Raw genomic sequence first — 121,896 nt, 5'->3', positions numbered from 1 at the left:
ACTTTAATATATGCATTAATTTTCTAACCACTGTGTTATTTCAATAGTATTTGAACCTTTCAATTTTGCATTCTGTGGTTGATTTGTAATTAAGTGTAAACATTGTTGTGACCCATTCTTGATTATCTGTGCATATTTATGTAATCTGTGCGTATTAAGTAATGCTTGTTCTAAATACTTTCCCTTCTTTACTGTACATTTTTATTGGTATCAATCATATTGGCATGTGCATTCATGCAAACATCTTATGTGTTTCATTTCCTTTAAATGAGAGACTGAAATCAGCCTAACAACTTTTCTGATTTTGGAGGCAAAGTAGAGAATGCATCAATCCTCACACCTCACCATGGAATCACATGGCTTTCCATGTGTATATGGAGTTCCAAAAATGTATATTTGATGGTAGGTATATTCCATTTAGGTAGAAATAAAAATAGGTGAGTCTACCAACTGGTTGAAGAGTCTACGTACTTAGAACACATCTCAAGATGTTATATACAGTGAACCACATGTTTAAATATTCATTTCATGGAACATACAGAATATCCACATATTCATAACTTCCCAATTGCTCACTAATCTGATCATCAAGATATATACTCTTCATCTGACTTCTGTAACACCTTTATAAAACGCCTTTATAATAATAATTTGAAAAATGCATGAAAAGAAAACCATTTCTGGAGTAATGCTCCAGATGTTGTTGACTTTAGTACTTCTCAATCATGACTGTACATTTACAACCATGGATGTTTGTATTTTAAATAGCAATATTTGATCATCAACAAGTACAACTAAACCATAATCTCCCATGTTCTCTCTTGAAAGAGACACATGTCTACAGGTCATTCCACCTTTATCTCTATCATCAGGACAAAGTCTAATCCAAAGAGATAGGAAAGTGTGTCCACCTAATCCATTACAAACACATTCTAGAATCATGCAGTCTTAGGAAGCATTATAAAAGGTTTGCACTGCAAGCTCACAGGACTCTCAGCAAGGAGAGAAGACCTCCATGGATCCAGTAATTGTCCTGGTGCTGGGTCTCTCCTGTCTGCTTCTCTTTTCCATATGGAGACAGAACTCTGGTAGAAGGAAGCTCCCTCCTGGCCCCACCCCTTTCCCAATCATTGGAAATATTCTGCAGATTGATATTAAAAACATCACTAAATCCATAAGCAATGTAAGTACTCTGCATGATCCCCTGTGGTCTCTGACAAGAGAGAAATTAAGCCATATTTTAAACCTACTGATGAGGGTGCACTAGAATAATTGATTCTTATAAGGTAAAACACTTATATAAAGGTATATATGCCCGTGCCTTTTCCAATTTATATTTTAATCATGGAATGAAGTAATGTGTTATAACAGTGGGTTATTGTCCATTGGAGTCTCAGTCACAAAAATGCAAGTGTTATGGTTTTTTCTCCCTACCTCAGGTCAAAAGACATGTTTTAATGCTTTTTTTCCCTTGATGATCCATGCTTAAGAACGTGTTGTGATTAATATGTCAATTAAAAATACATATAGCATATTAGACATGGATTTTGATTCAGAATCTTCCTGAAAGTTGCACTTCTTTTAGAACTTATGGAGGATTGTGAAGATGAGATAACATTAAAAGGAAAGACCCTTAGGGGAATTCTGATGTTGTCAAAATCTACTTGGATTTTTTTGTAATGTCTTTATGTGGGACCAGGAATGCTGCAGGGAGAGAAATGATTTAGGAAGATGTTTCATGCACTGGCGCAGCCTGTGGGGCCCACCCTCTGTTTCTACTGCAAGCAGACCCCAAGTGTACCTGTGCTGAGTTTAAAATGCCACTTTCCCTTGTCCTTGGAAGATTCTTAACAGTAAGAGCTTCACAGGTTATTCAGAGCCAGTTATCGGGATATTGATTTGATGGGCAAAAGAGCAAAATAATTCTCATGCATGAAATATTCAATAAGCAAAAGTTGAAGTATGAATCTTGTCTTCATTATCCATGGTGCTCCAGAAATTTAGATTTCACAGGCCTCTGTTTCTTTCTTTGTGAAACATGACATGCCTGCTATGCATTTTTATTTGATGATGAATTAAATGGTGTATCAACTGCCTGATCCATTGCATGGCGCATTGTAAGCCATCTCTATGTGACCATTGTAACATGTTCTCTGTAATGAGTAAACATTGGAAGTATTCGAAGTTGTGTTGGAAATAAAAAGAAGCATACAAATACAGTGATGGCATCACTTTTAGTGAGGCTCCCTCTAAGGAGGAAATGGTGACTTCATTTGCTAGTTTTTTTTCCCTTCTTATTTCCAGTTTTCCAAAGTCTACGGCCCCGTGTTCACTCTGTATTTGGGCATGAAGCCCACTGTGGTGTTGTATGGATATGAAGCAGTGAAGGAAGCTCTGATTGACCATGGGGAGGAGTTCTCTGGCAGAGGCAGGAATCCATTGGTTGAAAAATTCACTAAAGGCTTTGGTAAGTATACATATGCATGTGTGGGTGTGTATATTTGTGTGCTGGGCAGAGGATGTATTGATAAGGAAGATGGAAAAAGCAGCTGATCTTTAGTCAGAGTTTTGCAATCCCCGTGGCTCTTGTCTGTTAGTTTGTGCTTACTTTTGGTCTCCATCCATGTTTCTGCTTCCCTTCCTCTAGGAATTGGTTTCAGCAATGGGAACAGATGGAAAGAGATGAGGCGCTTCTCACTCATGACCTTGCGGAACTTTGGGATGGGTAAGAAGAGCATTGAAGGGCGTGTGCAAGAGGAAGCCCACTGCCTGGTGGAGGAGTTGAGAAAAACCAATGGTAGGAGCTGCTTTACATCTCTACACAGGGATAGAAACAGCTCCATTAATTGCCTTCTGTCTGAGATATGGATTCTTTTCGTTTTCACAACAGAAATCATGAATGGATGTTTCTTTTCTTTCTTGATGCTGATAACAAATGAAGGCTGCAATATGAGCTTTAAACCTTTGCACAGCTCATGGCTGGTGCTCTACCATTTGAGCTACACCTTCAGCTTTTCTTCTGGTGAATTATTATAGGCATCATCGATTGGCACTGATTTGGGTGCCTGGGCTTGTTGTCAACCAAAATTCACAGATTTTAGCCTCCTGAGTAGCTGGGACAATACTAACAAAGCACTTCAGTGCTTGGCTAAATAGTTGTTTTCATTTTCTTCTCTGAAGTCTTAAAGAACCATTCTGCCCTTTTGGTCATTATAGGAGAAAGAGCCATCTAAATGAACAGGTGGTAATGACCTATTGACTCTCAGAGATCCACACACAGATGCATCTACATGGTTGCTCATTTTCCTTTTGAATATAATTTAATTTTAATGTCTGGAGGTGTTACAGTTGTATTTGCCAGATAGAATGTGCATTACTTCTCACATATTGATACCCCTTCTCATGATTTTGTCACCATTTCCCTCTGCTAGCCCCTTCCACTCATCTTTTCTCCTCCCTATTTCAAATATACAACTAAATGTATATATAATATACCAAGTAAGAAAGTCAGGTACTGTAACAATTTGAGATTAACCAAAGTGCAACACTAGAGAAGAGAAAAAAAATAGTACATTAAGAGCAACTGTCACTCATAATTAAGCTCTTGTTTCCATGTCCTGGAGGTCCATTAATTGGCCTCATCCTATATGGCCTTATGTATCTAGGGTATGATGGTTGCTTATTTTCACAGGCATTTCAGGGATTCCTCAGTAACTATCTTTGTAATTTTGGGTTGTCATAGTGTTGAGCAACATATGATTTTATTTCTTTCATTGTCTCCTAATATAATTCACAATAAAACTTATTTCTCTGCAAGGACCATGCAGTTGCAACAGATCAACATTAGTTATTTTTTCTTATCTTGTACTTTTGAGTTTTGTTACACATTTTTTGAATAACTCTACTATGTCATGAATCTGTAAAATACACAATTTGAGTTGATTAGATTTCAACAACTAAAATTCTTTCTTCAGGCTCATCTTAGTATATCTTGGTTCAGTTGTCAGTTTTACCTATACCGTTTCTGAATGTTTATTGGGTTTTATGTTAAAAATCTCAGTAATGACTCCTATCACCCAATGTACTCACCTATCAACTCCTACTCACAATGGATGTGATTGTCCCCTTGGATTCTAAATGAGGTGGCTCTTTAAATTCATTCTTCCAAATAAAATGAAGGACTGAAAATCAAACATAACCTGTGACTGACGCATGTGTTGTCATAGAAAATCTCCACAACTTTTAGAAACAAAAGCCATATAATGAGTGATAGTTGTCCTTAATGTACTTTGTTATCTCTCATCTCTTTTGCTGTCCCTTGGTTATCTCATATTGTTACAGTATTTCACCTTGTTATCTGATATATTTTATATATGCTTAATTGGTTATTTGAAATTAGATAGGGAAGGGGGAAACAAGTTGAGTGGCGGAGGTGGGGGTGGGGAGAGGAAAATGGTGACCATGACATGAGAAAGGGTATCAATGTATCTGAAGTAATGCACCTTCTATCTGGTGAATATAATGTAACCCTTCTATTAATCACAATAAAATATATGAAAAAATAAAAATAATAAGTATAAACAAAATCTCCACAATTTCCCAAGTAAACATCCCCATCATAGTTAAAATAAAGCTCTTTTTGACAGCTTATTCAAATTTAAGTCATTAAGTAACCTACCTACACGTAACCAACTCAGTGACCATTCTGTAATGCAAACGACTCAAACATGATATTTTAGGGTCAATGAAGTAGACTCAGTGGCAATTTATATATTCATTATTTTCTAATAGCAATTTCACTATCCAGAGAATGGACAAAATAGTCCTTTTCAAGATTTATCTGTTAAATGATGGGTATAACCTCAGAGATAGACACATTTGAAAAATATAACATATTATTCATCCCCAAATCCCAAATGTTCATCCTTATCCATAAATTGAATTTCATATTTGATTAGGCTTATTGTCTATTCATTTCCTGAGGATAAATTCACTTTTAAATACTAAATTGAAAAAGAAGATCCCATTTATGAATTTTTCATTTAATAAAAGGTTATTATTTTTTCCCTTATGTAACATGAATGCATTCTACTTTGTGCTTTGATTTCTTCTAGTATTTGAGCTGTAGTAAATCACTCTTTATTTTCTCTGAATTGATGATTCAAAAAAGGTACATTTATGTGACAATCTGTTCCTTTCTATCTCAGTGCTGTTTAGTATCAAATTTGCAAACAGATGTAGTATCACTCAGAATGCTTGACTCTTAGGCTCTTAGGTATATTTTGTCCAAGTAGCATACAGCTGGGATTACAAGACTTGTCCTATACCTATAGGCAAATTCAATTAGTTTGTACTATCCCAGTCATGCTTCAGGGAAAGTGATAGTCCAGTTTAATTGCAAGTGGATGTTTGGCTGTTAGAGGAATTAATAAGTACAGCAGTAGAGATGACAAAGGCTAAGTATTTCACATGAATATCTCATTTGTTTCTAACTCTTCAGGTTCCCCCTGTGACCCCACCTTCATCCTGAGCTCAGCTCCCTGCAATGTGATCTGCTCCATTGTTTTCAAGAATCGTTTTGATTACAAAGACCAGACTTTCCTTAACATGATGGAGAAATTGGATGATAATGTCAGGATTCTCAGTTCACCATGGATACAGGTGAAGCCAAGATATTTCCTTCCTAAGAAAACACTTGTCTTCCCTTCCTCAACCAACCAAACTTATATAAAGAGCTCATAGTAAGGTCAACACTCGGCAATGACAGTGCTACCTAGAGAGCCATAGAGTGCTATTCAGGAAGTTCCTGCCTATGCCACAGTGTTCTAGTGTTTTTCCTATTCTAGTTTTGTAATAGCTTCAAACTTTGCCATTTTATGTTAAGGCTCTTTATCAATGTTGAGTTGATATTACTATAGGGCAAGAGAGAGGGATGTACTTTATTTTATGCCATTCCAAAATGGAACAATGATGCTTCTTGGAATTGTCCCAGGAAGCAGGGAAGGGAGGCTGAGAGAGAGCAGCAGGGGAGCTGAATATATCTGGATATATTGTATGGCCGGGCCCTGTTGACTCCTGCCTAAAATTCTAGTTACTCAGGAGACTGAGACCTGGAAGATGGAGCCTGCCAGGGCAGAGGAGTCTGTCAGACTCCATTTCCCCAATATCCAGCAAAAAATCAGGGCAGGAAATGTAGCTCATGCAGCATAATGCCAACCATGAGCAAGAAAGCCAAGCAAGAGCCTGAGTCCCTGAGGACAATCCCTGGTACTGTCACCAAAAAGAAATATACATTTCATTTACATAGGGGCAAGTCAAAATGAAAGCCTAGGACAATTAATTGATGGTAAGGAAAAGGAGAAAATGGTTATAAGCTTCTGAGAGGGATGTCTAAGCCTATAGTTTACTCCTACTGAAGAAAAAACAAAAATATAGGATGAAATCCACCTAATGAACTCAAGCTATTAATTTGCTATTTCTCATTAAATCCCAAAGGCATATTGCTATAAATTCCTCTGTTCCATTGCACAAAGATGCCTAGTGGATCAGAGGATATCTAGGTCTTTCGTGAAAGCTTATATTTCCCACTGGTTTATTTTCCAATCTGATAGCTCCTATTCATGTCATTACTGGGCAAAAGTATTTTTCCTTGCAGAGGAAGCCTGTCTGTTACAATGGAAGTTATAGGAATCACTGAGTAGAGTCAGAGCCTTTGCTGATTCTGATGCAACTTAGCGGACAAGGTACCCTGGGTAGAAATGACAAAATTGTACTATAAAACGTCCTCACAATGTTTTCCTTGTATTGATTTGGCTACCCTAAACTCTGCAAAAATTAATAACTATAATAATTCAGTTACATGCTCTAAAAGGAGATTGCGTTTTTGGGCCTCCTTCAACCCCTTTTAGTTTATATGTTCCATCAAAAATTCCCTTTAACCCTAGCTACTCAGGAGACTGAGATCTGAGGATCGTCTTTCTATGCAATCCAAGAAGGAAAGTTTGTGAGATAGTTATTCTTAAATAAACTACTCAGAAAAAAGGAGGAGTGGCCCTATGTCTTATGTGATAGAGTACAAGCCTTGAGGTAAGAGGCTCAGGACAGAGCCGAGGCCTTGAATTCATACCCCAGCACTGGCCAAAGAAATAAAATTTCCTTTGATTGCAGGTATATAACATTTCTCTTTACAGATATATTTTCTATCATGAACACATACACAGATATATTGTATATATCTAGTATTTATACACAAACATTAACAATGTTTTATATATCTTTTTATCAAAGTAACGTACAGAGCAGTTACATTTACATTTGCAAGATAATAGGTGCATTACCTGGCACACACTGATACCACTTCTTATGTTTCTGTCCCTGGTTCTCTCCCCCAACCCCCTGCAATCATCTTTTCCCACTTCCCTTTCCTATTTCAAATAAACAAATAAACTTATATACAGTATACCAGGTAACAACATCAGATACAGTAACCATATGAGATTAACCAAAGGGCAACAAAGGAGAAATCACTCAAGGTAAGGCTCTTGTTTCCATATCCTGGAGATTCTTTCATTTATTCTTATCCTATATGACCTTATGTACCTAGGTTTTGTGCTATGATAATTCTCTGCTAGGATAGTCCTAGATGTGTACTAATTATTACAAATGAGGGAAACCATTGAGCCTATGTTCCTTTGGGTCTGGCTTACTTCACTTAATATGATTCTTTCCAAGTCTTTACATTTCCTCACTATTGTGGCAATGTCATTCTTTCTGATGGCATCATAGAATTCCAATGTGTATAAGTACCACATCTTCTTGCTTCAATCATCTACTGAGGGGCATCTGGGTTGGTTGCATAACTTTTACTATGGTAAATAGTGCTTCATTGAACATTGCTGTGCTTGTGGCTTTAATTTGTCCTTGTTTCTGGATGTTTGGGTAAATGCCAAGGAGTGGAATTGCTGGGTCATAGGGGAGCTCTATGTTTAGTCTTTTGCGGAACTGCCATACTGCTTTCCATAGTGGTTAAACAAGTTTCACTCTCACCAACAATGGAGTAGCAATCCCTCCTGGCTATATCCTGGTTGATCATGACCATTCTAACTAGAGTGAGGTGGAATCTGAAAGTTGTTTTGATTTTCATTTCCTTTATGGCCAGAAATGTCGGGCATTTCTTCATATGTTTATAGGCCATTCTTATTTCCTCTTAAGTGAAGTGTCTCTTTAAGACTTTGTCCCATCTTTTAATGGGATGATTTTTCTTTGAAGTTTTGTTTTGGAGAGATTCAATTTTTTGAGCTGTAGATATATTTTAGATATGAGGCCTTTGTCTGTTGTATGGTTAGTGAACATCTTCCAATCTGTTGGCTATCTATTTAACTTGCTAGCTGTATCCTTTTCCATACAGAAGCTCTGCAGTTGAATGTAGTCCTGTTTGTATACAAACATTTTTATTTAATAAATTATTGTTTTGACTTTTAGATCTACAACCTCTTCCCTGATGTCATTCATTATCTACCAGGGAGTCATAAAAGTATATTGAAAAATGTTGCTTATATGTACAATTATATTTTGGGGCAAATAAAAGACCATGAAGAATCACTGGATGTTAACAGTCCAAGAGACCTCATTGACTGCTTCCTAATTAAAATGAAACAGGTAAAATGTTAAAAATCTTCACAATTATCTGAATCCTTGAGCATTCTGTAAACAATGAGTATCTGGTGTTATGAGAGGTGTCTAATCAATCAGACCAGTAACATCTGAAATAATAACTTATCACTCATGTAAACATCTCAAGAAACTTAAAATTAATTCATTAAATAATTAGAATACTTCCTCTTTTCTTTATATAAAAATCTAAGCTGGGCATGGTGGATCACATCTGTAATCCTAGCTATTCAGGAGGCTGAGATCTGAGGATCTCAGTTCAAAGCCAGCCCAGGCACTAAAGAGACTCTTATCTTCAATTAACCACTAGAAAAGCAGAAGTGGTGCTTTGCCTGAAGGGTAGGGGGGTAGTCTTGAGCTGAAGAGTTCAGGGACAGTGCTCAGGCCCAGAGTCCAATGATGAATAGGAAAACAGAATCTAAATAATGAGATCTTCAATGAGCTAGAAACCACAGAAATAGAAACAATTGCCATGCAAAGTATTGTGTAATTATATAATGATGTGTGTCATTATTATATACTATATAGAGTAGAATACCTAATTAGGTTGGACTTTCTGCATCTTCTGTAAGATAGAATTGGCTTGGAGGAAATAATTCTGATGATCCTTAATTAGTCATGATTCATCATCCTCAAAATATGTTTTTCCATTGTGTATTAAGATATATCTATAGACACATGTTATATTATTACATTTTTTGCCTATTTATTTATTTATTTTTGCCAGTACTGTGGCTTGAACTCAGGGCCTGAACAACATCCTTGGGCTTTCTCAAGGCTAGTACTCTACCACTAGAGCCACAGCACCACTTCCAGCTTGTTACTATGTATGAGGAATGGAATCCGGGTCTTTTCTACCACCAGGGCAAACTCTGGGCCCTTCATGTATTTATTAGCATAATAATTTGTTAATGGCGACTCTTGTGGTAATATAGGTGAACATAATATATTTTAGTCAGCTTCACCACTCCCATTACCATCTGCTCTTCTCTCTTGGTATACAGAGTTTCACTATGATCTTTCACATAAACATACAATGAATGTATTTTACATGTAGCATAGGTGTATAATAATTTCATAGACAATGAATAGATGATATATATATACACATAAATATGATGTGCTGAAATGAACTAATTAAGGTTGATAACTTGTTCGTTCCAATGGTGATTATTATAAAATATTTATGACAATGTATTTGAAATTACAGCAAATTCTGATTACATATTTAATCCTCTCTTTCCTCCAATTGCACCCTCTTATGTTGTTTTTTCACAATTTACATCTTTAATATATTGGATAATGATAACATTCATCTATGATTTTTACTTCCCATATTTCCTTTAAAAATGTGCATAAACTAAATAGAAGTTGAATACAAAATACAGTGTAATTCACATTCATATTTATCTATAGGGTTCTATTCACCAAGGATATATATTTATTGATAAGGTATTGATTTGTTATTCAATGTCTTTAGTTTCTACTTTCAAGCTGACTCCCCTTAGCATTTCTTGTATGGTATTGCTATTCATGAGAGATTCTTTTCCCATTTTACCCCAGGAGTATTAATTTTCCCTGCATGGTTGTGGGATATGAGACAATATTAGCATTTTAGTCCATGACAGGGAATTCTTTCCACCGCTTAGATTTTCATTAATTTTTCCCAGCATTTATACAGCCTCTATTATCTTAGATAATGTTCCTGGCAACTAGTAAATCTCCAAATTCATTTAGAAGAATGGAAGTTTTCATATTGGTGTTTAAACACCCTAGAGAAATTTTACTTAATATTGAAGAATAATGTAACTTCACGATCATAGAAAAGTATGTAAAGTTGGGCCAGGAGTTTGGCCTAGTGGTAGTGTGCTTGCCTAGCATGCAGAAAGACCAGGGTTCAATTCCATGGTACCACATACATAGAAAAAAGCTGGAAGTGGTACTGAAGCTCAAGTGGTAGAGCTCTAGCCTTGAGAAAGTCCGAGGAGAGTGCTCAGGCCCTGAACTCAAGATCAGGACTGGCGGGGGGTGGGGGGGTATGTAAAGTTGATGCTACCATAGTTTAATTTGATGAACTTAGAACATATCTGAAATTGATAGTGTTAAAGGAGATGACTCTTTTCCTAGCAAGTACAAGTTTTGAGGTGTTCAGTTTATTTTAATTACTTTAGTACATAATATTACACCCACCACAAGTCATCTGGAGATTATAAAAGCGTGATGGATTTAATGCTGTCCCAGAGACAAGTTAGAAAATAATGTATTTAATGATTTCCTCATTCAAAATTTAAACTGCAACTTTGTTGACAGCTTAATGTTGCACCATCTTCCAGTCCTTGGTCACTGCCTTATCCATTCTCTCTTTATGTCAATGACAAGTTAATGTGACCATTTTTTCCCACCCCTTCTGGGACTTGGGTCCTGAGCACTGTCTTTGGGCTTTCTCAAGGCTAGAGCTCTACCACTTGATCCACAGCACCACTTCCAGCTATGGAGGAACTGAACCCAGGCCTTCATGAGTGCTAGGCAAGCACTCTACCACTAGGCCAATGTCGCAGTCCAATGTGAACAAGTTTGTCCTCATGGTTTAGAGCCTCTTCAGCTAATGCAGTCCTAATCATTGCTTCCCAAGTTCTCTACACCCGGCCACTTGGTTCTTATGTCATTCCTACTGCCTGTCAAGCCGAGGTTTTGTGCCTTTTGGCATATTTAGCATTTTAAATCTTTGACGCAATAACTTAAATTGCAATGAGTTCATACTTGTAATCCTAGCTACTCTAGAGGCTGAGATCTGAGGCTCAATGTCTGAAGCCAGCCTGGGCACAAAAGTCTCTGGTACTCTTATGTCCAGTTAACCAGCAAAAAGGGGGGAACGGAGTCCTGGTTCAAGTGCTATCCCACTAGCCTTGAGCAATAAAGCTCAAGTACACCACCCAAGACTTGAGGTGAGGTGAGTCCCCAGGACAAAACATTATCAACAAAAAAGTTTAATTGCAGATTCTTACTTTAGACTTGTAATATCTATATGTCTAATTTTCCTCCTTCTAAAAATTGATTTTCTGCTTCTTTGAAAATTGGAAAAAATGTAGGTATTAGTGGCTTAAGTGAGAGGTGAGTTTCATGACCTCAAATCCAGAGTCACTGCACCATATTGGTTTAAGTAGGGATAATACAATAGCCCCTGGATCTTTAGGCTCAAATAGTGTCACCCCTGCTGTGTCATTGTTCATTTCTCTTAGTCCTTTGCTCTCCAGGTTCCTATGAGATTCTGTAGATGCACTGTAATTATGGGTGCTGGTAAATAATATATAATTGTATCCAATCCTAGGAGCAGGAAACTCACAAGGAGCCACTGGAATATACGACTGAGAATTTGACAGTTCTTACAAATGATTTATTTGGTGCTGGGACAGAAACAATGAGCACAACCCTGAGATACTCCCTGCTGCTCCTGATGAAGCATTCCCATGTTGCAGGTAGGTGAATTTCAGGTAAACTTGGGTAAGGTGCATGTCATTTGCATGTCATTAGGTATGTCTCACAAAATAACATTCCATGTCAGCAGAAATCAGAGGGAAGTGAGGAGAACAAGGCAGTAGGAAAAGCAATATTTATTATAACAGAGTACTATAATTATGGAGTAGCTATGATAATATACTTCTTGTATATTACATAAAGTCATTGTACTTCAATATATAAAGTATGTGACATGTACATGCTTGGTCTTAGCCCGCCTCAGTCTGCAGTCTCAATGGCCTGGTGGAGGGGGTTGTTGGGGGAAGGGGCAGGATTCTGAGTTCCTTGTCCCCCCACCTCGGTAATTCCCAATCTTTCTTGGGTGGGGATGAGTGGGGTCTGGGTTAAGTTCTGTAGCTCATCACCAGCTCTGCTTTCCCGAGGGTTTGGGGGACCCCATGGGCTACTTACTCATCAGAGTTTGTCTGTGAGCTGCTCTGTGGTGTTGGAGGGTCGGTTGTTCATCTCCTCTCTGGTGTCAGCCGATGTCTGTGCTGTCTTTCCAGGCTGTGTGAGATTCCGGCATCTGGATTCTGCAGATTGCTGGAATTCAGGGGTTCCTGGCCCTGGCAGGGCGTAGAGGCTGTGTGGTGAGGGGTGGAGGAGGGGTCCTCGCGTTTTTATTCTTTGATAATGTTGCTTATAAGCAATATCTGTGTTTCTTTTCCCATTTGAATTCTTCTCTATTGCTTCTTAAATTTGTAGTTGTTGATTTCTTAATATTGTTGGCTCTTAGGATTGCCCAATTCTCTCTTTTAGTGGGAGAGAGCTAGGCTGGGTCCCTACTCATTCCATCATTGTCCTCCCTGTTTTTTTTTTTCTTTTTCTTTTTTGAGAAGGTAAACCCAGCCAGGCACTGTGGCTCATGCCTGTAATCCTAGCTATTCAGGAGGATGAGAGCTGAGGATCAGGGTTGAAAGACAGCCCAGGCACAAAAGGACTTGAGATTTTGAATGCAATTAACCTTTAGAAAATGGGAAGTGGGGCTTGGCTCAAGGGTAGGGCCATAGCCTTGAGCTAAAGACCACAGGGACAGTGGTCAGGCTGAGTTCAAGCCCCATGACGAAGGAGGAGGAGGAGAAGGAGGAGGAGACAGAGAAGGAGAAGAAGAGGAAGAAGAGGAAGAAGAAGAAGAAGAGTAGAAAAGAAGAAGAAAAAGAAGAAGAAGAAGAAGAAAAGAAGAAGAAGAAGAAGAAGAAGAAGAAGAAGAAGAAGAAGAAGAAGGAGGAGGAGGAGGAAGTGGAGGAGGAGGAGGAGAAGGAGAAGAAGAGGAAGAAGATGAAGAAGAGTAGAAAAGAAGAAGAAAAAGAAGAAGAAGAGGAAGAAGAAAAGAAGAAGAAGAAGAAGGAGGAGGAGGAGGAGGAGGAGGAAGAGAAGAAGAAGAAGAAGAAGAAGAAGAAGAAGAAGAAGAAGAAGAAGAAGAAGAAGAAGAAGAAGAAGAAGAAAGCTAAACTCTATGGCACTATTAAGAAATTATAAGGTTATTTAGCAAGTGCTTACGTGCATCCAGGTAAGTATTCTATGAGGCATATATATTTATTTAAACCTGGAATCTTGTTGAGATACACTATCATACTTTATGTAGCACTGAATTACCCTGATCAATGTGTCACTTTCCTCCTATCTCACCATTCCTTGTTTGTATCTCAACCAGCTAAAGTGAAGGAAGAGATTGACCAAGTGATTGGCAGGCACCGGAGCCCCTGCATGCAGGACAGAAGCCGCATGCCCTACACGGATGCAGTGCTGCATGAGGTCCAGAGATACATCGATCTCTTACCCACGAACCTGCTCCATGCAGTGACCCGTGACGTGAAGTTCAGAGGCTACTTCATTCCCAAGGTGGGCTTATTTCTTCTCTGTGAGCTTCCATAGGAGACTGAGTTTCTGGGTTCACTGCGGGATTCTGCTCCTCCACACCACAGGAGAGAGCTGCAAAGTCTCACAGTTGGCTGTCCAGGAGACTTTGTGTTATGGGAAGTTTGGGGGTTTTACATCCATGCAAGTAGAGCTCTGGAATCTGAAATTGTGAATTTTCAAATTTTGATTTCCCACTTAATTTCTTTGTTTTTGGGTCCTCTTCTTTTTCTTCCTTTGTTCTTTTTTCCTAATTTGGGGGGTGTCTACTTAGTGTTTGTATTTCCAAATGAACAGACAAGCTTATTTTTATCCATTTCCCAATATGCTCTGCTGGGATGTTTATTATGCCTATAGAAAAATTATAGATATATTGGGGGAAATGTTACCTTAGTTTAATCAGTTCATGAATAAGTCCTACTATACTTCCAAATTATCTATGCTTTACTTTATTTTCCAAGTAATATTTTGTTTTCAATAAAATTGATTACAAATATTTTCATAGACTTTCTCAAAACACTTGGTTTCAACTGTTATTATTTTATTCTTTTGTTGGACCTGGGACTTGAAATCATGGCATGTGTGCTGTCAGTAAGCTCATTAGCTCAAACCTAGTACTCTACCACTATGGCCCACAGTACCATTACCAGTTTTCTGGTAGTTAAGTGGAGATAAGAGACTCATGGACTTTCCTGTATGGGGGCTGGCCTTAAACCACGAGCCACAGATCTCAGACAACCAAGGAGCTAGGATTACAGTCATGAGCCACTCGTTCCTGGGTTGATTGTTATTATTTATAAGGTGCCTTCATATCCTTTGTACCTGATACAGAGAAACATAATTGCTTTAATCATTCTGATGACCTCAAAGTAAGTAAACTTATGGCATTTCCAATCATTGCTGATAATTCACCTGTAGAATTGTTTAGATTTTTTGGGTGCATAATAAATGGGGTAATATTTTTTTGTGTGTGGGTCATGGGGCTTGAACTCAGCCTGGGTGCTGTCCCTGAGATCTTCAGCTCAAGACTACCCCCCAACCCTTAAGCCAAGTCCCACCTCCCATTTTCAAGAGGTTAAGTGGAGATAAGAATCTCAGGTCCTTTTGTGCCCAGACTGGCTTTGAACCTTGATCCTTGGATTTGAGGCTACTGAGTAGCTAGAATTATAGGCATGAGTCACTGTGCCCAGCTGGGATAATTTTTTTCTTCTTGTTGTACTTCTTTATTTTTCACCTAGTTCTTCATATGATGTTTCTAATATATCTATTTTGTCCTTGATCTCTGATATAATTTTTTCTGTTTGGTCCAATGTTTTCCACTTTTTTAAAAATTAGTTTTAAAACCCTGCGTGGTGGTTCAAGCCTGTAATCCTAGCTACTCAGGAGGCTTAGGTCTGAGGATCAAGGTTCAAAGCCAGTCTGGGCATAAAAGGACCTGAGACTCTTATCTCCAATTAACCTCTACAAAATGGGAAGTGGGGTTTGGCTCAAGGTAAGAGGAGAGTCCTTCAGTTGAAGAGCTCAGGGATATTGCCCGAGCCCAGGGATAGGGTAGTAGCCTTGAGCTGAAGAGCTCAGGGGTAGCGCCCAGTCCCAGTTCAAGCCCCATGATCGCTCCCACCAAAAATTGTTTTTACCTAGCTATCCAGTTCTAAAATTTCACTTTAACTCTTTCTTAAGGTTTTTGTATCTTTATTGAACTCCTCACTTGAATATGGCATGGTTTGCCTTACTGCATTCAGCTGCTTATTTGACTCTGCTTCAGATTCTCTCATTTTCAATAATGTACTTTGTTATTGAAATCATTGTACTTGTAATCAAGCTTTGAGTTCTTTGACTCTCTTCAACATTTTTAAAATCTATATCCATGAATTGTTAAATTTTGCAGATATTTGCATATTTTCTATGTTGTTATTTATCTGCTCTGAAGCCCATTCATTTGTGGAAAGTCTTCATTACCTGTAGGTCTAGTGAAGATTTTTTTTACAGAAGATTGAACTAAGAGATTTTCACTGTATTTCTTTAACTGTTTTTGTTGATCATAGAGCTCTAACTATTCTAACACTTTGAGTCACAGAGCCACTTCCAGTTTTCCGGTGGTTAAGGGCCATTAAGAGTCTCACAGACTTTCTTCCCAAGTTGGCTTTGAACTGCAACCCTCAGATCTCAGCTTCCTGAATAGCTAGGTTTTGTGGTTTGAACCACAGGCACCCATATATGTAAGTAACTATGTATGTATATGTTTATATGTATATGTACATCCATGTATATAATATGTATACATACATACATGTACACACACAAACACAGTGTAGCTTCTTTAACCTGTGTGTGTTGTGTCCAGGGCACAACCATATTGACATCACTGACATCCGTGCTGCATGACCACAAGGAATTCCCCAACCCAGAGATATTTGACCCTGGACATTTTCTGGATGAAAGTGGGAACTTTAAGAAAAGTGATTACTTCATGCCGTTTTCAACAGGTAATGCAATTTTATTTCCATATCTCAAGATCTCTCTGGGGGTCGGGTTCATTTGGCACTCATGTGGTGCCTCCTTTGGGGCTGGCATACTTGTACTTAGCTCATGATTAGTAGTGGCACTTTGATGGCTCATGAACTTTTCCCTGTTCATGCTATATCCTTATGGCTTCACCAGAGCAGTGGGCCTTCAGTTAGTCTGTGTTTTTCTTCCTAGAAGAGCAAGGAAAAGCATAGAGCCTTTGCAGTCTTTCTTTGCATATGTCATAATGATATGTTCCTAAAAAGTGAGCCTCATTCAGACTGCCTTCATTTACCATCAGGTCCCTCCCAAGTCTTTTTGTGGCATTTGTCACCCCCTGGTTCCTCTATAGCATGCAAGGTCTCCCAAAACTCAGGGAACACTGACAGCAGCAAGAGAAAACAGCCACAGATTACAAAACAGCAGGATTGGTGAGGGGGAATATTAGCCAAGTTATTGCTTTCTCCTACTTTAATATTAAACAGAAAATGGAGTAAGGAACATCTTGGACATTTGCGGGAGTTCAAAAGGGATTGAGAGTAGATGGCAGATAGAGCACAGCATTCTTTAAAAAGTCATAAACCACACAGCAGAACATTTGCTCTCAACCCAGATTGTCAAAACTGTCACATAATCTTAGGGACATATCAGAAATGTGTGGCAAATATCTTTTTTTTTTTTTTTGCCAGAACTGGGGCTTGACCTCAGGGCCTGAACACTGTTCTTGGGCTTTCCTCAAGCCTAGCACTCTACCACCTAAGCCACAGCACCACTTCCAGTTTTTTTTTAATCTATGTGGTACTGAGGAATCGAACCCAGGTCTTCATGCATGCTAAGCAAGCACTCTACCACTAGGCCAAACTCCCACCCATGTGTGGCAAATGTATTACAAAGATTCCAGAGCACTCTCTGCTCTTCTTTCATTTCATGTGTCTTGGATATTGTATCTCCACAGCTCCAGTATGTATGCTATGTGTCTGGATATGGAGCAGCCTTCCTTCTCCGATGCTGTGACTTTTGTCTGTTTGCCTGTCTGTCTGTCTGTTTGTATGTTTGTTGACAGTAAGGATTGAACTCACGGCTTGGGCCTTGTTCCCCACCTTTGTTGCTTAAGGCCACTGCTCTGCCTCTTAAGGCCAAAACTCTACTTCTGTTTTTTTTGGTGTTTAATTGAAGATGAGAAAGAGTGTCCTACACTTTATTACCCTTAGCTGACTTGGAATCAAGGTCCTGAGAACGTAGTCCCTGAGCAGCTAGGATTGGAAACGTGACTCTCTGGCCCCCAGCTAATGCTGCCTGTGGTATCTGGTTTAGATGTCACGGGGATAGGCAATGATCACTCTTCAAAAATTCACTTGTTTTATACAAAGGGAAACATTTTAACTACTGAGTAAATCATTCTTTCAGATGATTTGGTATATCAGTGAAAATCTGAACAGGATAATTGGGAAGCTGACTGAGGGCAGATTACATTGCTCAATGGTACACAAACAGTACACAAAGGACAGGAAATGTCGTCCATGTCTTCATGTCTGTAAGTGAAATGTAGCACAACCAAAAGGATTCTCATGATACAATACTTTTAACTTATGGACTGGAGGCTGATAAAATGAAGAGCTAGGCAATATATTAAAATGCAAAAAGTCTTCCCTGAATATTTTTCTGTGTACAGGTTACATGAGTAGTATGAATGTGTTCTTTTACTGAAACACAGATGTCTCTGAAATAGATAAAGTTTAGCATAGGAACCTAAAAATCAAATGTTTATAAATAGTATCATAAAACCCATGAAACTTGTACCATATTAAAGACTATTACTACTTGAATTTATCACCAACACTTCATGAAGAAATTATTAGCAAGTCTATTTAATGTATGAATAAACTAAGGCTCAGCTAATTTGAATAACTCCACCATATGGGCAGTGAGTGACAGAGTCAAGGATTTGACTTGTGAGTTGACTTCAATAGCAGCGTTTCTCATCAGTATCTTTACATGTGATGAATCCCACTTGGAGTCTAGGGTAGGTTTAATTCCTCCACCCCTGCATGTATGTCACCCCATAGAGCCACAAGTTTGGAGGAATCGCCAAGTACATGGTCACAGGTCTTCCTGATAGATAGGCATAATACTAAGAGAGAAGGGATGGGAGTCGGCCTCCTGGATAAGCACAACCTGTATTAAACCCTCTTCTCAACCACAGGGAAAAAAATGCTATTGGAAGTATAATTGTCCTTCAGAATTATGGGCCCTCTTCTTAGTAGAGAGCATATTTGAATAACTGACATAATAATTCAGCAACCCTAACCCAGCATAGAAAGAAAGACAAAAGGCAGAAAAAAATTAATAAAGAGCATCTATCATGTAGAAATAATTACATGAAGATAGTATCTTTTTTCTTTTCTTTTCTTTTCTTTTTGTTGCAAGATTTTAACACTGATTTTTACATCATATTTCAAATGTCATGTTTAGCAAACAAGTATTCAAGAAGGGAATCTCTATATGCAATCACTGGCACATAGATTTTTAGTACATATGAAACTGAGGGTTTGTATGTCATAGATATATATTTATATAATAAAACACTATGTCTATAGAGTAAATATCCCATCATAGATTTTTCTGTCTATGTAGTTATATTTACATCTCCAAGACCATGTCCATAACCTTGGGTACCCAAATATTGAGTAGTCATTCTTGTACTCTTTGAATCTAATATCCACATATCAATGAGCCTATGCACCTGATTTTCCTTTGGTCTTGACATATCTTACTCAACATGATTTGCTCTAGTTTGATCCACTTCCCAGTGAATGCCATTATTTTATCTTGTCTGTTGGCTATGTAGAATTCCATTGTATATATGTACCACATTTTTGTCTCCATTCATCAGTAGTTGGGCATCTGGGTTGTTTCTATCACTTGGTTATTGTGAATAGTGCAGAGATGAACATGGCTGATCAGGTGACCTTATCATATCCTGGTTTATGATGCTCAGGGTAGATCCTCAGGAGTGGTATGGTGGGTATCGTAGGAAGGTCTATTTTTCAGATTTTTAAGAAACCTCCAAACTACCTTCTAGAGTGGCTGAACTAGTTCACATTTCCACTAGCAGTGCAGTAGGGTTCCTCTTTCTCCACAGCCTAACCAGCATTTGTTGTTGTCTGAGTTTAGAATATTGGCCATTCTAGTTGGGGTAAGGTGGTATCTTAGGGTTGTTTTTATTTGCACTTTCTTTATGACCATGGATGATGAGCATTTTCTCCTTTTCCCCCCATTTTAACCTCTTCTTTGTATAAGTCTCTCTTTAGTTCCTTTGCCTATTTAATGGTTGGTTTGTTGGGTTTGGGGTGAATTAGTTTTTGAGTTCCCTATAGATACTGTATATTAAGCATTTGTCTAATGTATTATTGGTAAATATCTTTTTCCCAGTTGGTTGGCTATCTTTTTACTTTAGTAGCTATACTTTTATCTGTGCAGAAATCTTTCATTTTTAGGTAGTCCCTTTATTGAGTCTTTTCCAATCTCTGTGACCCTGGGACGCTGTTCAGGAAGTTTTTGCCTATGCCTGTAAGTTTCAGTGTCTCTCTGACGCTATCATGTAACATTTTCAAGGTTTCTGGACTGACATTGAGATCTCTGATCCATTTTGAATTAATGCTTGTGCATGGTGAAAGGCTAGGATCAATTTTTAGTTTTCTGCATGTAGCTGCCAATAATTGAATAGGCTGTGTTTGTTCCACTCTATATCTCAGGCTTGTTTGTTGAGTATAAGTTGAATATAGGTCTGTGATTTCATTGATTTTCTGGTCTATTTTTTTGTGCCAATACCATGCTGTTTTTGTTATTATGGCTCAATAGTAGAGTTTGAAGTCTGATATTGTAATACCACCTGCATTGCTCTTTTTTTGGTGTGCCAGTCATGGGACTTGAATTCAGGGCCTAAGCACTGCTCTTGGACTTTTCTCAATGCTAGAGCTGTGCTACCACTTGAACCATAGCACCACTTCCAACTTTTTTCTATGTATGTGGCACCAAGGAATCGAACCCAGGCCTTCGTGAATGCTAGACAGGCACTCTACCACTAGGCCTAACACCCAGCCCTGTATTGCTACTTTTGCCTAGAATTGCTTTGGCTATCTAGATCTTCATTGTTCCATATGAACATCTGAATTACATTTTCTATTTCAGTAAAGAACGTTCTTGGGATTTTGATGTAGATTGCATTGTACTTGCATATCACTTTTGGCAGTAGCCCACCCATAGGCATGGGCTGGCTTTCCACTTCCTGGTATCTTCTTTAATTTCTTTCATTAGGCTTTTATACTTTTCATTAAACAATTCCTTTCTATCTTTGATTAAGTTAATTCCTAAACATTTTATTCTTGTGGGGGAAAATAGGATCATTTTCTTGATTTCTCATTCCGTTTGTTTATTGTTGGCATACAGACAATTAATGACTTTTGAAGGTTGACTTTTTTATACTGCCACTTTGCTAAAGTGGTTTATTAGTTGTAGGAGTTTGGGAGTGGAGTATATTGGGTCATTTAGGTATAGGATCATGTCATCTGGGACTAGGGATAGTTTGATTTCTTCTTTCCCTATGTGGATCCCTTTGATGTCCTTCTCTTGCCTTCTTGGTCTGGCTAAGGGTTCCATTGTTATATTGAAGAGAAGTGGAGAGAGTGGTCATCCCTGTCTAGTTCCTGATTTTAAGGTAAATGGTTCTAGTCTGTATCCAGTTACTATAATACTGGCTGTATGTTTGTCATATATGGTTTTAATTATTTTAAGGAATGTACATCCTGTTCCTATTTTTTCTAGTGCTTTCAACATGAATGGATGCTGTGTTTTGTCAGCTGTATTTTCTCAAATGCCTTCTCAGCATCCAGAGAAATTATTATATGATTCTTATCCTTAGCTCTATTGATATGACATGTTACGCTAATTGATTTATGAATGTTAAACCAGCCTTGCATCTCTAGGTTGAAGCCCACATGACTATGGTATATAATTTCTTAAATTTGTTTCTGGATTCTATTGGCTCGTATTTTATTGAGGAGCCTTTCATCTGTGTTTATTAGAGAGATTGATCTGTAATATTTTTATTTTGTTGGTTCTTTCCCTGGTTTGGGGATAAGATGACATTACCTTCATAAAATGAATTAGGTATGGCTCCTTCTGCTTCTATTTTCTCAGAAGAGTTTCAAGAGTATAGGTATTAATTCAATGTTTAAAAGTCTTGTAAAATTCCATAGTGTGATTGTCTGGACCTGGGCACTTTGCTTGGCAGGTATTTGATTGCTTCTTTTATCTCATTGTATGAAATTGGTTTATTCAGTTGACTTACTGCTTCTTAGTTCAATGTGGGTAGCCTATATTTATTTTCCCATTTGAATTCTTCACCATTGCTTCTTAAATTTGTAGTTGTCGATTTCCTAAGTACTTGGCTCCAATTCTTTCTTTTTGTGGGAGAGAGCTCAGCAGGGTCCCTGTTGTTTTGGCACCATCTTCTTTCTCCTGTTTTTCCTATAAATATAATTTGGTTTTATATGGTTTGCCTTCGAGTTTTTCTTTTAGAAATGTATCTTCAAAATGTAGTATAAATGAATACCAACTCAGGATAATTCTGTCTTAGGCTTCCTGTGGTGGAATTATAGTTGTGCTGAACAAATAACAAACTTTCCATGATGTATTCATTAATATTATACCTTGTTCGTGCACCTGTACATCTTTCCTCCTCTCCGTGCATCCACATACCCTACATTCGGAAATTCACTGAGAGAACATTGACACTGTCTTTTGCCAATTACAAATGCAGTGCCTCATGTGCTCATACATATAAGGAGTCATTTCCTGCTTTCATTTTTATTTTTTAAACATTTCAGGCAAGCGGATTTGTGTTGGAGAAGGCCTGGCCCGCATGGAGCTGTTTATATTCCTGACCTCCATTTTACAGAACTTCAACCTGAAATCTCTAGTAGATCCCCAGGACCTCAATACCACACCAGTTCTGAATGGGTTTGCCTCCCTGCCACCTCCATTCAAGGTCTGCTTCATTCCAGTCTGAAGAAGAGCTCTGCTGTGTGGCTCCAGCTGGGCAGCAATCTGCAGTTCCTTCCTCTGAGCCCCCACTCAGCACCTTCCCCTGTCAGGAATGCCTTCTCACATCTCCCCCCAGATCCTGAAGACCCATTCTCCATATGGAGGGTTTATTGTGTCACTACCTAATGATACTGACAGTTCTATCAGATTTATAACAGCTGGTCTTCCTGAATTGTTCCAATTTTAGCATGTGTGCTGCCTCAGCAAGAACCATGCTTACAATTTTAAACATATGTAAAGAAAAATCCTAAGCATTCTCACCCAGAGAACCCAGAGGGGGCTACAAGAACAAAGGTATCATGTCAATGTTCACCTAATTGTAGAAAACAATATTTATTAGATTGGACTCCAGGAAATGAAAACAAGAAGGGATAACAATATTTGAGAAGTAATGTACTCACTCACTACCTTGCACATGTAATTATATCCCCGCTATACATCACCATAACAATAAAATTTACTAAAACCCCCCAAAATGTGGCATGTATACACAATGGAGTTCTATGCTGCTGTCAAAAAGAATGACACCACCCCATCTGTGAGGAAATGAAAAAACTTGGAAAAAAGCATGTTGAGTGAAGTAAGCCAGACCCAAGAAACACAAGTTCCATGGTTTCCCTTGTTTGTAATACCTGGTATATCTGTAGGATTTTCCTAGCAGAGGACCACAATACCACAGTAGCTATGTACATATCTCCATATAAGCTGTGCTAGGGAAAATGAACTGCAGCACATGGAAGGAAGAGGTTTTACTTTGTGTGTACATGTTTTTTAATGTACGAGGTGAGGTTATTTCTTTTTTATTTCATTTTTTCCCCTTATAGCTTATCCCTTGTTGTCATGGTATATGATCTTGGTACCCTCTGTATTGCATATAGGTTTATTTAAATTGGGGCAGGAAAGATTAACAACAAAATGGTGAGATGAAGGACAAACTGTGAACCAGTGTAACAATGATACTCACAAAATATTGCGGAAAGGGACTTTACAACTTGGTGGAAAGGTGAGGGTTGGGGGGAAGGAATGCGGGAAGGATAACAATGTTTGAGAAGAAATGAACTTACTACCTTATGTATGTAACTGTAACTCCTCTGTTTATCACCCTGACAATAAAATTAAATAGAAAAAAGAGAAATCTCTTCTGCCAATCATAAATGAAACCAAGATCACCACCACCACCAGTTTTGTTTTATATCTCCTCTATCTTCCTGGTTTCAAGTGCCAAAAATCAGCAAAACAAAATTATAGACATAAGAATTGGCCCATTGAATTTACCCAATGTCCAGAAACAAGCACATGCTAAAGCCACTAGCACAGTGATGTTCGTTGTAGCATTATTTACCATAGTGAAGATATGGAACCACCGCAGATGCCCCTCAGTAGATGGATGACTGGATCAAGATGATATGATACTTATACACAATGGTATTCTATACTGCCATTAGAAAGAATGACATCACCCCATTCATAAGGAACTAGAAAGACTAGGGAAAAAATCATATTAAGTGAAGTAAGCCAGACCCAAAGGAACATAGGTTCTATAGTTTCCCTCATTTGTAATGATTAGTACACATCTAGGACTCTCCTAGCACTGGATTACAATAGCTCAAAACCTAGGTACATAAGGTCATATAGGATGAGATTAAATGAAAGGAACTCTAGGATATGGAAACAAGAACTTTATCCTGTGTGGTTGTTATTCTTAATGTACTATGTTCTTTCTCTTCTCTTTCTTTGCCTTTATGTTTAATCTCATTTTCTTACTGTATCTGATGTTGTTACCTGGTATACTGTATATAAGTTTATTTGTTTATTTGAAATGGAAAAGGGAAGGTGGAAAACAAGATGATTGGGATGGGGTGGAATAGGGAAATGGGGACAAAAACATGAGAGGGGGTATCAACATACTAGAAGTAATGTACCTACTACCTGATGAATGTAACTGTAACCCTCTATACATTCTCCTGACACTAAAAAATAAAAAATAATTGGCCCAGTGGGCAATGGATTTGCTTCCCTCTCACCCTCATTCCAGTTCTACTTCACTCTGTCTCAGGAGGCCCACCCTCTGTCTGATATTGTGTGTGCACTTCCTCTCAGACACTGGCTGCCCTCTTCACCCATGCAGGATGCCTTTCCTCTCCTCAACATTCACATCACCTCCACTGCTCGAGGTCCAGGAAACACATCTCCACTTCTAGAGTTTGTAGGGCCCACTGCACAAACATACCTGTTATTTGTCATATTCTCTTATAGCTGTTTGACCATGCCAATTTCCAGTGCATAGCTGCAGCTGGGTGGTTATCACTGGTATGTTATCACTGAAAAAACAACAAAATGATTCACAGATGCTATTTTGGAGTCATTTCTCCTCTGCTGTGTTCTTGATAATAAGGATTCTTGATGATTCTCACCATTCTCAGATTTTTCTTTCCCCTGTCAAGGAAGATGAAAGAAACCAGAAATGCAAAGAAGTTGCTTTCCTACACAGTGATAAGCATAGGGAATGTAAGGGGAGGATGGTAAAAGATAGAATCAGCTGAGTGTCACCCACAGTTTCTGGAGGCGTTAATTCAAACTAATGGTAATTCTTAGAAGGAGATCCAGCCTGTAGGGAAATAGAATAGGAAGGAAAATACATTGAAGTTAGAATTCATGACCCTGTTTTGATGTTACCGTGTGACTAGAGTGATGTGTGAATTTATGCTTCTGCATTTGAGTACTATTCTTCACTTTTTTTGTGTGCCAGTCTTGGGGCTGGAGCCGAGGGCCTGAGCACTGTACTAGGGCATTTTCCTCAAAGCTAGCACTCTGCCACTTGAGCTCATCACCACTTTTGTCTTTTTCTATGTATGGGGTACCAAAGAATCGAACCCAGTCCATGATACTCTTATATCCAATTAAGAAGCAGAAAACCAGAAGTTATGTTGTGGCTCTAGAGCTCAAGAACAGCACCCAGGCCCAGATTTCAAGGCCCACAACTCACCAAAAAAATGAGAGAGAATGAAAGAAATAAAAAAAGTAAATATATGATTCAATCCACCTAATGAACTCAAGCAATTAATTTGATATTTCTCACTAAATCCCAAAGGGATATTCTGATCAACTTCTTTGTGAAAACTTACATTTCCCGCAGTTTGTTTTCCCATCAGATATCTCATATTCATGCTATTACTGGGCAGAAGTACTTTTTCTCACAAAGGAAACATATTTGGGACAATGGAAGCTACCAGGAACCACTGAATAGAGTCAGAGTGTTTGCTGATTCCTCTGTGACCTGGAGGACAAAGCAGCCTGGATAGAAATGACAAACGAAGGCGCCAGGAGTTTGGCCTAGTGGTAAAGTGCTTGCCTTGCATGCAGGAAGACCCGGGTTCAATGCCTCGGTACCACATACATAGAAAAAAGCTGGAAATGATGCTGAGGCTGAAGTGGTAGAGCTCTAGCTCTACCTGAGCTCTACCTGAGCTCAAGCCCAGGACTGGCAAAAAAAAAAAAAAAGAAATGACAAACGACTATGAAACATCCTCACAAGGCTTTCCCTTGTACTGATTTGGCACGCCCTAACCCCTATATTAAATAACGACTGTGTGATCACAGAGATGTCAGTTAGATGCTCTGGAATGAGACAGAGTTTTAGAGTATTCTTGAATCCCTCTCACTTTATATGTTCCATCAAGATTTCCCTTCAAGTTGGGCACTAGTGTCACATGCCTGTAACCCTAGCCATTCAGGAGGCTGAGATTTGAGATCTTAGTTCGTGTGTTTCTAAACCATCCCAGGAGGAAAGTTTGTGAGACTCTTCTACCTAAATAAACTACACAGAAAAAGGCATAAGTGGCACTGTGCCTTAAGTGATATAGTGCAAGGCTTGTGGTCAGAGAGGCTCAGGGCAGAGCCCACCCAGGCCATCAGTTCAAGCCCTTGGACAGGGCAAAGAAAAAAATTTCCTTCAGAATGGAAGCCATATAGCATTTCTATTTCCAGCCAGATTTTCTATCATATACATATATTATCATATCTAAATGCGTGTGATATACTGTATGTATATGCTATATATAGTACGTATATACAAACATATTTTTATTTAATAAGTTACTGCTTTTATTTTTAGATCTACAACCTGTTTCCTGATCTTATTCATTTTCTACCAGGGTTTCATAAAAGAATATTGAAAAATATTGCTTATCCAAAAAATTTTATTTTGGGACAAATAAAAGACCAGGAAGAATAACTGGATGTTGCCAATCAAAGAGACTTGTTTTCCTGATTATAATAAAACCGGTAAAATGTTAAAAATCTGCACAATTATATACATCCGTGATCATTTTGTGAACAATGAGTAGCTGATGTTAACAGAGACGTTTAAACAATCAGACCTTAATGTTCGAAAAATCTAAGTTATTAGTCAACTAAAGGCTTCTCCACTAAACATCCCAGAAAACTTAACATTAATTTATTAAATAATTTGAATACTTACTCTTTTTTATTCTAAAGTCTCACATGCTTTTTATCCCTGCCCAAAGATTAGCCTATGGTTATTCAGAGTCCTTTGAAGGCTTTAAAACACAAGACTTGAAAATGTTCCTCCACTCAACATGTAGACATCTTTTCATTACTTACATGAATTCAGGAAGATGCTTCCTTCTTCCAGGACGGGAGATTGTTTGGGACAACGAACGTTGCCAGGAATTCTGATATAGGGTAGGGTGAAAGACATTCAATTCATTCTAGCTGCAAAGATTACTGGGACAGGGATGTCAAAAAGATTGGAATTATGGAGTATAAACTATAAAATATCAAGGTCTCTATGATGAATTAGCATGTACCCTACTGTTTCTAAATAATGCTTGCATGATTTCGAAAATCTGTTTAACTGTTCTGAGACACAAACAGGTTCCAAGGCATCTTTGACTGTGTCCAAAAGACACATTCTGGGTTAAGGTTGAAACTGCGAGGACTATTTCATCTTCTACAAATCATTTCTTCTTCCTTCTGTGTTGAAGTGCATGAAATGAGACCTTTTTCTTGTTCCCCACCAGCAACAAAAGTGCCATCCATTCTTTCCATGTCCCTTATAACTGATTTAACAAGTTCTATGAGAACAGATCCTGTGCACTTTGAGATGGTGATTGCTGGTATCATATTGAAATGTGGAGGGACCAGGTGTTTGGTCTAGTGGTAGAGTGCTTGTCTAGCATGCAGGAAGGCCTGGGTTTGATTCCTTGCTACCACATACATAGAAAAAGGAAAAAATGGTGTGGTAGCTCAAATGGTAGAGCTCTAGCCTAGAGAAAGCACAAGGACAGCACTCAGGCCATGACTTCAATTCTGGGATGGGCAAAAAAAAAAGAAAAAAAAAATGAAGGAAGGAAGGAAGAGAAAGAAAGAAAAAAGAAAGAAAGAAGGAAAAAAGAAAGAAAGAAGGAAAGGAAGAAAGAAAGGAAGAAATTAAGATGAATCCGGGTTCTAATTTGTGCCATGTTGGCATCATGGCAGATGATGAGGATTCCCAAAAACTCTTAGAGGTGAGACTCACTTCCCAGCCCTGCCCTTTGGTGATACGATTGCCTGAATTCCTAGAAGCAGTTGGAACTGCTAGACCTTTACCAGGAACTCAAGAGACTCTTTGAACTATCCTGTGTCCCTGCCTCACCCCTGCTGGCATTGTGCCATGGCTTGTGTCTCCTGACTCTCCCTGGGTCCCCATGGTATCCCTCTCCAACTCTTCATTACAGTGGATCTGGTTTGTTGACATTGTTTTTCTGCTCTTTCTTTACTACCTAACTGATTCAGTTTCCTCACAATCTAAGTAAGTAAGTTAGCTGAGAATGTAGAATTTTCATCAATCTTCTTGACTCAAATGACTAACTTTAGAACCTTCCAGGCATGTACATACTTGTATTTTTAATGACCAAACATGGACACTACCAAGTAAGATGATGTAACTTCCAAGTGTGCCCTAAAAAGAAGGATAAATCTGAGAACGTTTTGTCACTCATTTCTGTGAGTTATTAAAGTACATCAAATAGGTTTAATCAGTTGGTTTTTGAATTTTTAAAATTGTATTTTATTGTCAGGGTAACATACAGAAAGGTTACAGTTACATTCATCAGATAGTAGGGAAATTACTTCTTGAATACTAACACCACTTCTCATGTTTTTCATCTACTTTCCCTCCTCCAATACCTCCCAATCATCTTGTTTTTCCCATCCCTTTCCTATTTCAAATACACAAATAAACGTATATACAAAATACCATGTAACAAAGTCAGACACAGTAACAACATGACATTAACTATGTGGGGAAAAAAAGAGCAAAGAAATAACTTCACATAGTACATTAAGAACAATAACTACAATAATCACAACAATTCTCCTCTGCTATGAGAATCCTAGATATGCACTAATTATTACAAATGAGCAAAACCTTATTCCCTCATTTACCTACATTTCTTTGGGTCTGGCTTACTTCATTTAATAGGATTTTTTCCATATTTTTCCATTTGCTTACAAATGGGGTGATGGCCTCCTTTCTGATTCCATGTGTATAAATATCACATATTCTTGATCCACTCATCTACTGAGGGGCATTTGGGTTGGTTCCATATCTTACTTATGGTAAATAATGCTGAAATGAACATGGTTGTTTAGTTTGTCCTTGTTTATGGACATTTGGGTAAATGTCCAGGAGTGGGATTGCTGGATCATAGGGGAGCTCTGTGTTTTGTCTTTGGAGGAATCGCCATACTGCTTTCCAGAGTGGTTGAATGAGTTTACACTCCCACTGACAGTGTAGTAGCATTCTTTTCTGAACAGATCCCTTCTACTCTCAGTTATTAGATTTCTTGATAATGGCCATTCTCACTGGTGTGAGGTGGAATCTCAAAGTTGTTTTGATTTGCATTTCTTTTCTGGCCAGTGATATTGAGCACTGTTACATATGTCTATGGAACATTCTTTTTTTTTTTTTTTTTTGCCAGTCCTGGGCTTGAGCTCAGGGCCTGAGCACTGTCCTTGGACTTTGGACTTTCTCAAGGATAGAGCTCTACCACTTGAGCCTCAGCACCACTTCTGGCTTTTTTCTATGTATGTGGTACCGAGGAATCGAACCTGGTCTTCATGCATGCTAGGCAAGCACTTTAACCACTAGGCCAAACTCCCGGCCGGAGCATTCTTATTTTTATAGAGAAATCTCTCTTTAGAGGTCTTTAGCCCACCTATTAATGAGATGATTGTTTCTTTGAGGATTTGTTTTTCAGAGATTCAATTTTTTTATTTATTGACATTGATTTTTACATCATATTTCTAATGACGTGTTTCATAAACAAGTATTCAAGATGGTAATCTCTAAAAACAATCACTGGCACTTAGATTTTAGAACATAATTAAAATTAGGCTGAAGGTTTGTATAACATAGATACATATTGACCTATGTAATAAAATATTATGTCTATAGAGCCATAGATTTTTATGTCTATGTAGTTTTGTTTATGTTTCTAATACCATGTCCATACCTAGATTCAATTTTTTGAGCTGAAGATATATTTTAGATATGAGGCCCTTGTCTGTTGTATGGCTAGTGAAGATTTCCTACATTGTGGGCTTTCTATTGAACTTGCTAGGTATGTCATTTGCCATCCAGAAGCTCTTCAGTTTAATGAAGTCTTGTTTGTTCAACCATTCTTTGATTTGTGGTATTCCTGGGCCTTTATTAAGAAAGTTTTGACCAGTGCCAATGGGCCCTAGTGTATTTCCTATTCCTTCCTCTAAAATTTTCAGGGTATCTACTTTTACCTCAAGGTCTTTGATCCATTTGGAATTAATTTTCACACCAGACATTTCTCACCTTTATTTTCTGACTCTGTTTCTATGGTTGTATGAGTGACACAGTAACTTACTGCTTTTGTTGCCCTGGAAAATAGGCTCACAAACATTTGGGATCAGTGAAGTCCTAAAGTTATCAAACCAAACTTTCCTGACCTCCATTTTACTCAACTACTTCTATAAATATTAACTAAGGTTATGTTTATTTTAGAAGACATTGATGAGGATACACCACAAAATGTTAAAACATAATAAACTTAGTTGACACTAGGGAATGTGCTTTTTCTTTTTATTCCCTTTGTTTTATATTTTTTCAGCTTACCCTTCATTGATTGTGCATATTGATGGGTTTCAGGTGGAATTTCCCCATGCACACATACAGCATGTATATTCCTTGATATACTTTTTGTCTCCCCATGCCCCGTCCCTCAAACACATGGTGTCCAAACGAATAATCATTATTAAAATTCATTTTCCACATTTGAAATGAGAACATTCAATACCTCTCCTTCTGTGCCTGGCTTTCTTCCCTCACTTCCATCCATTTTTCCATAAATGACAGGATTTTACTCAACTTTACATCATTCTAATTCCCCATAATCTACATTTTCTTTTTCCATACACCTGTTGAAGGTCAGCTAGCTTGATTCTATCTTAGATGCTATCAGCAAAATGAGTGTACAAGGGACACTTCTGCTATTCTGCTATAATTTTATCTGGACAAAGAGTCTAAAATGAGATACCTGGATCTATGACCTATTTTTAGATCCAAATTGTTTTTGATTATGGAGCACAAAGTCAGGGCCTGGGCTCTGTCCTTGACCTCTTTACTCAAGGCTAGTACTTATCCATTTTGAGTTTCAGTTCCACTTCCAATTTTGGTTGGTTGGTTGGTTGGAGGTAAGAGTCCCACAGATACTGTTTCTGGATTGGTCTTGAACTATGATTCTCAGATATCAGCCTCCTGAGTAGTTAGGTTTATAAATGTGAGTCCCTGACATCCAGCTTAGATCTAAAATTTATTAATCCATTTTTATGATACACACATATCATTTGGGGAGAATCTTCCATAGTGTTTTCAATAATGGCTTGGATACAGTCTATTTCCATCACCAAGAAAAGAATATGTTTTTCAAGGTCCTTTTTTATTGGCTTACATTAGTTATACAGGGGGGTGGTGCATTGTTTCATTTCCACATAGGTTTATGTCAAATTCGAATCATTCTCGCCCCCTCTATAGCTTTCAGTGTCTCAATTCCTTTTTTTCAAACCAATTTCAACAAGTTTCATTATTCTATCCCTTGAATTGCAGATGTGGCATGCTGTTTAGCTCAGGAAGGTTTGCTACAGAGAATATTCTCCCTTACATATTCCCTTTTGTTGGGCCTGAGTGGCTACCCTAAACATGCAGTTCTTTCCTTTAAAAGCTTTGTACAGGGCTGGGAATGTGGCTTAGTGGTAGAGTGATTGTCTAGCCTACATAAAGCCCTGGGTTTGATTCCTCCGTACCACATAAACAGAAAATACCAGAAGTGGTTGTGTGGCTTAAGGGCTAGCCTTGAAGAAAAGATGCTCAGGGTCAGTGCCCTGACCCTGAGTTCAAGCCCGAGGACTGAGCAAAACAAAACAAAACAAAACACTTTGTACATGCTGTATTTAGGCTGCAGTCCTTTGGGCTATAAGTCCACCTGCAGTGGCTGGCTTTGTGATCAATACCCCTATTTTACCTCTTTAAATGAGGCTTCTCTGTCACAATTCAATTTCTGTATAACATTTGGAGGCCCCAAAAAGTACCCAGCGACAAGGGGGGCATCTGTGTTCCTTGAAGCCATTGGCAGGCTGCCTATTTGAGCCAGTTGCCAAGGGACAGGAGACAAAGGGAAGGCACAGTTTGAGATATTTCTTAGGGCCTGTTGGCTCTCTGACAGCAAGATCATGGCCACAACATTTCTTTGGAGTCACTCAGCAGAATAAGTTTCTGGTTTTCTCTGTTTTCTGATTAGAATTCATTTTGTGCTGGGGATAGAACCCTTTGGAACGGTTGGGGTAGGGAGCATATACTTATAAGACCCACCATCAGGCTGTCAAGTGTGGTGATCACACAGATGGTTTTGGGTTCTGCTGAGGTAGGACATCTCAGAATCAAGTCTACCCAGTTGTCCCTCCTTTTCTAGAGAGTTTTGAGATCTGCTGAGATGAGTGATCTCTGGATCAGGCCTACCCATCAGGCTTCAGTGGTTGTGTTTCTCTTTGATCTTGTCTTGTTCTCTTTAGAATTGGTACCAGTTTGTAATGTACATCCTTGTTTTCTGTGTCATGATCTTTTACTTCTTAGACATCTTTGGGGGTTTGTTAAATTTCTAATGTTCAGCTGGGGTCACAGGTACCCATAAGTTGAGACATTTTTTGCAATGCCTGAATAACTTGAAATTCCAATGATTTTATATTTTTTCTCTGAAATTGTGTATATTTTTGTTTGTTTAAGTAATTTTAATTGTATTTGATTGTCAGGGTATGTATAGAGGGACCACATTTACATTCGTTAGTTACAGCCCCATTGATTGCATCATCTGTATCTTTACAATGTTATTGCTGTTTCTTTGGAGGCAAACTAGGACTACATGATTTTACAGTGCAACTCTCAGCTTCATGATTTATTACTAACCTGGTTTTCCATATTGACATCTGGGCTACATGATAACAAGGAATGTCCCAACCCAGAAATGTTTGACCCTGGCCACTTTGTAGATAAGAGTTGCAACTTCAAGAGGAGTGACTACTTCATGTTTTCTCAACAGGTAATCAGCTACCGTTAGTCCACTTGCCTGTGTAACACCAAATCCAGATTGCACCCAACAGTCATATTCTCTGGGGCAGATGCAGGCACAGGAATCAATTTTGTAAAAGTTACATACCAGGAGTAACTACACAGCTGTTTTTGTTTCTGTAGGAAAATGGATTTGTGCACGAGAGGGTCTGAACCAAATGCATGTTTTCATTCCTGATTACCATTTAACAAAACGTTATACTTAAACCTCTGGTTGACCTGAAGACCTCAACACCATCCCAGTGGCCAAGGGATTTGCTTCCCTGATACCCTCATACCAATTCTGCTTCATTCCTGTCTGGGGAGGCGCACTGTCTGTCTGAGCACTGTCTGTGTGAGCACTTCCTGTCAGACACTGGCTGTCTTCTTCACCCATGCAGGATGCCTTTCCTTCCCTCAGCACTCCTGCCACCTCCTGTGCCCAAGACCCAGGAAACCTATGCACCACTTTGTAGAGTTTGTAGGGGCCCACTACACAAACACACCTGCTATTCCTCATGTGTTACTACAGTTGCTTTGGCTGTGCCAATTTCCAGTGCACAGTTACAGCTATGTGGTTACTATGTAATCACTGAAAAAAATACCAACATGATTCACCCATGCTATTTTGGAGTCAATTCTGCTCTGCTATGGTCTTGGTCATAACATTCTTGATAGTCCTGATCATCCTCAGATTTTCCTTTCCTCTGTCAAGGAAGATGAAAGAAACCAGAAATGCAAAGAAGCTGCTATCTGACAGTCATAAGCTTAGAGAATTTAAGGTGGGCATGATAAAAGAATCAGCTGAGTGACACCCAGAGTTTCTGGCGGTTTTAGTTCATACCAGAGTGATGATCCTTAGAAGGAGATCTAGTCTGTCGGGCATAGAATAGGAATGAGTTAAGGGAAGGAAAATACATACAGAAAAGTTGGAATTCATGGCTCTGTTTTGATGTTACTGTGAACCAGTAAGACTCCTTGAAATATAAGTTAGCCAACGTAGAGCAATGTGTGAATTGATGCTTCTTTATTTCTGAATGTTTTTCTTCACTTTTTGAATATACTTCTTTCACCCTAAGGAGACATAAACCTCACAAAACATATCATTTTCTACATTCCACATATTGTTTTATATTCAATCGGTCAGTACTTCCAACAAGCAGATTAGAGGAATCCAAAGCTGCAATATGGTCATCTTGATTGTACTGGCAAGATTCACAATTTCCTTCTTTCTTTCTTTTTTTCTTTTTCTTTCTTTCTTTCTTTCTTTCTTTCTTTCTTTCTTTCTTTCTTTCTTTCTTGCTTTCTTGCTTTCTTGCTTTCTTGCTTTCTTGCTTTCTTGCTTTCTTGCTTTCTTTCTTTCGTCAGTCATGAGGGTTGAATTCTGGGCTTGGACACTGTCCATGAGTTCTTCAGCACAAGGTTACCACCTTATCCCAGGGCCTGGGTGCTGTCCTTGAGCTCTTCAGCTCAAGGGTACTGCCCTATCCCTTGAGCCCCAGCACCACTCTTGGTTTTCTAGTGTCTGATTGGAGATAAGAGTCTCATGACTTTAGTGCTTGGGCTGGCTTTGAACCATCATCCTCATACCTTAGCCTCCTGAGTAGCTCAAATTATAGTCTTGAGCCACCATGCTTGGTAAGATTGATATTACTAGATACATACTACAACATGCCTCTTCCAGAAACCTTAAAACCATGGTGGTGCTTTGGGGCAGTAGGTTTGATATGTAAGGCTGGCTTCTCTAAAGAGAAATGTGTTATTGCTCCTCAGTCTCAGGGGTAATAATTAAGGGCAATCTGCTGAGAATGAGTTAGTCCAAGATTTGAAAGCAAATCATCATAGCTCAGGGAATCTTCGGCTAGCTTGCAACACTATTTGAACTATGACCAGAAGAGTTGGTGGTGGGTAGGGAGAAGGCCTGACATGGACCCCAGTGAAATTTCAGCAGCTCACGCAGTGAAGGGTGTTTCATTGGTCAGAATCTCAAAGGTCACAGTGGAGTCTAAGCTCTCAACCTGTGGGTAGCACAATCATTACAGAGTAAGAACAAAGTCAGAGGAATGAGGGGAGCTGGCCTACATTCAAGTCTTCTGATGCACAGACACTAACCAAGTCTTTGTGATAATGGATGGTAGAATACAAAAGAGATAGAGGAATATCGGCCAAGAGAAGATGTTCACAAATAGAAGAAAGTAACCTTTGAGAAATCCACCAAGTCATTTGGCTACAATCTTACCTTACCTTTCTGCCCTCTGCTCATTCCATAGGGAAAAAAATTTTTTGGGGGGGGGTTGGTGGGTCATGGGGCTTGAACTCTGGATCTGGGTGCTGTCCCTGAGCTCTTCAGCTCAAGGCTACCACCCTACCCTTGAGCCATTGCCTCACTTCCCATTTTATGGTGTTTAATTAGAAGTAAGAGTCTCATAGCTTTGTATTGTCCAGTCTGGTTTTCAACCTTGTTTTTCAGATCTCAGTCTCCTGAGTAGCTAGGATTACAAGCAGGAGCCACTCAGCCCTACTCAAAACATGTTTTGAAATATAGACTACTTAATGTCAACAGTCGTTCATATCTTTGTAAGAGGAAAAGTTCATTGGAGAGATGGAAAATTTCATGTGAGAAGAGGAAAAGTTCCACAGAAAGAGGAGAAACACAAAAGGGACATTTATTTCTCCAGCCATAAAAATGTGCTATTTTCCACCAAAACTACTGAGTTTCTTTCATTGAAAATGAGATGGTGGGATTCTTTTTGCATTTAGAGCTTTTGGGTCAGGCAACAGGTTGCTATTTATTTCTTTTGACAAAAGTGATTATCAGAATCTGGGGTGACTAAAACTCTACAGGTTATCAATTCAGACTCGTCTGATCTCCATATTAATTATTAACTCAATGGGTACTTATTTGAATGTCACTGATTAAGAAAATAATAAATATTTAGCCATAGTACATAGTCAGCAAATTATTTGCAAATATAGTTAAACTGTTTTCCTTAGGGCAAAGGGTATAAGATGTAGCAAACTTGTGTTTTAGCCTTAGCTCTACAAACTAGAATCACATCTTTCAATAATGTCCTTAATATCTAAGACTAAATTGCTAATCCCTAGTTGGGAACCATTTTACTCTAGAGAAAGAAAACTTAAGAAAATACACATGATTTGGGCCGGGAGTTTGGCCTAGTGGTTAAAGTGCTTGCCTAGCATGCACGAAGACCCTGGTTCGATTCCTTGGTACCACATACATAGAAAAAAGCCGGAAGTGGTGCTTAGGCTCAAGTAGTAGAGCTCTAGCCTTGAGAAAGTCCAAGGACAGTGCTCAGGCCCTGAGCTCATGCCCAGGACTGGCCAAAAAACAAAAAAATACACATGATCATAGACACATAAGATCTCTAAATTTGCATATACCCCAGGGAAACTTGTACCTGGAAATTAACAAGTCTTAAATTTCCATACCAACGATGATAAGAGGCCAAGTACAGCTGCTCAGGTCTATCAGGTCTGGAGGCAATTGGCACTTAGGAGGCAAAGATTCAGAGGACTGCAATGTAAGGCCAATTTGAGCAAATAGCAAAGCCCTGCCTCAACTATCAAGCCAGGCTTGCTGGATCATGCTCTTAGTTTTACCTTTGGTGGGGGCATAGGTGGGAAGACTATTCCAGGATAGCTTTAGGAAAAATAAATCAAAGACTGTTTTTAAAGGAATAGCTGAAGAAATGACAGGCATGTAGCTCAAGGGTTATAGCACCTTGCAGTACCAAGTGTAAAGCTTTGAGTTGAATCCCTAGCACCACCAGTGTTAAAAATTTAAACTACCCGTGGTACTCAATTTAGAACAAATCTAACATCCTCAGCAACATACTTTTATATAAGCATTAATTTTCTAACTACTGTGTTATTTCAATAGTATTTGAACCTTTCAGTTTTGCATTCTCTGGTTGATTTGTAATTGAGTGGAAACATTGTTATGATCCACTCTTGATTATCTGTGCATGTTTAAGTAATGATTGTTGTAAATACTGTCCCTTCTTTACTGTACATTTTTATTGGTTCAATTAGTTATACAATAGGACATTCATGCAAACATCATATATGTTTCATTTCCTTTAAATGAGAGATCTTACACCTCACCACGGAATCACATGATAGGGCTTTCCATGTGTATGTGGAGTTCCAAAAATGTATGACTGATGGTAGGTACATTCCATTTAGGTAGAAATAAAAATAGGTGAGTCTACTAGTTGGTTGAAGAGTCCAGGTACTTAGAACAGATCTCAAAATATTATATACAACAGAGGATATGTTTAAATATTCATTTCAAAGAACATTCAGAGTATCCACACATTCATAACTTCCCAATTGCTCACTAATCTGAGAATTAAGATATATACCCTTGATCTGACTTTTGTAACGCCTGTATAAAATGTCTTTATAATAATAATTTTATATTAACTTCATCATTGTTAATAAATTGTTTAATAAAAATAAAAATAATAATTTGAAAAACGCATGAAAAGAAAACCACTTCAGGAGTAATGCTTTTTTATGATGCTGTTTACTTTAGTACTTCTCAGTCATGGGTGTACATTGACAGCTATGAATATCAATATTTTAAATAGCAATATTTGATCACCATCAAGTACAACTAAACCATAATCTCCCGTGTGCCCTCTGGAAAGAGGGACATGTGTACAGGTCATTCTACCTTTATCTCTATCATCAGGACAAAGTCTAATCAGAAGAGATAGGAAAGTGTGTCTACCTAATTCATTACTAATGCATTAAAAAAGTTGGCCACTAGATTCTCAGGAAGCATTATAAAAGGTCTGCACTGCAAGCTCACAGGACTCTCAGCAAGGAGAGAAGACCTCCATGGATCCAGTAGTTGTCCTGGTGCTGGGTCTCTCCTGTCTGCTTCTCTTTTCCATATGGAGACAGAACTCTGGGAGAAGGAAACTCCCTCCTGGCCCCACCCCTTTTCCAATCATTGGAAATATCTTGCAGGTTGATATTAAAGACATCACTAAATCTTTAAGCGATGTAAGTACTCCTCACGGTCTGCCAGTAGTTTTTGACAGGAGAGAAATGAAATCATATTTTAAATCTACTCATGAGGGTGCAATATTATAATTGATTCTCATAAGGTAAAACTGTTGTATAAAGTTTTATATGCGTGTGACTTTCCCAGTTTGTGTTTTAATTATAGAATGAAGTAAATGCAAATGTTCTGTGTAATGTATAGATTTTGGAAGTTTTTGAAGAAGTTGTGTTGGCAAGAAAGAGAAACATACACATACAGTGATGGGGGGCTGGGAGTTTGGCCTAGTGGTAGAGTGCTTGCCTAGCATGCATGAAAACCTGGGCTTAATACCTCTGTTCCACATACATAGAAATGGTGATGTGGCTCAAGAGTAGAGCTCTACCCTTGAGGAAACCCCAAGGACAGTGCTTATGCCCTGAGTACAAGCCCAGGACTGGCAAAAATAAAAACATACAGAGATGGCATCACTTTTGCTGAGGCTCCCTCTGAGGAAGAAATGGTGACTTCATTTGCCTATTTTTTTCTTCTCATTTCCAGTTTTCTGAAGTCTATGGCCCTGTGTTTACTCTGTATTTGGGCATGAAGCCCACTGTGGTGTTGTATGGATATGAAGCAGTGAAGGAAGCCCTGATTGACCATGGGGAGGAGTTCTCTGGAAGAGGCAGGTTCCCAGTAGCTGAAAAAGTGAATAGAGGCCTTGGTAAGTATACATACATAAGTATGTGTGGATGTATATATTTGTGTGCTGGGAAGATGATGTGTTGATAAGTAAGATAGAAGAAGCAGCTGATCGTTAGTCAAAGTTTTGCAATCCCTGTGGCTCTTGTCTGTTGGTTTCTTCTTTCTTTCTTTTTTTTTTTTGGTCTCCATCCATGTTTCTGCTTCCCTTCCTCTAGGACTTGTGTTTAGCAATGGGAACAGATGGAAAGAGATGAGGCGCTTCTCTCTCATGACCTTGCGGAACTTTGGGATGGGGAAGAAGAGCATTGAAGAGCGTGTGCAAGAGGAAGCCCGCTGCCTGGTGGAGGAGTTTAGGAAGACCAATGGTATGAGCTGCTTTACATCTCTACTTTACACAGGGATAGAAACAGCTCCATTAATTGCCTTCTGAGATACGGGTTCTTTTTGTTTTCACATCAGAAATCATGAACGGGATGTTACATTTCTTTCTTGATGCTGATAATGAATGAGGGCTAAAGTCTGGGCTTTAAACCTTTGCACAGCTCATGGCTGGTGCTCTACAATTTGAGCTACACATTCAGGCTTTTTTGGGTGAATTATTATAGGCATCATTGATTGGCACCGATTTGGGTGTGTGGTCTTGTTGCCAACCAAAATTCACAGATTTTAGTCTCCTGAGTAGCTGAGACAATAGTCAGAAAGCACATCAGTACGTGGCTATATAGAAGTTTTCATTTTCTTCTCTGAAGTCTTAAGGAACCATGATGCCCTTGAAGTCATTACCGTAGAAAGAGCCATCTAAATGACCAGGTGGTAATGACCTATCAACTCTCAGAGACCCACACACAGATGCAACTACATGGTTGCTTATTTTCATTGGCATTTCAGGGATTCCTCAGGAACCATGCTTGTAATTTTGGATAGTCATGGTGTTAAACAACATATGATTTTATTTCTTTTATTGTCTCTATATTTTTTTCGTATTTCATATATTTTTATTGTAATTAATGGAAGGGTTACATGATATTTGCCAGATAGAAGGTGCATTTATTCACATACATTGATACCCTTTCACATGTCTTGGTCCCCATATCCCTCCCTCCACCCCCACCCCTCATCTTGTTTTCCCCCCTTCCCTATCTAATTTCAAATAACCAAATACAAATATATCTGGTATATCAGATAACAAAGTGAGATACTGTAACAATATGAGATAAGCAAGGGACAGCAAAGGAGATGAGAGATAACATAGTACATTAAGGACAACTATCATTCATTATATGGCTTTTGTTTCTATATCCTAGAAGTCCTTTCATTTAGCGTCATACTATATGGCCTTATGTAACAAGGTTTTGCTCTATTGCAAATCTCTGCTAGGAGAGCCCAAGGTTTCTACTGATTATGACAAATGAGGGAAACCATTGAGCCTAAGTTCCTTTGAGTCTGGCTTACTTCACTTAATATGATTTTTTTCTAAGTCTTTCCATTTCCTAATAAATGGGGCAATGTCATTCTTTCTGACAGCAACATAGAATTACATTGCGTACAAATACCACATCTTATTGATCTACTCATCAACTGAGGAGCATCTAGGTTGGTTCCATATGTTTGATATGCTAAATAGTGCTGCTATGAACATTGTTGTGCTAATGGAATTAGTATGTCCTTGTTTCTGGATGATTGGGTAAATGCCAAGTAGTGTAATTGCTGGGTCATAGGGGAGCTCTATGTTTAGTCTTTTGAGGAACTGCCATACTGCTTTCCATAGTGGTTGAACAAGTTTGCACTCCCACCAACAGTGAAGTAGATTAGTTTTGGAGTAATTCAATTTTTTGAGCTCTTTTAGATATGAGGCCTTTGTCCGTTGTATGGTTCCTGAAGATCTTCTCCCACTCTGTAGGCTTCCTAATTAATTTACTAGCTATGTCCTTTGCCATACAAAAGCTCTGCAGTTTAATGCAGTCCCACTTATCCAGCCTTTCTCTGATTTGTTGTGATCCTGGTCCTTATTAAGAAAGTTCTGACCTGTGCCAAGGAGGCCTAGTGTATCTCCTATTTCTTCTTATAAAGATTTCAGTGTGTCGGCTTTTACCTCCAGGTTTTTGGTCCATTTGGAGTTAATTCTAATGCAGGGTGACAAAGGAGGATCCAACTTTAGTTTTCTGCAGGTGCTTAACCAGTTCTGCCAGCACCACTTGTTGAAGAGGCTATCTTTCTTCCACTCTATATTTTGGCTCCCTTGTCAAAGATTAGGTGGCCATAGGTCTGTGGTTTAATATCTGGGTCCTCAGTTCTATTCCATTAGTCTTCAGGCCTGTTCTTGTGCCAGTACCAAGCTGTTTTGATAATTATAGCTCTGTAATAGAGTCTAAAGTTTGGTATTGAAATTCCTCCTGCACTGTTCTTTCTGCTAAGAAGTGCTTTTGCTATATGGGGTCTTTTATTATTCCATATGAAATTTTGGATTGCCTCTTCTACTTCTTTAAAGAATGACATTGGGATATTGATGGGTATTGCATTGAATTTGTAGCTAGCCCATGGCAAGATTGTCATTTTCCTGATGTTGATTCCTCCAATCCAGGAGCATGGGAGGTTTTTCCATTTCCTCAGTTCTGCTTTAATTTCCTTTTAATACCTTAACTAAGAATGCAAAGGACCTTTTTATTGTCTCAATATAATTCACATCAAAACTTATTTCTCTGCAAGCATCATACAATTGCAATAGATCACCATTAGTTATTTGTTCTTATCCCGTACTTTGAGTTTTGTTTCATATATTTTGAATAAGTGTAGTATGTCATGAATCTGTTAGATACACAATTATTTTTTCAATGAGGTGATTATATTTCAATTACTGAAATTTTTCTTCTGTCTTCTCTTAGTATATCCTGGTTCAGTTGTCAGTTTTGCCTATCACGTTTCTGCATGTTTATTGGATGTTATGTTAAAAATCTCAGTAAAGACTCGTATCACCCACTGTACTCCTCATCACAATGGATGTGCTTGTCTGCTTGGATTCTAAATGAGCTGGCTTTTAAATTCATTCTTCCAAATAAAATGAAGGACTGAAAATCAAGCATAACCTGTGATTGACACACGTGTAGTCATAGAAAATCTCCACAACTTCCCAAGCAACTATCCTCTTCAGAGTTACAATAAAGCTCTTTTTGACAGCTTAGTCAAATTTAAGTCACTAAGTAACCTACCCACATGTAACCAACTCAGTGACCATTCTATAATGCAAACGACTCAAACCAGGACACAATGCCTGAATTCATGACATTTTAGGGTCAATGGAGTAGACTCAGTGGCAATGTATATATTCATTATTTTGTCATAGCAATTTCACTGTCCAGAGAATGGACAAAATAGTCCTTTTCAAGATTTTTTTGCTAAATGATGGACAGACCACATAGATAGACACATTTGAAAAATATAATATCTTACTCATGCCCAAATCCCCAAAGTTCATCCTTCTCCATAAATTAAATTTAGTGTTTAATTAGGCTTACTGTCTATTTATTTCCTGAGGATAAATTTACTTTTAAATACAGAATGAAAAAGAAGATGCCATTTATGAATTTTACATTTTCATTTGCCTTACCTGACGTTTTCATTTAAGAAAGGGGTTATTATTTTTCCCACATATAACATGAATGCATTCTGCCTTTTGTTTTGATTCCTTCTAGTATGTGAACAGTAGTAAATCACTCTTTATTTTCTCTGCATCGATGATTCAAAAAAAGGTACATTTACATGATGATCTCTACCTTTCTCTCTCAGTGTTGTGTAGTCTATCAAATTTGCAAACAGGTGTATTATCACTCAGAATGCTTGACTCTTAGGAATATTTTCCCCAAATAGCATACAGCTGGGATTGCAAGACTAATGCTATACCTATAGGTAAAATCAATAAGTTTGTTCTATCCCAGTCATGCTTCAGGTAAATTGATAGGCTAGTTTAATTGCAAGTGGATGTTTCGCTGTTAGAGGAATTAGTAACCAAAAGTGTAGAAATGACAAAGGTTAAGTATTTCACATGAGTATCTCATTTGTTTTTAACTCTTCAGGATCCCCCTGTGATCCCACCTTCATCTTGGGCTCAGCTCCCTGCAATGTGATCTGTTCCATTGTTTTCAAGAATCGGTTTGATTATAAAGACCAGACCTTCCTTAACTTGTTACAGAAATTGGATGACAATGTCAGGATTATCAGCTCACCATGGATACAGGTGAAGCCAAGATATTTCCTTCCTAAGAAAATACTTGTATTTTTCCCCCACCCAGCCAAACTTAAAGAGCTAGTGGTAAGGTCACACCCGGCCGTGACAGTGCTCCCTATGCAGCCATATAGGGCCATTCAGGAAGTTCCTGCCTATGCCACCGTGTTCTAGTGTTTTTCCTATTCTAGTTTTGTAATACCTTCAAACCTTTAGACTCTTTATCAATGTTGAGTTGATATTACTATAGGGCAAGAGAGAGGGATGTAATTTATTTTATGCCGTTCCAAAATGGAACAATGATGCTTGTTGGAATTGCCCTGGGAAGCAGGGAAGGGAAGCCTGAGGCAGAGCAGCAAGGGAGCTGAATATATCTGGATATATTGTATGGCCAGGTGCTGTTGACTCCTGCCTAAAATGATAGTTACTCAGGAGACTGAGTCCTGGAAGATGAGGATTGGAGCCAGCAAGGGCAGAGGAGTCTGCCAGACTCCATTTCCCCAATATCCAGCAAAAAAACCAGGGCAGGAAAAGTAGCTCATGCAGCAGAACACCAGCTATGAGCAAGATAGCTAAGCAAGAGACTGAGTTCCTGGGGACAATCCCTGATACTGCCACCAAAAGAAATATACATTTCATTTACATAGGGGCATGTCAAAACGAAAGCCTAAGACAACTAAATGATGCTAAGCAAAAGGACAAAAAAGGTTATATGCTTCTGAGAAGGATATCTAAGCTTATTGTTTACTCCTACTGAAAAAAGCATAAATATAGGATGAAATCCACCTAACGAACGCTAGCTATTAATTTGCTATTTCTCACTAAATCCCAAAGGCATATTGCTATAAATTCCTCTGTTCCATTCCACAAAGATGCCTAGTGGATCAAAGGATATCCAGGTCCTTAGTGAAAGCTTACATTTCCCACTGGTTTATTTTCCAATCTGATATCTCAAATTCATGTCATTACTGGGCAAAAGTACTTTTCCTTGCAGAGGAAGCCTGTTTGTTACGATGGGAGTTACCGGGAATCACTGAGTAGAGTCAGAGCCTTTGCTGATACTGCTGTATCCTAGAGGACAAGGTAGCCTGGGTAGAAATGACAAAATTGAACTATAAAACATCCTCACAATGTTTTCCCTTGTATGGATTTGGCCACCCTAAACTCACCAAAAAGTAATTATAATAATTCTGTTACATGCTCTAAAAGGAGATTGATTTTTGGGGCCTCCTTGAATCTCTCTCACTTTATGTTCCATCAGAATTTCCCTTCAAGATGGGCCTGTAACCCCAGCTACTCAGGAGGCTGAGATCTGAGGATCATGTTTCTAAGCAATCCAAGAAGGAAAAGATGTGAGACACTTATTCCTAAATAAAGGACTCAGAAAAAGGCAGAAGTGGCCCTATGTTTCAAGTGATAGAGTACAAGCCTTGAGAGAGGCTCAGGACAGAGCCCAGGGCTTGAGTTCAAGTCCTTGGATTGGCCAACGAAAAAATTTCCTTTAGGATGAAGCCATATAATGTTACTATTTACAGCCTTCTTTTCTATCACATATTGTATATATATGCTATATTTATGTATATATGTATATACAAACATTTTCATTTAATAAATTATTGTTTTTACTTTTAGATCTACAACCTATTCCCTGATGTCATTCATTATCTACCAGGGAGTCATAAAAGAATAACAAAAAATATTGCTTATATGCACAATTATATTTTGGGGCAAATAAAAGACCATGAAGAATCACTGGATATTAACAATCCAAGAGACCTCATTGACTGCTTCCTGATTAAAAGGAAACAGGTAAAATGTTAAAAATCTGCACAATTACCTGAATCCTTGAGCATTCCTTGAACAATGAGTAGCTGGTGTTATGAGAATGTTTAAACAATCAGACCAGTAATGTCTGAAAAAAATAAGTTGTCACTCATGTAAAGGAGTCTGCAGTAAACATCTCAGGAAATTTAAAATTAATTCATTAAATAATTAGAATACTTCCTCTTTTCTTTATATAAAAATCAAAGCTGGGCATGGTGGTTCACATCAGTAATCCTAGCTATTCAGGAGGCTGAGATCTGAGGATCAAGATTCAGAGTCAGCCCAGGCTCTAAAGGACAAGAGACTCTTATCCCCAATCAACCACTAGAAAATCGGAAGTGGCACTGTGCCTCAAAGGTAGGGCGGTAGCCTTGAGCTGAAAAGCTCAGGGACAGTGCCCAGGCCCTGAGTCCAAGTCTTACGATAAATAGGATAACAGAATCTAAATAATGAGACGTTCAATGCACTAGAAACCACAGAAATAGAAACACTTGCCATGCAAAGTATTGTGTAATTATATGACAATGTGTGTCATTATTATGTACTATATCAAATAGAATACCTAATTAGGATGGACTTCCTTCATATTCTATGAGATAGAATTGGCTTTGAGGAAATAATTCTGAAAGGATCTTTAATTAGTCATAATTCATCATCTTCAAAATGTGTTTTTCTCCTGTGTATTATGATATAATTATATACCCATATTATATTATTAATACTTGTTGCACATAGGTGCACATAATATATTTTAGTCAGCTTCACCACTCCCCTTATGTTTACCATCTGCTCTTCTCTCTTGGTATATAGAGTTTCATTACGATCTTTTACATAACTATAAAATGAATGTATTACATATGTAGCAGAGGTGTACAATAATTTCATAGACAATGGATAGATGACATATATATATACACATAAATATGATGTGCTGAAATCAACTAAGTAATGTTGATTCCTTGTTTATTCCCATGGGCAGTATTATAAAATATTTATGACACTACAGTGTGAAATTACAGAAAATTATGATTACACATTCAATCCTCTCCTTCCTCCAACTATACCCTGCTTAGCTTGTTTTTTCACAATTTAAATCTTTAATACATTTGATAACCATAACATTCATCTATGATTTTTTACTTCCTGTGTTTCCTTTAAAAATGTACATAAACAGGCCGGGAGTTTGGCCTAGTGGTAGACTGCTTGCCTAGCATGCACGAAGACCTGGGTCAATTCTTCAGTACCACATACATAGCAAAAGTGGTAGAGCTCTAGCCTTGAGAAAGTCCAAGGACAGTGCTCAGGACCTGAGCTGAAGCTCAGGACTGGCAAAAACAAACAAACAAACAAAAAACAACAACCCCCCCCAAATGTACATAAACTATAAAGAAGTTGAATACAAAATAGAGTATCAGTAACATTCATATTTATCTATGGGAGTCTACTAAGGATATGTATTTATTGATAAGGTATTGATTTGTTGTTCAACATGTATAGTTTCTACTTGCAAGCTGACTCCCCTTAGCATTTCTTGTATGGTATTGCTATTCATGAGAGATTCTCTTTCCATTTTACCCCAGGAGTATTAATTTTCCCTGCATGATGGTAGGATATAAGACAATATTAGGATTTTAGTCCCTGACAGGGAATCCTTTCCACCGCTTAGATTTTCATTAATTTTTTCCCAGCGCTTATACAGCCTCTATTATATTAGATCATGTTCCCTGCAACTAGTAAATCAACAAATTCATTTAGAAGAATGGAAGTTTTCATATTGGTGTTTGAGCACACTAGCGTAATTTTACCTTAACATTGCAAAGTAAATGTAACTTGATGATCATAGAAAAGTATGTAAAGTTGATGCTACCATAGTGTAACTTGAACTTAGCACATATGTGAAACTGATAGTGTCAAAGATGACTCTTTTCCTAGCAAGCACAAGCTTTGAGGTGTTCAGTATATTTTAATTAGTTTAGTACGTAATATTAGACCCACCAGAAGTCATCTGGGAATTATAAAAGCGTGATGGATTTAATGCTGCCCCAGGGACAAGTTAGAAAATGATGTATTGAATGATTTCCTCATTCAACATTTAAACTGCAACTTTGTTGACAGCTTAATGTTGCACCATCTTCTGAGTCCTTGGTCACTGTTTTATTCATTCTCTCCTTTATGTCAATGACAAGTTAATGTAACCATTTTTTTTTTGCCAGTCCTAGGGTTTGAATTGGGGCCTGAGCACTGTCTTTGGGATAAGCTCAACCACTAGGCCAAAGTCCCGGTCCAATTTGAACAAGTTTGTTCTCGTGGTTTAGAGTCTCTTCAAGTCATCCATTCCTAATCATTGCTTCCCAAGTTCTCTACACTCAGCGACTTGGTTCTTAAGTCATTCCTACTGCCTGTCAATCCTAAGTTGTGTGCCTTTTAGCATATTTAGCATTTTAAATCTTTGACGCAATAACTTAAATTGCAATGAGTTCATACTTGTAATCCTAGCTACTCTAGAGGCTGAGATCTGAGGCTCAATGTTTGAAGCCAGCCTGGGCACAAAAGGCTCTGGGACTCTTATGTCCAGTTAACCAGCAAAAAGGGGGAAACAGAGTCCTGGTTTAAGTGCTATCCTACTAGCCTTGAGCAATAAAGCTCAAGGACAACACCCAAGACTTGAGGTGAGATGAGTCCCGGGACAAAAACTTCAACAAAATTGCAGGTCTTACTTTAAACTTGTAATATCTAGATTCTAATTTTCCTACTGCTAATAATCCATTTCCTGCTTCTTTAAAAATTGGAGAAAATGTAGGTATTAGTGGCTTAAGTGAGAGGTGAATTTCATGACCTGAAATCTGGAATCACTGCACCATTGGTTAGAGTAGGGATAACACAATACCCTCTGGATTTTTAGGCTCAAATAGTATTACCCCTGCTGTGTCATTGTTCATTCCTCTTAGTCCTTTGCTCTCCAGGTTCCCATGAGATACTGTAGCTGCACTGTAATTATGGGTGCTGGTAAATAATAAATCATATAATTGTATCCAATCCTAGGAGCAGGAAGATCACAAGGAGACATTGGAATATACGAGTGAAAATTTGACAATTCTTACAAATGATTTATTTGGTGCTGGGACAGAAACAACGAGCACAACCCTGAGATACTCCCTGCTGCTCCTGATGAAGCATCCCCATGTTGCAGGTAGGTGAATTTCAGGTAAACTTGGGTAAGGTGCATGTCATTTGCATGCCATTAGGTATGTCTCACAAAACAACATTCCATATCAGCTGAAATCAGAGAGAAGTGAGGAGAACAAGGCAGTAGGAAAAGAAGTGTCTGGAATTTATGGCAGGTAACTACTGGAAAAGAACTCCAGCATAAATTGACATACAATTATATATGAATTTTGGACCAAATATCTCGTTATTTTCTTATCTTTTTTCCCTTTTTTAACAATAGTTAAGTCCTTCTGCATATTTTTGCTCATTCTCCCAATTGTAATGCTTCCATAGGCCAAAGAGAACATTTTTCACTAATGCAACAGTAGAAGTCATAGAAATTAATGGAAGTGACTGACATAAATTCCATTCTAGGACATTTTCTAGAAAGAGACTAATTTTAAGGCTATTATTGAGGCAGAAAGTATACCTGAAGGAATATTATGAATTCGGTAGTAGTATTCTGTAAAAGTTATGTTTGATAACGTTAGAATTTCACAAGGTCATCTTTATAATTTTTATTTTTACAATGTTATTTTACATTTAAAGACCTACTATTAAGGGATGACTGTGCTAGAACTAAGGAAATAATGATGAAATAACTGGAAATGGGAATAAGCACTCTAAGGACAAAAAGGAGAATAATAAGCAAATACCAAAACTCTGACACTCAGAGTAGATACAGTGGTGATGAAATAACTGATGCAGACACTTGATGTTTTCACCTAAATGCAGCAAGAAAAGTTCTGAGGGAAGAAAACCCAAGCCATGTCTCTAAAATTCCCATAAAATTTCCTATTTAGAAATAACAAGTGTCGGGATAAAAAGCATGGCTTAGTGGTAGAGTGCTTGCCTTGCATGCAGGAAGCCCTGGGATATCTCAGTACTGCATACACAGAAAAAAAAAAGCTGAATGTGGTGCTGTGGCTCAAGTGGTAGAGCACTAGCCTTGAGAAAGCCCAAGGACTGCTGCCAGACCCCAAGTTCAAGGCCCAAAACGGTAGGAAAAAAAATAATGAATAAGCAGATGTCGAGGAAGATATGATAGAATTCATCAAGTAGACTCTCCATGCTCAAATTATTACCATACTTGCATTTACTAGGTGATAGAAATGCTCTCTCTCCAGAGAAGCTTAGGAAACTGGGAAAGTCCTTACTCAAAAAGACCCTGAAGTGTGAAGATGAAAGGTCTAGCAAAGACCTCATATTGTCTTTGAATATAGTTCCTGGAAGTACTTATTCAAAATAGACTGAATTTCTTTAATGTTGGTCATATTTGTTCCTGTAGGACCTCTAATCTTGTTTATTTGAGTCTCTGCTCTCATTTTTTGATTAATCCAGCCAAGGTCTGTCAATTACATTGACTCTTTCAAAGAACCAACTTGTTGATTTATTACTTTTATGTATAGTATATTTTATTTTGATATCTGAGATTTCTGATATTACTTTTTTATCTTTGTCTTTCTAGTTGTTTCAGAGTCAACTTTTTTCTTCCTCCTTTAGGTGCTTCAATTTCTTCTTTAGGTTGTTTATATGAGCTTCTTCTGTCTTTTTATTATGGGCTCCTAGCGTGATAAATTTGCTCCTGAAGACTGCTTTTGCTGTGTCCCATAAGTTCCTTTTTGATGTATCTCGATTTTCATTACATTCAAGAACGTTTTGAATTTCTTCTTTGATTTGTTCTATAACCCAGGAGTTATTCAGAACTGTTTTATTCAGGTTCCAAGTGTTTGAATATTTTTTACCCTTTTCTATGTTGTTCAGAATAGTCTGATTCCACTGTGGTCAGATAAAATGCAGGGTATTATATCAGTGTTCTTGTATCTGCTTAAGTTTTCTGTATGAACTACTACATGATTTATTTTGGAGTCTGTTCCATGTGCTGCTGAGAAAAATGGATAAAGCTTTGCCGTTGGGTGGAAGACTCTGTGTATATCTGTTAAGCCCAGTTGTGCTATGGTGTTATTTAAGTCAGAGATGTCTTTGCTTATTTTTTGCTGAACTGATCTGTCTTTTGATGAGAGTGCCATATTGAAGTCTCACATGATGACTGTGTTTGTCTGTCTTGTCCTGTAATTCTAAGAGAGTTTGCTTGACATACTTAGGTGCTTCCATGTTGGGGGAGTTAATGTTTATAACTGTAATATTCTGGTTATGAACTGATCCCTTTACTAATATGTAATGGCCATCTTTATCTTTATGTACTGATTTTACTGAGAAGTTAATTTTGTCGGAGATTAAAATTGCTACTACTGCTTCTTTGCTCAGTGCATTGGAGTGGAAAATTCTTTTCCATCCCTTCACTAGGAGTTTGTGTCTGTCACTAGCAGTGAGGTGGGTCTGTTGGAAACAGCATACTAATGGGTCTTGTTTCTTAAGCTAATCTGCTGTCATGTGTCTTTTGATTGGATTGTTCACCTGGTTCATATTTAGGGAAATCATGGAGAAGTGGTTAGCATCCTTGGCCATTATTTATTTTTCCTTTTGTGTTTCTCTCTCCCTCTCTCTGTCTCTCTGTCTCTCTGTCTCTCTCTCTCTGTCTCTCTCTCTCTCTCTCTCTCTCTCTCTCTCTCTCTCTCTCTCTCTCTTTCCATTTGTGCTTACTGATTTTTTTTCCTTTGGTCTTTTTTTAAAATTTTTATTGTAATTAATAAAAGGGTTACATGACATTTGCCAGATAGAAGGTGCATTAATTCACATACATTGATACCCTTTCACATGTCTCGGTACCCATTTCCCTCCCCCCCACCCCCCCACTGTGATTACTGATTGATAGGTGATAGCTTCTTGATGAGGATTCTTGCTGGTCTGCTCTTTGTTCCTGATTATTTAATATTGTTTTTGGAATTCTGCTGTGATCTCTTTAGTCATGTCCACAATCATTTCCTTGAACAGTCATATCTCATCTCTCCTCAAGGTGTCTTTTCTTTGGATGATGACTTCTCTCTCACCCTTCCACCTTTGTCTCCTTTTGGGATTTGTGTTTGGAGTTTGATTATTTATAAATTTCATGATTTGTCTCTGTGATTTCCACATTTGGAGTTCAGGGCTTGCTAATTACTGTTGTAGGTTTGCGCTGTCACCAATAGGAAATGAAGTTAACTTGGTTTGAGGCTGGGGGTTCTCTCTGGGTATCTGTATATGTGTGGTTCTCAGCCCGATTAATTCTGTTGCTGACTTCAGGTAGGCGGGTCCAGGTGGGGATTTGTGTTTTTGGTGTTTCTGGGGTCAGGAGGGGTGGACAGCTGATATTGCTTAATGGCTCAGTTATCCATGTGAGCATTTGGGATTCAGCTAGATAGAGCCTCTGTTGGGGCTTGTCCAACCTGTTCATAGCAGCAGGGACTAGCTGTTGATGTGCACATCACACACCTGCCTGTTCCAAATGGTGAGTGGCATTTGCTCTTTGAGTGTGTGCTCTGTTTTTTTTTTTTTTTGCCCTTAGGTGGGCGTGTTCTCAGTACCCAAGGGGGCGTGTTCTCAATTCCCAATAGGAGTGAGCTGCTATTGATGACAAGACCACTGCTTCTCAGTAAAGACCTGTAGTTGATGTCTGTGCCCACGCTTGTGAGTTAAATAGCACCTCTGTAGTGGGGTGGAGTGTCCTTCCGATTCTGGGTCTGAGCATGCAGATTTTGTGGATGTGCCCACGAGTTGTGCTCCTAGGTCTCAGCTAACCCAACCTGTGCCTGTTTGCCAGCCCTGATCTCAGTGGCTAGGCCCAGGTGAAGACATGGGCTCTGGGGTTTCCACAGTAGGGTGGAGCCCCGCCTTTTTGGTTCTCCAAGTGGGAGCTAGGCCCTTGCTGCTCTGCCCTCCAGTTCCCCACTGTGTTGCAAGGTTCCTATCCCTGCTCTTTCTGTTGTTCCATACTAGGGCAGAGTTCACCCATGATTTCCGCTGGAGGTAGAGGGTCATTTCTGGGTGAGAGTCTTTCTGTGTCTCCTTTGGGAGGCGCCCCTGGTGCTGTCTTGCCAGAGGTTCCCAGCAGAAGGGCGCCACTTAGTGTTGGCTCACTCAGATGCAGGCATGCAGGCACACACCCCCACCCGCTGGTGTAAAGCTTGGTCTTAGCCCGCCTCAGTCTCCAGTCTCAATGGCCTGATGGAGGGGACTGATGGGGGAAGGGGCTGAATTCTGAGTATCTAGCCCCCCCTCTTCCCAATTTTACTTGGTTGGGAGTGAACAGGGTCTGGATTAAGTTCTGTAACTCACCACCAGCTCTGCTTTCCTGATGGTTGGCGGATCCCATGGAGGGTTGGTTGTTTGCCTCCTTCTAGTGTCAGCTTCTGTCTGTGCTGTCTTGCTGGAATTCAGAGGTTCCATGGAAGGCAGGGAGGCTGTGTGGTGAGGGATTGGGGAGGGTTCTTCTCATTTTTATTCTTTGATAATCATGGTTATAAGCTTTATCTGTGTTTCTTTTCCCATTTGAATTCTTCTCTGTTGCTTCTTAAATTTGGAGTTGTTGTCCTTCCTGCTTTTTTATTTTTTAAGAAGAAGATAAACTCAGCCAGGCACCGGGCTCATGCCTGTAATCCTAGTTATTCAGGAGGATGAGAGCTGAGGATCAAGGTTCAAAGCCAACCCAGGCACAAAAAGACTTGAGATTTTGAATACAATTTATCTCTAGAAAATGGGAAGTGGGGCTGGGCTCAATGGTAGGGCCATAGCCTTGAGCTGAAGACCTCAGAGACAGTGCCCGGGCAAAGTTCAAGCCCTATGAACCAAAGAAGAAGAAGAAGAAGAAGAAGAAGAAGAAGAAGAAGAAGAAGAAGAAGAAGAAGAAGAAGAAGAAGAAGAAGAAGAAGAAGAAGAAGAAAAAGAAGAAAAAGAAGAAGACAGAAGGAGGAGGAGGAGGGGGGGGAGGGGGAGGGGGAAGGGGAGGGGGAAGAGGAGATGTTAAACTCTATGGCACTATTAAGAAATTATAAGGCTACTTAGCAAGTGCTTAAATGCATCCAGGTAAGTATTCTATGAAGCATATATATTTATTTAAACCTGGAATCTTGTTGAGATACATTATCATACTTTATGTAGCACTGAATTACCCTGATCAATGTGTCTCTCTCCTCCTATCTCACCATTCCTTATTTGTATCTCAACCAGCTAAAGTGAAGGGAGAGATTGACCAAGTGATTGGCAGGCACCGGAGCCCCTGCATGCAGGACAGGAGCCGCATGCCCTACACGGATGCAGTGTTGCATGAAGTCCAGAGATACATCAGTCTCATACCCATGAACCTGCCCCATGCAGTGACCCGTGACGTGAACTTCAGAGGCTACTTCATTCCCAAGGTGAGCTTGTTTCTTTTCTGTGAGCCTCCATAGGAGCGTGAGTTTCTGGGTTCATTATGGGATTCTGCTCCTCCACACCACATGAGAGAGCTGCAGAAGTCTCACAGTTGGCTGCCCAGGACACTTTGTGTTATGGGAAGTTTGGGGGTTATGTATCCATGCAAGAAGAGCTTTGGAATCTGGAACTGTGAATTTTCCAGTTATTTTTCTCCCTTAAATTCTTTTTTGTTTTTGGGTCTTCTTTTTCTTCCTTTTTCCTTTTTCCTACTTTTTCGGGGGGTCTATTTAGTTTTTGTATTTCCAAGTGAACATACAAGAATATTTTATCCATTTCCCAACATGCTCTTCTGGGATGTTTATTATGCCTATAGAAAAATTATAGATACATTGGGGGTAAATGTAACCTTGGTTTCATCAACTAATGCATAAGTCATACTATACTTCCAATTTATCTATACTTTATTTTCCAAGTAATATTTTGTTTTCAATAAAATTGATTACAAATATATTCATAGACTTTCTCAAAACACCAGTGGCTTCAACTATTATTATTTTACTTTTTGTTGGATGTGGGCCTTGAAATCATGGCTTGTGTGCTGTCACTAGCTCAAAGCTAGTACTCTTCCACTTTGGGCCATAGCACCATTACCAATTTTCTGGTAGTTCAATGGATATAAATGGACTTTCCAGAGTGGGCTGGACCAAGTAGCTAGGATTAGAGTCATGGGCCTGGGTTGATTATTATTATTCTTATGGTGTGTTTAATATCCTTTGTACCTGATACAGAGAAACATAAATGCTTTAATAATTCTGATGACATCAAAGTAAGTAAACATAAAATTTGCTAGTCATTGGTAATGATTCACCTGTAGAAATGGTTAGATTTTTAGGGTGCATAATACCTGGGATAGTAATTTTGTGTGTGTGGATCATGGGGCTTGAACTCAACCTGGATGCTATCCCTAAGCTCTTCAGCTCGAGACTAATGGCCTACCCTTGAGCCAAGCTCCAGTTCCCAGTTTCTAGAGGTTCAGTGGAGATAAGAGTCTCAGGTCCTTTTGTGCCTGGACTGTTTGAACCTTGATCCTCAGATCTGAGGCTCCTGAGTAGCTAAGATTACAGACTTTAGCCACCACGCCCAGCTGGGATAGTATTTTTCCTTTTTTTTTTTAACCAATCTTGGGCTGCTACTCAGGACTAGAGCTCTACCACTTGAGCCACAGCACCACTTCTAGCATTTCTTTGTATGCATGTGCTACCAAGGAATTGAACCCAGGTCTTCGTGCATGCTAAGCAAGCACTCTACCACTAGGCCAAACTCCCAGCTGCTGGGATAATATTTTTAAGCTATGCTTTTCTTTTGTCCATAACTTCGATTTGTTGGATTTTGTAATGGCAGCCAGGCTGGTATGAAACAAAATTTGTGGTGATGGTGATGTCAATTTCATTTTTGATTAGTAAAAGAAATTTCAAGCTTGGTATTTCAATATCAAGTTCTATATCTTAAGTGGATTTTAGTGTTTTCTTAAAAAATATAACATTAGTGGTATTTACTCACTATTCTTATTTGTGTATGAATTTTTAAATAAATATGTTTATATTTTGAATCAGTTCTATTCTCTTTAATAATTGGATTTTCTCTCATTTTTATTATAAAGATGATGTGCAGAGACTTCCAGTTACATAGTCAGAGAGAGTACTTACTTCTTGGTTAATGTCACCCCTTTCCTAGCTCTCTCCTCCATTTTCCTTGCCATCTCCAGTCACAAGTTGTATAGTTTATTTACAACATAGTGTCTGAAAGTACCACTGATGTATTTGCTTACCCTTTCTCCCTCCATTTCTGTACCTCCCCTTATAGTCCCAAGGTAAAGTTAATGATCAAACAGAAAAATAGAGGAAAGAAAACTAAAACAGCAGAAAAAGAAAAAAAAACTTTTGTGTTCATTTCCTGTAGTTCATTCCAATAAATATTGCTTTGTATGATCAGATGCACACAGACACTTAGTCTTTATGTCCTTTCCTAAAAGCATCTTCCTTTGGTCTCACTGTGTGTGAATGCCTAGGATTCTTTTTACATGTTGAAAATTATAAGCATAGTGCTGGCTTAGGCAGCACATATGATAAAATTGGAACAATTCCAGAAGCTCAGCATCAAACTTGCTTGAGGATTTGTGAAACATTCCATAATTTTATCAGAATGAAAACCAGGATATTGAAGCTTTGAGTGGGACACATCGGGCACAGAAATATAAGGAGGAAGAGTGAGCAAATGCAGTCGCTATATATTTCCATTGTTTTATGTCCTCCTTGCTTTTGACTTTTCTGCTGTTGCAAAATGTGCTGTTAGACTGATGGGCTTCCCACCAAAGACCACTAGTTGCTTTTCTTTTGCAGCTCTCGGTAATCTTTAATTTTTATGAATATTAATTTTAAATACTGTCTGTTTTCTGTCTATGCCTCATGTACCAGGACTCTTAAAGACTTGGGTAATATTGATTTCTTTTATTGATCTTGATTTCTATTCCTTTATCATGGGCCTCTTCTCCTTCTATTATGCCTATATTTCCTCAATTTGATCTTTCAAGTTTTCTTGGCTGAGTTGTTTATTCTTGTTATACTTCTTTACTTTTCACCTAGTTCTTCATCTGATGTTTCTAATATATCTATTTTGTCCTTGATCTTTCATATGATTTTTTTTCAGTTTGGTTCACTGTTTTCCACTTTTTAAAAAATTAGTTTTAAAACCCTGCGTGGTGGCTCACGCCTATAATCCTAGCTACTCAGGAGGCTTAGATCTGAGGATCAAGGTTCAAAGCCAGCCTGGGCACAAAGGGAACTGAGACTCTTATCACCAATTAACCTCTAGAACTGGGGCTTGGCTCAAGGGTAGGGGAGTAGCCTTGAGTTGAAGAGCTCAGGGACATTGCCCAGGCACAGGGATAGAGTGGTAACCTTGAGATGAAGAGCTCAGGGCAGTGCCCAGTCCCTATTCAAGCCCCATCAAAAATTGGTTTTACATATCTATCAACTTCTAAAATTTTAGTTTAACTCTTTCATAAGGATTTTGTATCTTTATTGAACTCCTCACTTGAATATGGCATTGTTTGCGTTATTGCATTCAGCTGCTTATTTTTCTCTTCTCCCAATTCTCTTATTTTCAATAATGTAATTTGTTATTGAAATCATTGTACTTGTAATCATGCTTTGAGTTCTTTGGGTCTCTTCAACAGTCTTAAAGTCTATTGCCATGAATTGTTAAATTTTGCAGATACTTTCCTTTTTTTGAATATTTTCAAGATGATATTTGTATGCTCTGAAGCCCATTCATTTGTGGAAAGTCTTCATCACCTTTAGGTCTATAGAAGATTTTTTACAGAAGATTGAACTAAGAGATTTTCATTGTATCTCTTTACCTATTTTTTGTTGATCATAGAGCTCTAACCACTCTAATACGTTGAGCCACAGAGCCACTTCTGGTTTTCTAGCGGTTAAGGGCCATTAAGAGTCTCACAGACTTTCTTCCCAAGTTGCTTTGTACTGCAATCCTCAGATCTCAGCTTCCTGAGTAGCTAGGTTTTGTGGTTTGATCCACAGGCGTCCTTATAGGTGCATAACTACATATGTATATGTACATATATGTATATATAATATATATATATACATACATGTACACACAGGCACACACACACAGTGTAGCTTCTTTAACCTGTGTTTGTTGTGTCCAGGGCACAACCATATTGACATCACTGACATCCGTGCTGCATGACCACAAGGAATTCCCCAACCCAGAGATATTTGACCCTGGACATTTTCTGGATGAAAGTGGGAACTTTAAGAAAAGTGATTACTTCATGCCGTTTTCAACAGGTAATGCAATTTTATTTCCCTACCTCAAGATATTTCTGGGGGTTGGGCTCATTTGGCATTCATGTGGTGCCTCCTTTGGGGCTGGCATAACTGTACTTAGGTCCTGATTTGTAGTGGCACTTTGATGGCCCATGAACTTTTCCCAGTTTGTGATATATCCTCATGGCTTCACCAGAGCAGTGGGGCTTCAGTTAGTCTGTGGGTTTTTTTGTTTGTTTTGTTTTGTTGTAATTTAGCAAGGAAAAGCATAGAGCCTTTGCATTCTTTCCTTGCATATGTCTTAATGATATGTTCCTAAAAAGTGAGCCTCATTCAGACTGCCTTCATTTACCATCAGGTCCCTCCCAAGTCTTTTTGTGGCATTTGTCACCCCCTGGTTCCTCTATAGCATGCAAGGTCTCCCAAAACTCAGGGAACATTGACAGCAGCAAGAGAAAACAGCCACAGATTACAAGACAGCAGGATTGGTGAGGGGAGTATTAGCCAAGTTATTGCTTTCTCCTACTTTTATATTGAACAGAAAATGGGGTAAGGAACATCTTAGACATTTGTGGGAGTTCAAAAGGGATTGAGAGTAGATGGCAGATAGAGCACAGCATTCTTTCAAAAGTCATAAACCACACAGCAGAACATTTGCTCTCAACCCAGATTGTCAAAACTGTCACATAATCTTAGGGTCATATCAGAAATGTGCAACAATTACCTTTTTTTTTTTTTGCCAGAACTGGGGCTTGACCTCAGGGCCTGAACACTGTTCTTGGGCTTTCCTCAAGCCTAGAACTCTACCACTTAAGCCACAGCACCACTTCTAGTTTTTTTTTTAAAGCTATGTAGTACTGAGGAATCGAACCCAAGTCTTCATGCATGCTAAGCAAGCACTCCACCACTAGGCCAAACTCCCAGCCCATGTGTGGCAAATGTATTACAAAGATTCCAGAGCACTCTCTGCTCTTCTTTCATTTCATGTGTCTTGGATATTGTATCTCCACAGCTCTAGTATGTGTGCTATGTTTCTGGATATGGAGCAACCTTCCTTCTCTGAAGCTGTGACTTCTGTCTGTTTGCCTGCCTGTCTGTTTGTCTGTGTGTCTGTTTGTTTGTAGGTTTCTTGATAGTAGGGCTTGAACTCAGGACTTGCTTATGTTGCTTATGTCTACTGTTCTGTCTCTTAGGGCCACAGCTCTACTTCTGGTTTCTTTTTTTCTTTTTTGGCATTTACATGATGATAATATTGTTCTATACTTCATTACCCTCAGCTGACTAGCAATCAAGTTCCTTAGAACTTAGTCTTCTGAGCAGCTAGGATTGGAAGCCTGAGCCACTGGCCCCCAGCTAATGCTGCCTTTGGTATCTGCTTTAGATATCACTGAGATAGGCAATGATCACTCTTTAAAAATTCACTTGCTTTATACAAAGGGAAACATTTTAACTAATGAAAAAACATTCTTTCAAATGATTTTGCACATCAGTGAAAATCTGAACACAATGTTTGGGAAGCAGAATGAGGGCAGATTATATTGCTTAATGGTACACAAAGAGTACACAAAAGATGGGAAATATGGTTGACCTCTTGGTTGAGGACAACCTCTATTAAACCCTCATTTCAGCCACAGGGAAAAAAAATGCTATCGGAAGTGTAATTGTCCCCTAGAACTAAGGTCCCTATTCTTAGTAGAGAGCATATTAGAATAACTGACATATTAATTCATCAACCCCAACCCAGCATAGAGAGAAAGAGAAAAGGCAGAAAAAAATTAAGAAAGAGCATCTATCATGTAGAAATAATGAAATAATGACATGAAGATAGTATCTTTTTCCTTTTCTTTTTTTATTTTTTATTCTAAAAATACACTTTATTTCTTTCCTCCAAGCTGATCATTAAAATTTATAGCTTATCTTGCTTACTAATAGCAACATACAGAGGAGACAGGTCTACTGATTTTAGAACCAATTATTGAATAGAAAAGGATGATAGGCTTTTAACACTTTTATTCCCCAATTGTCACCAACATTTTAAGCAATTTCTTTTTACTGAACAATTCTTCTTAGTGACCAGAATCCTACACAATATGCATTTTGTCAGATTTTTTTTCAATCTCAGTGTCATTCTTCAAAGTGTGAGGTGGTTAAAATAAGCAAAGATGTATAGATATTATATTGTGCTTAATTAATAGCTTCATTAATAGTTCCTAAATACTATGCATTGGCTATGGAGATATACTGATTTTTTTGAGGATTGTACTTTTAACCTATCTATACTTTTTGTTATTTTTACATTTATTTCTAGTTTAAAATTCTTCTGTGAAGTAGTTGTACAGAACGCAATTCAACATATCAGTTCAGAACTGAAATGTTTATTCTCTCCCCACTTCTCACATCCTCCTTGATTTCTAGGAATCCAATGAAGGCCTCTTTCTTGGTCCTATTGGGTTGGTCTAGTATCACAGACTCTGTCACAGAAACAGAGAATAGTATCACATTTTTTTAAAAAAATAATAAAGTCTTCATGAAGAGAAAGATCAGGTCAATGTCCTTGTCTCTATCCTTTACTCTTTTTTTCATATTTTTTATTGTAATTAATAGAAGGGTTACATGATATTCACCAGATAGAGATGCATTAATTCACATACATTGATATCCTTTCTCATGTCTTGGTCCCCATTTTCATCCCCCCTACCCCCACGCCTCATCTTGTTTCCCCCCCTTCCCTATCCAATTTCAAATAACCAAATACAAATATATCCAATATACCAGATAACAGAGTGAGATACTGGAACAATATGAGATAACCAAGGGACAGCAAAAGCGATGAGAGATAACATAGGGTATAGAAACAAAAACAAAAACCATATAATGAGTGATTGTTGTCCTTAATGTACTATGTTATCTCTCATCCCTTTTCTTTTCTTTTTATTGAAAGATTTTAACAGTGATTTTTACATCATATTTCAAATGTCATGTTTAAGAAACAAGTATTCAAGAAGAGAATCTCTATATGCAATCAGTGACACATAGATTTTAGAACATATGAAGTTGAGGGTTTGTATGTCATAGATATATATTAATCTATATGATAAAACATTATGTCTACAGAGTATATATCACATCATAGATTTTTCTGTCTATGTAGTTATGTTTGTATCTCCAAGACCACGTCCATAACCTTGGGTATCCAAATATATGCACCACATTTTTTGTCTCCATTCATCTGTAGTTGGGCATCTGGGTTGTTTCCATTGCTTGGCTATTGTGTATAGTGCAAAGATGAGCATAGCTGAACCAGTGTCCTTATCATATCTTGGGTTATGATGTTCAAGTTAGATATCCAGGAGTGGTATGGTGGGATCATAAGGAAGGTCTATTTTCAGATTTTAAAGAAACTTTCAAATTGCCTTCCAGAGTGGCTGAACTAGTTTACAATCCCACCCAGCAAATCAGTAAGTTTCCTCTTTCTCCACATCCCTGCCAGCATTTGTCTTTATCTGAGTTCAGAATATTTGTCATTCTAGTTGGGGTAAGGTAGTACCTTAGGGTTGTTTTTAGATACTGTAGATGCTGGATATTAAGCATTTGTCTGATGTATTCTTGGTAAATATCTTTTCTCAGTTGGTTGGCTATCTTTCTACTTCAGTAGCTATGCATTTATCTGTGCAGAAACATTTCATTTTTTAGATAGTCCCATTTCTCGAGTCTCTCTCTCCAATCTGTTGTGACCCTGGGACTCTGTTCAGGAAAGTTTTGCCTAGGCCTATGAGTTCCAGTGTCTCTACAACTGTATCATGTAACAGATTAAAGGTTTCAGTTCTGATATTGAGTTTGTTGATCCATTTTGAGTTAATGCTTGCTTGTACATGGTGAAAGGTTAGGATCAACTTTTATTTTTCTGCATGTAGCTGCCCAGCTTTCCAGCACCAATAATTGAATAGACTGTGTTTGTTCTACTCTATATCTCTGGCTTGTTTTTGAATATAAGTTGATTATAGGTGTGTGGTTCCATTGATCTTCTGGTCTATTTTTGTGCCAATACTATGCTGTTTTGGTTATTATGGCTCTATAGTAGAGTTTGAAGTGTGATATTGTAATACCACCTGCATTTCTCTTTTTCTTGTGCCAGTCATGGGGCTTGAACTCAGGGCCTAAGTACTGTTCTTGGACTTTTCTCAAGGCTAGAACTCTACCACTTGAACCACAGTACCACTTCTATGTATGTGGTAATAAGGAATCGAACTCAGACCTTTATGAATACTAGACAAGCAATTTATCACTAGGCCAAACTCCCAGCCCTGCATTACTTTTTTTCCCCCTTGAATTGCTTTGGCTATCTAGGTCTTTGTTGTTCCATATGAACCTCTGGATTATATTTTCCATTTCGGTAAAGAATGTCCTTGGAATTTTGATGTAGCTTGCATTGAACTTGTATATCAATTTTGGCACTATAGCCATTTTCACTATATTGTCTGTCTCTACCCATGAGCATGGGATGTCTTTCCATTTCCTGGTGTGCTCTTTAATTTCTTTCATTAGGCCTTTATGGTTTTCATTAAATAATTCCGTTACATTTTGGTTAATTCCTAAATATTTTATTCTTTTGGGGTCTATTTAAATGGGATCATTTTCTTGATTTCTCCTTCTGTTTGTGTATTATTAGCAAACAGAAAAGCTACTGACTTTTGAAGGTTGAGTTTTTATACTTCCACTTTGCTAAAGTGGTTTATTAGTTCTTGGAATTTGGGAGTGGTGTTGATTGGGTCGTTCAGGTATGGGATCATGTCGTCTGTGACTTAGGACAGTTTGATTTCTCTTCTTTCCCTATGTGGATCCCTCTGATATCCCTTTCTTGCCTCCTTGTTCTGACAAAGGGTTCTAAAGCTATATTGAAGAGAAGTGGAGAGACTGGGCATCCCTATCTAGATCCAGATTTTAATGTAAATGGTTCTAGTCTGTCTTCATTTAGGCTATAGGTTTGTCAAATATGTTTTTAATTATTTTAAGGAATATACCTCCTATTCCTATTTTTGCTAGTGCTTTCAACATGAATGGATGCTGTATTTTGTCAAATGCCTTCTCAGCTTCCAGAGAAATTATAATATTTTTCTTAATCTTAGATCTATTGATATGATGTATTACATTATTTGATTTGTGAATATTAAGCCAGCTGTGCATCTGTAGGTTGAAGCCTACTTGATCGTAGTGTATAATTTAAAAAATTTGTTTCTGGATTCTATTGGTAGTATTTTATTGAGAAGCTTTGCATCTGTGTTTTTTAGAGAGAATGTTCTGTAATTCTCTCATTTTGTTGAGTCTTTTCCTGCTTTGGGGATGAATGTGACATTAGCTTCATAAAATGAGTTTGATATGGCTCCTTCTGCTTCTATTTTTTTGGAAGACTTTCAAATGTATAGGTATTAATTCATTTTTAAAAGTCTTGTAAAATTCCATAGTGCAACTGTCTGGACCTGGGCACCTTTGCTTGGCATGGCGCTGATTGCCTCTTCTATCTCATTGTATGAAATTGGTTTATTCAGTTGACTTACTGCTTCTTAGTTCAATGTGGGTAGCCTATATTTCTTTTCCCATTTGAATTCTTCTCCATTGCTTCTTAAATTTGTAGTTGTTGATTTCTTAACTACTTGGCTCCTGGGATTCTCCAATTCTCTCTTTTTGTGGGAGAGAGCTCAGCAGGGTCCCTGTTGTTTTGGCACCATCTTCTTTCTCCTGTTTTTCCTTTATATATAATTTGGTATTGTATGGCGTGCCTTCGGTTTTTTTTTCAGAAATGTATCTTCAAAACGTAGTATGTGCTGAATACCAACTCAGGATCCTTCTGCCTTAGGCTTCCTGTGATGGAATTACAGGTGCTCTAAACAAATAACAAGCTTTCAATGATGTGTTTGTTAATATTACACCTTGCTCATGCACCTGTACAGCTTTCTCCCTCTCCATGCATCTACCTGCCTTGCATTCAGTAATTCACTAAGGGAACATTGACACTTTCTTTTGCCAGGTACAAATGCAGTACCTCATGTGCTCATACATACAATGAGTCATCTCCTGTTTTCACTTTATTTTTTAAACATTTCAGGCAAGCGGATTTGTGCTGGAGAAGGCCTGGCCCGCATGGAGCTGTTCATATTCCTCACCTCCATTTTGCAGAACTTCAACCTGAAATCTCTAGTAGATCCCCAGGACCTCAATACCACACCAGTTCTGAATGGTTTTGTCTCCCTGCCACCTCCATTCAAGGTCTGCTTCATTCCAGCCTGAAGAAGAGCTCTGCTGTGTGGCTCCAGCTGGGTAGCGATCTACAGTTCCTTCCTCTCAGCCCCCACTCGGCACCTTCCCCTGTCAGGAATGCCTTCCTGTCCTCTCTTCTCACATCTCTGCTCTCCCCTAGGATCCAGAAGTCCCTTTCTCCATATGGAGGGTTTATTGTGTCACTACACAATCATACCTACAGTTCTATCTGCTTTATAACTGTTGGTCTTCCTGAATTGTCCCAATTTTAGCATCTATGCTGCCTCAGCCAGAACCATGCTTAAAATTTTAAACATATGCAAAGAAAAATCCTGAGCATTCTCACACAGTGAACCCAGAGAGAGCTACAAGCACAAAGGTATCATGTCATTGTGTACCTGATTATAGAAAACAAAATTTATTAGAATGGACTCCAGGAAATGAAAACAAGAAGGGCTAACAATATTTAAGAAGTAATGTACTCACTCACTACTTTACACAGGTAACTACATCCCTGCTATACCTAACCCTAACAATAAAATTTACTAAAGAAAAGAAAATGTGGGCTATATACACAATGGAGTTCTGTGCTGCCATCCAAAAGAATGACATCACCCCATTCGTGAGGAAATGGAAAACTTGGAAAAAAGCATGTTGAGTGAAGTAAGCCAGAACCAAAGAAACACAAGTTCCATGGTTTTCTTCATTTGTATTACCTGGGATATGTGTAGGATTTTCCTAGCAGAGGTCCACAATAGCACAGTAGCTATGTACATATATCATCATATAAAGTGTGCTAGGAAAATGAACTGCAGCACATGGAAGGAAAAGGTTTTACTTTGTGTGTGTACATGCTTTTTAATGCACTAGGTGAAGTTATTTCTTTTTTTCTTTCATCTTTTTCCCCTTATAACTTATTCCTTGTTGACATGGTATGTGATCTTGGTACCCTCTGTATTGCATAGGTTTATTTAAATTGGGGCAGGAAAGATTAACAACAAAATGGCGAGATGAAGGACAAACTGTGAACCAGTGTAACAGTGATACAAGAATATTGCCAAAAGGAACTTTACAACTTGGTGGAATGGTGAGGGTTGGGGAGAAAAAATGTGCGAAACATAACAATGTTTGAGAAGAAATGTACTTATGAACTTATGTATGTAACTGTAATTACTCTGTTTACCACCCTAACAATAAAATTACATAGAAAAAAAGAGAAATCTCTTCTGCCAATCATAAATGGAACCAAGATCACCACCACCACCAGTTTTGTTTTATGTCTTCTCCATCCTCCTGGTTGCAAGTGCAAAAAATCAGCAAAGCAAAATTATAGACATAAGAATTGTCCCAGTGACGTTCAACCACTATGGAAAGCAATATGGCAGTTCCTCTAAAGACTAAACATAGAGCTCCCCTACGACCCAGAAATTCCTGTACTTGGCATTTACCCAACCGTCCAGAAACAAGGGCATACTAAATCCACTAGCACAATGATGTTCATTGCAGCACTATTTACCATAGCAAAGGTATGGAACCAACCCTGATGTCCCTGGCTTGATGAGTGGATCAACAAGATGTGGTAATTATATACAATGGAATTCTATGCTGCTGCCAGAAAGAACGACATCGCCCCATTTGTTAGGAAATGGAAAGTCTAGATTTAAAAGCAGAGGTATGGAGATTTCAGATCCCCAGGCTGAGAAGGTCTGGGAGGCCTTAACATGTGCCGCTTTAATGGCGGCCATTTTTTTCAATTGGGCCCCATGGGAGTGCATAGAGCTCCTGGTGAGAAGGAGGAAGATTAACGTGGGAGAAGACCCTGCCCTTGGGGTCTTCTCCGACCTTGTTTGCCCTTAAGGCCTCCTTCTATCCTGGCTCAGTTACATCTAGGGCCAAGGAATCTTTAATTGAGGAGTGCTCAGGGTTGTGGAGAGTTGGCCTCCCACTGCTCAGGAAGAAAAGGGTTTAGAGCCTCGCCCTGAGGAGGGATTTTTGGTCCCCTTTGATCCTGGGATCAGGCCCCAGAGCCCTATACCAAGTGCTCCTGCTCCGGAATTTGCGGCAGACAATTGGGGGTTAGAGGGATCCCCGCCATTGTACTATCCATCTTCCCTCCCTTCACCTCGTGTTAAACTGGAAGAGGAGGTTAAGCCGCCATATCGCGGCAGCTCCTCCCCTGAACGGAAAGTGTGGGTCAAGCCACCTTTTTACTCCTCCCCACCATGCTTGGAAAATGCTAACCCTGGGGCAATAGACCAGCCCTAAAAGAGCTTAAGAAAGCAGTCTCAGGCCGGGAGTTTGGCCTAGTGGTTAAAGTGCTTGCATAGCATGCATGAAGACCCGGGTTCGATTCCTCGGTACCACATACATAGAAAAAAAAAAGCCGGAAGTGGTGCTGAGGCTCAAGTGGTAGAGCGCTAGCCTTGAGAAAGTCCAAGGACAGTGCTCAGACCCTGAGCTCAAGCCCAGGATTGGCAAAAAAAAAAAAAAAAAAAAAAAAAAGAAAAAGAAAGAAAGAAAGCAGTCTCCAAAAATGGGCCTAATTCGCCCTGGGCCGAAACCATCCTTCAAGTCCTGGCTCATCAGCAGTGCACCACCCAAGACTGGAAAAATTTAACTAAGGCTGAGTTTCCTGGCCCCCTGTATCTCAACTGGTGTGCCTTTTTTAATGAGGAGTGCCATGCCCAGGCTGTTAATTCCCCAGTCCCTGTGACTTATGGGATGCTAATGTACTTTGTATTTTAAAGGAATATTTAAAAGTTTATCTCCTTATAATCTGGTTTCATGCTACCTTGCAATTGGACGTATTTTAGAAAAAGAAGGAAACTAAGTCCAGACTTAGACTTTTGGTGCACTGATGATGTTTGTAGTTCTTGCATTAAGAAAAAGTCTTATTTGAGTTTAAACTGTTGGAGTTCTGGGCAGTAATCTAAACTGAAGAAAAAAAGCCTCTTCCACAGGGTAAAGGGAGTGCCTTGAGCCCTAGGAGGCCTGGAGACAAAGGAAGTTCTTTGAGCCCTTAAAGGTTTTTTGAATGCAAATGAAGACTAAAGTGTTAAGTGTTTAAGCAAATATCTGTAAAATTTTAAAGAATGTTAGAAATGGGTTTCTGAACAAAATTTGAAAGTGAAGTTGTCCTTTAATTGGAGTATCATTGCCTTCTGTAGGACTCATTGATCTGAAAGCTGCAGTTTTGAGCCAGCCAGGGCAAAGCAAAGTCCCTGTGAGACTGTGGTGTCTAGTCTGCCAGCAGAAGAATGCTCAAAGTGGCAAAGTGCTAGCCTTGAGTTGGAGAACTGTAGGCACTCAGGCCCACCAGCCTCAGATGCTGGTCGAGGCCCTACAAGCCCAAAAGGCCTAGGCGTGCTTACCTCTTCCTAAGTTGCTGGGAGAGGATTTTGTTATGGCCAATTCGAAAGAGATAGCCCTGGGGGATGGATAAGGCCTGATCCCCCACAGGGAAGTCTTTCAGGCCAGGCAAAAGGCCTAACTCCACCTAAAATGCCCTGACCCCAGGGAGCTACAATCGCTTGCCTCTCAGGCCTTAAGTTCCCAGTTCCTAAAAACTGCAGCAGGCCCCAGCTCCTGGGTATAGCTGGCCTAACAGCATGTTAGCAATTGGCATGCCTCCTGTCCTGGCCAGAGACATTCAGCCGATGCTCTTAAAGAGGACCTGCCCTATAATCTCTAGGGAGAGACAAGATATGGATGTTGTGGCATTCTATGATGACTGCATTAGTTATGAACTAATGAGCATAGAACTGCTCCCCCAATTCTAGGGGCCACAGTCTAAATACATGGGGAGCAGTGGCCTATTGGCCAGAAAAACAATTGGAGCTACTAAAATTAATAAGGATCAGGCAAATGCAAGTTTCAAATACAGGTCTCTTCATGATCTCCCTGCAGTAAATATGCCCATGGGGGCCACCCAACCAGGGCTCCCAAGTCTTTCACCAATTCCTAATAATTTGTACATTTATGCTATTGAGATAAAAGATTGCTTTTTTCTAGAAACAGTGGTTTTCCTTTAACAACCTTTTTTGGAAAAGACACCCAGGTTTAAAGCAAAGGCCTCCGGAGGTAAGTAAAAGTCAGCCGACCACCCTGTATGTCTGTCTAAATAAGTTGTTTGGTGAGAGCATTCATTGTCCCATCTGGCGGGACATCAACTAGGGCCAAGAACCTAGAGGGAGGAATGAAGGGACAGGAGACACGAAGAAGGCAGCAAGACAAGCGTTCTGATCAAGCTGTGAATTTTATTTTTCACACAGGGGTTTATATACCTCTTCAGGAGAGGCAAGAGGGGGTTGGGGTACTGCTTGGGGTAGGAGGTCAGGTGATAGGATGTTTGCATATCAACACAAGCAGGCATGCCTTGCTTAGTAACCTAATTTACAAAATGTTGCCCTTGGGACAAGAAACTATGAAGGCACATTCTTTTTTTTTTAATTTTTTAAAAATATTTTTTATTGTAATTAATAAAAGGGTTACATGATATTTGCCAGATAGAAAGTGCCTTAATTCACATACATTTATACCCTTTTACATGTCTTGGTACCCATTACCCTCCCCTCATCCCCCACCCGTCTTGGTTTTCCCCCCTTCCCTATCAAATTTCAAATAACCAAATACAAATAAATTCAATATATCATATTGAAGGCACATTCTTATGCTAAGAATTCAGGGAGGGGGATAATGTCTCCAACAGTTCATCTGAGTTCCTGTTATTGTGTTAAATGTAAGTCAATGTCTGGTTCTGTTTGAGAGTAGGTTAAGATGGCCTCCGCCGGCCAGCTACCAATGAATGGAAATTTCCGTAGGGGAGGCACCCCCTGAATTCCCGATTCCAGGGCCCCACAGTCTTTCTGTCACTCTGGTAGTTTAAGGCCAGGCATGCCATCAGAAGTTTAGGAGTTTCTTGAAATTCTCTGCTTCTCTGTCTTTATTTCTGGAAAACAAAAGTTTCCTCCCCACTTGGGGTAGGTCTAGGGCCTGGTATGGCCCCTCCCACTCAGCTGCAGTGGAGGTGAGCCTAGGCCAGACAAAGCAGCTTCAGGCTTAGTAGTGACAGTCTAGAGACAGTTGGTGGCAGGACGCAGACTTCAGTCTTAGTTCTCCCAGGTTTAAGACTCCCACCCAACTTTCATCTGCAAAAAGTATTATGGTAAAATTGATAACCATCCTAAATATGGATCATTATGGCTTTTTGAATCCTTTTTAAAATGTATGGCCGATATTAATTTTGCATGCTTTAAGGTCTTTATGAATGTGTGTGTGAATGGGTGTGAGTAAACATGTTCAGGGTTAAATTGTCAGCATCCAAAACAATGGATAAATTCATAATTGAAACACAAGAAAATGGTTAATATGAATTTTCTAAAGATTCTAAAATCTTCATTTAAAAAGAAAAAAGATTGTGAGGACATGTAAATTGTACATACCATTTTTACAAGTCCCACCTCTACAATCCCCTGGGGTCAATCCCTGGGGCCTTAAACCTAACGTTATCTGGCAGACTGATGTAACCCACTAAGACCCTTTGGAAAATTATGTCTATAGATACTCATTCACATGCTTGTTGGGCTACTGCACATTCTGGTGAAAGACCTGACACGCTGAAAGCCTTTCTTTACAATGTTTTGTTATCTTGAGTTTACCTCTACAGGTTAAAACAGATAATGGGCCTTGTTTTAATAAAACAAAAAAGGGGGAGGCAACCCCCATGACCAATTGAGGACAGCTATGCTTACATTATTTTAAAATTTTCCAAGGATCAGCCTCTGACTGCCTTTCAGAGACATTGGTCTAATCAGACACCTTATTTAAAGGTTGGAGTCCATTGAAGAGATCCTCTTACTGGAGAGGCCCTGATCCCCTCATTAATGTGGGGAAAGGATTTGGATGTGTATTCCCGGTGGGAGAAACAAACCCAATTTGGGTACCGGCTAGAGATTTAAAATATTGTCAGCAAACAAAAAATTAATTGCCCAAGAGCACCCCTCTTGAGGTATGCTTTCTCCTCTTTCACAGGAATAAGACCATACCGGACGCCCTGCTTAGCTGTGATTGGAATTCTCAGTCACCTTCCTTCTCCTCACCCTGAGCATCATTATCCACGCTGCTCACAAAGACACTACCTACAATATCAGCTTGATTTCCTGACTGCAGGAGTCCTCCAAATAGTCGAGGCCTTGATCTGCTTAAAAAGGCTACAGGAGGTTCTCGACTGCCATCAAAATGAACTCGACGCAAACTATCTATGGACTGGACTATGGTTGGCTCCCTTACCTTTTCCCCTTTGTGGGAAAAGGTTACAGTGAGTTTTGTATTCCCATTCAGATCTTGTGTAATCAATAAGTTCCTTCAGTGTCTTAGAAAGCAGGATTGGAGAAAGCTGTTCAGCTAATGGTGTCTGTCAACAATATGCTGTGCTATGAGATGGCGGACCAGGAACTCTGTGAGGTTGACTCCCGCCCTTACCAGGATGTGCAGGTGTACTCCTTTGCTGACATTGGCCATCCCCCTTATTTCAAACCTCCGTTTGGGTCTGCCAACCCTACAGGTAAATTGCCTGAAGTTCTAGAGTGGTAGTCAATGACGGGTAAGATCTCCAGAGGGGGACAACCTAAGACAGGCACACTTCTCGAGTAAGGCAAATACCTGCTTAATAAAAGAGAGGAGATGTGGGGCACGTCACATCAAGGGTAAAAGGCCTACCTCGTGGCCCAGTGCTCACTTACTGGTTTTGGAGATCCAACCTGCCTGTCTCCTGGTTGGGAGGTTGGCTATGGTTTGTGAAAATAAGGCTACCTCAAACCCATGGATTGGCCCTGCCGCCCTCTCTGACCACACCTACCTCCCCCTGTCCTGCCTACTCCTGCTTCTTAGTTCCTTGAATTTCCCCAATAAACTGAGTCTGCTGTGACATTCTCCCTGGCGCGTCTGTGTCTTCCCTCTGAAGAAGGGAGGGCTGGGTGAAGGCAGCCAGCTGGCCTTATCCTTTCTTGTTCTCGTCTTAGTCGGGGCATGTTCTCTTTGCCCTTCCTGCTGGTCAGGAGGCAAAGAGTGCTAAAAACCCGACAGTGTTTAACAAACAGATATTCAAGAAGGGAATCTCTATATATAACCATTGGCACTTAGATTTTAGAACATAATCAAAATTAGGCTGAAGGTTTGTAGGAGGGAAAGCAGAGCTGGTGGAAAGCTATAGAACTTAACCCAGACCCCTTCCACCCCTCCCAAGAAAGACTGGCAATTGCAGGGGGGCAAGGAATTCAGAATCCTGTCCCTTCCCCCAACATTCCCTCCCCCAGGCCCTTGACTGGAGACTGGCAGGCAGGCAGGGGCCCACCAGGGAGCAGAGGTGTCCCTGCTCCTGCCTGCCCAACATCCTCCTCTCCCAGGCCACTGAAACTGGAGACTGAGGAGCCCTAAGTCCCTGCCTTCCAACAGCTGGTAGGGGTGTGCATGAGTCTGCTAGCCAGCATCTGCCTGACCCAACCCTAAGCATGATGCCCACCTGCTGGGAACCTCCAGCAAGACCACACCAAAGGAGCCCCATCAAGTCACAGAAAGACCCTTAGCCAAAAGAGCTGAACACAGCAGTTAACTGAAGGGCACTGATTCTAAAGTCTCACATGCTTTTTATTCCTGCCCAAAGATTACCCTGTGGTTATTCAGAGTCCTTTGAAGGCTTTAAAACACAAAGCTTGAAAATGTTCCTCCACTCAACATGTAGACATCTTTTCATTACTTACATGAATTCAGGAAGATGCTTCCTTCTTCCAGGATGGGAGATTGTTTGGGACAACAAAAGTTGCCAGGAATTGTGATATAGGGTAGTGTGAACGATTTTCAGTTCATTCTAACTGCGAAGATTACTGGGTTAGGGATGTCAAAAAGATTGGATTTATGGAGTATAAACCATAAAATATCAAGGTCTCTATGGTGAATTAGCATGTAACCTACCGTTTCTAAATAATACTTGTGTGTTCTCAAAAATATGTTTAACTTTTCTGAGACACAAACAGGTTCCAAGGCATTTTCAACTGTGTCCAAAAGATTCATTCTGGGTTAGGTTTGAAACTGCGAGGACTATTTCATCTTCTACTAATCATTTCTTCTTCCTTCTGTGTTGAGGTGCATGAAATGAGACCTTTTGTTGTTCCCCACCTAACAAAAGTGCCATCCGTTCTTTCCATGGCCCTTATAACTGATTTAACAAGTTCTATGAGAACAGATCCTGTGCACTTTGAGATGGTGATTGCTGGTGTCATATTGAAATGTGGAGGGACCTGGTGTTTGGTCTAGTGGTAGAGTGCTTGTCTAGCATGCAAGAAGGTCTGGGTTTGATTCCTTGCTACCACATACATAGAAAAATGAAGAAATGGTGTGGTGGCTCAAATGGTAGAGCTCTAGCCTAGAGAAAGAACAAGGACAGCACTCAGGCTGTGTGTTCAATTCTGGGATGGTCAAAAAAAAAGAAAAAGAAATGAAGGAAAGAAGGAAGGAAGAGAAAGCAAGCAAGGAAGCAAGCAAGCAATAAAGCAATAAAGAAAGATATTAAGATGGGTCTGGGGTCTAATTTACGCCATGTTGGCATCATGACAGATGATGACTATCCAAAAACGCTTAGAGGTGAGACTCACTTCCCAGCCCTACCCTTTGGTGATATGAGTGCCTGAATTCCTAGAAGCAGTTGGAACTGCTAGACCTATACCAGGAACTTAAGAGACTCTTTGAACTATCCTGTGTCCCTGCCTCACCCCTGCTAGCATTGTGCCATGCCTTATGTCTCCTGACTCTCCCTGGGTCACCATGGTATCCCTCTCCAACTCTTCATTACAGTGGATCTGGTTTGTTGACATTGTTTTTCTGCTCTTTCTTTACTACCTATCTGATTCAGTTTTCTCACAGTCTAAGTAAATAAGTTAGCTGAGAATGTAGAATTTTCATCAACCTTCTTGACTCAAATGACTAACTTTAGTACCTTCCAGGCATGTACATACTTGTATTTTTAATGACCAAACATGGACACTACCAAGTAAGATGATGTAACTTCCAAGTGTGCCCTAAAAAGAAGGATAATTGTGAGAACGTTTTTGTCACTCATTTCTTTGAGTTATTAAAGTACATCAAATAGGTTTAATCAGTTGGTTTTTGAATTTTTAAAATTGTATTTTATTGTCAGGGTAACATACAGAAAGGTTACAGTTACATTTGTCAGATAGTGGGGAAATTACTTCTTGAATATTAACACCACTTCTCATGTATTTATCCACTTTCCCTCCTCCAATCATTCCCAGTCATCTTGTTTTTCCCCTTCTCTTTCCTATTTCAAATACACAAATAAACATATATACAAAATACCATGTAACAAAGTCAGACACAGTAACAACATGACATTAACTATATGGGGAAAAAAGAAAGAAGAAATAACTTCACATAGTACATTAAGAACAATAACCACAACAATCACAACAATTCTCCTCTGCTGGAAGAATCCTAGATGTGTACTAATTATTACAAATGAGTGAAACCATATTCCCTCATTCGTCTACATTTCTTTGGGTCTAGCTTACTTCATTTAATAGGATTTTTTCCATATTTTTCCATTTCCTTACAAGTGTGGTGATGGCATTCTTTCTGATTCCATTGTGTATAAATATCCTATCTTCTTGATCCACTCATCTACTGAGGGACATTTGAATTGGTTTCATATCTTAGCTATGCTAAATAATGCTGCAATGAACATGGTTGTGCTAGTAGCTTTTTAGTATGTCCTTGTTTATGGACATTTGGGTAAATGTCCAGGAGTGGGATTGTTGGATCATAGGGGAGCTCTATGTTTAGTCTTTGGAGGAATTGCCATAATGCTTTCCAGAGTGGTTGAATGAGTCTACACTCCCACCAACAGTGTAGTAGCATTCCCTTCTGACCAGATCCCTTCTACCCTCAGTTATTAGATTTCTTTTTTTTTTGTTTCTTTTGCCAGTCTTGGGCTTGAGCTCAGGGCCTGAGCGCTGTCCTTGGACTTTCTCAGGGCTAGAGCTCTACCACTTGAGCCTCAGCACTACTTCTGGCTTTTTTCTATGTATGTGGTACCAAGGAATCGAACCCAGGTCTTCGTGCATGCTACGCAAAGCACTCCACCACTAGGCCAAACTCCTGGCCCATTATTAAATTTCTTGATAATGGCCATTGTCACTTGTGTAAGGTGGAATCTCAACTTTTCTTTCTGGCCAGTGATATTGAGCACTGTTCCATGTCTATGGAACATTCCTATTTCCTCTACAGAGAAGTCTCTCTTTAGGACTTTAGCCCACCTATTAATGAGATGGTTGTTTCTTTGAGGATTTGTTTTTGAGAGATTCAATTTTTTTATTTAAAGAATTTATTAACATTGATTTTACATCATATTTCTAATGACATGTTTCATAAACAAGTATTCAAGAAGGGAATCTCTATATACAATCACTGGCACTTAGATTTTAGAACATAATTAAAATTAGGCTGGGGGTTTATATTTCAGATACATAGTAATCTATGTATTAAAACATTATGTCTACAGAGTCATAAATTTTCATATCTATGTAGTTGTGTTTATGTTTCTAATACCATGTCCTTAGCAAGATTCAATTTTTTGAGCTGGAGGTATATTTTAGATTTGAGACCCTTGTCTGTTGTATGGCTGTTGCTGCTCTCGAGCAACAGGAGTATGAGAGGGACACCCAGGGTGAGCCTGAAGTCCCTGGAGAAGAGCGAGATGGCAAGAATCGATAACCCAGGCCTCCCCCCAATTACCGGGGAGAAAACAACACTGAGCCAGGAGCTGTGTCAGCTGTGAAAACGCACCAGATCTCAGGTTTATTGTGTCAGGCACTTAGTTATATACTGTTGGGGAAAGAGAAGGTGGGAAGTGGGAAGCTAGCCAATAGGAAGAGGGCCACTGTGCTATTACTAAGGGTCAGGGCACGCAGGCAGAGGACCTGCCCTAAGGGGGTTCAGTTGAGTCACATACACAGACATACCTCAAGAGAGGTATGCAAAGAATGTGAGGAATGCCTGGCCAAAGCCCATTAATGGCCATTGAGCCGGAATGATGAACAGGCCTAAGATGGAGATCAGGCCCCTACATATGGCTAGTGAAGATCATCTCGTACTCTGTGGGTTTTCTATTGAACTTTCTAGGTATGTCATTTGCCATACAGAAGCTCTGCAGTTTAATGAAATCCCATTTGTCCAACCTTTCTTTGATTTGTGGTATTCCTGGGCCTTTATGAAGAAAGTTTTGACCAGTGCCAGTGGGCCCTAGTGTATTTCCTATTCCTTCCTTTAAAATGTTCAGGGTGTCTGCTTTTACCTCAAGGTCTTTGAGCCATTTGGAAATAATTTTCACACCAGACTTTTTTCACCTTTATTTTCTGACTTTGTTTCTATGATTATATGAGTGACACAGTAACTTACTGCTTATGTTGCCCTGGAAAATAGGCTCACAAACACTTGGGATCAGTCAAATCCTAAAGTTATCAAACCAGACATTCCTGACCTCCATTTTACTCAACTGCTTCTATAAATATTAACTAAGGTTATGTTTATTGTAGAAGACATTCATGAGGATACATCCCAAAATGTTAAAACATAATAAACTTAGTTGACACTAGGGAATGTGCTTTTTCTTTTTATTCCCTTGTTTTATATTCTTTCTGATTGTACACATTGATGGTTTTCAGGTGGAATTTCCCCTTGCACACATACAGCATGTACATTCCCTGAGATACTTTCTGCCTACCCCCACCCCATCCCTCACGCACATGATGTCCAAACGAATAATCATTATTAAAATTCATTTTCCACATTTGAAATGAGAACATGCAGTTCTTCTCTTTCTGTGCCTCGCTTTCTTCACTTACTTCCATCTATTTTTCCATAAATGACAGGATTTTACTCAATTTTACATCATTCCAATTCCTCATAATCTACATTTTCGTTATCCATACACCTGTTGAAGGACAGCCAGCTTGACTCTGTCTTAGATGCTATCAGCAAAATGAGTGTACAAGAGACATTCCTGCTATTGTGCTGTAATTTTCTCTGGAAAAGAGTCTAAAATGAGATACCTGGATCTATGACCTATTTTTTAGATCCAAATTGTTTTTGATTGTGGGGAATGAAGTCAGGGCCTGGGCTCTGTCCTTGACCTCTTTGCTCAAAGCTAGTACTCATCCATTTTGAGTTTCATTTCCACTTTCAGGTTTTGATTAGTTGGTTGGAAATGAGTGTCACAGAGAATTTTGTTTCTGGACTGGTCTTGAACTGTGATTCTCAGATATCAGCCTTCTGAGTAGTTAGGTTTATAAACGTGAGTCCCTGCCACAAAGCTTAGCCCTGAAATTTATTAACCCATTTTTATGATACACACACACACACACACACACACACACACACACACACACATATATACATAAATATATATATAGATATGAATATGATTTGGGGAGAATCTTCCATAGTGTTTTCAATAATGATTCTAATGTATTCTATTTCCATTAACAAGAAATCAATGTGATTTTTACAGTCCTTTTTTATTGGCTTACAATAGTTATACAGGGGGATAGTGCATTGTTTCATTTCCAGATAGGTTTATGTCAAATTCTAATCATTCTCACCCCTACCATCACTTTCAGTTTCAGTTCCTTTTTTCAACAAGTTTCATTATTCTATCCATTGAATTGCAGATGTGGCATGCTGTTTAGCTCAGGAAGGTTTGCTACAGAGAATGTTCTCCCTTGATATTCCCTTTTGTTGGGCCTGAGTCGCTACCCCAAACATGCAGTTATGTCCTTTCAAAGCTGTACAGGGCTGGGAATGTGGCTTAGTGGTAGAGTGATTGTCTAGCCTGCATGAAGCCCTGGGTTTGATTCTGCAGTACCACATTAACAGAACATACCAGAAGTGGTGCTGTCGCTTAAGGGCTAGCCTTGAGCAAAAGATGCTCAGGGCCAGTGCCCAGACCCTGAGTTCAAGCCCAAGACTGACCAAAAAAAAAAAAAACTTTGTACAAGCTGTATTCTGGGCTGCAGGTCTTTGGGCCAGAAGTCCACCTGCAGTGGCTGCCTTTGTGATTGAGTACCCCTATTCAATCTCTCAAAATGTCACAATTCAAATGTTAGGAGGTCCCAGCGAGTACCCAGTGACAAGGGGGGCATCTGTGTTCCTTGAAGCCACTGGCAGGCTGCCTGTATGAGCCAGTTGCCAAGAGACAGGAGACTGCAAAGGGAAGGCAGGGTCTGAGACATTTCTGAGGGCCTGTTGGCTCTCCACCACTCAGACAGCCAGATCATGGCCACAACATTTCTTTGGAGTCATTCAGCAGAATAAGTTTCTGGTTTTCTCTGTTTTCTGATTAGAGTTCATTTTGTGCTGGGGATTGAATGCTCTGGAATGGTTCGGGGTGGGGAGTGCATACTTATAAGTCCCACCATGAGGCTGTCAAGTATAGTGATCACACAGATGGTTTTGGGTTCTGCTGAGGTAGGACATCTCAGAATCAAGTCTACCCAGTTGTCTCCCCTTCTCTAGAGAGTTTTGAGATCTGCTGAGGTGGGTGATCTCTGGATCAGGACTACCCATCAGGCTTCAGTGGTTGTGTTTCTCTTTGACCTTGGCTTGTTCCATTTAGAATTGGTACCAGTTTGTAATGTACATCCTTGTTGTCTGTGTCATGATTTTTAATTTCTTAGACATCTTTGGGGGGTTTGTTAAATTTCCAGTGTTCAGTTGGCATCACAGGTACCCAAAAGTTGACATGTTTCTGCAATGCTTGAATTACTCAAAAATCCAATGCTTTTTAGTTTTTTCTCTGAAATTTTATGTATTTTTAGTTTGTGTAAGTAATTTTAATTGTATTTGATTGTCAGGGTATGTATAGAGGGACCACATTTACATTCGTTAGTTACATCTCCATTGATCTCCTCATATGTATCTTTACTATATTATTGCTGTTTCTTTGGGGGGAAACTGGGACTCTGTGATATCCAGTGCAAGTCTCAGCTTCATGATTTATTACTAACCTGGTTTTCCATATTGACATCTGTGCTACATGATAACAAGGAATGTCCCAACCCAGAAATGCTTGACCCTGGCCACTTTATAGATAAGAGTTACAACTTCAAGAGGAGTGACTACTTCATGTCTTTCTCAACAGGTAATCGGCTACCATTAGTCCACTTGCTTCTGTAACACCCAATCCAAATTCCACCCAACAGTCACATTCTCTAGGGCAGATGCAGGCATAGGAATGAATATTGTAAAAGTTACATACCAGGAGTAACTACACTCTTGTGTTTTTGTTTCTATAGGAAAATGGATTTGTGTAGGAGAGGGTCTGAACCAAATGCATCTGTTTTCATTCCTGATTACCATTTAACAAAATTTCATTCTTAAACCTCTGGTTGACCTGAAGACCTCAACACCATCCCAGTGGTCAAGGGATTTGCTTCCCTGATACCCTTGTACCAGTTCTGCTTCATTCCTGTCTGGGGAGGCGCACTGTCTGTCTGATACTGTGTGAGCACTTCCTGTCAGACACTGGCTGTCTTCTTCACCCATGCAGAATGCCTTTCCTTCCCTCAGCACTCCTATCATCTCCTGTGCTCAAGACCCAGGAAACCTATACACCACTCTGTAGAGTTTGTAGGGGCCCACTACACAAACCCACCTGCTATTCCTTGTGTGTTACTACAGTTGTTTTGGCTGTGTCAATTTCCAGTGCACAGCTACAGCTGTGTGGTTACTATGTAATCACTGAAAAAAATACCAACATGATTCACACATGCTATATTGGAATCATTTCTGCTCAGCTGTGTTCTTGATAATTAGCATTCTTGATGGTTCTGATCATTCTCAGACTTTCCTTTCCTCTGTCAAGGAAGATGAAAGAAACAAGACATGTAAAAAAGCTGTTATTTGTCACAGGCATAAGCATAGAGAATTTAAGGTGGGGATGGTAAAAGATAGAATCAGCTGAGTGTCACCCTGAGTTTCTGGTGGTTTTAATTCATATCAGAGTGATAATTCTTAGAAGGAGACCTAGTCTGTAGGGAATAGAATGGGAATGATTGATGCGAAGGAAAATACATGCATTAAAGTTATAATTCATGGCTCTGTATTGATGTTACCACGAACAAGTAAGACTCTTTGAAATATAAGTTAGGCAACATAGAGCAATGTGTGAATTTATGCTTCTGTATTTCTGAATGTTTTCTTCACTTTTTAAAATATTCTTCTTTCTCCCTAAGGAGACATAAACCACACAAAACATAACCCTTTGTACATGTCACATATTGTTTTATATTCAGTCTGTCTGTACTTCCAACAAGCAGTTTAGAGGAATCTGAAGATGCAATTATATGGCCAGCCAGATTGTATTTGCAAGATTGACATTTCTTTTCTTTCTATCTTTTGTCAGTCATGGGGCTTAAATTCTGGACTTGGACATTCTTACTGAGCTCTTCAGCACAAGGTTATCACCCTAACCAAGGGCCAGAGTGCTGTCCCTGAACTCTTCAGCTCAAGGGTCCTGTCCTATCCCTTGAGCCACAGAATCACTCCTGGTTTTCTTGTGGCTGATTGGATATAAAAGTCTCACAGACTTTAGTGCCTGGGCTGGCTTTGAACCATCATCCTCAGATTTCAACCTCCTGAGTAGGTAGGATTACAGGTGTGAGCCACCACGCCCGGCAAGACTGACATTTCTAGCCACATACTAATCATGCCTCTCCACAAACCTTAATACCATGGTGGATATTTGGGGAGACTAACACTCCATAGGTTATAAATTCAGACTTGTCTAACCTCCATATTAATTATTAATTCAATGGGTATTTATTTGAATGTGACTAATGAAGAAAATAATCAAGAATGGATCATAACAATGTTTACAATTAATTACAAATCTACCACAGAATGCAAAACTGAAAGGTTCAAATACTATTGAAATAACACAGTGGTTACAAAATTAATGCTTATATAAAAGTATGTTGCTTAGGATGTTAAATTTGTTCTAAATTGAGTCCCATGGGTAGTTTAAAATTTTAATAGTGGTGGTACTAGGGATTCAACTCAAAGCCTTACACTTGGTACTGCAAGGTGCTATAACCCTTGAGCTACATGTCTGCCCTTTCTTAAGCTATTCCTTTATGAACAGTCTTCAATTTATTTTCCCTAAAGCTATCCTGGAATATAGTCTCCCCACCTATGCCCCCACCAAAGGACTTTGTAAGTCCTTTATACATCACATTTATAATAATAATTTGCTTTTACATCATCAATGTTAATAAATTTTTGAATAAAAAATAATATATTTTGAAAAATGCATGTAAAGAAAACCACTTCTGGAGTAATGCTTTTTTGTATGATGTTGTTGACTTTAGTACTTTTCAGTCATGGGTTACATTGACAGCTATGAACATCAGTATTTTAAATAGCAATATTTGATCACCATCAAGTACAACTAAGCCATAATCTCCCCTGTGCCTTCTTGAAAGAGGGACATGTGTACAGGTCATTCCACCTTTATATCTATCATCAGGACAAAGTCTAATTAGAAGAGATAGGAAAGTGTGTCTACCTAATTCATTACTAATGCATTAAAAAGTTGTCCACTATATACTGCTCAGGAAGCATTATAAAAGGTCTGCACTGCAAGCTCACAGGACTCTCAGCAAGGAGAGAAGTCCTCCATGGATCCAGTAGTTGTCCTGGTGCTTGGTCTCTCCTGTCTGCTTCTCTTTTCCATATGGAGACAGAACTCTGGGAGAAGGAAGCTCCCTCCTGGCCCCACCCCTTTCCCAATCATTGGAAGTATCCTGCAGGTTGATATGAAAGACATCACTAAAACTTTAAGCATTGTAAATACTCTTCATAGTCTGTCAGTGGACTTGTCAGAGGACAAGAGAGAAATTAAACCATATTTTAAATCTACTCATGAGGTTGCAATAATATAATTAATTCTTACAAGGTAAATCTCTTGTATGAAGTTTATATGCCTGTGACTTTTCTACTTTGTTTTTTAATAATGGAATGAAATAATGTATTATTAGTGGGTTATTGTCCATTGTAGTCTGTCACAAAATTGCAAATGTTATGGATTATTCTCCTTAACTCAGTTCAAAAGATATGTTTTTTTATAAGTCACTCTTTTTTTAATACTGTCTTTTTTATTGTAATTAATAAAAGGGTTACATGATATTTGCCAGAAAGAAGGTGCATTAATTCACATATGTGATACCCTTTCACATGTCTTGGTCCCCATTACCCTCCCCTCCACCCCCATAAGTCACTCTTTCTTTATTAAAGAACTTATTAACATTGATGTTTACATCATATTTGAAATGTCATGTTTAACAAACAAGATTTTAAGAAGGGAATCTATATACAATCATTGGCATATAGATTTTAGAACATAATTAATATTAAGCTGAGGTTTTGTATGTTATAGATACACATTATTATATGTAATAAAACAGCATGTCTAAAGAGTATATATCCCATTACTGAATTTTATGTATATGTAGTTATGTTTATATTTCTTGGCGATAAGTCATTCTTGCTAGTGTCTAAAACAAGGTTAGAATCATAGGGTTGTTCCTTAGGGTTCTTTGCAGTCTCCCATTTTCTCCTGTGAAAAATCCCTATGCTTACTGCTTTGACTGCTATTTGAATAATCATAGACAGCTCAAACAATAGACCTTTATTTCTAACAAATAAACAGACTTGAAAGCCAAAGGTCCATGTGCTACCTCATTCATTTCCTGGAGCCTCTTTGGTTCTTGATGCCTGGTAGATTTCAGTTGTCTCAGTCTATCTTCACACAACATAAAATACTGCATGGAGCAGGGAAAGGGCACTAATCCCTTCACTGTCTCCCAAATCCCCAATCTCTAATATGTTGAGTTAAGTGTTTCAACATAAGGATTTAGGAAAGGACACAGTTCACTCCATTGTACCTAATGTGTTTAATTCTGTAATTCTAGGCCTAAGCCGTTGATGACCTTCAAATATGTCCTTGGGTAGTGCTGAACTCAAGTCCCTATCCTAAATGTTCTCCTCAAGTATGGTATCATTTCCCCACTTAGAGAAATCAACATTCGTCTGCTAAGAAGCAAGTCCCTGTGTACAGAGCTGCCCCCTGGTCCTTCCAGTCCACACAGACCATGGAGGAGAATTGTCACTGGGCCCGGGCTTATCTCAAATGCAAGCCACTTTCCAACAACCTCCCTTGTCCCAAATCTGAGGTACATATGAGAGTGGTGGTATAAATCCCAGATCTGAGATCAGTTTGTACATTGCAAGAGACAATAGATATGTTTATTTTAAATGAAAATCCTTGCTAAGGAAGGTATTGTAATTAATAGCTCAATTAAACATACATATAGCATACCAGACATGGATTTTGATTTAGAAGTTTTCTGAAAGTGGATTTCTCTGAGATCTTATGGAGGATTGTGAAGATGAGAAAACATAAGACCCCTTTGAGGAATATTGATGGTGTCAGAATCTCCTTGGATTTTTGCATAAAAAATTTTTATCTGGGACCAGGAATGCTGCCGGGTGAGAAATGGTTTAGGAAGATGTTTCATGTGCTGGGGAAGCCTCTGTAAGCCCACCCACTGTTCTAAATGCAAATAGATCCCAACTACACTTGGCTCTAGAAGCACCTATGCTGACTTAAAAATGTTCCTATCTCTTGTTTGCCACAGGAAGTGAGATTCTCAGCATAAGAGCTCTCAGGTTTTCTGAGACATTAATCTGGCTATTCATTTTTTTGTGTGTGATGGAGAATCAAACATTTCTGAAACATGGAATGTCCAATAGACAGATGCTCAACTATGAGTATTCTCTTTATTATTCATGGGGCTGTAGAAATAGATTTAGAGTCCACAGACCTCTATTTCTTTCTTTATGAAACATGATGTGCCTGCTGTGTAGATGATTTGAGGATGAATGACAACCGTGTATCACCTGCCTGATCCACTGCTTGGCATATGATAGGCCATCTCTAAGTGACAGCTCTAGCAAATGTTTTGTGTATTGTACATATTTTAGAAACATTTGAACTTGTGTTAGCAATAAAAGGAAGCATAAAAATACAGTGATGTATGCCTGGGAGTTGGACCTAGTGGTAGAGTGCTTGCCGAGCATGCAGGAAGACCTGGGTTCTAAACCTCAGCATCACATACATAGAAAAAAGCCAAAAGTAGTAGAGCTCTAGCCTTGAGGAAACCCCAAGGACAGTGCTCAGGCCCTGAGCCCATGCCCAGACTGGCAAAAAATAAAAAATACAGTGATGGTATCACTTTTGCTGAGGTTCCCTCTGAGGAAGAAATGGTGACTTCAATTGCCTGTTTTATTTTTCCTTCTCATTTCCAGTTTTCCAAAGTCTATGGCCCTGTGTTCACTCTGTATTTGGGCATGAAGCCCACTGTGCTTTTGTATGGATATGAAGCAGTGCAGGAAGCTCTGATTGACCATGGGGAGGAGTTCTCTGGAAGAGGAAGGTTCCCAGTAGCTGAAAGTGAATAGAGGCTTCGGTAAGCATACATATGCATGTGTGGGTGTGTATATTTGTGTTGGGCAGATGATGTGTTGATAAGGAAGATGGAAAAAGCAGCTGATCTTTAGTCAGAGTTTTGCAATCCCTGTGGCTCTTCTCTGTTAGTTTCTTCTTCCTTGTTTTTGGTGTCCATCCATGTTTTTGCTTCCCTTCCTCTAGGAATTGTGTTAAGTAATGGGAACAGATGGAAAGAGATGAGGCGCTTCTCACTCATGACTTTGCGGAACTTTGGCATGGGTAAGAAGAGCATTGAAGAGCGTGTGCAAGAGGAAGCCCGCTGCCTGGTGGAGGAGTTTAGGAAAACCAATGGTAGGCGCTTCTTTACATTTCTACTTTACACAGGGATAGAAACAGCTCCATTAATTGCCTTCTGTCTGAGATACAGGTTCTTTTTGTTTCCATATCAGAAATCATGAACGGGATGTTACATTTCTTTCTTGATGCTGATAATGAATGAGGGCTGAAGTCTGGGCTTTAAAGCTTTGCACAGCTCATGGCTGGTGCTCTCCCATTTGAGCTACACCTTCAGCTTTTCTTCTGGTGAAATATAGGCATCATTGATTGGGTGATGGGCTTGTTGCCAACCAAAATTCAGATTTTAGTCTCCTGAGTAGCTGGGACTATAGTCACAAAGCACATCAGTGCTTGGATAGAGACATGTTTTCATTTTCTTCTCTGAAGTCTTAAGGAATCATGCAGCCTTTTTAGTCATTACCGTAGAGACAGCCATCTAACTGAACAGGTGGTAATGACCTATCAACTCTCAGAGACCCACACACAGATGCAACTACATGGTTGCTCATTTTCTTTTCTTTTTTTCTTTTCTTTTAATGTATAGGGGTTACAGTTATATTCTCCAGATAGAATGTGCATTACTTCTCACATATTGATATACCTTCTCTTGTTTTTGTCCCATTTCTCTCCCCCAATCCCCTTACCTCATCTATTTTCCCCTCCTATTTCAAATAAACAAATAAATGTATATAGAATATACCAGGTGAGAAAGTCAGATACTGTAACAATATGAGATTAACAAAAGTACAACAGTAGAGAGAGAAAAAATAATACATTAGGATGAACAGTCATTCATAATTAAGCTCTTGTTTGCATGTCCTGGAGGTCCATTAATTTGGCCTCATCCTATATGGCCTTATGTATCTAGGGTTTGAGGGTTGCTCATTTTCATTGGCATTTCAGGAATTCCTCAGTAACCATGCTGGTAATTTTGGATTCCTTAATGGTGTTAAGCTACATATGATTTTATTTCTTTTATTGTCTCTCAATATAATTCACATCAAAACTTGTTTCTTTGCAAGCATCATACAGTTTCTACAGATCAACATTAGCTCTTTCTTCTTATGCTGTACTTTTGAGTTTGGTTTCACATATTTAGAATAACTGTACTATGTCATGAAGCTGTAAATACACAATAATTTTTTCAATGAGGTGATAAGATTTCAACTACTAAAATTCTCTCTGTAGTCTTCTCTTAGTATATCCTGGTTCAGTTGTCAGTTTTGCCTATCACATTTCTGCATGTGTACTGGATTTTATGTTAAAAATCTCAGTAATGACTTCTATCACCCACTGTACTCACCTATTTACTCCTCATCACAATGGATGTGCTTGTCTGCTTGGATTCTAAATGTGCTGGCTTTTAAATTCATTCTTCCAAATAAAATGAAGGACTGAAAATCAAGCATAACCTGTGATTGACACACGTGTAGTCATAGAAAATCTCCACAACTTCCCAAGCAACTATCCTCTTCAGAGTTACAATAAAGCTCTTTTTGACAGCTTAGTCAAATTTAAGTCACTAAGTAACCTACCTACATGTAACCAACTCAGTGACCATTCTATAATGCAAACGACTCAAACCAGGACACAATGCCTTTAATTCATGATGTTTTAGGGTCAATGAGGTAGACTCAGTGGCAATGTATATATTCATTATTTTGTCACAGCAATTTCACTGTCCAGGGAATGGACAAAATAGTCCTTTTCAAGATTTTTCTGATAAATGGTGGACAGAACCACATAGATAGACACATTTGAAAAATATCTTACTCATGCCCAAATCCCCAAAGATCATCCTTGTCCATAAATTAAATTTAGTGTTTGATTAAGCTTACTATTTATTTCCTGAGAATGAATACACTTTTAAATACTAAATTGAAAAAGCAGATGCCTTTTATGAATTTTACGTTTTCATTTGCCTTATCTGACATTTTCATTTAATAAAGGGGTTACTATTTTTACCACATATAACATGAATGAATTCTGCTTTTTGCTTTAATTTTGTCTAGTATGTGAACTGTAGTACATCACTCTTTATTTTCTTTCCATTGATGATTCAAAAAAGGTACATTCATGTGATGATCTCTTCCTTTCTCTTCCTTTCTCTCTCAGTGCTGTGTAGTCTATTGAATTTCCAAGCAGGTATAGTATCACTCAGAACGCTGGACTCTTAGGAATATTTTTCCCAAATAGCATGTGCCGGGGCCTACCGGCAGCAAATTGGGGTTCCTGAAATAGGGGGCAGGGACTGGAAAAATTAGAAGAGAGACAAACACATCAGGTCCGGGAGGTCTGCAGCCCAGGCAAAAACTGCAGCACCCCGTTTATTCTCAACTCAAAGTTTATATCCCTTCTCGAGACCAGGGCACCGCCAGGTGTTACATCCAGATGGTTAATCAGGGAACTGTTGGGGGTTACATTCATATGGTAAATCTCAGATCAATTGAACAGGAGAAGGCCAAAAAACAATAAGACAATCAAGCAATTATCTGATGCAAATCAAAGTACAGTTTGATTCCACTCTTGCTCCCGACATATCCCCCATTTTTATTTTAAAAGAAACACAAGTGCAATTTCTATTCTTTCCACTATCTCTAATATCTCTAATTATCCTGTCTCACTTTCCAAAAATGACTGGTCCCTTCATCTAAAGGGGATTGATGGGCGGAGATTCAGCTTCTGTGACTTCTTCAAGCTGACTCAAGGGTGTTGTCTCTGTGCTTGACCAGGGACCTTAAGAAGCCTAGCCTGTTTTATCAGGGATTGCAAGGATTAGATATCAGGAATAATAATTTGCTCCAAACTGGAGATCATATTTAACATTTAACAACTGCACAAACCATCTTTGGCTACAATAGTGTAGTTTACATAGCACCCATTTGCAAAGGCCTTTTCTTGATTGTCTGGGGAACTAAATTTCTGCAACCTTAACAATGCTTCAGTTGTCAGATCTAAACAGATTAATAAAGACACAAGCCTCAGATCCACAAACTTTTCCTGAATTTGTGGCTGGTGTCAAAAATAAATAAATAAATAAATAAAAATTTCGCTCAATTAGGACTTTAAACTACCCACTATCACAGAAGATTGACAAGTTCCTGCCCAGTTATGAAAGGCACGGGCACTAGTAAGGCATGCTTACAAACTATTCTATGACCTCCCGGCTCTGATTAATATTGAATGGCCAAGCACGAGTGACTCTAGGATCTGACACCATCTCTGCCATCCACGCAGAGGCTTTCTGCATCTGGATACTTCATTGTCCCAGTAGTGTCTCTCCACACAGGGATAAACATCCCATGGGCATTTCACTTGCTTGGTTGCTGGACTTGAACTCGGGGTCTGGGTACTGTCCCTCAGCTCTCCAGCTCAAGGCTAGTACTCTGCCACTTTGAGCTCCAAAGCAACTCTGCCTCAGCATTCTGCTGGCAGATTAGACACCACAGTCTCACAGGGACTTTGCTTTGCCTGGGGTTGGCTCAGAACTGCAGTTTTCAGATCAGTGAGTCCTACAAAAGGCCACGTTTCTCCAATTAGAGCAACAAGGTGGTCGACACAGAAATAGTCTCTAAGCATGAGCTTACCTAGAACCTGGTAAAAGCCAAAGTTACATCTGAATAAGGATTGCTGTTCTTCTCCAATGGGCTAGCTGAAAGTTACAAGAGCAAGCTGAAATAGCAATTTAAGCAATTACTTTGGTAGTACTGATTTTCCTTTTTTCTCTTTCTTTAAACATTTAAGACAACTTCACTTTCAAATATTGTTTAGAAACCCATTTCCAATGTTCTTAATAACTTTTACTGATACTGGCTTAAACAATTAACACCTTAGCCTTTATTTGCAATTGAAAAACCTTTAAGGGCACAAAGAACTCCTTCTGCCCTCAGGCCCCCTAGGGCCCAAGGCACTCCTCTTGCCTTTTAGAAAAAAGGGGCTCTTTTGCAGTTTAGATTACTGTCTAAAACTCCAACAACAGTTTAAACTCAAATAACAGTTTTTCCCTAATGCAAGAACTATAGACATCAGTGCACCAAAAGCCTAAGTCTGGACTTAGTTTCCTTCCCTTTTTTAAAATACACCCAATTGCATGGAGATAAACCTTTAAACATTCCTTTAAAATACTAATCACATTATCCACATTTTACCATTAGATTTCTAGTGTCAGTTTGCAAGAAAAGACAGACAGGCAAAGTTTCTGACGTTAATGAACAATTTTACATTGAAATCTCTAATACATGTTTCCAAACTTTAACTTAAAGTAATAAATCCCAAATTCCCTAACACCTCTGTGCTAAACAGGATACAATGTTTACAATGTAAACAGCTGTATGCCTTGCAATAAAATGCAGATTTCAGGATCTAGAAAAATATTTACCAGCTTTTCTTTAAGACAATGCAATAAACCTTTGAGATATAGGAAACATTCAAACCTACTAATTTTTTTGAAGTTCAGACTTAGATTTACCCAATTCCCTTTTGTCGGGAGCAAGAGTGGAATCAAACTGTACTTTGATTTGCATCAGATAATTGCTTGATTGTCTTATTGTTTTTTGGCCTTCTCCTGTTCAATTGATCTGAGATTTACCATATGAATGTAACCCCCAACAGTTCCCTGATTAACCATCTGGATGTAACACCTGGCGGTGCCCTGGTCTCGAGAAGGGATATAAACTCTGAGTTGAGAATAAACGGGGTGCTGCAGTTTTTGCCTGGGCTGCAGACCTCCCGGACCTGATGTGTTTGTCTCTCTTCTAATTTTTCCAGTCCCTGCCCCCTATTTCAGGAACCCCAATTTGCTGCCGGTAGGCCCCGGCATCTGGCGCCCGAACAGGGACCCTGAAAATCTGGGACGACGGTGGAGGACCCCGCTGTGGTGAGTAACACATCGTAGGACTATTAAGAGAGGATCTTAAGAGAGTGTATAGTCAGGAGTAAAAATTATGGGTCAAGTTAATAGCCATAGGTCATTTGTACCGATCTTAACAGACCTACTTGAAGCCCACAGAACGTGGGTGGAAAAAGGGGTGCTTCAGAGCTTCCTACAGTTTGTCGAGGAGGCATGCCCGAGGTTTTTAGAGGAGAAATTCCAAAAAACCTGGCAGCAGATAGGAAAAAGAATTCAAGAATATTATAATGTATATGGCCCCGAAAAGACCCCAGTAGAGGCTATTGATGTATGGAATCTAGTAAATGAATGCATAGATCCTCAACATGAGAATGCTGAACTTAATCTTGAATTAAGGGAAATTTATGAGTTAAAGGACCCTTCTGAAAAACCTGAGGCTGAGCCATATGCAGCAGCCCAAGAGAGTCTAAGTGAGATCTTGAAAAGGGAACAACAACCAGTAGATATTGAGTATCAGAATTCAGGTTTGAATATCAAGGAGGAAAGTTATGATGAGTCAATGGAGGGCCGGGTGGCTACGATAGAGAAGTTAGAAGAAATGCTACATTTTCTATCAAAAATGGGGATGGAGCAGAGAGCCCCCCCCAGAAGTAGGAAAGAAAGATGACCCTCAGGCCACTATGGTGTCTGATTCTAAACCTTACCCCTCACACCCACCGCCACCGGCTGCAGCCTTACGGCCTCAATCCCTTTTTCAACCTTTAGGCAAGCCTAAAGGCCCTAGCAACAAGTCCCTTTTAACAGGCACTACAACCAGGCACAGTGCATCGCAATTAAACCTGACTCAGGCTGCTAGAGAGAGGGAAGATATTTCAGGGCCTCGATGCTTCCCTAGTTTAGTTGATCATGATGAACAAGTATACCATCAACCTGTTCCTGTTAAACTATTACAGGATTTAAAAAGTGCCTGCTCCCAATATGGGCCAACTGCCCCTTTTACTCAAATAATATTGGAGGCCGCGTGTGCTGGTATTGCATGCCCAAATGACTGGAAGAGGCTTGCCAGAGCATGCCTTAGTGCAGGAGAGTACTTATTATGGGAGACAGAGTTCACTGCACAGTGTCGGGCTAAAATTGAAACAAATGGGTCTAAGAACCTGCCTTACACTGTTGATCAGTTGTTAGGAGAGGGAACTTATAAAAACACCGAAGATCAATTGGGTTATGCAAAGGAGGCCTATTTACAAATAAATGCTGCAGCGAGAGAGGCTTGGAAAAGGTTATGCAATTCCAATCGTACAAAAAATCTAGTAGAAGTTAAACAGGGACCAAATGAACCTTATCTAGAATTTTTGTCTCGATTAATGGAAACTGCAGACCGCCTAGTACAAGATGAGAATGCAAGGAAGATTATAGTTAGACACATAGCCTATGAAAATGCCAACGCCGCCTGTCAGGCGGCTATCAGACCCCATAGGAATAAGGGAGGAATCACGGACTTTATTTCACTGTGTGCTGATATTGGACCCTCCCATGTACAAGGCCTTACTTTAGCCGCCGCTCCTCAAGGAAAGACTGTTACTGAATTTCTAAAATACAGAGGTCAGCGGCATTCTCAGGATGCTAGGCCCCCAGGGCGTTGCTTTTCTTGTGGACAAATAGGACATTGGATGATGCAATGCCCACGCCAGGCCAGGTTAAAGAGAGAAAAATCACCTGGCACATGTCCACGCTGTGGTAAAGGGAAGCACTGGGCTAAAGATTGCAAGTCAGCAACAAATCGCAATGGCCGCCCGTTTTCGGGAAACTGGAGAAGGGGCCAGCCCCTGGCCCCGCAAAACCATGGGGCAGTCCCTCCCTCTTCTCGGCCACAAGTGCATCTTCTAACAACCCCCCAAGATCAGTCTCCAGCCTCCTCCGTGCCACCCCAGGCAGTGCAGGATTGGACCTCTGTTCCTCCACCTGCTCAGTATTGACCCCAGAGATGGGGACACAAGCTCTCCCCACGGGGGTCTTCGGCCCCCTTCCCCCGGGAGTGGCTGGATTGCTGTTAGGGCGAAGTAGCTCAGCCCTTAAAGGGATAAAGATTACACCTGGCAAAATTGACCAGGATTTTACTGGAGAAATCAAAGTACAGTTTGATTCCACTCTTGCTCCCGACAAGCATGTAGCTAGGATTGCAAGACTAATGCTATATCTATAGGTAAAGTCAATTAGTTTGTTCTATCCCAGTCATGCTTCAGGGAAATTGATAGGCCTGTTTAATTGCAAGTGGATGTTTCGCTGTTAGAGGAATTAATAAGTACAGTAGTAGAGATGACAATGGCTAAGTATTTCACATGAATATCTCATTTGTTTCTAACTCTTCAGGCTCCCCCTGTGACCCCACCTTCATCCTGGGCTCAGCTCCCTGCAATGTGATCTGCTTTATTGTTTTCAAGAATCATTTTGATTATAAATACCAGACCTTCCTTAACCTGTTGCAGAATTTGGGTGATAATCTCAGGATTCTTAGCTCACTATGGATACAGGTGAGGCCAAGATATTTCCTTCCTAAGAAAACACTTGTCTTTTTCTCCCAACCAACCAAAGTTAAAGAGCTAGTGGTAAGGTCAACACCCGGCCATGACAGTGCTACCTAAAGAGCCCATAGAGTGCTAGTATGCCACTGTGTTCTAGTGTTTTTCCTATTCAAGTTTTGTAAGATCTTCAAAATTTCCCATTTTATGTTAAGAATCTTTATCAATGTTGAGTTGATATTACTATAGAGCTTAGAAAGGGGTGTAATTTATTTTATGCTATTCCAAAATGGAACAATGATGCTTGTTGGAATTGCTCTGGGAAGCAGGGAAGGGAAGGCTGAGGGAGAGCAGCAGGGGAGCTGAATATATCTGGATATATTGTATGGCCAGGCCCTGTTGACTCCTGCCTTAAAATGCTAGTTGCTCAGGAGACTGAGACCTGGAAGATGAGGGTTGGAGGCAGCCAGGGCAGAGGAGTCTGCCAGACTCCATTTCCCCAATATCCAGCAAAAAAACGGGAGGACATGGAGCTCACACAGCATAATGCCAGCCATGAGCAAGAAAGCCAAGCAAGAGCCTGAGTCCCTGAGAAAAATCCCTGGTACTGCCACCAAAAGGAAATATACATTTCATCCTTCTGAGAAGGATGTCTAAGCCAATAGTTTACTCCTACTTAAAAAAAGTATAAATATAGGATGAAATCCACTTAATGAACTCAAGCTATTAATTTGATATTTCTCATTAAATCCCAAAGTAATATTGCTATGAATTCCTCTGCTCCATTCCACAAAGATGCCTACTGGATCATAGGATATCTAGGTTTTCAGTGAAAGCTTACATTTCCCACTGGTTTATTTTCCAATCCGATATCTCCTGTTCATGTCATTACTTCCTGACAGAGGAAGCCTGTTTGTTACAATGGAAGTTAGTAGGAATCACTGAGAAGAGTCAGAGCCTTTGCTGATTCTGCTGTGACCTAAAGACAAGGTAGCCTGGGTAGAAATGACAAAATTGAGCTACAAAAGATCCTCACAATATAGAAGCAAAAGCAATATAATGAGTGATTGCTGTCTTTAATGTACTATGTTATCTCTCATCTCTTTTGCTGTCCCTTGATTATCTCATATTGTTACAGTATTTCATCTGGTTATCTGATATATTGTATATATGCATATTTGGTTATTTGAAGTGGGATAGGTAAGGGAGGAAAACAAGATGAGTGGCAGGGGTGGGGGGAGGGAAATGGGGACCAAGACATGAGAAAGGGTATCAAATATGTGAAGTAATGCACCTTCTATCTGGTGAATATAATGTAACCCTTGTATTAATTACAATAAAAATATATGAAAAAAAGAAACAACAAGTGTCAGGATAAGGAGCGTGGCTTAGTGGTAGAGTGCTTGCCTTGTGTGCAGGAAGCCCTGGGAGGGATTTCTCAGTACCACATACACAGAAAAAAACCGAAAGTGGTGCTGTGGCTCAAGTGGTAGCTCACTAGCCTCAAGAAAGCCAAAGGACTGTGGCCAGGCCCTAAGTTCAAGGCCCAGAAATGGTATGAAAAAAAGAGAAAGAAATAGCAAATGTTGAAGAAGTTAGGAAAGAATTCTTCAAATAGACTCTTCATGCTCAAATTCTTACCACACTTCCATTCAGCAGGTGGAAAGAAATGCTCTCTCTCCAGAGAAGCCTGAGGACCTGGGAAAGTCCTTACTCAGAAATTTTGGGTAAAGACCCTGAAGTGTGAAGATGAAGGGTCCAGCAAATACCTCATATTGCTTATGATACAGCATTTCTTTGCCAGTCCTGGAGCTTGAACTTGGAGACTGGCAACTGTCTAAGCTGTCTTAATACTAGTACTCTGCCACTTGAACCACAACACCACTTGTTGCTTCTTCTAAGCGATACTAAGGCATTGAACCTAGGGTTTTGTGCATTCTAAACAAGCACTCTACCATTAGGCCAAACTGCAAAATTGCACAGATTCTTATCTAACTCTTATTTCCTGAAATTCATCAGTAATTTATAACATCCTGAAAGAAGAAATGTAAGAATCTCCATAATTTACCAATTAAATAAAAAATTCTCTGTGAGTGTCTAGCCGAATAAAGGGAATTAAAGAATACATTCAGAATAAGGTTGAAGCATTCCAGAACACTAGGATTGGAACGATCATCACAATTTTCATAGAGACTCAACTAGGTCATATGTAAAGAGATGATGGAGATTGGATCAGTATTCTTTTTGTGTGTGGGGGGGGGGATCATGGGGCTGAACGTGGTCTGTGTGCTATCCCTGAGCTCTTCATCTCAAGGCTACCCTCCCCTTGGGTCAACCCCCACTTCCTGTTTTCTAGAGGTTAATTGGAGATAAGACTCTCAAGTCCTTTTGGGCTGGTACTAGATGGCTTTGAGCCTTGATCTGAGGCTCCTGAGTAGCTAGGATTGCAGGTGTGAGCCACCACACCCAACTTGCATCAGAATTCTTAAGAGTAACTGTTATCTGTGTATTGAAAAATGTGGGAAGATTAGACTTCCAAATCAGCCACAAACTTTCTACCTGACTTTCTCTTTTGGCACAGAATATGGTATAATGCATTTCATTCAGTTATCTAAAACCAAGTCAGAGAAAATCCTGGACTCCAGAAACTGAGAAAGAAAGGTCAAGGGGTCCTCTTAGACTGCCTCTGAGGTTGCTAGGAGCTCAACTTAACAAACACCCTAAGCGCAACAAACCAGAAGTGAATGATGCAAGCACAGAGCTGAGACACTGTGAATGAAACAGAAATGGCCGAGAGTTTCAGATTTCCCACTTATTATTTCCCACTTGCTATTGCTAGAAATTTTAAACCCCCATTTGTGGATGCTAGGCAAGCACTGTACCACTAGACCACACTCCTGACTCCACCCAACACATCATGCCTTGAGTCATAATTCATCTTTCATCATGTACTTTCATATATATTTTAACTTACATTGTTTACTTTTTTATTGCCAGTCCTTGGCCTTGAATTCAGGACCTGAACACTGTGCATGGGCTTTTCCCTCAAGGCCGGCGTTCTGTCCCTTTAACTACAGCACCATTTCTGCCTTTTTTCTATGTATGTGTTACTGAGGACTTGAACTTGGGTCTTCTTGCATGCTAGGCAAGCACTCTACCACTAGGCCAAACTCCTAGTCTACATTATTTAGTTCTTAAAATATAGTTTTACTTCTATTCATATCTACTACAGATGCAAAGCTATTTTCTATGACACATCAGATTTTCTGTAAATTGAAAGACATTGAAAATACCTACTGTAAAATAACCATTTTCATATTTCATGGTAAAACATGATAAGTCTGTTATCATATATTATGCTACCTATAAGTAACAAAAATATTTCTGAATTAGAACAAAATTGGGTTTTTTTAGCATCATAAAAATCATGCTGTTGTCTTAGACACATTTATACTAATGGCTAGTTCATGAATTATTATTCATATTTGTAGAGATTAGTGAATTCTGAAGATAATTGTATCATCAAAAATATACTTTTATTGTAAATATTCCCCTTATTTTGTAATGTTTTATTATAACACAGTACTGTAATCATGGAGTATCTATGATACTATACTTCTTATATATTATATAAATTCATTTCATTTCAGTATATAAAGTAGGTTACATGTTCAGTAATAGTTTTTTTAGTTTTTGGTGTTCTTTTTTTTTAAGAAGAAGCTAAACTCTATGGCAATATTAATGAATTAGAAGGCTACTTAGAAAGAGAGTGATGTATTTATGTGCTTCAATGTAAGTATTCCATGGATGATGTATTTTTTTTAACCTCCACTCTTGTTGAGATACATTATCACACTTTATGTAGGACTGAATTACTGTGATCAGTGTGTCACTTTCCACCTATCTCACCATTCCTTATTTGTGTCTCAACCAGCTAAAGAGAAGGAAGAGATTGACCAAGTGATTGGCAGGCATCGGAGCCCCTGCATGCAGGACAGGAGCCGCATGCCCTACATGGATGCAGTGCTGCATGAGGTCCAGAGATACATCAGTCTCATACCCATGAACCTGCCCCATGCATGACCCGGGATGTGAAGTTCAGAGGCTACGTCATTCCCAAGGTGGGCTTGTTTCTTCTCTGGGAGCCTCCATAGGAGCCTGAGTTTCTGGGTTCACTGTGGGATTCTGCTCCTCCATACCAATGAGAGAGCTGCAGAAGTCTCACAGTTGGCTGCCCAGGAGACTTTGTGTTATGGGAAGTTTGGGGGTTATATATCCATGCAAGAATAGTCTTGGTATCTGGTACTGTGAATTTTCCAATTTCGTTTTGTCCCTTAAATTATTTTTGTTTTGCCATGCGCTGTGGTTCATGCCTGTAATCCTAGCTACTCAGGAGCTGAGATTTGAGGATCAAGGTTCAAACCAGCAAGGACATTACAAAGCCTGGAGATGCTTATCTCCAATTAATCATTAGAAAATGGGAAGTGGTTTGTAATAATTAGTACAAAACTTGACTGTACTAGCAGAGGATTACAATAGCTCAAAACCTAGATATATAAGGCCATATAGAATGAGGCTAAATGAAAGAACCTCCAGGAAATGGAAACAAGACCTATATAATGCGTGAATGTTCTTCTTAATGTACTATGTCATTTCTCCCTTTTGTTGTCCCTTGGTTATTCTCATATTGTCACAGTATCTTACCTTTTAATCCGGTATATTGTATATATGTTTACTTGTTTATTTGAAATAAGAAAGGGGAGCAGGGAAATGAGGAAAAAACATGAGAAGGGGTATCAATGTGTGTGAAGTAATTCTTCTTCTATGGGGGCAAATAAAACTGCAATCCCTCTATTAATTACAATTAACGCAAGTTAAAAAAAAAAAAAGAAAATGGGGAGTGTGGGAAGTGGGAACTATGTGGCAGCAGCCTGGAGCTGAAAAGTTGAGGGACAGCGCCCAGTCCCAGAGTTCAAGCCCCATGACCCCCAAAAAATATTTCCTTTTGTTTTTCGGCCTTCTTTTTGCTCTTCCTTCTTCCTTTTTTTGTTGTACATTTAGTTTTTGTATTTCCAAAGGTATTTTTGTCCATTTCCCAACATGCTCTGCTGGGATGTTTCTTATGCCTATAGAAAAATTATAGATACATTGGGGCAAATGGTACCTTGATTTCATCAATTCATGAATAAGTCATACTATACTTCCAATTTATCTGTGCTTTACTTTATTTTCCAAGTAATATTTTGTTTTCAATAAAATTGCTTAAAAATATATTCATAGACTTTCTCAAAACACCAATGGTTTCAGCTGTTATTATTTTATTTTTTGTTGGACTTGAGACTTGAAATCATGGCTTGTGTGCTGTCACTAAGCTCATTAACTCAAAGCTAGTACTCAACCACTTTGGGCCACAGTACCATTACCAGAATACTGGTAGTTAAGTGGAGATAAGAGACTCATGGACTTTCCTGTGTGGGCTGGCCTCAAACCACAAGCCACAGACCTCAGACAACCAAGGAGTTAGGATTACAATCATGAGCCACCAGTGCCTGGGGTGACTGTTATTGTTTTTATGGTGCCTTTCTTATATATAGATACATAATATATAGACTATGATATATAGAAATATAATTGCTTTAATCATTCTGATGAACTCAAAGTAAGTAAATTTATACAATTTAGTAGTCATTGCTAATGATTTACCTATAAAATTGCTTAGATTTTTAGAGTGCATGATTTTTTGAAGAATTTATTAACATTAATTTTTACATCATATTTTAAATGACAAGTTTAACATACAAGTGTTCAAGGAGGGAATCTCTATTTACAATCACTGGGACTTAGTATTTAGAACTTAATCACAATTAGGCTAAGGGTTTGTATGTCATAGAAACATATTAATTTATGAAATAAAACATTATATCTATAGAGTCATAGATTTTTATGTCTACATAGTTATGTTTATACTTCTATTACCATGTCCATAGCTTTGGGTATGCAGTTATTGAGTCCTCGCTCTTGTACTCTTTGGATTTAATAGCCACATATTAAGGATACCATGCACCTTTTGTTCCTTAGGTCTTGACTTGTCTCACTCAGCATGATTCGCTCTAGATTCATCCACTTCCCTGCAAATGCCATTATTTTATCTTGTCTGTTGGCTATGTGGAATTCCATTGTGTATATATCCCACATTTTCTGTATCCATTCATCTGCAGTAGGATGTATTGAGGTCTCCCACTATGATTGTGTTTGAGTCTATCTTGTTCTGTAATTCTAAGAGCATTTGACGAATTTGGGTGCTCCCGTGTTGGGGGAGTAAATGTTTATAACTATAATATTATGTGCATGGATTGTACCCTTTACTTAATGGCCGTCTCTATCTTTATGTACTGATTTTACTGAGAAGTTAATTTTGTAGATTAAGATTGCTACTCCTGCTTTTTTGCATGGTGCATTGGAGTGGAAAATTCGTTTCCATCCTTTCACTTGGAATTTGTTTCTGTCTTTGGCAGTGAGGTGGGTCACTTGGAAGCAACATATAGATGGGTGGTGTTTCTTAATCCAGTCTCCTGCTCTGTGTCTTTTGATTGGATTGTTCAGCCCGTTCACATTTAGGGAGATTATGGAGAAGTGGTCAGTGTCCATTGTTGTTATTTATTTTTACTTCTAAGTTTCTTTCTCTCTCTTTTTCCCCCCTTTTGTGTTTAGTGAATTATAGATATTTGCTTCTTGATGGGGGTTCTTGAAGTTCTACAATTTGTTCTCGATTAATTAGTATTTTTTGTAACGCTGTTTTAGTGTACACGTATTCATAAAGCTTCTCTTTGGAGTGAAATATTCTTGTTTCTTCCTCAAATGCAAATGCTAGTTTTGCTGGATATATCAGTCTGGGTTGGCAGTTGTTGGTCTTCAGGACATCAATAATGTTTTTCCAAGCTTTTCTTGCATTTAGGGTTTGCATGGAGAGATCTGCTGTAATTTGAATTTTTTTCCTCATTGTAGTATAGCTCCTTCTTTGTTTTTGCAGCATTTAAGATCAATTCCTTGGTATTCGGGTCTAGTGTTTTTACTATGATATGTCTAGATGAGTTCCTTCTAGGATCTTGCCTGTTTGGAGTCCTGAAACCTTCAATAATGTGAATATTTTCCCTTTTGAGGTTGGGGAAGTTCTCTGCTATGATTTTGGTGAATAATGGTTGCATTCTTTTGTCCTGAAATTCTGTGCCCTCCTCAATCCCTATTATACGAAGATTAGACTTCTTTGCTGCATCTTCCAGTTCCTGGAGCTCTCTCTGGTGGATTCTGACTGATTTTTCCAAGGTGGCAATTCTCTTTTCCAGCTCTTGTGTTTTATATTCCATTCCTGACGTTCTATTCTCCATCTCAGTCAATCTGCTGCTTAATGCCTCCATTTTTGCTTGAAGTGTGGACACTGAGCTGATCATGTCTGCTGTGAGGGTATTAATCTTTTCTTCTATTTCTCTTTTGAATTAGAGGAGCTCTTTGGTGATTTCCTGCTTATGTTCGTGGAATTGTTTTTGGAATTCTGTTTTAATCTCTTTAGTCATGTCCACAATCATCTCCTTGAATAGGGTCATGTTTCGTGTCTCTTCAGGTGTCATTTCTTGGGATGGTGACATCTCTCTCGTCCCTTAGCTCTTGTTTCCTTTTGGGCTTTGTGTGGGAATTTGATTATTTATGTATGTCGTAATTCTTCTTTGTGCTCTCCTCGGCATCGAGAACTATTGATGTAGCTAGCTCTGTGGTCGGTAGGTGGTGGTCTTCACTTGGATTGTGATCGGTGGTTCTGGGAATCTGTGTAAACCTGTGGTTCTTGGCCAAATTGATTCCTCTGCTGATTGGGTCAGAGTTTGCAGTTTTTGCAGGTGTTTGGCCGGTTCCCAGAGGCTGTGTGCTGCTGCACCACTAGCTCTCAGCCCAACCAATGGCCTCACAGTGGGCCTTGGGTTGGATCTGTGCACTTCAGTCTCAGTGGGCTGGGCGGATGGTTGGTTTTCCTGTGCTGCTTCCAGCGGCAGCCCCGGCCAAGGGTCTGGGGTTTGGGAGTTTCCAGGGGCTCTCAGCAGGACCAGCAGGTGTCCAGTCTGTTCCCAGGGCGGGGCCCAGCCGAGGACGTGGGCTCCAAGGGCGGAGCCTCGCCTTTCTGGTTCTCAGAAGGTGAGCTCGGCTACTGGTCTGCCCTTCAGTTCCCTGCTGCGTTTCCACCGCTTTGTCCAGGAGTCTGTGACTGTGGGGGGCCCCTTGGTGCCGTCTTGCTGGGGATTCCCAGCTGGAGGGTGCCCGGCTCAAGATTTGAGGGGGACAGATGCTGGTTCCCAGACTCCCCCACACCCCACCCGCTGTTGGAAGGCAGGGTCTCAGTGCCCCCCCCCCACTCTCCAGATCCAGTGGCCTGGGAGAGGAACCTGTTGGGCGGGTGGGGGCTGGGACACCTCTGCCTCCCTTGGTGGGGTGCTGGGTCTTAGCGCTGCCCGCCTGTCAGTCTCCAGTCAATGGCCTGGGGGAGGGGGCTGTTGAGGGAAGGGACAGGATTTTAAATTCCTTGCCCCCCTGTCCTTGCCAGTCTTTCTTGGGCAGGGTGGAGGGGTCTGAATTAGGTTCTATAGCTTGGTACCAGCTCTGCTTTTCCGATGGGTTTGGGTCACGCTAGGCTACCCGCTGGGCTGCCCGCTGTGCTACTCACTCCTCTGCGGTTGGCTGTGGGCTGCTCCACGGTGTTGGAGAATCATTCACTCCCCTCGGGTCTCCACCGCTGCTTGTGGTCTGAGTCTGGGTTCTGCTGCTTGCTGTTCTGGTCTGTGCTGGTCCCTGCATCTGGCCTCTGGTGCCTGTTGGCCCGGTTCTATGTTGGTCCCTGCGGGGGTCGGGGCTGCCCAGCCCAGAGCCCTCCACCACTGCTTTTCCTGGCTTGGAGCTTGAATTCTTTGAGAAAGTTGGATGTAAGCTTTATCTGGATTTCTTTTCCAGCTTGAGTCCTTCTCTGTTGCTTCTTGAGTTTGTTGTTGTGGATTTCTTAAGGTAGTTGGTTTGTGGGATTCCCTTCTTCTCTCTTTTTGTGGGAGAGAGCTAGGCCGCGTCCCTATTGTCTCGGTGCCATTTTCCGGTGTCTAGGATAATTTTTTATGCTATGCTTTTTTTGTGTCCATAGTTTTGATTTGCTGAATTTTTGCACTGGCAGCCATGGTGGTATAAAACAAAATTTGTGGTAATAATGATCTCAATTTCATTTCTGATTGGCAGAAGAAATTTTAAGCTTGATATGTCAATATCAGCCTTTAGATTAAATGTATTTTGGTAGTTTTTTTTAAGTAATATAGAGAGCAGATGCAGTCATTTTATTCTAGATGAGTTGATTCCATTGCTTTATGTCCTCCTTGCTTTTGAATTTTCTGCTGTTGAGAAATCTGGTGTTATGCTGATGGGCTTCCCATGATAAATGACAAGTTACTTTTCTTTCCAGGTCTCAGTACTTTTTAATTTTTAGAAATATTTAATTTTAAGCTATAATATGTCATGGAGTGATTCTTTTCTGATATGGCCTATTTGCTGTCCTAAAAGCCTCCTGTACCAAGACTGCTACAGAGTTAGGAAATATTCTCCTATTATTTTATCGATTACATTTTCTAATCATTTATCTTGGGCCTCTTCTCCTTTCATCATGGCTTTATTTCCTCACTTTGATCTTTCAAGTTTCCTGGGTGGACTTGTTTGTTCTTGTCTTAATTCTTTTCACCTAGTTCTTCATCTGATATTTCTAATATACCTATTTTGTCCTTGAACCCTGATATGACATTTTCAATTTGCTCCACTGTTTTCCCTTGTATTTTTTGTCTTACATAGTTTTTCATTTCCAAAATTTTAGTTTAATTCCTTTTTAAGATTTCTGTATCTTTACTGAGCTCCTCATTTGAATATTACATTTTTCCTTACTGCATTCACCTAATTATTTGAACCATTTTCAAATTCTCTGATTTTGATAATGTACTTTGTTATTGAAATCATTATACTTGCAATCATTTGCTGTATTCTTTGGCTCTCCAACATTTTTCATGTCTATAGTCATAGAATTTGTTAAAAATTTGCAGATACTTACATTTTCCAGATTTTAGTGTTGCTATTTATCTGATCTGAAGCCCAATCATTGCCAGAATATCTTCACCATCTGTAGACCAGAAAATTGAACTAAGTGATTTTTCACTGTGTCTGTAACCTTTGTGACTATTTGTTTTGTTTTATGCTGGTCATGGAACTCTGACCACTCTACAATTTTGAGACAGAGAGCCACTCTGATTTTCTGGTGGTTAACTGCAGATAAAAGTCTCACTCACATGCTTTTCTGCCCAAATTGACCTTGAACTGCAATCCTCAGATCTCAACTTCCTTAGTAGCTAGGTTTTCCAGTTTGAGCCACTGACACCTATACATACATACATACAGACACACACACACACACACACACACACACACACACACACACACACACACAAGAGTTTAGCTTCTTTAACCTGTGTGTGTTGTGTCCAGGGCACAACCATATTGACATCACTGATATCCGTGCTGCATGACTACAAGGAATTCCCCAACCCTGAAATATTTGACCCTAGACATTTTCTGGATGAAAGTGGGAACTTTAAGAAAAGTGATTACTTCATGCCATTTTCAACAGGTAATGCAATTTTATTTCCATATCTCAAGATCTCTCTGGGGGTCGGGTTCATTTGGCACTCATGTGGTGCCTCCTTTGTGGCTGGCATACTTATACTTAGCTCATGATTAGTAGCGGCACTTTGATGAACTTTTCCCTGTTCATGATATATCCTCATGGCTTCACCAGAGCCATGGGCCTTCAGTTAGTCTGTGTTTTTCTTCCTAGAAGAGCAAGGAAAATCATAGAGCCTTTGCAGTCTTTCCTTGCATATGTCATAATGATATGTTCCTAAAAAGTGAGCCTCATTCAGACTGCCTTCATTTACCATCAGAAATGATATCTCATCAGTGGGTCTCTCCCAAGTCTTTTTGTGGCATTTGTCACCCCCAGGTTCCTCTATAACATGCAAAGTCTCCCAAAACTTAGCTAAGAGCACTGAGGCAGCAAGAGAAAACAATCATAGTCTATAAGACAACAGGATTTGTTGGTGTGGTAGTAATAGCCAATTTATCACTTTCTCCTACTCCAATATAGAATGGGACATGGAGTAAGCAACATTTTAATATATCTGAGGTAATTCAAAGGAGACTGAGTGTAGATAGAAGACAGAGAAGAGCATTTTTAAAGAAAGTCATGATCCACAGAGCAGAACATTTGCTCTCCACCTAGTGAGTGGGAAACTGCTTCATCTTAGGGACATATCTGGAACCTGTGGCAAAGAGCTTAGGAGGATCCCAGAGCACTCTGCTCTTCTTTTGATCCAGGACATGGGTCTTAGATATTGAATCTCCACACCTGCAGTGTTGTGTGTCTGGACAGGGAGCAGCCTGCCTTCTCTGATGCTCTGATTTTCAGTCTTTTCTTTGTTTGTTGATAAGAAGGCTTGAAGTCAGGGCTTGGTTCCTTTCACTCACCTTCGTTGCTTAAGGCTATTGCTTTGTTTCTTAGGGTATTTAACTGAAGATAAGAGTGCCATAGACTTTCTTACCCCTGGCTGACTTTGAATCATGGTTTTCAGATCTTAGTCTCCTGAGCAGCTAGGATTGGAAGCTTGAGCCACTGGTCCCTGGCAAAAGTTGTGACCTTTGATATCTGCTTTGTATAGATACCATGGGCAAAGGCAGTGATCTGTCTTCAAGTATTCACTTGTTTCCCCAATGTTATAGATGTGGTACTGGAAATATAAACACGACACAGACATAAAAATTTATGACTCTATAGACACAATGTTTTATTACATAGATTAATATGTATCTCTGGCATACAAACCCTCAGCCCGTGATTGTATATAGAGATTCCCTTCTTAAATACTTGTTTGTTAAATACGTCATTTGAAATACGATGTAAAGATCAATGTTAATAAATTCTTTAATAAAAAATTCACTTGTTTCATACAAAGGGAAACATTTTAAATAATGAGAAAAATTACTCTTTCAGTTGATTTTGTACATCAGTGAAAATCTGAATATGGTATTTGAGAAACTGAATGAGGACCAATTGTATCAAAAGGATTTTAATGATATAAAACCTTAACTGATAAAGGCTCATTCAATGGAGAGTTGGGCTTTATATTAAAATGCACAAAGTCTGCCTTGAACCTTTTTCTGGGTACAGGTTACATGAGTAATATGAATGTGTTCTCTTAGAGAAACATAGATGTCCCTGAATAGATGAAGTTTAGAATAAAATCCTGAAGTTCTGGGCCAGGGTGCATAGCCTAGTGGTAGAGTGTTCTCCTAGCATACATGAAGCCCTGGGTTCCATTCCTTGGTACCATGTACTCAGAAAACACCAGAAGTGGTGCTGTAGCTCAAATGACAGAGCACTAGCCTTGTGCAAAATGTGTCCAAGGACCGTGCCCAAGTCCTGGGTACAAGCCCAGGACTGGCAAAAAAAAAAATTCCTGAAGTTTAAATCTGCATAAATAGAATAATGAATTGTCCATTAAAATTGTAATACATCAGAAATCTATTATTATTTTAATCTATCCCTAACACTTCATGAAAAAATTATTTTTTTCTTTTTTTCATATATTTTTATTGTAATTAATAGAAGGATTACATTATATTCACCAGATAGAAGGTGCATTACTTCACAAACATTCATACCCTTTCTCATGTCTTGGTCCCCATTTCCCTCCCCCACCCCACCCCTCATCTTGTTTTCCCCCCTTCCCTATCTTATTTTCAAATAACCAAATAAGCATATATACAATATATCAGATAACAAGGTGAAATACTGTAACAATATGAGATAACCAAGGGACAGCAAAAGATGAGAGATAAAATAGTGCATTAAGGACAATAGTCACTTGTTATGTGGCTTTTGTTTCTATATCCTAGAGGTCCTTTCATTTAGCGTCACACAATATGGCTGTATGTATCTAGCATTTGCTCTATTGTTAATCCCTGCTAGGAGAGCCCAAGGTTTCTACTGATTATGACAAATGAGGGAAACCATTGAGCCTATGTTTCATGATGAAATTATTAACACCTCTGTTACTACATGAATAAACAAAGGCTCTGCTGGTTTGAATAACTTAGGCACATGGATAGCCAGTGACATAGTCAACATTTGAGTTTGTGATAATTGATGGTAGAATGCAAAAGGATAAATGAATAACAATCAAAAGAAGATTTTCACAAACGGAGGAAAGTAACTGTTGTGCCCTGTGATGGGGTCTCCAAAGAAAACACTGAGATTGAGGTGTCTGAAATGCAAAAGCAAGGTTTATTGCAGATACAAACCAGGCAGGGAACTCCTTCCTAAGGCTGGGACAGAGTTTTTAATCAGGGTCTACATGGTCTTTTTAAAGGCAAAAATTACAGATTTACAGCCATGGGGGGGGGGGTCAGATAAGGTAGGGATTAGGAAACTCCCTGGGCTAATGACCCATTCAACTGTCACAGAGTAGTTTTATGGCTTAGAAAAAAAATGCCATCCTTTGAATTTACCTGAGTTTTGGTTAATTTTAACACAGACAGGTCAGTTCCTGGGACTTAATGCCACCACAATTCTGTTTCTTTAATTTGTGTGAACTTTTGTGTCACTCATAGTTTATATAAACAGCAAGATGGTTACTATCTCAGAATGGGGGGCGCTTTTTTAAGCTCCTCATTAATGTTTGATAAATCTACCTAGTCATTTGGTTATCATCTTACCTTGTAACCACCTGCTCATTCATTCTTACTTGGTGTCAAAAAGGTTTTTAAATTCAGACTACTTGGTGTCAATGGTCATTCATGTCTTTGTAAGAGGAAGCATTCATGTGGCTTTCTCATTTCAGAAGTAAGTGGATGAAACTTAGAAAGGACATCGATTTCTCCAGGCATAAAAAGATGCTACTTTCCCACCAAAGCTATTGAGCTTGTTTCGTGGTGTGGCTTTTCTTGCCCTATGTGGGTCAGGCAGCAGGTTACTACTCATTTCATTCTACAAAATGTGCTTACCAGAATTAGGGGTCAATAAAGTTCTACATGTAGACTTTTCTGACTTCTAAATTAATTATTAACTAAATGCCTGTTTAGTTCAATGTCACTGATTAAGAACAAAATCAAGCATTTAGCCATAGTAAACAGTCAGCAATTTATCATTTAATTTAGAGGTCAGAAAAGTCCACATGTAGACAAAAATGTCAAAATACTTAGAACAGAGCTTGAAGTATTGCATAGAGGAAAAGATGTGTTTAAGTACTGATTTTAAAGAACACACAGACTATATACAAATTCATAATTTCCTGTCACTAATCTGAGAATCAAGAAATGTACTCTTTCTCTGACTTATTTAATTGCAAAACCACTGAACATCAGCTTTATAATGATAATTTTTAAATAAATGAAAGGAAAACCATTTTTGAAGTAATGTTCTTTTTTCATATATTTTTATTGTAATTAATAGAAGGGTTACATTATATTGACCAGACAGAAGGTACATTACTTCACAAATTTCGATACCCTTTCTCATGTCATGGTCCCCCATTTCCTTCCCCCTCTCCCCCACCCCGCACATCTTGATTTCCCCCCTTCCCTCTCCAATTTCAAATAACTAATTAAGCATATATAAAATATATCAGATAACACCAGGGTGCAAAGCTGGTTCAACATATGCAAATCAATTAATATAATTCAACACATCAACAGAGCAAGGACAAAAATCACATGATTGTCTCAAGAGATGCTGAAGTAATGTTCTTATTTATGAACTCATTGACTTTAGTACTTCTCAGTCATGGCTGTACATTGAAAGCATGTACATTTGTATTTTAAACTATACTTTTTTTGTCTTTTCTTTTTTGGCACTGGGGTTCGAACTCAGGATGTTGTACTTGCTAGGCAAGCGCTTTGCCACTGAGCTATATCCCAGCCCACATTTGTATTTTAAATAGCAATTTTTCATCACCAACAAGTGCAAATAAACCACAATCTCCTGTGTGCCCTCAGGGAAAAGCAACATGTGTACTGATCATTCCATCTTTATCTCTATCACCAGGATAAAGTCTAATCAGAAGAGATAGGAGGGTGTGTTTACCTAATTCATTACTAATAAATTAAAGATTTGGCCACTAGAGTCACAGGAAGCATTATAAAAGCCCTGTACTGCAAGCTCACAGGACTGTTAGCAAGGACAGAAGACCTCCATGGATCCAGTAGCTGTCCTGGTGCTGGGTCTCTTCTGTCTACTTTTCTTTTCCATATGGAGACAGAACTCTGGGAGAAGGAAGCTCCCTCCTGGCCCCACCCCTTTCCCAATCATTGGAAATATCCTGCAGGTTGATATGAAAGACATCACTAAATCTTTAAGCAAAGTAAGTACTCTTCACACTCCGCCAATGGTATCTGACAAGAGAGAAATTAAACCATATTTTAAATCTACTGCTGAAGATACTGTAGTATGATAATCATAAAGCAAAATCCTGTATAAAGTCTTATATGCCTGTGATTTCTCCAGTTTGTAATTTAATCATGAAATGAAGCAATGTATTATAATAGAGGGTTATTGTGCATTATAGTCGCAGTCACAAAATTGCAGATGGTGTGGATTGTTCTCCCCATCTTAATGTAACAGCTGTACTTATGGTCTTTTTTTTTCCTGAAGATCTTCACTAAGGAAAGTTTTGTGACTAAAAATTCAGCTCAAAAATTTTTGCCAAGTGTGGTGACTCATTGTCTGCAATCCTAAATATTCAGGAGACTGAGATCTGAGGATTGTGGTTCAAAGCCACCCAGGTACTGAAGATGGAGAGATTCTTATTTCCAATTAACCATAAGAGAACTGGAAGTAGCTCTGTGGCTCCAGGGAAAGGGCTGTAGTCTTGTGTTGAACAGCTCAGGGACAGCATCCAGACCCAGGATCCAAGGTCCTCAACTGAACAAAAAAACCTTCTTGTAGCATATTAGACATGAATTTTGATTCAGAATCATCATGAAAGTTAACTTCACTGAGAAGTTGTGGAGGATTGAAAGGAAATATCTGTCAAGATGAGATAACATAAAAAAATAAGACCATTTAAGGGAATACTGATAATGTTAGAATCCACTTGGATTTTTGCATAAAAAGTTTTATCAGTGGCCAAGAATGCTGCTGGGTGAGAAATGGTTTAGGAAGATGTTTCATATTTTTGAAGTTGTGTTGAAAAAATAAAGAAGCATTTAAAAATACAACAATGGCTTCACTTTTGCCCAGGCTCCCTTTGAGGAGCAAATGGTGACTTTATTTGCTAGTTTTTATTTCCCTTCTCATTTCCAGTTGTCAAAAGTCTATGGCCCTGTTTTCACTCTGTATTTGGGTATGAAACCCACTGTGGTGTTGTATGGATATGAAGCAGTGAAGGAAGCCCTGATTGACCATGGGGAGGAGTTCTCTGGAAGAGGCAGGTTCCCAGTAGCTGAAAAAGTTAATAAAGGTCTTGGTGAGTGTACATATGTGTGTGTATGGTAGTTGTATAATGGGAATGTGGTGATAAAGAGGATGGAGTAAGAGGCCTCAAGGGCTCTTTTGTCTACCTTGCCCATCCTTTTGTCTGCCATCTGCTGTCTTGTGCTTCCTTGCTTGTGTTCTCCATCCATGTTTCTGCTTCTCCCTCATTTAGGAGTTGTGTTTAGCAATGGGAACACATGGAAAGAGATGAGGCGCTTCTCTCTCATGACCTTGCGGAACTTTGGGATGGGGAAGAGGAGCATTGAAGAGCGTGTGCAAGAGGAAGCCCGCTGCCTGGTGGAGGAGTTGAGGACAACCAAGGGTGGGAGCTACTTTACATCTCTACTTTACACAGGGATATAGAAGGTTCCATTAATTCCCTTCTGTCCAGATGTGGATTTTTTTTCCACATCAGAAATCATGAATGTAAATATTGTTTGCTATTTTATACTGATACTGGGGTTTGAACTCTGGGCTTTAAACTCTTACTTACCTCATGGCTGTTGCTCTACCATTTGAGCTACATGTGTGGATTTTTTTTTTTCTAGTGTGTTACTATAGGTATCCTAGATTTGCAGAGTTTAGGTTCCTGGGCTTGCTTCCAACCACAACCCTCAGATTTCAGTCTCAGTGGTAGCAAGCATTATAGTCAGGAACTACTAAATGGCATATGGATGTTTTGAATTCCTTTTCAGAAGACAAGTAATAATGCTTCCCTCCTAATATAATTCCAGGTAACTAGTATTATCTTTACATGAGACTCATTACAGAGTGGAAATGATCCTATCAACCCTCCCTAGACCCCCACACAGATGTCACTATATGGTATGCTCATTTTCTTTGACATTTCAGTGGTTTTTCAATAACGAAGCCTGTAATTTTGGACTGTCATGGTGTGATGTAAGATAGGACTTATTTTTTATTGACTCAATATAATTCACATCAAAAATTATTTCTCTGTGAGCTTAGTACAATCTCCACATATCCAATTAGTTATTTCTTCTTACCCTGTATATTATAATTTAGATTCAAACCTTTTTTGTGTGTGCCAGTCTTGGGGCTTGAGTTCAGGGCCTGAGCACTGTCCTTGACCTTTCTCAAGGATAGAGCTCTATCATTTGAGCCACAACAAGAGTTCTGGCTTTTTCTGTGTATGTGGTACTGAGGAATCGGACCCAGGTCTTCATGCATACTAGGCAAGCACTCTACCACTAGGCCAAACTCTCAGCCCCTGATTTAAACATTTTGAGTGGCTATGTGCTCTATCATGAACCTGCAAAATATACAAATTTATTAAATTATTTGATTAGTCAGATTTAATCTATTACAATTAATACTTTCTCCAATCTTAGTGTGTTTTGGCTTAATTATCAGCTTAGCTTTTCACTTTTCTTCATGTTTATTTCATTTTATGTTGGTATCCTTAATATGTGGCTTTTAAATCCAAAGAGTACAAGAGCGAGGACTCAATATTTGCATACCCAATAGTATGGACATGGTAATGGAAATATAAACATAACTGTATAGACATAAAAACCTATGACTCTATAGAAATAATGTTTTATTTCATAAATTAATACATTTCTATGACATACATACCCTTAGCCTAATTTGGATTAAGTTCTAACAACTAAGTCCCAGTGATTGTATATAGAGATTCCCTTCTTGAACTCTTGTTTGTTAAACTTGTCATTTGAAATATGATGTAAAATCAATATTAATAAATTCTTTAATAAAAAAACAAAGAGAGAAACAGAATATAGACAATCAAAAAATTCTAATAGCAATTACTCCTATAGTCAACTCCACTTTGTTTTGATTCTAAATGATCTGGCTTTTAAAATTCATTCTTTCAGTATGATATAAGATTGAAAATCACACCTAACCTGTGAATAACACACACAAGTGTTCATAAAAAAATCTCAAATAACTTCAAAAAATAACACCCCCTTCATAGTTAAAATAAAGCTTTTTTTTCTGAAAGCTTAGACTCATTCTAATCATTAAGTAATCTATATGCATGCAACTATTCTATAAAACAAATGACCCACATCGATTCACAATGCCTTTGATTCATGACATTTTAGGGTCTCCAAAGTAAACTCAATAACAATTTGCACATTCATCATTTGCCCATAATATGATCACTGTTCAGAGAATGCAAAAAATAATTCCTTTTAATATTTATCTGTCAAATGATAGACCCTCAGAGATAGACAAATAAACCATATGTTGTTGGGGCCTAGCCTCCATATCTGAGGCCTGATTCTGGCTCAGCTGCAATTAAAGGGCTTTGTCCAGGCATTTGGTCTTTTGCATACCTCTCTTAAGGCTGTGTACGTGACTCGATTGAACCCCCCGCAGTTTCGCGGGTCTCGCAGCAGCTCAAGTCTCGGGAGCTTTCCTGCACCTGTCCTGCCCAGTACCTGAAAGCCCCACCCAGACCCTTAGTGGTAGCACAGAGGCCCTCTTCCTATTGGCTAGCTTCCCAGTGCCCACCTTCTCCTACCCTAACAGTATATAACTAATTGTCTGACTCAATAAAGAGAGGAGAGCATCAGAGAGCATCAGAGAGATCAGCAGAGATCAGCAGAGAGATCTGATGCGCTTTCATGGTTAACACTGCTTCTGACTCAGCGTGGTTTTTTCTTCCCCGGTGATTGGGGGAGGGCTGGGTCTTCGACACTTACCATCTCGCTCGGCTCCCGGGAGACTACAGGCTGGCCCTGTGTGTCCCTCCCCGTTCCCGTGTTGCTGCCCCGGAGAGGAGAGGAGCAACAATATGTAACATATTATCCATCCCCAAATTCAAAAAGTCTAGCCTTGTCCATAAATTAGATTTGGTGTTTGATAAGACTTACTATTTCTCATGGAGGGGAAATTCACTTTTAACTATTGAAATGAATAAGAAGGCTTCTATTTATTAATGTTATGTTTTCATTTGCCTTACCTGACTTTGTATTTAATAGAAGGGTCATAACTTTTTTCTTCATATAACATGAATGCATTACTTTGGTTCCTTCTAGTGTTTGAACTCTAGTACAAACACACTTTACTTTTTCTCCATTGATGATTCAAGAAGCTACATTTAGGTGATAATCTCTCCCTTTCTTAGTGCTGGGTCATCTATTGGCTTGGAAAACAGATGTATTACCACTTGGAATGCTTGACTCAGGTATATTTTTACAAAATAGCCTAGATCTGTGACTGGAAGATTTAGCCTATAGAGTTAATTCGTATGAACTGATATTATTTTGCTAGTTTGTATTATCCAAGTCAGGCATCAGGTAAAGTGATAGGCCAGTTTATTCAGATTGAATAATTTGGCTTTTAGAGGAATTTGTAAGTAAGACAATAAAATAAATTGGTAAAGATAACAAAGGCTTAAGTATTTCATAAGTGTACTACATTTCTTTCTAACTCTTTAGGCTCACCCTGTGACCCCAGCTTCATCCTGGGCTGTGCTCCCTGCAATGTGATCTGCTCCATTGTTTTCCGGAATCGTTTTGATTATAAAGACCAGACCTTCCTTAACTTGATGGAGAAATTGACTGAGAATTCCACGATTCTGAGCTCACCATGGCTACAGGTTAAGCCAACCCCCTTTTCTTCCTAAATAAATGCTTGCCTTTTTATTTTTTTCAACATATCCAAAATAATTAAGGAGTAAGGTGAATATCTGAACATGACATTTCTACCTAAAGAATCATTGAGTGCTATGTAAGATGTTCCTGCCTATGCCAACTTGTTCCAGTGTTTTTCCTATTCTATTTTTATACTAGTTTGAAAATTTCCTATTTTATATTAAGATTCGTGATCACCATTGAGTTGATAATTACTACTGGTTTAGAAACAGAGATCTAGTTCATTTTCTGCCATTTCAAAATGGAACAATGAAGCTTGCGGGAATTGGTCTGGGAAGCAGTGAAGGGAAAGATGAGGGAGAGTAGTTGAGGAGATGAGTCTCATCTAGATATAGTATATGGCAAGGACTTGTTGGCTAATGTCTAAAATGCTAGTCACTCAAGAGATCAGGATTGAAGCCAGCCAGGGCAGAGAAGTCTGCCAAACTCCATTTCCCAAATATCCAGCAAAAAAGGAGGCTAGGAAATGGAACCCAAGTACTAAAGCACCAGCCATAAGCAAGAAAGCCAAATAAGAGCCTGAGGTCTTGATTTGAAATCCCAGTATTAGCACCAAAAAGAAACATGCATTTCATTTATATACTTACATGTCAAAAATGAAAGCCTTTGATAAGTAATTGATGCTAATAGAAGTGAAAGAAAAAAATTATATAAACATCTGAAAAGAATGTCTCAGCCAATATTTTATACCTACGAAAATAGTGAAAATACAAGATTGACTCAAGCTAATGAACTCAAGCAATTAATTTGATATTTCTTATTAAATCCCAAAGGGATTTTTCTATAAATTGCTGTGTTCAGTTCCATAAAGATGCCTAAGTAGATCAGTGGATATCCAGGTCCAAGTGAAAGCTCACATTTCCTACTAGTTTGTTTTTTAATCAGACATCTCATGTTCATGCTATAACTGGGCAGAAGTATTTTTCCTCACAGAGGAAGCATATTTGAGACAATGGAAGCTAATAGGAATCACTGAATAGAGTCAGAGTATTTGCTGATTCTGCTGTGACCCTGAGAATGAGGTATTTTGTGTAGAAGCATCCTCACAAAGTTTTCCCTTGTACTGGTTTGGCATGCCCTACACTCTGTAAAAACTAACGACTGTGTGATTATGGAGAAGTCAGCTAGATGATCAACCCTGAGGTTGAGTTTTAGAGAATCCCTGAACCCCTTTCACTTTATATGTTTCATCAGAATTTCCCTTCAAGCTGAGCACCAGTGACTTATGCTTGTAATCCTAGCTGCTCAGTAGGCTGAGATCTGAGGACCACAGTTCAAAACTGGCCCTGACAGGAAAGTTAGTAAGATTCCAATCTCCTACATGAACTATTCAGAAAAAGGCAGAAGTGACACTGTGGCTCTAATCTAAACTAGAGCACTAGTCTTTAACACAAAGTGGCTCAGAGACAGAGCCCAGGCCATGAATTGAAGCCATAGGACAGGCCAAAGAAAAGTATTTCTCTTCAAGATGGACGCCATATAACATTTTTATTTACACATTTTCTATTATATATATATACTATGTATATACAAATATATTTTATTTAGTAAATTATCATTTTTACTTTTAGGTATACAACCTTTTCCCTGATCTCATTGATTATGTACCAGGGAGTCATAAAACAGTAATAAAAAATGTTATTTATATAAAAAATTATATTTTAAAGAAAATAAAAGACCATGAAGAATCACTGGATGTTAACAATCCAAGGGACTTCACTGACTGCTTCCTGATTAAAATGAAACAGGTAAAAATATTAAAAATCCTTGTGCATTTTGTGACACAGTGAATAGTTAGTGTTATGAGAGATGTTTAAACAATCAGACCAGTAGTGTTTGAAAAAATTAAGTTACCAATCATGTAAATGAGTCTACACTAAACATCCTAGGAAACTTAAAATTAATTTATTAAATAATTAGAATAATTACTATTTTCTTTATATAAAATATCTAAGCCAGGCACCAGTGTCTCAGGTCTATAATCCTAACTACCCAGGAGGCTTAGATCTGAATATTGTGGTTCAAAGCCAGATTGGGCAGGAAAATCCATGAAACTCTCACCTTCAATCAGAGGACAGAAGGTACTCTGTGGCTCTGAGTGGTAGAGCTGTAGCCTTAAACCGAAGAGTTCAGGAATAGCACTCAGGCTCTGATTTCAACCCTCATGACCGACCTTCCCCCCCCCAAATCTAAATAACAAGAAGCACAATGAAATTGAAACATCTAATTATGATGGGCTTCCTGTATATCCTATAAGATAGAATTGGCCTTGAAGAAATAATTCTGAAATGATCCTTAATTAGTCATAGTTTGTCATTCTTTAAAAGTTTTTTCATTGTAATACTAATATATATATATGTATGTATACATCAGTATTATACTTTTCATATATTTATTAACAAACTAATTGTACAATGGCTTCTATTGTGGTATCTTATAGGTACATATATTTTAGTCAAATTCACCTCTTTTAGCAACTCTCTTCTCTCTTATATATAGAGTTTAGTGGATTTCATGTTATTTTCACATAAACATGTATTATATATGTAGCAAATATGTACAAAAAGATAATGCAGTGTGTGTATATATATATATGTGTGTGTGTATATATACTGCAATCAACTACATAATATTGATTCCTTATTATTTCCTATGGGAATTACTATAAAAATTTATGACAGTGTAGTGTGAAATTACATCGAATTCTGAGTACACATTTAGTTCCACCCCTCCAATTGCATCCTTCTTAGATTATTTTTTCACAAACTGCATCTTAAACACATTGGATACTCATTTCAGTCATCTATGATTTTTACCTCACATATTTAAAAAAAATATATATATATATATATAAGGGGGCCAGGAGTTTGTCCAAGTGATAGAGTGCTTGCCTAGTATGCCTGAAGCCCTGGTTCCATTCCTTGGTACCAAATACACAGAAAATTCCTGAAGTGGTGCTATGGCTCAAATGGTAGAGCGCTAGCCTTGAGAAAGCTCACGGATAATGCCTAGCTACACAACTGGCCAAAAACCCCAAAAATGTGTATATAAAGCCAGGCACCGGTGCCTACACCTGTAATCCTAACTGCAGGGGAGGCTGAGATTTGAGGATCACAGTTCAAAACCAGCCAGGCACAAGAATCCTTGAGACTCTTATCTCCAACTAACTACCAGAACACTGGAAGTGGCCCTGTGGCTCATGTAGTAGAGTGATATCCTTGAGCTGAAGTGCTCAGGGGCAGCCCTCGGGCCAAGAGTTCAAGCCCCATGACTCACACCAAAAAAGTAAAATATAATATTATTAAGTCATATTTATCCATAGGGTTCTGTTTAACAAGGACATGTATTTTTAGATATTGCCTAGATTTGCTGTTTTTTAACTTCTATTGAAGGCTGACTCACCTTGGCATTTCTTGTCTGGTAGAACTATTCAGGAGAGATTCTTTTCCCATGTTATCTCAGGAGTATTAATTTCTCCTTCATCATAGTAGGATATGACATAAAAGTAGTATTTTAGTCCATGACCTGGAATCATTTCCACCTTTTAGATTTTCATTAATTTTTCAAGATTTATACAGATTAGATTACATTAGGCTACATGCCATGCAAATATTGTATCTCCAAGTTCATCTTGACAGATGGGTGTTTTCATATTAGTACTTGAGCACAAATCTTAAATAGTCTTAAAATTTTGGTGTAATTTTAACTTGATGGTCATAGGAGAGTACATAAAATTGATATTACCAAAGTTAGTTAATTTGATGAGCTTAGAAATTATATGAAGTTGATATTGTCAAAGAAGATGACTCTTTTCCTACCAAGCACAAGAGTTGAGAGGTTTGGTTTATTTTATTACATAATATTAGATATACCACAAGTCATCTGAAGATCATAAAAATGTGATGGGCTTAATGCTGTCCCAGGGACCATTTAGAAAATGATGTATTTAATAATTTCTTCATTCAACATTTAAAGCTGCAACCTTGTTGACAGCTTAATGTCACACCATCTTTTCAGTCCTTGGTCACTGCTTTGTCCATTCTCTCCTTTATACCAATGAAAACTTATGTGAACATTTTTGTCTTCATGATTTAGTTCAACTCATGCTGAACTCATTGCAGGTTCCCTGGGCCTCGTGATTTGTTATTTAATCCATTCTTACTCCCTCTGAATCCTAGGTTTTACTTCCTTTCCACATGTTCACAAGCAATGTGTAGTATTGTAAATTTTTCATACAAGAAGTTAAGTTGCCCTGAGGATCTCATGCCTGTAATCCTAGTTACTCAAGTGGCTGAGATCTGAGGATCAATGTTTCAAGTCAGTTGGGGCACAAAGTGTCTGAGACTCTTATATCCAGTTAACTAGCAAAAAGGGGGAAATGGAGCTGTGGTATCCTACTAGCCTTGAATAAAAAAAGCTCAAGGACAACACTCAAGGCTTGACTTAAGCCCTTGGGTCAACAACTTTATCAACGAAAAAATTCAATTGCAGATCCTTGCTCTAGACTTGTAATATCTATGTGTCTAATTTTCCTACTTCTAATAATCCATTTCCTGCTCCTTCAAAAATTAGACAAGCTTTAGTTATAAGTGGTGTACATGAGAGATGAGTTTCATGATCTCAAATATAGTCATAGTACCATATCAATTAGAGTAAGAACAGCACAACAGCCCTGAGGCATTAGACATCACCCACCCCCACTATGTCATTGTTCATTTCTCCTAGTACTTTACTCTCCAGGTTACTACTATGTGATACTGTAGATTCACTGTAATCACAGGTATTGGTAAATAATATATCAGATAATTATATTCAATCTTAGGAGCAGGAAAATCTCAAAGAGCCATTGAACTTTACTAAGGAAAGCTTGGCAGTTGTTGCATTTGATTTATTTGCTGCTGGGACAGGAACAACAAGCCTAACACTGAAATACGCCCTGCTGCTCCTGATGAAGAACCCGCATGTCATAGGTAGGTGAATTTCAGGAAGACATGGATAAGATACAGCTAATGATTTGCATGTCATTAGATATGCCTCACAAAACAACAGCCTATGTCATCAGCTGAAATCAGAGAAAAGTGAGGAGAACAAGGCAGTAGGAAAAGCAATGAGACTCTGGTCTGATGTCTGGATTTTATGGCAGGTAATTGTGGGAAAACAGCTCCCGCATAAATTCAGATACAATTACAAATTGATTTTACACCAAAAATTCCAGCTTTCACAATAGGTAAGTTCTTATGTATACTTTTCCTCATTGTCAAAATTCTAATCCTGCCATAGACCAAAGAGAACTCTTGTCACTAATACATAAGTAGAAGTGCTAGAAATTAATAAGGATATCTGAGATAAATTCCATTCTGAGACACGTTCTAAAAACAGAGACTCATTATAAAGATATTATTGACATACCTCAAGGAAATGTACAATTTCAAAAGTCTAATTCTGTAAAAAAAATTTTGATAAAGTAAAAATTTTACAAGGGCATCCATAATGTTTGTCTTTTACAACATTGCTTTCCATTCAAAGAGTTCTCCTTGTGGAAATACTGTGTTAGGATTTAGGAAATAATGATAAAATGATTTTAAATGAGAATAAGGCCTTTGAGGACAAAAAAAAGAGAGAAGAGGAAACAGATAAGAAGTCTTCACAAAAATTCTGAGACTCAGAGTAGAGATAATAGTGATGAACTGAGCCAGACATATGGTGCTTTCATCGAACTGTAGCAACAAGAAAAGTTCTGAGGGCAGAAAAACCAAGCCATGTCTTTAAAATTCCCAGAAAATTTCCTACTTAGAAATAACAAATGCCAAAGAAGATAGTAAAAGAATTTAACAAACAGATTCTCCATGCTCAAATTCCCACCACAGCTCCATTCATAAGGTGAAAACAAAGGCTCTCTGTCAAGAGAAATTTGAATACTGGAATCTGTATACTCAGAAATTTTGAGTAAAGATGGTGAAACATTAAGACGAAAGGTCCAACCAAGCCCTTTTGTTGTTTGTGATGCACAAATTTTTATCTGATTCATTTTCTCTAATTTATCAACTGTGTATTACCTCCAGTGTGAAGAATTGTAAGAATCTCTATACTTCACCAATTTAATAAAAAATTCTCTCCAAGTGTCCAGCAGAATAAAAGCATTCACTCAATATAAAGTTGTAGCATTCTAGTCCACCAGCATTGGAAAGATCATCACAACTTGCAAAAAAGTCACAACGCATTGCATCTGATTTCTTAAGAGTAACTACTACCTGTGTACGATGAAGATGGTGGGAGAAGTAGACTTCCATATAAACCACAAACTTTATATCCCATTTTCTTTTTTGGCACAAAATATAGTATAATGCATTTCATTTAGTTACCTAAAACCAAGTGAAAGAAAATCATGGACACCAAATCTGGGAAAGAAAGGTGATAGGTTACACTGAGACTGTCACTGAGGCCCCTGTGAATGAAGCAGAATGGTCAAGAACCTCCGATTTCCCACCTGCTACTGCTAGAAGTTTTAAATACCTACTTGGATATTTGCAAATAATTCTAACTCAAGAAATCGAAAACCATAAACTGATATGAAAGAAGTAAAATAAATGAAAAGTAATCCTAGTTTCCACCCAGAGAACAAAAGTTCTGTAGCCAAAATGATTGAAACTATGACTATTAGTTTAAATACTCAAATATTATACCTAGTATATTGTTAATGAAGTGAGGGGAAGTGTGAGGGTGTGTGTGTGTGCGTGTGTGTGTGTGTGTGTGTGTGTGTGTGTATGTGTGTGTCTATGCATCTATTTGCAGACTTGCCTAAATGTGTGAAATGGAGATGTAAATGCACATTTTGATCTCACATACTAGGAAAATGTTTTCTAAAAATGATTAAATAATCACTTGGGCACCGGGCCCACTGGCTCACGCCTATTCTTCTACCTACTCAGGAGGCTGAGATCTGAGGATTGTGATTTGAAGCCAGCCCAGGCAGGAAAATCCATGAGACTCATCTCCAATAAACTACTCAGAAAAAGTCAGAACTGGTTCAGTGGTTCAAGTGTTAGAGGCTTAGGGACAGAGGTCCAGGCCCTGAATTCAAGCCCCAAGGCCAGAAAAAAAGAAAGGAAAGAAAAAGAAAAAGTAAAAGAAAGAATAATTGTTTATTAATATGAAGATAATTTTCAGGAGCAGATTCATTTTTCATTGTTTGGATAATGTATAGAGGGGTTACAGTTACATTTGTCAGGTAATAGGTGCATTACTTCTCACACATTGATACCCCCTCTCATGTTTTTTCCCCATTTCCCTTCCCCACCACCTCCCAATCATCTTGTTTCCCCCTTCCCTTTCCTATTTCAAATAAACATATATACAATATTCCAGGTAACAAAGTCAGATACAGTAACAACATGAGATTAACCAGAAGAACAAAAAAAAAGAAGAGAAATAACATAGTATATTAAGAACAATCACAAAAGATAAAGCTCTTGTTTCCATATCCTAGAGATCCTTTCATTTAGTCTCATCTTTTGTGACCTTATGCTCCTAAATTTTGAGTTATTGTAATCCTCAGCTAGGAGAGTTCTAGATATGTACATATTATTACAAATGAGGGAAACCATTGAGCCTATGTTCCTTTGGGTCTGGCTTACTTCACTTAATATGATTTTTCCCCAAGTCTTTCTATTTCCTTATAAATGGGGCGATGTCATTGTTTCTGATGGCAGCATAGAATTCCATTGTGTATAAGTACCACATCTCCTTGATCCAGTCATCCATCTCCTGAGGGGCATCTGGGTCGGTTCCATTCCTTCACTATGGTAAATTATGCTGTAATGAATATCATTGTGCTAGTGGCTTTAGTATTTCCTTGTTTCTGGATATCTGGGTAAATGGCAAGGAGTGGAACTGCTTGGTCATAGCTCTATGTTTAGTCTTTGAGGAACTGCCATACTGCTTTCCATAGTGGTTAAACAAGTTTACACTCCTACTAACAGTGTAGTAGTGATCCCTCCTGGCCAAATCCCCACCAGCATCTCTTGTTATTAGATTTCTTAATCATGGCCATTCTAACTGGAGTGAGGTGGAATGTCAAAGTTGCTTTGAATTGCATTTCTTTTATGGTCAGAGATGTTGATCATTTCTTCATGTGTCTATAAGCCATTCTTATTTCCTCTTCAGAGAAGTCTCTCTTTAAGTCGTTAGCCCACCTTTTAATGGGATGGTTGTTTCTTTGAAGATTTGTTTTGGAGAGATTCAATATTTTTAGCTGTAGATATATTTTACATATGACGACCTTGTCTGCTGTATGGCTAATGAAGATCTCCCATTCTGAGGGTTTTCTATTTAACTTGCTACCTACATCCTTCACCATTTCAGTTGCAGATTCTGTGATGTCCAATATGACTATTATTAGAAACCAGTTGGATAAGCATTAGTGCATATTGCTGATATGCATACACCATACACAAAGACACACACTATTTGTATAATGTTTAAGTGATCACAATCAAAAAATAAAAATACTGAATAGTTATTTCTTAGTTTTCTGTGAGTGCTATCATTTTTTCTGAATTTTTATTACTATATATTGACTGTGCAAAAGCATTTAATGTTGATACTTCTATAAGTACATACTGTATATTTTCTTTTTTATTATTATTAAGTATTTATATGAAAGGGTTTCAGTTCAACACATTAATTCTTGAGCTACAATTCATCTTGATCAGTGTTGGGAGCCAGAGTGGAATCAAACTGTACCTTGATTTGCATCAGACAATGGCTTTATTGTCTTATTGTTGTCTGGCCTTATTCTGTTTAAATGACCTGAGATTTACCATATGAATGTAACACCTGGAAGTTCCCTGGTTCTCAAGGAGGGAGATGAGCCTGGAGTGGAAAATAAACGTGGCAGTCTTTACCTGGACTGCAGACATCCCGGACCCGGTGTGTCTGTCTCTCTTCTTTTTCTTCCTAGTCCTTGCCCCCTATTTCAGGAACCCCAATCTGCGAACCCTGGTTTGCTGCCGGCTGGCCCGGCAGATCAGTATAACAACATCCTATACTTTAATTCATATTGTTATTTTTTTCTTTATATTTTGAAATGTACACTCCTACTCACATCATCTACACAAGCTAAACATTTTTTTTAATTTTAACCTTATTTATTTGTTTGTTTTGTTTTTCATTGCTGTTGATTGTCGTGGGGGTTAATTTTATTTACTTTTTAAATTTTGTTTGATTGTTGGGGTAATATAAATAGGGGTTGCATTTACATTCATCAGGTAGTGGGTACATTACTTCTTAAACATTGTTACTTCTTCCATGTTTTTCTCCCACTTTCCCTCCCCCCACCCCCATCCCACTCATCTTGTTTTTCTCTTATCTTACCTTTTTCAAACACACAAATAGACACATATACAATATACCAAGTACCAACAGTAACAACATGAGATAAACCTTAAGAGAAAAAGAAGAAAAAGGAAATAGCTTCACATAGTACATTGACAACAACAGTCACAAAACTAAAAACTTTTTTAAAGACACATCACTTGTTCTGTATATTAATAGAGATTGAAAAAAGTTATGGTAAATTCAAATTTTAACATATTTTATGATAAAATATATGATGAATATATTATTGTATTTTGCTATATGTATACCAAAATTTTCTGAATTAGAACAAAATATACATAGTTTTAACATCTTTTTTTTTAGTCAGTCATGGGACTTGAACTCTAGGCCTGGGCATTGTCCCTGAGCTCTTCAGCTCAAGGCTACTGCCCTCCCCCTTGAGCCACAGTGCCACTTCCTTTTATTAACATCTTAAAAGCTATACTGTTGCCTTAGATTCATTTATATTATTGTCTGGAACATGAATTTCCATTCATATTTGTGGAGATCAGTAAACTATGGAGTTATAAGTGAAAATCATTGTTTCCCCAAATATATTACTTTATTGTTAATAGTTTATTCCCTTTTTGTATTGTTTTATCATAACACAGTATTGCAAATATGTAGTACATATGATAATATACTTCTTATACTTCTCATATATTATATAAAGGCATTTCACTTCAATGTATAAAATACACTGCATGTACATTAAGTATTTCTTTTTTTTTTTTTTGACAATCCTGGTGCTTGAACTCAGGTCCTGGGCACTGTCCTTGATCTTTCTCAATGCTATCACTCTACCACTTGAGCCACAGCACCACTTTTGACCTTTTCTGTGGACATTATACCAAGGAATTGAACCCAGGGCTTTCTGCATGCTAGAAAAACACTCTACCACTAGGCCACACTCTTTGCCTTTTGCAATTTTTTAAAGCAAGTAGTTAAACTCTATGGCTGTATTAATGCATTATAGCATTGCTTAGTAGGAGAGTGATGTGTGTATATGAAGAAGTATAAGTATTCCATGGGGCACATATTTATTTATTTATTTATTTTATTTATTTCTTTTTTTTGCCAGTCCTGGGCTTGGAGTCAGGGCCTGAGCACTGTCCTTGGACTTTCTCAAGGCTAGAGCTCTTCCACTTGAGCCTTAGCACCACTTCTGGCGGTTTTTTTTTTCTATGTATGTGGTACCGAGGAATCGAACCCGGGTCCTCGTGCATGCTAGGCAAGCACTTTAACCACTAGGCCAAACTCCCGGCCCCCATATTTATTTTTTTAACCTCCAATCTTGTTGAGATACATTACCAGGCTTTATATAGCACTGAATGACAGTGATCAATGTGTCACTTTCCTCCT

At 38.9% G+C, this 121,896-nt stretch overlaps 3 protein-coding genes and 1 pseudogene across 3 annotated transcripts in view; all 4 read left to right on the top strand.

Moving 5' to 3' along the window:
• The first annotated feature begins 988 nt into the window (after positions 1-988).
• Positions 989-24,639, top strand: LOC150054044 (cytochrome P450 2C5-like). Its single transcript, XM_090346218.1, has 9 exons — positions 989-1,183; positions 2,305-2,467; positions 2,648-2,797; positions 5,501-5,661; positions 8,482-8,658; positions 12,005-12,146; positions 13,841-14,028; positions 16,388-16,529; positions 22,437-24,639. The coding sequence occupies exons 1-9, from the start codon at positions 1,016-1,018 to the stop codon at positions 22,616-22,618; spliced, it is 1,473 nt and encodes a 490-aa protein (XP_090202344.1). The 5' UTR covers positions 989-1,015; the 3' UTR covers positions 22,619-24,639.
• Positions 24,640-38,118: 13,479 nt separating this feature from the next.
• Positions 38,119-64,210, top strand: LOC150054043 (cytochrome P450 2C5-like). The gene is made up of 9 exons (XM_090346215.1): positions 38,119-38,320; positions 38,859-39,021; positions 39,218-39,367; positions 43,073-43,233; positions 44,854-45,030; positions 48,088-48,235; positions 53,359-53,546; positions 57,275-57,416; positions 63,499-64,210. Exons 1-9 carry the CDS (start codon positions 38,153-38,155, stop codon positions 63,678-63,680), a joined length of 1,479 nt encoding a protein of 492 aa, XP_090202341.1. The 5' UTR covers positions 38,119-38,152; the 3' UTR covers positions 63,681-64,210.
• Positions 64,211-80,384: 16,174 nt separating this feature from the next.
• LOC150054042 (cytochrome P450 2C26-like) lies at positions 80,385-95,010 on the top strand (annotated as a pseudogene).
• Positions 95,011-106,226: 11,216 nt separating this feature from the next.
• The window catches only part of LOC150054040 (cytochrome P450 2C5-like), a 20,532-nt gene continuing 4,862 nt past the window's right edge, over positions 106,227-121,896 (top strand). Inside the window, exons 1-6 of the mRNA XM_090346217.1 lie at positions 106,227-106,403; positions 107,345-107,507; positions 107,688-107,837; positions 110,944-111,104; positions 112,731-112,907; positions 115,982-116,129. Coding sequence (XP_090202343.1) covers positions 106,236-106,403; positions 107,345-107,507; positions 107,688-107,837; positions 110,944-111,104; positions 112,731-112,907; positions 115,982-116,129 — 967 coding nt within the window. The 5' untranslated portion in view covers positions 106,227-106,235. The remainder of the gene's footprint in view (positions 106,404-107,344; positions 107,508-107,687; positions 107,838-110,943; positions 111,105-112,730; positions 112,908-115,981; positions 116,130-121,896) is intronic.

Source organism: Megascapheus bottae, chromosome 15 (assembly GCF_031878675.1).
Source record: "Megascapheus bottae isolate mThoBot1 chromosome 15, mThoBot2.hap1, whole genome shotgun sequence".
Taxonomy (NCBI): domain Eukaryota; kingdom Metazoa; phylum Chordata; class Mammalia; order Rodentia; family Geomyidae; genus Megascapheus; species Megascapheus bottae.
The sequence above is the reverse complement of the archived record's forward strand: the minus strand, read 5'-3'. Positions and strand labels throughout refer to the sequence as shown.

Bases quoted from the DNA above. Each gene is read 5' to 3' on its own strand.
- LOC150054043 (XM_090346215.1), top strand. From the start codon at position 38,153: ATGGATCCAGTAGTTGTCCTGGTGCTGGGTCTCTCCTGTCTGCTTCTC. The intron at 38,321-38,858 runs GTAAGTACTCCT...TCTCATTTCCAG, and splicing joins TCACTAAATCTTTAAGCGAT to TTTTCTGAAGTCTATGGCCC. The intron at 57,417-63,498 runs GTAATGCAATTT...TAAACATTTCAG, and splicing joins CTTCATGCCGTTTTCAACAG to GCAAGCGGATTTGTGCTGGA.
- LOC150054044 (XM_090346218.1), top strand. From the start codon at position 1,016: ATGGATCCAGTAATTGTCCTGGTGCTGGGTCTCTCCTGTCTGCTTCTC. The intron at 1,184-2,304 runs GTAAGTACTCTG...TCTTATTTCCAG, and splicing joins TCACTAAATCCATAAGCAAT to TTTTCCAAAGTCTACGGCCC. The intron at 16,530-22,436 runs GTAATGCAATTT...TAAACATTTCAG, and splicing joins CTTCATGCCGTTTTCAACAG to GCAAGCGGATTTGTGTTGGA.